Source organism: Gastrolobium bilobum, unplaced genomic scaffold, assembly GCF_033153095.1.
Source record: "Gastrolobium bilobum isolate Gb01-03AN ecotype WA unplaced genomic scaffold, APGP_CSIRO_Gbil_v1 utg11799, whole genome shotgun sequence".
Taxonomy (NCBI): domain Eukaryota; kingdom Viridiplantae; phylum Streptophyta; class Magnoliopsida; order Fabales; family Fabaceae; genus Gastrolobium; species Gastrolobium bilobum.
In genome coordinates this window covers 12,140-142,235 of record NW_026895132.1, presented here as the reverse complement: position 1 = coordinate 142,235, position 130,096 = coordinate 12,140, and the positions used below count along the sequence as shown (strand labels likewise).

The window sequence follows — 130,096 nt, the reverse complement described above, 5'->3', positions numbered from 1 at the left end:
TGATTTAAGTTTTCAATAAAAAGGCGTAGTTAGGATTCAACTTCCCCAATGGTTTCTTAACGTGTTTGTCTATTCTCACGATTACATTCAAGATTGAATTATTAACAATTCTTTCTATGATTGATTAAATCCCAATCCCTTGGTAATCCAATCCTTTACTCTAATCCAAAGCCTAATCCCTTAGTACTTTCTCATAGAATAAGCATTAACGCAAGAACTCAAGTTATAAAATTCACAAGTCTATCCCTAGATCATGCAAATTCCAGCAATCAACCAATCGGAATCACATACCAACATCCCTATTGTCATATGTGACTCGTATGTTTATCTACGAGTGATCAAGTCATAAATAAAACTAATCATATATATCCGATTGATTGCATAATTCAAAGACAAGAATATAATTCATAAGAATAAACAGACATCAACTAAGAACCCATTGGTTCTGTATCTTCCTAACTACTAAAAGTAATTTAGCCTAACATACTCATAAAGACAGAATTAAAATCTACTGTAAAAGAAACTGAGTTCATGGTAAACTTGTCTAAAAGTGATGATCAATGGTGCAGAGTTGACTCCTTCCTTCTCCTCTGCCACGATCCAGTGCTACGCTTATGCTCCTTCCTTCGCTTCGTCTCAAGTGCCTTCTTTCTCCGCGTTCCAGAATCCCTTTCACAGCTTCCATCGCGTTGTATTTAAAGGGAAAATATGGGCTTTAATTTCCTGGATTCGCTCGCTCCATCGGTCGCCTATGCTAAGAACTTTGCGAGCTGCTCGCCCACTTGCTCGCTTTAGCTAGGAACTTTGCGCTCGCCCACTGCTCGCCCACTTGCTCGCTTTAGCGAGCAGTGGAGCGAGCGTTACCAATTTTATTTTATTTATTATTTAATCTCTGATTTCCCCGTTGCTCCGCGTATTCGTTGCCTCATTTTGTTACTTTGTTATTCCAGTATTCCATTCTCAACAACCTGAAACAACAACAAATATTTAAAATTTGTTTATTTGTTGGCAATTCATTCTGTTTTACTGTTTTATTGTTTTAATACTATATTTTTAACTATTTTAATAATTATTTAAACTCTTTTTAGCCATAAAAACATAGTGTCTTAGACACTTATCAAAACATTCCCAGATTTACTCATTGTTGTCCCCAGCAATGAATTGAATTAAAAACATGGAATAATGTAAGCATGCTTAATATAAAACTAGGCAATACATCAATTTATGAATGATCAGACTTAGACAAAAAATAATAGGATTTTTAAGAACAGACAATTAACTAAGCCGACTTGAAAGTAAGCAAGTTATAAAATTGAAGTATGAGTTCAGTCAATCAAGCATAAACATTGAGTTTTAACACATCCCTCACTAGATATATCAAGTCACTCATCACTCATCTGTCTAAGGGTAAGTGTTTCACTCAATTTTTCACTGTTTCAATATTTTCATAAGCTTGATAATATTCTCACTTTCCATAATTAATTCACATGCACAAAGATCAAGAGGTCTTTATTCAGGTTGTAATGGGGCTGGGCTGAAGGTAAGATAAATAAGGAAAAATTAGCTAAAATAATTAAATACAGAAAGATCATGGTAAAGTGAAACATTCCAAAAATAATCCTTTTTCTCCTTTCCTTCCTCCTTTTTCTTTTTCAACACTTTTATTTCTTTTTCTGTATTTTTCTTTTCTTTTTCAAACCTCCAATACTTTTCTCCTTTTCATTTTCATTTTTCAACACTTTTATTTGCATAGAAACAATAAATATTTTTTTTATTTTTCACCATTTTCCAACCTTTGTTTTTGCTCCACTCACCTAACCTCCTTTTTCACCACTTTGAATTAAATGATAAAGTACTCATGTTTACACCCTACCATGAAATTTCTATAATCCAATCTTATTTAAGGTAGATGTGTATGTAGAGTGGCTAATTAAGACAACAGGTATTAAGAACAGGAAAAGTATAGGCTCAAAGGGCTAAACAAAGGATATCATAATGGTTGGCTTTTTGGCTAACTAGTTAAAACAATAAAATGCCTCAATCATTTCCAATATGCATGCAAACAATTACTTCAAGGAGAAACAAAGCAAGTTCTGGTAATATTTTCAACAGTGAAATGCACACTGAAAAGAATTTTTCTGTCTAGGCTCAAACCTCACGGTTATATGTGTGCAATTCAGTAATTTATGCTCTTTCTCAATCACTCATACTGTAATTTTATTATTCTTACTGACTCTTAGACTAACTCAATCAATGCTCATTCATAAAACAAATATATTCTAAGTCATCATATCATAAATTAATTTTACTGACTAATTCTAACTTAGCATGATTTATTAATCCAGACAAAGAAGAGAAGAGACATAATATAATAAAGAGGATAAGAAAAGAGTTCTCCCTGTTTTGTACAAAAATTTTGCAGTTCTACTCATCACAGGAATCAATCATACTTGTAAGCTGCTGCTACTGCTACTAGATATGTGGTGCGGTGCGTCCCTATTCCCAGATTTAGAAATATGCTGTCCTCAGCAATTTATAAAAAAAAATAAAGTACTGCACACATCATCTCAAAAAAAAAAATAACATCAGATAAAGTTGTTAGTAGCAGTCATACACACAACAGAGTGAGAAAAATAAAGTTTGTACATCACTGTAGTCACCACTAATCAAAACAGATTTAAAAACTAAAATGGTCCGAACTAAAAATCAAAACTACTGGCAAGAGATCAGAACTCCTCCGAGGCACTACTATGCTCTGAAGTATCAGAAGCATAATCACTCTCTGGTGGTGGTGGCATATGCTCGACAGGAATGAGTGGGATTGAGAGATGTCGCATAATGGCGTCATTTTGGTTTTCGATATGATCTTGTCGCCGCATCAGTAATGTAACCCGCCGCTGGATAGAGCGGAGCTGTGAAGAGATATGTCTGTGGCTGCGATGTCGTCTCCCTCTCTCAGGTGCAGTCTCGGCAGCTTCTGCTTCTTCCTCAACTGGTATGACTGGCAAGAAAGGCCGTACTGAGAGTGTAACTCTCTGTCTAAGTTGCTCGCTGTCGGGTGGACTGATCACACCTGCTGTGTTACAAAGTGTCTGAATCAAGGAGCTGTGACCTAGAACAACTCGCTTAGTGTGAGCTGTGGTGTATAAAGAGTCTGCTAGCAGAGTGCAGACATCAATATCAGTCCCCTGCATGATGAGGTATAGAAGTGTGGCTCGTGGGACATTACAGTCATGCTGATGGGTGGATGGTAGCAGAATGATCAAGCTGAACTTATACCAGAATTGTGCTATGGGTAGCAAATCGTCAAATACAATCAGCTGTGGAACCGGACCAGGGTCCTTTGTCATCTTCCATGTAGTACCAGGTTTGGCAATGACCCGTAATATCTGATTGTAAATTACCCGAGGATCCTCAAACAACATGATCCTCTCTATTAGTGGAAGTTCAAGGTTCTGAAGCATGGCTTGGTATGGACAATGAGTGGTGGAAGGATCAAACTTGGTCTTCAGTATTGTATGTAATGTCAGGGGATCATATGGTACTTGTTTTCCCCTAACATAAGACATGTAGACCTTATTAGCACTGTCATGATCTGGATTCCATGCATTGGCATAGAATTCTTGTGTAAGGATCTTGAGGCTGGTCCCAAGATTGCATAGTCCTTCCCAACCCCGCTTCCTGATCTCCTCCTCTATAGGGTTAGGTGGTTGAGTTGTGTATTCTACCAACCTTTCCTGAATCACTTTCCTGCTTAGCAAGGAAGAATATCTCTCTTGATGCGCTAGAGAGAGGAACAAGGGCTCTTCAGTGTTAGATGCCCTACTTCCCAGTGGAAGCTTGCTGCCTTTTTCCGATACCACGCATTCTAGGCATCCTGTTCGTCGTCGGTGAGGGGAGAGAGTCGAGAGAGATATGGGTGTAAAGGAAACCGAGGAAGAAGATTCTTGTGCCTTTCTCACAGGTTGCGAACGGGTGTAAATACGGTGGAAGCTGTCGGTGGCTGGCGGAAGAGAGAAGACGCCAAATCCGGTTATGGCTGTCGGTGGTGTGTTTGCGAGAGAGAAAATAGGGGAATGGAAAAATAGGGAATGATGTGAATGGGGAAAGAATTGGGTTTCTGGATATAAAAAAAATAAAATAAAGTAAAAATATTTGTACGCTGAACTCCTTGATGGAGCGAGGGGGTGAGCGAGAACCAAAATGTTTGCTGTCAGGGCTCGCTCGAGCTAGCTATTGAGCGAGCATTAGTGATATGCTCGCTGATCTCTTAGCTGTAGCGAGTAGCAAAGCGAGAATTAATTTACTCGCTGTGATGGCTCGCTCGAGCTAGCTACCGAGCGAGTATTAGTGATATGCTCGCTGAAGTGGTGGCTGTAGCGATGGGGTTAGCGAACTTAAAATTAACCCGCATTAATTTTATTTATTAAATGAAATTAAAAAAGAGAAATATAAAATCCTAAACAACGATAAAAATGAACTTAAAATTAAAATAAAATTTAAAATGCAAAAATATAAAATATACCTGATTCCCTGAATTATTATTACCTCCATTCTTCATAACATCTTTTTCCCAAAATTCCCTCATTGATACATGTACTTTCAGACTATCTGTGATTCAATGCCAGCAAATTTTGAAAACATAAAATAAACTAAAATAATAAACTAAAAAGCGATAAAATCTTAGGTTGCCTCCTAAGAGCGCTTGTTTTACGTCGCGAGCCTGACGGTGTAGCTTCAGTACTACTCTGGAAGAAGAGGAACACAGTTGATTCCTCTCTGATCTTGGCTTCCCAGGTATGGTTTCAACCTGCAACCATTAACTTTGAAAGTACGGTTCCCGTCAAGACTTGAAATTTCAATGGTTCCATATGGGAATACCGTTTTGACCACAAATGGTCCTGACCAACGGGATTTGAGTTTTCCAGGAAACAATTTTAAACGTGAATTGTACAAAAGTACTTGTTGACCTGGCTCAAATTCTTTTGGAATAATTCTCTTATCATGCCACTTTTTAGTCTTTTCTTTATAAATTCGAGCATTTTCATAAGCTGCTAATCGGAATTCATCCAATTCATTTAATTGCAAGAGTCTCTTTTCATCAGCAGTCTTACAGTCAAAGTTTAAAAACTTAGTAGCCCATAAAGCCTTAAATTCTAGTTCCACTGGAAGATGGCATGATTTCCCGTAAAGCAATTGAAATGGTGACATCCCTATGGGAGTCTTAAACGCAGTTCTATATGCCCATAAAGCATCATCTAACTTTTTGGACCACTCTTTACGGGAATTTCCTACAGTCTTTTCTAAGATTCGCTTAAGTTCTCTATTGGAAATTTCTACCTGCCCACTCGTTTGGGGATGATAGGGTGTGGCAACACGGTGTTTGACACCGTATTTTCCGAGCAAAGCTTGAAAGTGTTTGTTACAGAAGTGAGTTCCTCCATCGCTGATTATAGCTCTCGGTACTCCAAATCGGGTAAAAATATTTTTACGCAGAAAGTTTACTACTACTTTAGCATCATTAGTTCGGAGAGCTACCGCTTCTACCCATTTAGAAACATAGTCAACAGCTACCAATATGTAGGAATTTTGATAAGATGGAGGAAATGGTCCCATGAAGTCAATGCCCCAAACATCGAAAATTTCAACTTCAAGAATGTTGTTTAATGGCATTTCATTCTTCTTGGAAATATTTCCCGTGCGTTGACAACTATCACAAGTCTCTACAAATTGTTTAGCATCCTTGAATAATGTGGGCCAGTAAAAACCGCTCTGAAGAACCTTTGCAGCTGTTCTATTTCCAGCAAAATGTCCACCGTACTCAGATCCATGACAGTGCCAAAGAATGTTTTTAACTTCTTCCTCTGGAACACAACGACGAATTATTCCATCAGCACATCGAAAGAAAAGATATGGATCATCCCATGAATATCGTGTTACATCATGCTTGAACTTTTTCTTTTGCTGCCACGTGAGATCGTGGGGAAATTCCCCAATTGTCAAGTAATTTGCAAAATCAGCAAACCAGGGTGTTATCATGTTGAGAGCCATTAGTTGTTCATCAGGAAACTCTTCTCTGATTAAAAGATTTGGGCTATCTTGCAGTTCTTTATCTTGAATTCTGGAGAGATGATCTGCTACTAAATTCTCTACTCCTTTCTTATCTACAATCTCAAGTGAAAATTCCTGCAAGAGGAGCATCCACCGAAGAAGTCGTGGCTTTGCATCTTGCTTATTAATGAGATATTTTAGTGCGGCATGATCTGTATACACTATAACCTTAGACCCTATTAGATAAGATCTGAATTTATCCAATGCGTACACTATAGCTAACATCTCTTTCTCAGTTGTGGCATAATTTAACTGAGCTTCATTAAGTACTTTGCTGGCGTAGTAGATTACATGTAGCAATTTGTTTTTCCGCTGACCTAGGACTGCTCCTATGGCATAATCACTTGCGTCGCACATAAGCTCGAAAGGGAGCGTCCAATCAGGTGCGGTTAGCACAGGTGCAGTAGTGAGTTTTTCTTTCAGTATTTTGAAAGCTTTTAGACATTCGTCATCAAAATTAAACTCAGCACCTTTTACTAATAAGTGACTAAGAGGCTTAGCTATCTTGGAAAAATCTTTGATAAATCTTCTATAAAATCCAGCATGTCCAAGAAAGCTCCTCACTCCATTAACATTTACAGGCGGAGGAAGTTTCTCAATGATGAGTAACTTAGCCTTGTCAACTTCAATTCCTTTCTCCGAAACTCGGTGTCCCAAGACTATTCCCTCTTTTACCATAAAATGGCACTTTTCCCAATTAAGAATGAGATTGGTTTCCTGACATCGCTTGAGCACGCGAGAAAGATTCGACAAGCAACTATCGAATGAAGAACCAAACACGGAGAAATCGTCCATAAACACTTCTATGATATTTTCAACCATATCAGAGAAGATAGATAACATGCACCTTTGAAACGTGGCTGGTGCATTACAAAGACCAAATGGCATTCTTCGGTATGCAAACACACCGAATGGGCAAGTAAAAGCAGTCTTTTCTTGGTCTTCAGGTGCTACTGATATTTGATTATAACCTGAATAACCGTCTAAGAAACAATAATAAGCGTACCCAGCCAGCCTCTCTAACATTTGATCCATAAATGGCAGAGGAAAATGATCTTTACGAGTTGCGTCATTTAACCTACGGTAATCCACGCACATCCTCCAACCGGTTATTGTCCTAGTCGGGATTAACTCGTTATTGTCATTTTTAATTACTGTAACCCCTCCTTTCTTAGGAACAGTTTGTACCGGGCTTACCCACTTGCTATCTGATATCGGGTAAATCATACCCGCATCCAGAAGCTTTACAACTTCTTTTCTAACCACTTCTTTCATAGTAGGATTTAATCTCCTCTGTGGTTGACGAACTGGTTTGACCTCATCCTCCATTAAAATCTTATGTGTACAAAAAGAAGGATTTACACCTTTAAGATCTGAAAAGGTCCACCCAATAGCAGTCTTGTGTTCTTTCAAAACACATATTAATTTTTCTTCATCTTCCTGTAGCAATGAATTATTAATAATTACTGGATAAGTATCACCATTGCCAAGGTAGACATATTTCAAGGTGGGTGGAAGTTCTTTTAATTCTAACTTCGGAAATTCAGGTGTTTGGACAGTTGTTGTCTTATTTTCTTGAGATTCAAGGTCTAAAGATCCAGGCTCATCGTCGACGACAATATCAATTGCTTTTACAACTTCTTCCAACAAAGCTTCATTTAGCGGTTCAGGAGTTTGTAAAATCCTAGCAAATAATTCTGTAATTGTTGGTGCTGCATTAATTTCATCTGTGATTGCTGCTACAGCTTTGTCAATCACGTCGATTTGAAAACAGTCACCTTTTTCTTCTGGGCATTTCATGGCTTCAAAAACATTGACTGTAAATTGCTCACCATTGACCCTAAATAGAAGCTCTCCCTGCTCAACATCAATTAAGACTCTAGCTGTGGCTAAGAAAGGTCTTCCTAAGAGAAGAGGTACTTCAGTATCTGCTTCCATATCTAAAACCACAAAATCTGCAGGGAAAATATAGTCATTTACTTTTACCAACACATCTTCAACCACTCCTTCAGGCCTCTTTATAGATCTGTCTGCCAATTGCAATGACAGAAGTGTGGATTTTAGTTCAGTGATTCCCAAAGATTTGGCAAAGGATAGTGGCATCAAGTTGATGCTCGCCCCTAAGTCGCACAATGCCTTACCCACATGAACATTCCCGATAGTGCAAGAAATGCTGAAACTACCAGGATCTTGAAGCTTTGGTGGTATTTTCTTTTGAATAATAGCACTGCATTCCGCTGTCAAAGACACTGTTTCCATTTCTTCTTTAAGCTTGTGCTTTCTTGAAAGCAAACTTTTCATAAACTTTGCATAACTTGGCATATTTTCTAAGGCTTCAACGAATGGAATATTTATTTGCAGCTTTTTAAACATTTCTAAAAATTTAGAATACTGTTGCTTTTGTGCTGATTGTTTCAGCCTTTGAGGATATGGGGCTTTAACATACGGGTTGTCTCCCAACGCTTTCATTCGTTCTTCCAAAGAAGGCTTCTTTACGATTTTTTTACGTGGGGTATCATTTAATGGTCCTCCAATAATTGTGACATCTCTATCAACATGACCATCAACATTTTCTTCAGCAGGCTTTTCTTTTTCTGAGTCGTTTTTACTGCTTGATGCAATGGTAGTCTTTTCTACAGGTGTGATTACGATTCCACTTCTTGTAGTTATAGCTTTACACTGTCCTTTAGGATTAACGATTGTGTCACTAGGAAAATTACCTGGAGGTCTTTCGGCCATCTGTCTAGCAAGCTGACCGATTTGATTTTCCAGATTCTTTATGGAAGCTTCTTGATTCTTAAAAGATGCTCTCGTTTCTTCTGCGAAATTTGTTTGAGATTGAGTCATCTTTTCAAATGCAACTTCCCAAGCGGCTTTCTGATTAGGTTGATCTTGTTGGAAATTTGCATTATTTTGTTGATGCCCAGATTTGTATGACAGACCAGGATGGTTTCTCCAGCTCGGATTATACGTATTTCCATAAGGATTTTCTCTCCTCTGGTTATTCCAGATTCCATGAACCTGAGCCGGATCAATCGTTACTGTAGCGTCACAGTTTTCAGGAGTGTGTGGTCCACCACAAGTGTCGCAAACTACAGGAAATTGCGAATTAACCGCAGAGATTTGATTTTGGGTAAAGAGTTTAACAAGTGAATCCAACCTTTGATCCATCTTGTCTTGTTTGGCTAACATAGCGTCGTACCCATCTAACTGCAACACTCCTTTCTTAGGTTGAACTGGTGTGACATCGTTGTCTTCAGATGCCATCTTCTCAATTAGTTCAATAGCCCTTGTGGGAGTGATTTCTCCGATACTCCCTCCAGCTGCAGCGTTAAGAAGTACTCGATAAGTTGGAGTAACTCCTTTGTAGAAAATTCGGACCTTCTCGCCATTAGATAAAACGTATTGGGGACATCTCCTGATTAGTTCTTTAAATCTTCCCCATCCTACGCACAGAGATTCGCCTTCGAGTTGCTTGAAGTTGTCAATTTGTTCCTTCAACTCAGAGAATCGGGATAATGGGAAGAACTTCTTTTGGAATTTCTCAACCAAATCTTCCCACGTGGAGATGCTATTAGCAGGTTGCAATTCCAGCCAATTAAGTGCTCTTCCTTTTAAAGAAAAGGGAAACATCATCAAACGGATTTCTTCAGGAGGAACCCCATTAGCTTTGATGAGGCTGCACAATTGTAAGAATTTAGTGATGTGGCGGTTTGGGTCTTCGATCGGGTCTCCTTCGAATAGATTACTTTGAATTAAATTCAGGAAAGAGGCTTTTATTTCAAAGTTGTTGGCATGGATTTGAGGTCTCCTAATACTCGCAGTTGGATGCGAGAAATTAGGGTTTAAGAAGTGACTCATCAGTTCTTCAGGTGGATTTTGGTTATCTTCCGCCATGACTAGTCCTTCCGCAGAGTTGGAGCTCGATGCTTCTCGTGTCTTCTTTGCGGTCAAACGTTTCCTATTAGTTCTTTCTAAACGTCCTAACTCCGGTTCGTACTGTAGGTCACTGGGATTAACAGTGCCTCGCAAATGCATAAACCAGAAAACTAAGGCTCAGTGGACCAACTAACGGAAACCACTAACTAAACAGAAATTTTTTTAAAGCAAACAAATTAAAATAAAATAACTAAAATAACAATAAAAAACAATAAGATATTTAAACTAACACAGTAAAATAAATAACAACAAAATAAAATGATCCAATCTATAATTTGATAGATAAAATTAATGTTGATTAAATCAGTCCCCGGCAACGGCGCCAAAAACTTGTTGACGAACTCGGCAAGTGCACCGGTCGTACAAGTAATAAAGTGATAAAGTAGAGTTGTCGATCCCACGAGGACTGATCACCAAGCAATAATCTATTTATTTAATTAAAGTTGGATCTATCATTAAGGGTTTTCTTGAGAATATTGTGATTAAAGTAAAACAGAATTTATAAACTTATTTTTGGTTTTTAATATTTTAGAGATTTAATTCAGAATTAATTAAAGCTAAAAGAAATTGATTTAAGTTTTCAATAAAAAGGCGTAGTTAGGATTCAACTTCCCCAATGGTTTCTTAACATGTTTGTCTATTCTCACGGTTACATTCAAGATTGAATTATTAACAATTCTTTCTATGATTGATTAAATCCCAATCCCTTGGTAATCCAATCCTTTACTCTAATCCAAAGCCTAATCCCTTAGTACTTTCTCATAGAATAAGCATTAACGCAAGAACTCAAGTTATAAAATTCACAAGTCTATCCCTAGATCATGCAAATTCCAGCAATCAACCAATCGGAATCACATACCAACATCCCTATTGTCATATGTGACTCGTATGTTTATCTATGAGTGATCAAGTCATAAATAAAACTAGTCATATATATCCGATTGATTGCATAATTCAAAGACAAGAATATAATTCATAAGAATAAACAGACATCAACTAAGAACCCATTGGTTCTGTATCTTCCTAACTACTAAAAGTAATTTAGCCTAACATACTCATAAAGACAGAATTAAAATCTACTGTAAAAGAAACTGAGTTCATGGTAAACTTGTCTAAAAGTGATGATCAATGGTGCAGAGTTGACTCCTTCCTTCTCCTCTGCCACGATCCAGTGCTACGCTTATGCTCCTTCCTTCGCTTCGTCTCAAGTGCCTTCTTTCTCCGCGTTCCAGAATTCCCTTTCACAGCTTCCATCGCGTTGTATTTAAAGGGAAAATATGGGCTTTAATTTCCTGGATTCGCTCGCTCCATCAGTCGCCTATGCTAAGAACTTTGCGAGCTGCTCGCCCACTTGCTCGCTTTAGCTAGGAACTTTGCGAGCTGCTCGCCCACTTGCTCGCTTTAGCGAGCAATGGAGCGAGCGTTACCAATTTTATTTTATTTATTATTTAATCTCTGATTTCCCCGTTGCTCCGCGTATTCGTTGCCTCATTTTGTTACTTTGTTATTCCAGTATTCCATTCTCAACAACCTGAAACAACAACAAATATTTAAAATTTGTTTATTTGTTGGCAATTCATTCTGTTTTACTGTTTTATTGTTTTAATACTATATTTTTAACTATTTTAATAATTATTTAAACTCTTTTTAGCCATAAAAACATAGTGTCTTAGACACTTATCAGTGCAATTCACTACTACTAAACAATTGTGTGATGGGGTAAAGAATTCTATTATTCATTCAGCCTATTTTTAAATGATGTGTATCCTTATGATCTAACCAGATGATAGATGAACCAGCTTATAAAATTTGGCAAGTTTGTTCTTATTTTTTCAACATTGCTTGCTATAAAATCCCACCACTTTCACCTCTGGTGATTTGGGGTAGAAATTGTGCATGACCTGTGTAAATCAATCCAGATCACTCATTGTCACTTTAAAAGCATCAAACGCTCATCTCTAAGGACAGGCCCATGCAAAATATCACGGTCATTTCTCGTTAGTTGCCCATCATTAACGCACCCTTGGACAGGCTCTCGCTTCAAAATGTTTGTGTCTTGTGAGGATGGTGCTTTAGAATTTAAGAAAATGTACAATTTCGATCAACAATGAGTAAAAGGATACATTAATAATTTATGAAATTTCACTTGGAATGTACAAAAGAATATTGTGTTGTTTGAATACACAAATTACAATATAAGTAAATTTCGACCCAATTTAATAAAAAGAGAAAAGTGCGTATCATTTTAAATGACACAAGTTGTGTCATTTCATTAGGCACAAAGAGAAATAAGTTCAATTGAAAAAAAATCAAGACAAAAGAAATAAATAAAGATGTGAGTTTCACCTGTGTCTATGAAATGACACAACTTGTATCATTTAAAATGAGATACACATTTTCCTTAATATAATCGACACAATAGAGGGTAGCATAGGAGAATGATTAAAGGCCAGAAGTGAATGGGACACCAGTGGAAGGCAACCATGTGCGGCCAGCAAGGAGGTTAGCAACGGTGAAGAGTGACGCATCAGTTGGGCTGGTTATAACATGAAAACCAGGCCATCGAACCCTGTTTCTAGTGGATGAACCAGGCCCAAAATTCTTGTACTCTCCATAATAGAGAGTACTCTGAGCAAAAGTAGTACCATCCCATGGGGACCAACCCGTTGGGTTCACCAAGCTATCCATGAACGATTTCATGATAACCACTCTTGAATATTTTTGCCAAGGCCGGCCCAGGAAAGTGTTGAAGTTCGAAACAACTGGCTTGAGATCTGGAGCAGCCTTTATCTGAGAATTGTGAATTGAAATTCCTGTGTTTTGAAATGGATCATCTCGACCTTGAGCAGTGATCATGTTTCCTTGACCATTTACAGGCCTTCTCACAAGAATCACACAGTTTTGAAAAACAACTGCAGCATTCCCAAATATGAAGTCAACGGTTCCATAAATGTAGCATCCTCGGTAAAATTGTCGCTGTGCGTGAACCATGAGCGTGTCTTGGTAACCTTCGATGGAACACCGGTAGAACACAGAAAGATCAGATGCTGATCGAAGTGCCACCGCTTGACCCTTCGCAGGACCCGCGGTGTTTCGAAAGGTAATGTCACGTGCTATGAAGTGAAGACCATCAATTCCTGAAATTTTATAATTCAACAATATCAAAATCTATTGAATTTTTATGTAGGGATGTATTTATCTTCCATAATATTTTTATGTTATGCGACAGAGATAAGATAATAGAATCCATAATTTATTTAAAGAATGCGATATATTTTTCTTATGTTAGAGGAAAAAAATTATCTCATTTTGTAGAAATAAAAATATAAGTGGGATCCATAGGTAAGAGAAGAGAAAAAAAGAGAGTGGTGAGACCCAACTTCTGTTTGTGTGTGTAAAAAAGTTGTTTATCTCATGTAAAATGACCCTTAAACATAACCCTTAAAGAATTTTACTACCTTGTCTCTATTGAATAAGATGATAAGATAATATGATTCACAATTACCTTATGCAATGTAAGATAATAATAATAGTTCAGTTAGTGTATGAGAGTTGATTAGGTGGGGCTGAAAGTATGTATTAATCCTCTATAGTATACTATCATTTTTAGAAAAAATTTAAAACTTTAATCCTGAATCTTTCGTAACAGGATTGAGTCGTGTGGAGTATACATAATTTATAATAAAAATAAAAATAAAAATAACATAATGCAAATCCAACATAGAAAAGTAGGAACCTACCTGCTGTTGCAGAGCTAAAGGTTGTAAAGCCACCTTGAACGCTTCTGCCACTTGTTATTATGGTGGTTCTCATGCTATCACCAACCAACATGATGTTGTCGTTGGTCATGTCAACCTCAATATTCTCTCTGTAAACTCCTCTCTTTACATGTATAACAAACCTCGTCTTGAATCTTCTCCTTGCCGCTGCATTAATAGCAGCTTGGATTGTCTTGAAATGCCCTGAACCATCTTTGGCTACCACGAGATTGGCCTTTATTGAAGAAGACTGCAACAGCTTCCTCTCATTCGTGGAAAACCAACTTGGATAACCATATTCCGTATCTTCTGTAGTATAAGGAACTGCTTCGTGTTTCACGAAAGCCCAATTCACGGATAAGCTATTGCTTATAATGGCTGTCACATTGGTTCTCGCAGGGGACGCGATGCAATCTGGAACGCTTAAGTCTAATGCCCCGTTTCGACAGGTTTCGATGTTTGTAAGAGAAGTGCTAAGCCATGTTTGTGCATCAAATAGTGAAAAGCTTCTCTTCACATGAAGGCCTTGAAAGGTACGATTTAGCTGGAAGATGGTGTTATCATAGAGCTTCAAACAATCATCCAATACGGATTTCTGCTTCTTGTTCCCCGGGTTTTGCTTGAGATCGTGTGCTTCCTTGTGCATGATAATCGCTCTATCTAAGGCCAACTCAACCAGAATTGTACGGAATTCGGACTTGTGTTTGAATGTGTAACGGTTGTGGCTCTGTCTCATGTTGTATTTGCATGGCTCAGGGTGTGGTGTTTGGTTGCACCACCAGTCTATGTTGCAGCTCGAAGAAGATCTTCTTCTTGCTGAGGCTATTGATAAAACTGATGACAACAATAACAGCGTCAACAATATCTTTTCCATGATTGCCATTTTAGTGCTGCTTTTCTCTTTTCTTGATTCGGGTTCCGAGCAGTTAATATATATATAGAGTGGGGTTTTCTTAGATGGATATTGAGTGTGAAGAAGGGTAAATGAGTTGCCGGCTAAATTGAAAAAGAAAATGAAGAATGACAGAGATGAAATATGTTAATGCAATTGCAAGAAATATATTTTTATCTTCTTAATATATATATAACACACAAATATGAAGAATAAGCTCTTTCCTTTTAAATGATATATAGGTGAAGCTTTCCAACATGTAGCTAAACAACATTAGGCCTCATAGCCTGTTTCAGGGAAATATATTGAAGGAAGAAAAGGAGCCAGAATAAAAAAATTCAGATAGAAGAGTTAATCTTATTGCTTGAATGTGCATGGATGCTTCCGTATCGGCACATATAGCGGAAGTCGAATTGAAATTGCAAGAAAAACAAAAGTATCTTGCATACTAAATTCCTAAATAAGTTTAATTGTCAACGCAGTTATGACGGCGATGACTAGAAATAGATCACAGAAAAAACCAGGATTTGAGGAAAGTGGTTGAGTTGGCCTCAAGTTGAATACTTGCTCCGTACATGTGCACGATGCTGCGAAAGCAAATTGTTTATCTTCACTTTGCTTAATGGATTAGACTTTTTCTTCAAGTATATGGGACGCAACAGTTTCTTGGAAGGGAATAAGCATCTTCACCCTGTATTCGGATGCGTTTTGTTCAAGCAGGACGGAAAATAAGGGGCAACCTCATGTGCTGTAGTTAATAGTTTGCAGAATAAGCAAAAGTTTTTTTTTTTCTTTTTTTTTTTGGGGGGTAAAGTAATAATATATTAATATGAACAACTTTGTCAAGACAATATTTCGATGGTCGTGCTAACATATTCACGTGCCAATGCGTTCAAATGATTTGGTTTCATTTTTTGTTTTTCAGTGAGATCTGTTTCTTTCTTTTATTTTTGGCCTTGGTCTTCCGAATTTTTATAGCAGAGCAAAAGATACCTTAAGGTTGGGATATTGAAAATCTTGATGTCAGTGAAAAAAAATTATTATTTTAATAAAAATTATGAAAATATAGTCATTTTCATTTGAACTAATTTACGGATCTATTGCACTCAATTTCATTCAATTTGGGTGAAAGACCTAGGGGCTAGCCTAATTTAGGCTAAACTAGCATCGCCCCATTTGGGCTAGACTCAGCAATCTTATATATACCTTATTTTTTCACTTTTTTCATTTCACACTATCTTTCTACATATATATACCTTAGATTGAACTCGAACCATCGTTATATGATTCTTTTTCGCTCGAATGATCTTAATCAATGAATGTGTAATGTGATATTTCATCCCAAAAAGGAATAACATCCTCTTGCAAGTAAGAATTAGTACTAGTAACAAAAAGAAAAAATATATAAACAAAACCATATATGCATATATATGAGTTACTTACTAGCATACCTTCATAATATTGTCGTAATGAGTCGAGCCCATGTCAGGATTTTCCGAGACTTGAGATTCCCCTCGATCATGATATTCATGGATTTGAGTCGCTAGCAGACCACGATCCTCATCATTGTCCGAAGCACTAGCATCCTCAGCAAAAAAACAATATTCCATTGCGATATTTTACTCATCGTTATCATCATAATCGTCATCCATAACCTAGGTAGTGTCATTTTAATCTTCCTCAGACATGTTAACAATTGAAGCAACATATGATGATGCATTACGTGGAGAATTTAAAGCAACTGACCTCACGGACAAAACAACTTCATCTGCTCCGGCAATATTCACGTACAACTCTAATAAATATTTCCTTGACTGGTTGAAGAATTCTTCCATTACCATGTCTACGTCTTCATCATCCACAACTTGCAAACTAATGTATTGTTTAGATTGCTATAAACTTGTCGTGACCAGAGTTATAGATTGGTTATCTTCCAGAGCCAACTTTTGACGATTTCTTTGATGTAGTTCACCAATTATTGAGTTGCGCTTGATATGTGTTGGCTTTTTTTCCTCTTCAAAAATTACACCACGTTGATCTTCCACTTTTCTACCATTATAATATAAAACAATACGAACAGAATTAGAATGTGAATTCATTCTTAAATATATAAACAAAAAACACAAAAGAGAGTATAAATAAGCAAGTGAAAAGTGAAGATTTATGATGGAGAAGAGTTGTGAAGAGTGTGAAGAGGAGAAGGGTTTAAATAGAGATAACTGGGACAATCACGCCCAGATTAGGTATGTTAAAGACTTGGTCTCGCCTAAAAAAGCCTTATTAGTGTGCTAAGTCTAGCCTAAATGGGGTGAGACTAGTTTAGCCTAAATTAGGCTAGACTCCCTTGGATATTTCGCCCAAGTTTGGTGAGACTACTTTTGTCTAAATTGGATGAAATTAAGTACAATAAATTTGTAAATTGATTCAAAACGGCAATATTTTCATAATTTTTTATTAAATTAATATTATATTAATTTTTTTTGCCCTCAATGTCACCATACAATGGCCAAAAAATGGACCAAAAAAGGTAAAATCTCATTACCCCTCTATTCTATTCCGGAATGAAATAACTTTATGCCTAATACACTCCCAAAATAAAATAGAATTAAACTGCAATAATTTCTAGTTTCATCAAATGGCAACAGAAAAAAAAAAAGATTATAGATTATAAGAGAATAAAATTATCCTTCATCCCATACTTTTAAAAAAAAAATATATATTTTTCTTCTATATATTAGTAAGAGTTAGCTAATGACGAGTAATCTGCAGGAGCTTTTAAGTTTGAGATTACAAAAAAATAAAATAAAATAAAACGTAAAACTACTAAACTTTGGTATATTTTGAAGGATCTTTTGACATTAGTATCAAACTAAAAAGTATAATATCAAATTTTAACTGTTGATTTCTGCCAATCTAACGACAATAATTTATTGAGAATTATTGAAAATTAATAATCAATTAATAAATGTAACATAATAAATTATAACCGTTAATTTCACGGAAATCAACGGTTAAGATTTAATGTCAAACTTTTTAGTTTGAAATCGATGTTAAAAAATCTTGTCCTTTATATATATATATATATATGGGGTTTGTTTTTCTCATGTTGCATGAGAAAACAAACCATTCCTACACACACCATAAAAAGTTGTGCCACTTATTTTTTTATTTTGTTTTCTTTAAATAGGTGGGTCCTACACATGATGTATCTTTGACATGAGATTAGAATCTCATACAACATAAGATTTATTTTTCCCTATATATATATATATATGGTCAGGATCATTTTACACCAGTGTAAGTTACACTCTCAATCTTGCCCACTGATTCCATTTATATCTAAGGGCTCAAATTTTGTAGTAATGTGAGCCATTGGATACAAGTGGATCAATAATCAAGATTGAGTGTAAGACTTCTAACTCTTACACCGGTGTAAGAATATCCTTCCCCATATATATATATATATATATATATATATATATATATATATATGAGATTTACATTTCTGCAGCTGCTGTACGTGCAGCAATCAAATACTTGCCATATATATATTTGAAAATATTAAATGCAGGGAATTATAATCATACAAAGGATGAAAGTATTAAATGTGGGGAATCATAACCATACACATGTCGCTGTTGTACGTAAAGCGGCTGCAGAAATGATTTTACCTATATATATATAGGAAAAATGTTTATCCTTTTAAATGACACAACTTGTGTCATTTCACTCTCATAAAGAGGTGGGACCCACATTTTTACTCTTTTGTCAACTCTCTCTTCTCCTTTATCTATCTCTTTCTCTCTCTTAAAATGACACAACTTTACATCCTTTAAAATGACACACACTTTTTCATATATATATATATATAGAGGTAGGATCCTTTGACACCAGTGTCAAATTTGAAATTTGACACCTCATCTGAGAGTCATTAGATCAAAAAAGATCAACGACTCTGACTTGTAAGAATGTGACACAATTGATCTTTTTTGATCTAACGGCTCTCAGATGAGGTGTCAAACTTCAAATTTGACACTGGTGTCAAAGGATCCTACCTCATATATATATATATATATATATATTTCTTCTTTTACATGAGATAACTTTATGTTCTGCAACCTCAAAATGACTTCGTTTTGATGTTTAGAATAAGAAATAAAGGGTATTTTGAAAATTTTAGAAATTTTACTTTCCTATTGTAAAATATATTTTACTAAATTACTCTTTATTTTTTATTCTAAATTCCAAAATGACATCATTTTAGGATTGTGGAAAATAAATTTATCTCTGTGACAGAAGAAATATTATATATATATATATATATATATATATATATATATATATATATTATTTAGATCAATCATGGCAAAAAAAAAAAGATTACAATAGGAAACTGTGAATCTGTGATATTTAATGGTTTGTATAACGATTTCAGACAGTGTTATTGACTTATGTAATAGTGTAAAAAATATCACTAAAATTTAGTAATGAAGAACTTAAGAAATTTGCATGAGATTTGTAGGTTTAAATCTTATGATTATCCAATTAGTTATATAAGAGGCTCTAAAGATTGTAAAGATGTTCCCTTGTAAATATTATTTTTTTTTTAAAAAAATTGTCACTCCACCTTGTCAATTTAAAAGTAACCTGCTTATTGATATTGGGCTCTTGATATCAGACCAGGTAGAAAACGTACAGTTTCATTATTGATGGGCTTGGCACGGTTCGTAAAACATATTAAACTTCTAAGATGCACCCAATCCTTTTTTATTAAAAAAACACCCATCTGGTCAGTCTGTTTGAGGGGGAAAAAAAAAATGTTCCTTGAGACAATTTTTTGAGGCATTCTCACAAAAGAAATACATCTAATTTTTTTAGATTCACTTGTTGGCCGCTCAATGATTCATAATATTATGGAATTCCCAAAAAAATAATATACAGGGGTAGTATATACTAAAGAATGATTTGAAAGTCGAAACATCAGCAACCAAAAGATAAGAGATTTTAAGTCCTCGACAATGTTTGGCAATTTTGGACACACTACTAGTTTGGCCATAGCCTTGTTAACTAGCCACATATTAAGAATGTCTCATGCATAAATTTATTAACGATATCAAGCATGAAATTGACTTTCTGACTTGTCATAAGTTGATGCATATATTTAAAATTAAACACAACAAAGATTTGTGGATTTAAATGCACATTTACATTAAGTTCAAAGGCCACGCACTATTTTTTTTTTTTGGGTACAAAAGGTCACTCACTTTATCCCCTTGCAATTAAAAGATTAAAAAAGTTATTGCAAATAAACCCTTAGATTGGTAGGATTACATAATCACGATTGTAATCTTCTGGAGAATTATATAGACCGTTACACAATGAAGCTGATATTTACCTAAAACTGCTATTGAATTGAGTAGTTTGTTAAGAGGTGTGCTTCCTCATATTTATGTACACGTTTTAAACCTTATTTATCAAGAACTTTTTCAGTTTGATTATATTCTTTTAATACTCAAACTGTGATAAAGTCGTGGGTTCTAAGCAATAATAAGTACACAAAAAACTAAAACAAATCGAGAAGGCTTCCTTAATTGCTTTTCAACTATTTTTTTTTTTTTTTATAATAAAAGCCGTCCCTTTAAAAAAGACTTTTCCATCTTTCTCTTTGAAAGAAGATACTTGTATTGAGGACAACCATAGAATGTGGGAAAGGCCAAGAGAAAAACATCGAACTGGGACGTTTATGAGAATGTATGTGTGTTTTGATTGATCAAAAAATGAAGTGTAGCCGAAGTAGAACTTAATTTAAGTAAAGAGTCAGCATTAGAAGTAAAATCGAAACCATTCTAATGCTTTCGAACTAACATTCACCCACTTCATACGCACGCCATTCAACCACGGAAGTGCCTCCCTCCTTTTCTGTATGATCATTCTCTCTCTTTTTCTGATTTGTATATCATGTTTGTTCTATCCTCTTAAGCAAATGCTTGTTCTTTAAGATAATCATAATTCGTACACTTCACTACCTTATCCTTTTCATAAATGTATGCTTATTTGAAGCCCATTATTATGCATATAACCATGCCCTCTTCCTTGCAAAGTACTTAAGAGGGAAACGAGAAGCTTAGGTTTGAGAGAGGATGGGTTTCACGCAAAGGTTGCTGATGATACTGGTGGGTACCTTGTTGGGTGTAACAGAAAGAAGTGTGGGTTGGCAGCATAATTATGGAGAAGCATTGTCAAAGAGTATCTTGTTCTTTGAAGGGCAGAGGTCAGGGAAGTTACCACCAACACAGAGGATGACTTGGAGGAAGGATTCTGCCCTTCAAGATGGTTTTCAAGTTGATAGTACTCTCTCTCATTTCTTTGATAAAGTAACTTTGTCTTTACTTTTGTTGCTCTTTATCTAAATTTTCATGGCTGCCTTTACCGTTTACATTTTGACTAGATTTAATTAGCCTAATTGGGCATTGTCATTGTATTGGGATGGTTGTGTTCATTTTGAACACAGAAAAGGCACAATACGTAACTTAACCATAGTCTTGGTATTTGAGGGGGGGAAAACTCAACTGAGAAAGAAATTAAATAAACCCATTTTATTTTTTTTTAAGTACTCGAAGGGTCTTTTATATTTAGCTTACAAAGCCTAGCCAACAGATGTGTAATGTGTTCTCTGTTGTTCAAGACTCAATTTAAAATAAGTGAGTTAAATTTATGTATTTTCGATGCAAGTCTTTCACAAAGGAAAAAGGCACGCCATTTCAATTTTTTTTTTTTATTAAAAACTTTTAATCATTTAATGAAACATGTGACATCATATTACTAGTAATACTATAAAATTTTATATATCAGGTACAATCAAAATTAAGTTTTATAAACTATGTGAGACTTAATAAACAGAGTGACTTGAGCCATCTCGAAATAATGGCTCTTAGCTGTCTCATAAGACAAGGGGTTGGGATTCATTTAAAGCTACACAGTACAGTTTTAGAAATTTTATTTTAAAATAAGGGAAAAATATGAAACATGGAAATGCTCTTTGCTTTAATTTTTTTTTTTTTTTTTATCTATGATTTTTATATAACTTAAGAACATGATTTCCGGATGACCCATCTACAAAATAGGTTGACTTGGTTGGTGGTTACTACGATGCTGGTGACAACATCAAATTCAACTTTCCTATGGCATTTTCAACAACAATGCTGGCCTGGAGTGTAATAGAGTTCGGAAAATTCATGGGTCCAGACCTAAAACATGCGCTGGACGCTATTCGTTGGGCCACAGACTATTTCCTTAAAGCCACAAGCATCCCCGGGTTTGTGTTTGCGCTAGTTGGTGACCCATATGCTGATCACAATTGCTGGGAGAGACCTGAAGACATGGACACTCCTAGAACAGCCTATGCTGTTAGCAGGGAACACCCTGGCTCTGAAGTTTCAGCAGAGATAGCAGCAGCACTTGCAGCCTCTTCCATTGTATATAGGAAATATCATCTTGGTTATTCTGCTAGGCTTCTCCAAAGGGCTATAATGGTATATACCATACATCTTTTCTTATAACATATAAGTTGGAAAAAGTTATATTTACTATCATTTTAGTCTTATTATTTTTATTACCTAATTGGTTTTCGGTAGATTAATTTGAAATCACCAGTTAAAAAATGAGAAAAATTAACATTTGCTGATTTGAAAACAGGTAGTAAAAATAATAAAACTAAGGGTAAAACTAATCTTATGTTGCATAAGATAGTGTACCTTATGTTGTGAAACAAAATTAAGATAGGACCCACTAAAAAAGAAAAAAGAAAAAAAATAAGATGGATCCCATTTTCATTTTATTTCACAACATGAGATACACTATCTTATGGAATATAAGATTAGTTTTACCCTAAAACTAATGGTAATAAATATAATGGTCTTAGTAATTTGGTTGTATATTATTGGAGCTTTAATTTTAAGAAAATAATTATCTCATGTAACAGAGACAAAGTAGTGGGATTCACATTATTTTTTATTTTTTATATTTTTTAACTAATAGTGGACCCCACTATCTTGTCTCTGTTGCATGAGATAATTATCTCATGCAACATGAGATTAATAGATCCCTTAATTTTATAGAGTTTTTCCTTTTCTATGGAATTAGGTTTTTGAATTTGCAGATAAGTACAGAGGATCATACAATGACAGCCTCGGACCGTGGGTATGCCCATTCTATTGTGATTTTAGCGGCTACCAGGTAGGCCTGGTCTTGAATCATTGATTAATTGTTTGACATATTTTTCATTCTTTAAAGAAATATACTTAAAAAAGTGACTTGTCAATGATAGGACGAATTGGTCTGGGGAGCAGCATGGTTGTTCAAGGCTACTAAGCTCCCTTATTACTGGGATTACATTGATGAAAACATCAACAATCTGAAAAACTTTGGTGAATTTGGATGGGACTCAAAGGAAGCTGGCATCAACGTGCTCGTTTCAAAGGTATATTATTCGAGCATAACTTTCTTCTTTTAACCTTAACTATTTTTTATTTTCTTTTTCTTTTGGTTTATATTTTACGCCGTGTGGTAATGCTTTTGTTCTGGCTAATAATTTTTCTTTCTAATTACCATTAACAGCTTCTAATTAATAGTAGCTCTTCTAAGCCTTTCAACCTCAATGCGGACAAGTTTGTCTGTACTGTGCTACCTGAATCGCCTTCAGTATCAGTCTCATACTCTCCAGGTAAAATAATTACTCATAATCATCCAAAGTATATATATATAAATACGGCCACCTTATGATTATCAAGTTTATATTACTGGATCTCTGAAACCATAGGTTTTTGAAACTGTGTGTCTGTCTGTATGTAAATTCATATTTTGTAGTGATGATTGATCTAAACTGTTTTCAACATATATAGGTGGGCTTATATTCAAGCCTGGTGGGAGTAACTTGCAGCATGCAACAGCAATCTCATTTCTTTTTCTGGTTTATGCTGGCTATTTGAATAAAGCAAATAAAGAAATTGACTGTGGCAGCAATGTTTTTGCTTCTCCAAGAAGACTTAAACAAGTAGCAAGAGGCCAGGTATGTGTAGCAATAGCAACTGCTTTTATGAGATATATCAGAGAAAAATCACAGAGGAAGAGCTGGGGGTTTTCAGAGAAAGAGAAGTGAAAGAGAAAAGAAACGAGAGGAAGAGTTGAGTAGTTTTCTTCCATGTATTCCCAATTACATATAAACACGTAAAAGACGCAACAGTAAGCAATTAAATTAGACAAAACACATTAACATGGTGCATACGTGGAATCAACAATAATGCTTGGACTCCCTTTTTATGGACTAACTGCTACAGTATGAAATTTTTAGATTATCAAATTAGATTCAATTAATTACCAGATAACAAGTGGTGTGGTCATTGTAGTTGAGAAGTAAGGTGTGAATTAAATTGGAAAAGATCCTCTTTATGTGATATGGGTTCATGCAAAATGTAATATCCCGCGCGCTGACGAGGGCGGGGAGTGATCGTCGGTGCGAAAGGGCATGGTGCGAAAGGGCACAAACAAGGAACGGCTCCTGGCAGGCTTCTAGGGACGGGGGTACATGAATGAATCGAATCAACACCCGAAAGAGAGGGATTCCATAGATTGTGCTAGTATGGGACGGTACAGTTGGGAATGACTTATAAGAATTAATTGGTACTACCTATACTAACAAGATGCATCTACTTTTCGGTAGCCCGAAACGGAAGAACTCCATAGTTAAGCGTGCTTGACTTGGAGCAATTCTGGGATGGGTGACTTACTGGTAAGTTTTCCCGGAAGCATGCGAGTGAGGACAAAGCACGCTGAAAAGTCTCGTATTAGTGTGTGGGGACAGTCGTTGATCCTTGCAAGTTGCCAGGCGTTACACAAAATAAGCTTAGCCTCTCATATACAAATTAATGGGTGATGGCAGAATGAATTGCAATAAATCATGGAAAAAATATTGTTGATTTGTATATGACAAGTGTGATCTTCCTACACAATCTTCTCTCATATAAATAATATATTCCTAAGTTAAATATAGGTGTAGAAGTCTTATAATCAACTGATAGATGTTGTTCTTATAGATTAACCAATAGTCTTGAGTTCGAATGATATGTATGTAGTTGTCCTAGATTAATTAAAATTAATAAGTTGATCAAGAAATTCAAAATTAAACATAAAATAATAATAAAAAATAAAGGGAGAATTACAAAAGTAAAAACTATTCTTAAACAAAAACTTTAGGTAAAAATATAGCGTTAAATTTATTTATATTGTTCTTCACTAAGTCTATTAGTAGGAGTTATTAGTAAATTATTTGAGTTTGACTTGCTAAATGTCTTGACCAACAAAAAAAAAACTAATTTCAGATTAAATAAATTATCGATAAAAATATTTATAATTTAAAAATTTATAATTTTACCTAGAGAAAAATAATTATTTAATTTTGTATGTTCAAATATTAAATTCTTTGGTTTTTTATTTTTTGTTTTACTTCTTCTTTTAGTATGAAATTATCTATTAAATATTAAATTAATTAATAAATTTAATAATATAGATCCTCTTGTGTCAAGTCCTCCTTTATTATGTGAATTGAAAATATATGGGAAGACTTATCGCCTAACACTATTACAATAAGATTGGCTATTATTAAGATATATTATTATTAAATAATTAAGTTTTTCTTACGCTAAAAGGGGTGTGTGTGTGTGTTTTTAAGATTCAAAAGAAAAAAAATAAGTTCTTGGTGAACCAAAAAAATAAAAATAAAAACTGAAATTGCAATGTCATCAATAAATTGTAAAACGATTTGGACTAATTAGTATTAATTTATTTTTCTACTTTTTAAGTTTTAAATTCATGTAAATGCAGGTGGATTACATACTAGGAAGCAATCCATTGAATATGTCATACATGGTAGGATACGGGCCAAAATATCCTGAAAGGATACATCATCGCGCGTCGTCATTACCTTCCATTGATCAGCACCCTAGCCACATCGATTGCAAAGGAGGGTCCCCCTATTTTGAAAGCCAAAACCCTAATCCTAACTTGCTCGTTGGAGCTGTTGTGGGGGGACCTTATATCAATGATTCATATGCAGATTCTCGAATAGATTTTGTACATTCAGAACCTACGACATACATCAATGCACCTCTTGTGGGTGTTTTGGCTTACTTCCAATCACATCCATCCTAAAGTCAAACTTTTGTGTTTACTATAGCATATATACAAAATTAATTTGATCATTTTAGGATGGATTAGTAAGCACATAAATTTCGACTTTAGGATGGATGTGATGTGAAGTACCAAAAAAACATCCATCCTATACCATAACAACATTGTTCTTAAAATCTCGATTTATCATTACGATTTTACATTTTTACGATTTTTTTCATCAAAACGATTTTACTAATATTTCAAACGCTTTTACAATTTTTTTACATTATGATTTTACGTTTTACGATTTTTTAATCCCCTTCCGATCTTACTTAAGATCTCGATTTTAACGATATTTAATTCCATATGATAAGTCTTTCTTAGCAATCTCAACTCAAGTGCCTCAAGCCCTTTGATTTTACTAAACTCGGCGTTTTTTTATTTTTTATTTTTTTGTTGAGAATGCTTCATTTTAACAAATGTGTATATTTGTCAAGAGTAACTAATGCATTAATTATGATATTTAATTTTAGATTTAAAATTTAATAGTTAATTTTATATGAATTAAGAATATTAAATTTTAAATCTATGCATTTATTATTTAGTATTAAACATGCATACTTTAATTAATTAGTTTCTTTCAAATAATAAGAAAAACATTTATTTTAAATTAAAGTATCTGTAGATTTTTTTCTTTATATATCCCATATCAGTTATATTTTTGGAAATTAATGAATGATATAAGATATGCTTGAACTATTACTTTATTTAAGACAGAAACTTTAGTATAATTAAATCTTCAGATAAGTAACATGAGCGGATAACTCTTGTCAATAGGCTATGTTCCTAACAACAACAAAGGGATCTAATGCCACATCACTCAATATCTTAACTCTTAAGTAATGAGTCTATATATGAATCCATTTATATGGTAATCTAATATGAAATTTCTTAGAATTCCCAACATTTTTAAAATAAACATTATTTTTAAAAACTTTAAATTCAAGGAATAAAATTTTCTAAATTTTAGCAGATTAAAATCATGGTGTGCTGTAAAATAAATCAACAGTAAAAAAACCCTTACTCGATCACTCTAGAGACAAATTTGCTTTGAAGAAAATTTATTTTAAATCTAATATTTCACATTCTTTATATTAAAAGTTGTCTTAAATAATGTAATGATGTCACGTTGTTTAACACAGCAACTATAATATAAACCTTCGGATATTTAATATTGAGGGAAGGATATTGTAACAATCAAGTTGTGTTACTACCATGTTACTACCAATTAATTTCACCGTTAGATCGATTATGTTGATCCAACGGTTATATTTATTTTCATATTTGTATGGTCATGATTTCTCAAATTTAAAGTGAAAGCATTAAATATGAGAGATCATAATCATACAAAAGTGAAAATAAAAATAAAATATTAAATTTGAAAAATCATGACAATACAAAGATGAAAATAAATATAACCGTTAGATCAACATAATTGATCTAACAGTGAGATTGATTGGTAGTAACACAACTTGGTTGATACAATATCCTTCCCCTTAATATTGATATTGTTGCATTTTATTTTATAAATGTATTTCTCATTTTGGAGAATCTAAATCTAATAATATTTTTAGTAAGGAATTATGCATTAAATGTTTGTTAATGTCAATATCAAGATAGATTTTGTTTACCAAAAAAGAAGAAGAAGATAGATTTTAAAACATTAAATGTTTTTCAATCAATGATTTAGTGGATCCTAATTTGAAAGAAGTTCCTTATTTAAAATGTTTTTTTTCTAACTTTTGCAGAGTATTTCCTCTTCGAAATAATAACCTATTAATTTCTGAAAAAAAAAAAGTTTCCTATTCGAAAACATATTACTCTGTTAGCATAACCAATGTATTGTGCCACATGTTTAGATGTGGTGCATCCTAATGACCAAATTTCAGACATCATAACAAGGACATGCCTGATTATTTATAGCTGTTGTACGTTCAGGTGAATACTCATATTGCAAAATAGCACATCTCTAATTGAAAACACATAAAACATGAGAGGAAATAGCATAGCTATGTCAAAACTGTCGTTTTTAATTACAGCCACAATGATATCGATGGCCACAATGACAAGAGCAACTTCAATTAACTATGCTGAAGCATTGACAAAGAGCATTTTGTTTTTTGAAGGCCAGAGGTCTGGGAAGTTGCCACCTTCTCAACGCATGACATGGCGGAAAGACTCTGCCCTTCGTGATGGTTCCGATTATCATGTAATTAAATTCTCCCCATTTCATTATTTTTTTAATGGGTTTAATATATTTTGTTATAAGATATAATCTCGTACAGACACGTAAAAGTATCTAAGATCCATATTTTTTCTCTCTCTCTCTTCTCTTCACATGGTCTCACGTGGGCCCCACATATTGTGTGTATTGGAGATAATTTTATCTCATATAACATGAGAGACGTCACACCTTTTTTTTTTTTTTTTTTAATTTCTCCTTCATTTCAACTATTAGTCAAAAGTTGCTAATTGAATAATATATGGTTTTCCAAACTCAGATGGATATGGTAGGTGGATACTATGATGCTGGCGACAATGTAAAATTCCATTTCCCTATGGCATTCACAACCACCATGCTAGCTTGGAGTGTCATAGAATTTGGAGATCTCATGGGTTCAGAACAGAAGAATGCATTAGAAGCAATCCGTTGGGGAACTGACTACTTCCTTAAAGCCACAAAATTCCCTGGTCTTGTTGTGGCCCAAGTTGGTAATTCTTATAGTGACCACGACTGTTGGGAGAGGCCAGAAGACATGGACACTAGTAGAACCACATACTTTGTATCTCGAAAGAGGCCAGGTTCAGAGGTCTCAGCTGAGATTGCAGCTGCACTCGCTGCATCTTCCATCGCATTTAGGAGAATTGATCATCGATATTCTATAGTTCTTCTCAACAGGGCTAAACTTGTATGTATTTGATATTTGCAGTCAATTACTTACTTATTGTGATTTTTGCTACTAATTAATTATTATGTATATCTCTATATGATATTAGGTGTTTGACTTCGCAAATAAATACCGTGGATCTTATAATGATAGCATAGGTGCTGTAGCATGCCCCTTCTACTGTGATTTCAGTGGCTACATGGTAAGATTAATTTTAACGATCATAATTAATAATAATTTCTACATTGGAAAACTGAGACCTAAATATTGCTCCAATAATTTTTATTGATTCTCTCGTATGGATCTTTTAATTTGTTTGTATTCCACCAAATCCAGGACGAGTTGATTTGGGGAGCAACATGGTTGTATAAGGCGACCGGAGAGTCTAGTTATTGGAACTTTGTAAAAGAAAACATACATTCCATAGAATACCCTGTCATGAGAAATATAAATGGTTTTCCAGTTCTAGTTAATAATGGTGGTAGTTTTGCTGAATTTGGATGGGACTGCAAGCATGCTGGCATTAACGTGCTTGTTTCGCAGGTTAGTCATTGTTCTCTTGAACACATCATTTTATTTACAGTACTTATTCAAGTACATTATTCATATTTCTTGAACCTACACATAGGACAGCATTTGACTTTCACCAAATTCATGTAAACTCTAATTAAACAAACAATTTTTTTTTTATTTTTTTTACTTACACAATTTTTTTATGCACTACACCAAGGAAAGCCCAAAAGGGTATTACCATCAATAAACTAAATGATAATCCAATATATTAATAAATACGTTTGATATCGTGGCTTAACCCAAAATGTGAAAACATTAAATTCTACGTCATTAAATATATATGAATATGATCATCACGTAATTTATGTCAAACTTTACCATTTTTACTTAAAGTCCATCTAAAACAATCTATGTTCCCACATCAATTGTTATGTTAACTTCTGAAATCTCGTTTGATCCTTCCAATTTTTGCAGTGGGTGATGGCCGATCCATCCAATGCGAGTCCTTTCATTTCCAATGCAGACAAATTTATATGCTCTTTGTTGCCAGGATCGCCTACCAACTCAGTCTCTTTCTCTAAAGGTATCGTATAACTTCAATCAAACAAAATATCGGCCAATTACGTGTTTTAAATAAATATATATAATATTTATTTAAAATTAATGCATAATCTGTAACTTCGTTTATGATTTATACGCATTGCTTGTATTTTTTTATCTCAATAAATTTAAACGTATTAAAAAAGGTGCAAGCATAAATCAAATTAAGAAAGCTAAAATTAAAAATTCCATATCTTGCAAAATATGACATAAATATACATGAAAAATTAAAACCAAAATTTTAAGATTTATTTTAAAAATAACATATATAAAGATATGATATTTTTATTGAAAATAAAAGAATATGAAGAAAGAAAATTAAGAGAGTTATTGTTAAAGGATACAGGTATGGCAACTAAAAATTATTATTCATGTGATAAGGAGTTTATTTATCTTAACAAGAGTGGTGTAGCCTGAGAATGTAAAAAATTGATGGGTTTTGCTCGAAATGGACTAATCAATTTTTCAATGAATCAATGAAAAAATAAATAAAAGTATCACGTACCCTTCACAAAAAAGAAAAAGAAAAAGAAATTGTAGAAAGGAGAGGGGGATATTAATAATGTATGATAGAGATAAATATTTTTATGGCAATTGTTATATATAAAATATTAAAACATAAAATGATAAATAAAACATATTTGATGTAAAAATAAAGAAATTTCAGTCATGATTATAATTAGTACATGCATAACGCACTTAATTGGCTTATGCTTTGGGTGCTGATCAGGAGGGCTTATGTTCAAACCTGGAGGAAGTAATCTACAGCATGCAACATCGCTGTCTTTTCTTTTAATTGTTTATGCACGTCACATGCAAGCTGCGAATAAAGTAGTATCCTGTGGGAATGGACCTGCCAACCCGTCTAGGCTCATAAATCTTGCAAAAAGCCAGGTATGCAATTTCATCATCATGATACCTAATTCATTTACCAAAAAAATGCACTTCATTTTACATATATAAATTTGATATAATAATTTAATAACAAACTTGATATGAGCTAGCAATACATGGCAATGAAGCACCGACACTTCAAAAATTCTGACGTGTCGTGTCTGACATTTTCCGACACTCTCGAACACTTCGACACTCCCTGACACTCCAACACGCGTTATAGAAATTTAAAAAAAGGTTCAAAGGTTGTGTTGCATTGAGTTTTTAGTTCCAATTATTAAATTCGTTAGAATACGATTACTATTTTATTGAGTTTAATATAAATATTTGGGATATCTTATGTTTTTTTGCAAAAATTATGAATATTATAAGTTTAGATTCATTTTTTTTAAATTATTGAATATTAAATATAATATACACTACATAAATTAAAAATATTATTTAATATCAAAACGTGTCCTAACGTATCGAAATCTAACATTTTTTAGAATTAACGTGTCAGAGTGTCGTGTCGTATAGTGTCACGTGTTCTGTATCGATATCGGTGCTACATAGATACATGGTACATCCAAAGTAAGATATCTGTTCTGAAATGGGTTTTGTAAATTTTATTCATTTGTAGGTGGATTATATATTAGGAAACAACCCACTAGGGATGTCATACATGGTAGGATATGGGAAGAAGTTTCCACAGAAGATACATCATCGAGGTTCAACCTTGCCATCTATTAATGTGCACCCACAGCACATTGGGTGTCGTGATGGAGACCAATATTTCAAATCACCTGGGCCCAATCCCAACATCCTAACAGGGGCTGTGGTTGGTGGGCCTGCCCAAGACGATTCTTTTGAGGACTCCCGCTATAATGTTGGCCAATCAGAGCCAACCACTTATATGAATGCTCCTTTCGTTGGTGTTTTAGCTTACTTCAACAAAGCAACTCATTCTAAATTTACATGATATATAATATCATTGTAAAATAACTGTTTACGTATACGTACTTTTGTAATTGTTGCAAATAAAAATTAGATAAAGGTGGTGCTAGCTCAAGCATGCACAAGCTTTCCAGCAATGCATAAAATTAAGTGGATTAGAGCGGTTAATGTAATCATCATTAAGTGTCAATAAAATGCTGGAATAAATTAACTTCCAGGCTTATTCGTCTGCCATCTCCAATTACATAATTGTTTAGATGAAAATGCCATTTTAGAGATATATTCAGCTCAATCTACTTTTTGATATTCTTGTGTGTGGATGAATTGTAATTTGACAATTTCGGTTGACTCGAACTCTATGCTCTCAGTCTCTCTTTTGCAAAAACTTACCATAAAATATAATTGGTGGCAATACAATTAATTTTTCACTCGGTTAAAGTGACAAAATTATATGGCAACAAAAGGTCCGGCCAGAAAAAGTTTATATATTCAAAAATAATAATACAATTGCTATTGAATATTTGAACAGGTTTGGTAACATTTCTTTCCATTAATAACATTGTAGATAAGAAAGAGATGTTTGTAGCATATTAAAGTTATTATATTCCAACTAATATTAAAATAAAACTTAGATATGTCACTACAGTCACTATAATATTGTTTATTATTTAAAAAAAATCACAAATCAAGATATTTTTCTGTTTATCCTTCACTTATTTCTATTCTATTTCAGTACATTCTCTATACACTTTTAGTAATTATCTTATCATTGTTAAGTTTTTTTTCCTTTGCCACTTTTTCGTGTTTAAAGATAAATCACATTAATTTAATTTTGTATTTAAAAAATGACTAATAAAAAAAGTTCAATTTATAAAAGCAAATAGATAAACAAAAATGTTTGTTGTTTGGTAAACAAATAAACAAATAAATAAATAAAATAATTATCAAATAAAAGATTATTTCGAGCCCAAGCCCAATCATCAAAATCCAAACTGAAGACACGGCCCTCTTTACAGTGCAGCCAAATTCACTTGCCTCCGTTGACGACGTCGTTGCGTTGCCAATGCCAATTTGCAGTTTAGTTGTGCTTACTTGTGATCTGTAAAGTGGGAAAGGGCGTGAAGAAGAAGAAGATGCAGCAGAGAAAATCGACGTTCGGAAGGCCTTCTGGAACCGATGGCTCTGATTACTCCTACCGTATGGTAGTTGATTCAAGTCAGCTCCAATCTTCAACCCTAATCCTTTTTTTTTACCATTACTAATTTATGTTCATACATTATACTATTAAATACATTCGTGCTTAATTGATTTCTCTTGCTTAGCTTTTTAGCTAAAGCTCCTCGAGTTTATGTTCTTATGGGGTGTTTGTTGTTTTGGTGTTATACCATTTAGGGTATCAACTGGTTGCAAAGGGGAAGAAACGCCTCTCTCTGTTGTTTGTCATTGAGGTACAATTGTTTTTATATATTTCTCCTTTGATGATTTTTGGATTTCTATGTCAATGAGCAGCAAATGTTGCGTGTTTCCTTTCTACATGTATTGAGGATTTATCAATGGAATATTTTGGACGAGTTTTAGTGTAAATATGTAGTGTAGTAATGTTAAAAATATTTTAGGCGAGTTTTAGACTAGTTTTTTTTTTTTTTTAGGTTCTTTTCTTTAAAAATAAAATGTGAAGGAAAAAAATTGTTAAGTTGGCCATGTTTTTGTTCTTTAGATAGCTCTACAAAAAGTGTTTATTTTCCTGCGCTGAACTATACCTGACATTTTTTCCAAGACAAAATAGAACTCATTGGATGAAGTTAAATACTTGATGGTTATATTCAGTGATTAATTACTATGTATGGTTCAATTTGGTTAAATTATATTCGGTTGCTCCTCAAATTACAGTTAATAGTGAGTGTTTTTATAATAAGAGTTAAGGAATCATCTTACCGCGGGAATTTTAGTTGATGTGTCTTGATTAGTTCTGTAGCATGGTATTATCTACTATTTTTAATGCTATTGTCTTTTTGTTTGTTTGTTTGATGTTCATAGCCTATCATTAATGTTTATCTTTGAGAATTAGTGAAGATAAATACTGAATCTGTATTTTCTAACTGCTGTCATCTTCTTCTTTTTTGTCTGATATATGACTTGAAATTTTGGATTGTGCCCTGCAGGCTTTGTTTCTATTAGTAGGCGTGATATTTACATTTTTACCAGGAATAGGAGAGGATACTCCAAATACAGTTGCCTTTTCTTCTGTTATTGTTAGTGTCGTTTCACTGATCTTTGCGGATATAGGTTGCTAAACCCTGGGTTCTTTATTTTCCTTTATCATTTTATTGAGCTTTTTGTTTGAACCTTTTGAATAAGCTATGTCTGTCAATTTATTGAAATAGGTCGAAGACGAAGCCGATCCAGTTTGTTGAGATTTTATGCCGTTGTGTCAGCTATAGCAATGCTTGTCTTGATTGTTTCTCTTGCTAAGCATTATTCCCTGCTGAAGGTAAATATGTCAGTGTTTAACAGGATATTTATAAGAAATTTTTTTATAAACTTTCGAGGGAGAAATATGACATCTAAGAAGTTAACATCTGATACTAATTTCTTGAAATCATGAACAAATGTAGGTACTATAATTCTTATTCTTATTCTGTTTTTTTTTTTTTTTGATACATTATAATTCTTATTTAATATTAGTCATCATCAATGCACAGGGATTTATTTCAATCATGCTTTATCTGTACTTTGAATTTTTGTTTTTATTAACTTGAGGGGTTTGGTTTTAGTTTCCCTTTTACCAATGGAACATTACTTGGTAGCAACTCTTGTTTCAAAAAAAATTGGACTGTGAGGGTCTACCAACATAAGGAGGTCTCATATGCTTTGCGGTTCAGTTTAGATTTGTTCGTAATGTATCTATTTTTGTTTTCTTCCTTTTATGTGCCTCGTCCTCTACTTTTTGCTCTTCTTCTGTCAAAGCCTCTTGTTCTAGTTCTCCACCAAAGATAAAAGTAAAAGTTTTGAAAACTTCTTGCAGTGAAGCTTCCAAAAATAGGACATTTCTGAGATCAATTGTTTCAATTTTTATTTGTGTCCCTTTTTGTTTTATTTCTTTTTCTTCCCCCGTGCCCCCTCTTTACTCTGTGAGGTGCACCTTTCACTTTAGAGAATCCAAATCCCACAAAAGCATACCAGATATTGAAGCAAAAACTTGCAATTGTATTATAGAGGAGTAGATCAGTAGTACAATGAATGTCCTGCACTAGCATATGGCAATAAAAGACAAGTATTATAGCTCAATCACAAGTTTTATTATGGGTACGTCTTGTTTTGTGTTTCACCTACGTAAATGCATATAAGTGTATAGCGCAGAGTTACATAAGAATATGGTAGGAAGTTGGCTGCTTTCTTTCAAAATGCCCTTATGATTGCATGGAACTCCTCTACAGGCTATCCAGGATTTTAGTTTTTGGACAACAAGGAAGTTTGATGTTCATGAATTTCCTGGTTTTCAAGCCGGTAAGTTTTTTTCTTTTTTGTAATTCTTATTATTTTGTTCATTTTGTGCTAATTGGTGTTATTATAATTTTACAAGTTGTAGTTGTAACCGGGTTTTACCTCTTGCAGGTTTGCTGCTATATATGCTCTCCTCATCATTGTTCAAGATTTGTACCATCAAAGCAGTCGTTTCCCTTCTTTTTAATATGTCACCTCCTAAGAAAGCCTCTTAGCCCCCCATCGATTTTTGTGGCCAAATCCAAATTTCTTTCCCCATTGATCTATTTACAACAGATTGATCTGTATGACTGTCATCTTATTCGAGAGATTTTGCGGGAAGCTCATGCAAGTTTTTGCCCACAAAACTTTTTAAAGACATTTGTAATGCAGCATCCTTTAGAAAGCAATCAAAGGATTAACAAATATTGCCTCTGGCTCACCCTTTCACGAAGGGAGACGGATGTTTCAGAAAATCACCCCAATTTAATGTCTTATTTCTATTTGTTTACACTCCTGCTTGCTCTACAACCTTGTTGCCTGTAAAAACTCCCGTAAAGAAGTCAAACCAGGGACAATGGGGAGGTAAGCATAGCAACATTGAGCCCACTCTGAGAGTAAGTCCTCTTCTAACAGTTTTTTCTATTACTTAGAATATGATGGAAGGACGAGCTAATATAGCTGCAAAATTTCACACTCAGTTGAAGACTACGAAGGCCGGACTTCACCTTGGTAGTATTATGCATCCCCCCATAAGAATAGGGAATGATTCTTCATCCCCTTGACTTAGAAACAAAAACAAAACAAGTTGAAGAATTGGAAGGAAAACAAAAACCTTTTAGTATAATTATTAAAGGGTTGATTTTTTCTACAGTTACTGCAGATAAGTTATCTGCAGTAAGTTAATACGACGTCGTTTTGAAGTGGAAATCATGATATTTTTGTAATTTTAATTTATTTTAGGGTTATAATAGTCTTTATATTTATAATTTTTTAAGATTTCAATATCAAAACGACGTCGTTTGGGGAATAAATGCAGATAATTTATCTGCAGAAATATTTTTTCATTATTAAAAAGGAAAAATATTTTTATTTTTGCTGTAGAATTTTTTTTTATCACATTCACATAAAAGTGAAAGAATTTTATTATATTCCATTAATTTTTTTTTCTGTCTTCTTTTTATAATGGGTCTCATTTATTTTTATATGACTGTTAAAAAAAATTCTCCAGCAAAAATAAAAATATTCTTCCTTAGTTAAAAGAACAAACTTTGCCCGACTGATTGTACCCGAATTATATGGCATCTTAGTTCAAGTTTACATGTCGTCACTTTTTTCTTTTAATCTTCCTTTTCTCTCATGCCATAATCCCATCATTCAGTAACTTCCACTTTCTATGAACGATGAATCTTTAAGGTGGTGTTTGGTTGGGAGCTTTTTAGCGGATATCTATCTTTCTCAAGTATGGCTTTTAGAAACACTATGTTTGTTTCAACGTTTTTCACCAAAAGCTCATCTATCCAATTTGTCTGGATTTATGAGAAACATAGATATCCGCACTGTTTAGAAACCCAATTTGAAGGTGGGATTTTTCGGAAATCCGGTTATCTGACTTTTAATGCACTGTTGATTTCATAAAGTTACCTAATTTTCCCAGTAAATTTTTTTCCCACCAAACAACTTTTTTTTACATTTTTCTACCTATCTTACTTTATCTATCTTTTCAATTATTTCTCTATCTATCTCATTTTCCTACTATTCCAAAAAAATTTCCTGAACCAAATGTCCCCTAAAGCTCTTGACATCTCCAATATTTGAAATTTATTTCTTCTATATTTCGAAAACAGCACCGTCAATAATAGAAACTGCTTGTGGGCTGTGGCGAGACCCAGCGTCTCATGTAACCATAATTCACCCGCTTCGCAAATAATTTTGCTAACTCTATTTGAAATCTCAATCTTTACGCTGAGAAAATTCAACTGCCCCTCATCACATCAGTCTTGAGTCTCAGGCACCAATCCCACAGTCATATGAATTGAATTTTGTCGGAAGAGTAATTTTAATCTCTTTTTACCCTTCAAACACTTTTTTTTTTTAATTCCTTCCATTATTATTACATTTATTATGGGAGAGGAGTTTCTATTTTATAATTTGTAGCAATGATGGAAATTTAAGTAATAACCATAAACTATAGTTCCATCATTCCATGTTACGAGCATCATGATCGGAACAAGAGAAGAAAAAACCAACAGCCAATTGGAACTTGGAGCTACTCTCGAATAGAATGAGGAAAGATCCTAACTTGAGCAAAATAATTGGACCTTATGATGTCTTTTCACGTTAAGGGCATTTTTGTTTCTCTACCAACTTGAGCTGCAATTTGCAAGTGGCGTTACAGATAATGGGACCGTATTAATTAAAAATGTACGAAAAGGAAAGCAAAGGGATGTCCCCCGGCCCACATCAATTTACAACGTACCAAATAATTTCAGCATCTATATATCCGCAAAAAATATCTTCTGCAGTTCTCAAATCCTAACATTAATTACTGTTTGTTTTGTTTGTATGTAAATCCGATAAGCGAGAGCGTGTGTATGGGCATAAAGGCACAGACAAAATAAACACCCACAGTTCAACGCTCAGCTAATACTGTTGATAATACTGTTGAAACTTGCAAGTTTATACTGGATGGATGGGTATAGTAATAGTACTAAAAATATGCAGGAACTGCAGCATCCAAGTAGATGCACCAACACGAGGCAAAGAAAGAATCATACTCAACTTGAATAAAGAGATGCGACACACTCATTAGGGCCGAGAAAGTGACCCTAATCAAGCGGTGGTCACTGTTTTTACCTTAAATTGAGGAGAACTGAGAACCCCACTGGTCCCAAACAATTATTGGAGCGCGCTTCATAATTTGTTCATCAATGGATGAACCATATCCTTCTCGGAAGACACTTTCTCTTTCTCATAAAAAACCGAGCTTTTAAGTTTACGCACGTTTTTAAAATTTATTCTTTTCTCTAAAATATCTTCCCAAGTGGATTACTTCATTTTAGATTTTTAGAGGGCGTTTGGTACATGAGAAATTTTTATTTGTCCGAAAATCTCAATTTTCAAAAATATGATTTTTGCATTCAGTTTACGATAATATCTGACAATTTAAAATTTAGAAAAATTCAGTTTCCCAAAAATCCCGCGTACCAAACGGCCCTTTAAGTCCTTTATATAGGTTTCCCTTTCTTCCCATTTTCCCTCACCCAACCAAATCCTAATTGGGATTAGATTAAGGTAAGAAAAAGATGGAGACCATTTCTTCTAATCACCTTATCACATCCCTTGTTATAATTCTTGTCTCTAGTTTCACCACACACTCCTCCCAAGTCATTGAAGGTAGCACAGTGTTCATTAGAACTTCATGTAGCTCCACAACTTACCCAAGACTCTGCTTTAGCTCACTAGTAAAGCATGCAGAGTTAATTCAAACAAATCGGGTGCTATTAACGGGAACAGCCCTCAACGTGACTCTTGTATCTGCTAAATCAACCTCAGATATGATGTCAACGCTCTCAAAGAGCCATGGGCTGAAGCCAAGAGAGGTTGCGGCAATGAAGGACTGTGTGGAAGAGCTGAGTGATTCTGTGGATGAACTTCGAAGGTCAATTTATGAAATGGGTCATCTTAGGAATTCAAATTTTGAGCTAACAATGAGTGACGTACAAACTTGGGTTAGTGCTGCTTTGACTGATGAGAGCACGTGCACCGATGGATTCCAAGATATTGCTTCTACGGATGATGATGGGGATATTAAGAGCACAGTGAGAGGTCGAATTGTGCAGGTAGCCCAATTGACTAGCAATGCTTTGGCTTTGATAAATCAGCTAGCTAATTCCCATGGCTAATTAAATCAGCTTAACTTCGTACTATTCTAGTCTCAAGTTTTGTTAGGTTCCCTCGTTCTGTTCTTAAACTCGTGAAAGTTCGATGCTATTCAAGGAAGCATCATATTTGTGTGAATAATAAGTAAATATGTTGCAATTAGTTGAGATTTATGTGTTAGTGGCTCATGCCAGCGGGTGTGGATGATTCTGGTGCCGTGAATTTGGCACTTGTATTGTATTTGTTTTTGAGTGAATCACTTATATAATTTATATCAAGTGAACTTGCTCAATGGTTATATGTATGAAGATTTTCAACTCTGTCTTGTAAATATTAATGATGCAGGGTAAGTCAATATGCCACTTGCTAATTCGTGACATATAGGAATTTTTGTGTTAAAATTAATTTTTCTAGGAATTTTCTTCTTACAAATTCTCAAGAAATTTTTTTTAAAAATTTGTAAATATATAATCAATTAATCCAAAAATTACACTACAAAAAATAAGAAACTAATTCAATCTTAAACCTTAAAACTATTTATATTGAACTTACAACTCTTGAGATGTAAATAAGTTTATACTCATATCTGCAATCACCATGTTACAAAATTGACAAATAACTATCTATTGAAGTGAACAAACATAAACCTATACTTTTAAACAACGTTTCTTTATTATTTAATCCAAGCCCAATATATAACATGGCCTAATTTTTTCGACCCGGCCAACCAACATGGATACACCTATCGCAGCCCATGAAATGGTCCAAGCGCGCGCCAACGCACCCAGGAGGGTGAAATAGGCCTAATTGGATCAGGAAAAGGCCCACATATTGGGTTAATAATAAAGTAATAAACCCAAGTAGTCCAGCAGCAGATTTAGCTCTAAATTACTGATTCAATAATTAATTAATTATTTTCTAATTGAATTATTTCAATTTATTTTCACTGCAACCATTGTTTGGATTCAGTTGTAACAAATAACAATTATTATCATAAAAAATAAAATAAAATTACGTGAAATAGTTCTTAACTTTTAAATATGAGAATTTGTGTTATATTTTATAAGATTGTAATTAATTTTGAATTATTTTATTTTACACTTAGAAAATTTGTCTAGTCAATTTATATTTATTACCCTAAATCATACCAAACTAATTTAAAATCAATAACTAATAACTATAGATATAAAATTAAAAAAAAAACTCATACAGAAAATAGGAAAGATAGCTAGTTGAGAAATATTTTAGTTGACTGCTATTAGATTAAATCAATGTTGTTTAAACGAAGTCCCCTAATCTTAATTAATATAACATTTACAAGTAATACCTTTTTTTGTATTGACCAAAGATATATATTTAGTAAATGAATTCTTGTGGCGTAATGCATTCGTAATAGCGTACTATGAAAACATGTGCAAATGGCATTATTATTTCCTTGCAAAGTAAATATCTTTTTGGAAATATTCCAATCGGTTCATTGCTTCACAACTAATCCGATTCGGGACGGGTACATGATTAAGGCTTTAAACTTCTTCCAAAGGTGGTATTGAAAATATTCGAACACGTGCTCTCACTCCACCTTCTTAGCTCTCATGCGCCAACTGAGCCTTGCAAGTCAATATTGAAATCATGTGCAAACCCATAATTGTTTCCTTAATATTTGATGTAATAGTAGACGACGATACGGGATTTTGATTAGATGACATGTATTTAGACAGTACGTACTATGAAATCAGCACGTGGCATGTGCCACCCCGTCTTGCACGGTGCTTACGATTTATCCATTATCAGCATTGTAGGCTTTATGCTTTCCCATTATGGCGTATAACTTCAAAATACTCATTAGACAATTTGCTTATAAAAACCCCGCGTTATGTGCCTCTTACCAATGCAATAGAAAGAGACAATATAAACAAATGGCATTATTGCACATTCTAGTTGGAAGTTCAATGTCTTCCCATAATCTCTTCAGAATGCTTCTATCCCTTTTATTCATCTCAACCCTTCTTCATGCAGCAGCAGCAGCAGCAGCATCTGCATCCAAGTCCACAACAAACGCAAACCAAATGTTCATAAAAAAACAGTGCGATTCAACCACTTACCCAAAAGTTTGCTACAAGTCTCTCTCCCCTTACGCTTCAAAAATCAACACAAACTCTCTAACACTGACCAAGATGTCAGTTAATGTGGCTCTAAAAGCAGCCAAAAGTGCATCTAAGACATTGACAAAGCTAAGCAATTCCAAAGGGAGCCTAACACATGCAGAAACGTCGGTCATTGCGGATTGCCAAGAGAATATTGATGACACGGTGGATATACTTAAGGAATCTGCTAAAGGGTTGTTACATTTGAGTGGTACAACTACAAGTGATGAGAAATTTCAATGGGATACCATTAAGACATGGATGAGTGCTGCCATAACAGATGAGGTTACTTGCACTGATGAGCTTGATGAATTGAAAGTGCGACCTTCACTGCAGAACAAGATCAAAACAAGTGTTTCTAATGTTGCTTCCTTGACTAGCAATGCCCTCGCTTTTGTCAACAGGCTTACCTATTAAATGTTGCTAATTCCTTCACGGGTGATCACTGCTTGTGTGGAGTTGGTTTTAATTACGTGAAAATAAAAAGTTTTATTGATAAAATTTATTAGACTTGGATTATGTTGGGTCGGGTTATTGGGTCAAACCAAACCCATGAATATCATCCTTATATTGTTTCCATATGAAAATTGTATAGATACTTCAATTTTCCCTTGTGGGGGATTACTTGTGCTCTTGGTCTGGTTGTTTCATATATGCTTCTATAAATATGCTATACTAAGGTTTCTGTAAAATTGTGGCTTTTAGTGAGTGATCTTATGTTTTATATGGTGTATATGGTTTGCTAGTTGCATGATTCATACATACATACATATTTTTTATATATATGAATTTAAGGCACCTGAAGTGAAGTGCCACCACAAGAAGCACCAGCAACTCAGAAAGTTAAGAATAATAAGAAAAAATCCAGAAGGATTTAATTTACCAAACTTTATGATAAAAATTAACTAGATTACCTTTGATGTATTTTAAACAATACATCATATTATTTGTACCCAAAATAATAATAGTAATACATGTTCCACACTGATGTAAGCCTTTACACAATGTGTAATAATTTGCATGGAATTTAGTTGACAGAAGCCGTGGAAGGTATAACCTTAAGTTTGATATGGCAGAATTGCCCATTTCCATGCTTCCTGCAGGACATAAATCCATCTCTATTCTGACAATTGACAATCTTGTAAAGACTGAATACTTTATATTTCAAATCCCCGGATATGAAATCCTCTTATGTTTATTTTATGGATTCTCATATTGAAAGCAAATAGTCATGCTTGTAATTAGAGGTTTTAATATAAAATATATAAGTAAATGCAATAGCAATCATTTCATATTGTTCAGCGTGGACAAAGGCCCTTTCCTCGCGGACTCTAATGCAGTATGCATGAGCTTTCGGTTGGGTTTGTTTTATCCTCACGAAACTAGAAGGACAGAGTGGCTCCGTCCTAAATACAACACAACTCGCGCCATAAATTTAGGATTTCCATTTTCATCACAAGAAAAAGCCATTTTTTTAGTGTGAGTAATGTTTTTTATACACGTCTCTAATATAATATTTAACAATATCACTATTTTAAACGTCCTCGGCTGCAGCATATGCTGGAAGAATCAATTTATTGGATGGAGTACTGTTAGTGAATCAACAGACTTTTGTTCGATTCATGTTACGTTCAAGAACGTCTTAAGTAAGTTATTCCTTGATTCAACAGTAACGAGCATGTCAAAGAATTTTTTAGTTCTGACGGGTAAAAGATCACTAATTCCACACACAATACAGCTCCCAAAGGCGTAACAAAATCAACTGGTATGAATGTAAAGACGTTTTTTCGTAATCTTTTGTTGAGGCTAGCAAAGTACTCAAGGTAGTAATTAGTAATTACATGGTAAGATAATTATACTAAGTAAAGGATGAGAGCATGTGTTCGATCTTTCCCAGTACAGTTTTTGGGAGGGATTTAAAGTTTTAATCTCGGGACCCTCCTCGAATCGAACTAGTCGCGAAGCGATGAACCGATTGGAATATCTAAAATAAAATAAAATTATACTAAGATAATAGATTATGTGAAAAAATAATATATTTTCCAGTATTTCATAGGAAGACAATGCCAAGTTGGAATTTCATCAAGCAAGTTATGTGCTGATGCTGTACATCAAAGAATCCTTATTGTAATCACATTTTGTGGGACAAACTGGAAACTGAATGGACCATGCATCAAAGCATATGTGGTAACTCAAGAAAAACATTCACGGGTTGTACTTGTGGTGTCAAGTCTTTCAGATGTATAGATATCTAATAATCCAATCCTCTGTCAACCAACATCATTCTAACTTTCTTCATGTCTTCTAATCTGCCTGCATTTTCATAGATCTCCATAAGAAGTACAAAATTATGTTCATTGTCTGGCTCTAAATCAAAAAGCTTGTTTGCAGCAATCTCGCCAATAGTTACATTTCCGTGCAAAGAGCAGGCATACAATAAAGCTCCCCACACAGTTGGACCAGCATCCTCAGAGTCCATTCCATCAACTATGATGCTATAAGCCTTTTCAATCAATCCTACTCTTCCATAAAGGTTAACCATACAACCATAATGTTCCATAATAGGTTTTATTTTATATTTTTCATACATTAAAGAAAATAACCTCTCTCCATCCTTCACCAAACCAAAGTAGGCACAAGCTGATAATATTGAAACAAATGTAATTTTATCAGGCTCTACACCAGCTTCCTCCATTTGCTCAAAATAAGCAAGGGCTTCTCGGTGTTTGCAATGAGCAGATATAATGGAATTCCACGAAACAACATCCCTCTCTGGCATTAGATTGAATATCCAACATGCCTTATCCAACCTACCATGATTGGAGTACATTATGATCAAGGAATTTGCAATGGACAAGTTCCATTCAACTCCTCGCCGGATTACCCATCCATGAATTTGGACCCCAAGATCCAGTAATGACAGACCAGCAATAATCGTGGATATGGAAACAGAATCAGGTTTATACCCTTCCAGAAGCATTTGGCGGAAGATGTTCATTGCGTCAACCTCAAGGCCATGATGAACATAAGCTGCGAGCATTGAATTCCATGAAACGGAGTCTCTATGAGGTATCTTGTCAAAGATCTTTCGAGCCTTTACAATGTCACCGCACTTAGAATACATGTCAACCAGTGCATTGAGGACAAACCCATCATTGGAAAATCCAGAACGAACCACATGGCGATGCACCTCTTCCCCGACTTGAACTGACCCAATTCCCCCACAAGCTTTCAGAACCCGAGGGAACGTGAACAAGTCAGGTTCAACACCCTCTTCCACCATTTGGAAATAGAGTGCAATGGCGTCATCATAGTGACCCACTTGGGCATATCCTGAGATAAGTGAATTCCATGGAAATGCAGATATATCCTTCTTAGCCATTTGATCGAACAGGTCGTGGGCGTCATCCATATACCCACACGATGCATACAACCTGAGAAGCTTGTAGGTGATGCCAACATTTCTATGCAAAAGGGTTCTTGGGATAAGACGGTGAACTCGGATACCATAATGAAAGGCTTGCAAATGGTAGCACGTTTCTAACAAAGAAGCATAGATTTCAGGGTCAATTCTGATGCCATTCTCAACAGAGGCTTCAAGGTCTGCGAGGACTTGTTCAAGTGCTTGCAATTTTGTTTGGTTATAAGGTTTGTGATGGATGATGAGTGGGGTTGGTTTTGGTTTTGGGAAAGAAAGAGTGTTGCTTCTTTCTTGGGTTTCCCACTTTCTGAGTTTCCTACTTTTATTTTTGTCGGTGTTCTTCTTCTGAGAGCACAAGCTCGTACGATTTGGAGGGAAGCTTATCTGAGCTATCATTCTATGTTTCTAATTTCTTGGACAGGAATTGAGGCATTCCGCTAACATAACATTCATAAACTTCTCTTTTTCTTTCCTTCAAGCATTAGATAAAATTATGGATTCGCTTTTTCTAGTTCAACTGATAACTTATCTACATTGAATCCAAAACGATGTTATTTTGAGATAAAAATCAAGATATTTTTATAATTATAATTTATTTCAGAGTTATAATAGTCTTTTTCATTATAATTTTTTATTTTTTAACCCAAAACAACGTTATTTTGAGAATTATTATAAATAACTTATCTACATTTACTGTAGAAATATTAAAGCCTAAAATTATATATGAAAACAGAGATTGAACTCTCGTCAGCCTACTTTAACGGACCAACGGACCCAACCATTTATCAACTGTGTCCGATTTTGTTGGTGATTTTTGAAGCTCTTTTAAACGTTAGAAGACTTTTTCCTAAATGATTTCATTGATTTTTTTAGGGATAGGTTATATTTACAAACTTTTTTGTTTACAAACTCTTACAAACTACACTAAGTACGACCGGTCATACTTTAATTATGCAGTGTACGACCAGTCGTACTTAGTGTAATTTGCAAAAAAAGTTTATAAACAAATCCTATCCTTTTTTTTAATTCATTAACAACCATACATAATACTGAGATATAGTTCAGTTGTAATTGTTAAAAGTCTCGCTCCTGAGGCCGAGATTTTGATGTCATTTTCTTACAAAGTATTGTTAAATTCTAGAAAACTTATATATGATTCCCCGTCTAGTATTTTTTAAAAATATGTTTCTGTGTGCCCGTGTATCAAATGTTAACATTGATCTACTCTTCCTATACATTGTACAGCTGCCATAGATAAGACTAGATGGTGCAATAAGGGCACCAACTCATCGAGTGCTTACGGGCAAGTTTGCTGGAAAGGCTTTCCATGCACACATTATTTCATCATAGTCGCTGAATGGAAGAATCTGATCTCCCAAGTTTTGTGGCACTTCCATTCCAAGTTGTACCGAAGCAATAAGGAGAGACAAGCTGGTAACGAGAAATAGAAAAAATAAGTGTAAAACCTCAAAAATCTGTTCAACTCTTCCTTTCTGGGTCTGATTAGCTTAGACACAATGAGAGAACAACTTGCTTGCAGTATCTGTGCGATAATACAAATCAGCATGTAGTCCAACACCTCTAAAGGTTGGACTGACAAATAGAATTCAATTTATTGTAAAATTACGAACATCTTGTACTTAATTGTATATTATATTCTGCGCATTAGCAGCAGTTCCTTAGTTGTAAGAGACAGTTCAGCTCCACCTGCAGGCCATTCTCTCGGGGGCAAAAGCTGTTTATTGCACGTTAGGAACACTAAAAGGAGGAAAGGAAAAAAGCAACAGAGCCATCTCCTGTGAATGGTAGACATGTAAACATCAATTTGGAATACTTCAGTAGATGAGTTATAGAGACCTACCAAATTCCAAAGCAAATCACCCAGGAATTTGGATCAGAACTTGTAATCAACTGGGAAATATATTGGGTCCCCACAAAATCCAAACTTCACCCAATTTCATAATGCTTTCAACCCATTCAAACAGCTTTCATTCAGCCTCGAGCTGCATAGAATGATGCAAATCATTAGAGCTATTAAATAACAAAATACAAGATGTTGGTCCAGATATAGAGAGGCAAGCAAGGGTGGGCAAAAATTCACAATTACATCAACCCAACAAATACGGTGTTTTGGTTTTCTCACTTAAAACTCGAGCAAATATGTCATGATTAATAAAACACTGCATGCTGATGAATGTATACATTTATGCACCAAATAAACGCAGTCAAATCCACTTACCTATTAAAAGCTGTTAGTAAGCATGACCACTTAGAGGCAATTTGGTTGTGTATAACAGAGCATCATGCTTCTTAAGCATTTGTAACTAACATTATAGAAATAACAAAAAAAAATAAAGATATACCTCACATGGCTCAAAAACTGGCCGAACATGCTCAAATATTTGATCTACTGTTCCCACTGCATTGATCTGCAGAGATTAGCTTGTCACTATAATTAACATATAATTCATATGAAATGCAATGACATAGCAAAACCAAAATTAGTGTGTTAAGCAAGAGATAAATTCTTTGACCAGAAGCCGATTTTTATTTTTTAAATTTCCATTGCATATCAATAAAAATTATATGTAAAGTATAACAAACATACAGCTGATCCCAAGTCCAATCGTCATTTAAGTCAAACCCCAAAAGACTAGCTTGTAAAATTTCCCACATGGAAGAAATTAATCATGATTTGAAATATTAGAATATGCTTTGAAGGTTGTAAAGAACCAATTCAACCCAAAAACTTAAGCTATTGGGTGAGGTTATATTAATGATTTTTATATATCTCTAACACGCCCCCTCACACGAGAGCCCACTGGATTTGAAGGGTGGACAATGCATAGGTCCACCTACTTGTGCTAAGAAATAAATTTCACTAGAAAGAAAGTAGGGGACAGTAAGGATTGGACCCGGTACACTAAGACTCTAATACCATGTAAAGAACCAAATCAACCCAAAATCTTAAGGTGTTGGGTAAGGGCCTTTGTAACGCCCGGCCGCTTCAAGAATCAATGACTATCCCCACATACTAACACGAGACTTTTCAGTGTGCTTTTTCCTCACTCGCACACTTCCCGGGAAAACTTCCCAGGAGGTCACCCATCCCAGAATTGCCCCAAGTCAAGCAAGTTTAACTATGGAGTTCTTCCGTTCCGGGCTACCGAAAAGCAGATGCATCTTGTTAGCATAGGTAGTACCAATTAATTCTTATAAGCTATCCCAAACAGTGCAGTCTTATACCTGCACAACCTTTGGAATCCCTCTCTTTCGGGTGTCGATTCGATTCATTCATGCATGTAACCCCCCACTGGAAGCCTGTCAGGAGCCGCTCCTTGTCCGTGCCTCTTTGCACCGCCGATCACTCCCCGCCCACGTCAGTTCTCGGGATGTTACATGCCCACCAGCTTCCGCCTGGTTCGTCCTCGAACCATTCCGTATTGAAAGAGAGGCCCTGCTTTGATACCACTTGTAACGCCCGGCCGCTTCAAGAATCAATGACTATCCCCACATATTAACACGAGACTTTTCAGTGTGTTTTTTCCTCACTCGCACACTTCCCGGGAAAACTTCCCAGGAGGTCACCCATCTCAAATTGCCCAAGTCAAGCACACTTAACTATGGAGTTCTTCCGTTCCGGGCTACCGAAAAGCAGATGCATCTTGTTAGCATAGGTAGTACCAATTAATTCTTATAAGCTATTCCAAACAGTGCAATCTTATACCTGCACAGCCTTTGGAATTCCTCTCTTTCGGGTGTCGATTCGATTTATTCATGCATGTAACCCCCCACTGGAAGCCTGTCAGGAGCCGCTCCTTGTCCGTGCCTCTTTGCACCGGCGATCACTCCCCGCCCACGTCAGTGCTCGGGATGTTACAACCTTTTTAATGGTTTATATTATTTTGTAACACACCCTCTCAAATAAGAGCCCTTTGGACTTGAAGCGTGGATATTGCACAGACCCAATTTTTGGTTTACCTTGTGCTTATTTAATGCCACTAGAAAGTGGAAGGCAGTGAGGATCCAATTCGTGATCTCGTGATCACTGAAGCTCTGATACTATGTAAAGAACCAATTCAACCCAAAAGCTTAAGTTATTGGGTAAGGCTACATTGATGGTTTTTATATATCTCTAACGAAATGGTTAAAAAATAATTGCAGTTTTTGTGTATAAGTCGCGCAGGCATATAATTCTCTAAACAAGGCCAACTTTCCTAAATTCAATTGAACATCCATTGGTTCAAGTGATAAGGAGCTTGTTTTCCATAACTACAGATCTCGAGTTCGAGTCCTGCAAATGGAGAAAATGGCCTTGGGAGAGCAGCCCCTTATATGGGTCCGATAGAACTCGAACCGGATTAGTTGGGTAATTGATGAATTGGTGGAGAAATCCAAAACATTGAAACTAAATATATTTACCCTGTGAAGTTTCCCTTTCTTTGCATAATAATCAACCACAGGAAGATTTAATGCCTCAAATACTTTAAGACGTTTCTTGATTGTATCTATATTGTCATCAATTCGACCCTGCAATAAAATGACCAGAATATATCAGACAGAACTTTCTAATCAGCTGCTGAAATTAAATCTCCAAGAATTTGATGAGAACCTGATTACGGCTCAAAACCCGTTTCACCATCTCTTCTTCAGGGCAATCAAAGAAAAGCACTATATCTGGTTCTGCTCCAATCTGCAAGGAAGTTGTGTTTCCTTATTAGAAGAATACAAGAAAGAGTTTACATGAAATTATTCATTGTTCTAATACCCTCAAAAAGAGTTTTCTGACATAAAAACTTGCTGTGTTCATCCATAGATATTGTCATTTGCAAAAGTATACAGAGGATATGTGGCAAATTTGTAGTGAAATAAATACATAGAAAAATACACACTAGCACAGTAATAACTCAATACCATATCAATTCATCATTATCAAAAAGAAGAGGCCCAAGGAGGGAGGAATAACTTCCTTCAGCCCAAATTTAAGTAATAAAAGGTTAAAAGTCAAACTTACAATTTCTTCAAAAGCTACACGGTTCTCCTCGCTTCTAGGGAAACCATCAATAAGAAACTTATGATTACCACTAGATTCCATCTCTCTTAGAATCAATTTGACAGTCACTTCTGATGGAACAATTCTTCCTTCTCTAATTGTACTCAGAATCATCGAGCTGTTTTGGTATTTTTATTGTTAAAATCCCAAAGATGCACCAAGGAAAAAAATTAAAATTAAGATAAGACAACATCACCCGTATTCACTATTAGAAACTATCTCCCTTCTTAAAAGATCTCCAGCACTCAGATGCTTAAATCCAAAGGTTTCAACAATTTTTGCACATTGTGTACCTTTTCCACTACCAGGGCCTCCTGAGAGCATAAGAACAATGTTTGATTATCACTTATCTAAGACAAAACCAAAAAATAAAAAAAATAATCATGGATAGCATCATCAATAACTAGTGGCACTTTGTTCCTATTAAATACATTTTAGCTGTTTATTAAAGTATTAGATCCCCAACAGTTTTGCTCAGGTGACATATAATAAGAAAAAACTCCCAAATATAATAGGAGTTCATAATCCTGATAAGTAACATGTAGATTTCCCTTTTAACATTTACATGTATTCTTTCCCTTCTTCCCCCCTCCCCTTCTGTTACGATCCCATTTGCAAGGTATGGGACTTAGAGTCCCACATTGGTTGTATGGGCAACTAATGTGGGGTTTATAAGGCCTTGGGCACTCTCACCCTTTGAGCTAGCTTTTGGGGTGGTGCACCTCAAGGTTCTTATCAAATGGTATCAGAGCCTTCCACTATATCTCCCGGTTGCAATCGAGCGGCACTGGTTATTACGTCGGCATTGCAGTGTTCGCCCAGGGCTAGTAAAAGACTAGCCTAGCCCGCGTGGGCGCCGGGGCTGCGGAGCGTTGTGGAATGTTACAATCCCATTTGCAAGGTATAGGACCTGGAGTCCCACATTGGTTGTATGGACAACTAATGTGGGTTTATAAGGCCTTGGGCACTCCCACCCTTTAAGCTAGCTTTTGGGGTGGTGCACCTCAAGGTTCTTATCACCTTCCCTCCCCAACTCCTCTTTTAATGGTATAACTGTTTTCTGAGACCTGTGTTGTCCCAGATTTAAAACATGGGCATTCTCACAAAGTATATCTGCATAATCTATCCTTTCTGCTAAAAAAGAAGAGTATATTATCTGTTTCTTCTCTCCCCTTTCCTGCAGAAATATAGTCTATCACGGAATATGTGATGTTTTAAGGTTCATAATCACACAATTGTAGTACTTCATTAATTCATTTTGGTTGATTCAGTTTTCTTTCAATCTTACAAGATGGGTCAAGCTTAGTCATTGTGTCATTAGCCTTCAGCCATGCCCATTTTCTGTTAAATGTATATTTTGCTATTGCCATGGGCATAATAACTAGCTGGATCACGAGAACAATCAATTAAGTAATTAGTTTGAAAGGTCATGGGTTTGAATACAGGAAACAGTCTCTTTGCAATTATGCAAGGGTAAGGCTGCGTACAAGGATTTCCTCCACCCCACACTCGCTAGTTGGGTTTAACGGGGAGTGGTTTTTTTTTTTTTTTTTTTTGAACCATTTTCAATTATCTTTGTAAATTTTTTTAACATGACTTCCACTTACTTTGAACCATTAATAAGCTTTTCAAGATAGTAGAGACAAATAATTGAATAAATCTAAACATCCTAGATGTCTCAGATCCAATATTAACCATCCTTGATTATACTTTCTGTAAAAAAACCAATTCAATCCAAAAGCTTAAGCTGGTGGGTGAGGCTACATTAATGATTTTACATATCTCTAACAAGCCCTCTCACACGAGAGTCCACTAGGCTTAAAGGGTGGACAATGCACAGGCTCATCTACCTGTGCTAAGAAACTCCACAAAATTAATTATTAATTAAATAGGGGGCAGCGAGGATCGAACCCGTGACACCGAGGCTCTGATATCATGTAAAGAACCAATTCAACCCAAAAGTTTAAGCTGGTGAGCGAGACTACATTAATGATTTTACATATCTCTAACACTTTCCAATATCCTTGGCTACTCATAGGAATCAAGTAGAGATCATACAAGAAATGTAATCGAAACACGTATATTGTATAGAATTCACTGATATCAGTAAACATTATTGGGAGTTACAAGCTTGATAAGAAAGCAAATGAAGGAAAAGTGATATTCCAGAGCTTTCAGAGAGGGTCTTGTCTCTCCCTACACAACCCAATACATTCATCATGTCCCCTCACTCCTCTCTCTCATCTCTTATCCCTGTTATCCCCTTGAAGTTGTTACTACTTACTACAACTTATCCCTCCAAGGCTGAATCACACTTCGTGGGCTTGCTGATCCTCTATGGCCCTTCCTAATATACACCCTAGTGATGGGTGGCTTCCTATCTCCTATCAATTTCACAGATAGTGAAACTCAATTACACACATTATCAACATACATAAGCTTAACTTCTATATCTAGTTGTGGTCATTTCTTAAAATTAGAGAATAAAGGCCTTATCGACCTCAGTAGCTAGCTTCCAACATTAAATATGAAGATAACCCATCCATATATTTACTGTTAATTGTAAATATAGAAACATGAGACATACAGGACTTTGGGGCATTCACAAAATTAGGGTTTACCAAATCTATTTTCTCAATTCTGATTGCATAAGACCTAAATCTTGATTTGACTGCAACTTTGTCAACAATTTAATAAATGCATAATTATTACCTAAAACAAAAGTTATAACCGGGGCTATATGTTTGGGGCAAATCCCATCCTTTTCCTGAATCAAAGGGAAAAAAGAAACAAGGAGATCATTGAAATATCAAACTCGAGACAACAACATTCAAAAGCTGTAAACTCTGGTTATATATAAACATAAACATGAGTGAAATTAACATCGAGTAGAAGCAATCCTACAGAAGTTATTCAGTGCAAATTAAAGCTTGAAATATATCAACAAACTTGTGGTTGTATTACTTGTATATAGCAAAAGACCTAAAAGTGAATGAAGATACTAAAATAAAATGTATATCTACCCGATCAGAAGGGATCAGCCTGATAAAATGATAAAGCTAAAGTAACTAACTTTGCCACACTGATGGTCATACAGACTACAGAAATAGTGGGGTTGGCAAAATAGTGACTGAGAACATATGTGCTCATCCAGGAGAATCCTTATTCCTTAGCCTGCAATATCTAACAAGACTCAAAAACAAAATTCCCAGAACTGCAGCAGTAGCCACTACCCATAACTTAAAAAGCTTTTTTTTATGACCCTAGAAGAGATCATATAATTTTAAATGCAGTTTAAGACAAATGGCACCCACCACAATCTCTCTTAAGTAGTTAGATTACTATCAAAGCATCTGCGAGGAGTGCAGTGCAGTATTAAAGAAGAGGATGTCATGATCATTAATTTACAGTACCTGCAAGTGCAAGGGCAATCCTGAGGTAAATCCTTGGCAACGCCAAGCGTTATGTTTAGAAGCTTCCTGGACTCGAAAGTAGGTCAACGTCAGAATATCAATCAATTGAATGAATGAGAAAGGATATGAATGATTACCATGTGAAGGAAAAGGGAAGATTTCAAAGTAGCGGCTGAGCGTCTCCACATTTCTGATTCTATTGCTGCGGTTAAGTTTCCGAAATCAATTTCAATGAGAGATTACGTCGAACAAGTAGCGTGCGTGCACTGGGTCACATGATCGTGATACCCACCTTGGCTCTCCTTTTCGATGTTTTTTTAATTAGTAGTTCTTATTTATTTTATTTTTGAGTACACCTCATCACCTGCAGACAAATGTGTGTGGTGTTTGAGACTTTGAGGAGAAATGAGGCGGTAGAAAATACAATACACCCTTTGCTAACTAACGAACGTGCTTACATCACATGTCAAACTATTTTAATAGACGAAGACATTTATGGGTGTTTCTCCCCATGTCCTACTTTGCCCCAACGTAAATTTAGATTTTGATTATCCAACATTTTTAATGCCAAGTCATTATTTCACGAGCTAAACTAATCTCTTTCTTGACCTTCTTTTTTTTTAAAAAAAAAAAAGGTTCATATATTCACTATGTTTATGTGCTACAAGCCTATGACATTCGACAAAAACAAAAAAATTAAAATAAAATTGCAAACTTGAAATTGAAACCTGTTCGAAATGCGTTAACTTGTTGAACAGTTGAAGATGGTGAAAATTAAATGCGATTATCAAGGTCATGCTAGCGACAGCTTTTTATCATTATGGTTAGAATGTCTTACCTTTTTCTAAATATTTGTGCCGAATAGTGTCTAATGTTGTGGTCATGGACTAATTCTTGTCCTGACGGATTTGCAAATCCATCTTTGGAATGGAATTAGTACAAAATAAAACAAAAAGAATAAAGAATGAAGTCTAACAAAATAAATAAAAAATATCCTCTGTTGTATGGTCAAAGCAACTAATATCGTCACATTACCAATCAAAAACGTTGCAGACAAAACACACACCATTCAGGCTTTCAAAATCAAAACTACAAAAATAGGTATTCATGAAGGTTTTAATGGTTAGACACACATAAAAGTGACCATATTTTTTCATTCTCTTTTTTCTCCTCAAATCAGTTCACATGTGTCCCATATATTTTTATATGTATATAAGAGATATATTTATTTTCTACTACATGAAAAACTTTGATCCTCTGATAAAATGAAGTAGAGGGCGTTTATTTTTTCTACTTGGCCTTGTCAAGATGGAAGTGAGGATATTCCACATTGCTTTCCCCAAACTGATTTTGTTGGACCAACGTGAGCAATGGGGGCTTGATTTCTAAGTTGTTAGTCGTAACTGTTGGTCTCATTATGCTTGATATAGGTCTGGTAATTGTTTATGAGCTCTCCAAACTTATCTTTCCATTTAGTCAAAATTCCTATAAAACATAGTAATCTCTTGTAAGAATGTTACTGAGAATGAAATCGTCATTTAATCTCAATTCTCATGTCTTTTAGTTAATTTTAGATCAATTAAATACTGAGTTTGTCCCTTGATACATAGTATTTTAGAGACACATCAATATCATTATTCTTTTTTCAAAACAAACGTATGTGACTTGAAAAAAAAACATGTTCTGTTTCGTCAAAATTCTTTAAGCCAAATAAAACTGCCTCCTTCCTTTGTTAACTTTGCTTTCATTTGGTTTATAAGGAAACAAATTATTCGTCATGCAAAATTCAGAAAGGTTGTACCGGAAGTAGGGGGTGAAAAATTCACAAAAAATTTCGAGTTTGTTGAATTGAACTTATCTTCTTGAAATAGAATCGTCAGTAGACCAGTGTAAGAAATACTCCTGTGCAATTGGATAGGTTATAGTCGAAATACTAAGCTTTTAAAACAACCAAAGTTTCTGTCTCTACCACCTTTCCTTATATTAAGAATATGCAGACTATATAGTATAAAAATTCAAGTGAAACCCCAAAAAGAAAAAAGTGCGCTTCATTCTCATCTTCTCACAGTCCCGCTGCAATATGTATGCATGTAAAAGAAATCAAAAGCTACCTAGAACCTTCACAGAAAGATTCATTTTCCACAATGAAGACTCGGTTTCCGTAAAGGATGAGAGGCAGGCACCATATTGACCTAGACTTTCCAACAGCACTGTGAGCAAAGATAGAATATTACAAGAAGTCTCACTCTATCAAATCCTAAGATAAATAAATAAATAAATAATTGCCATTCTAAACTGAAAGGGGACAACAAACAAGAAAAACGAATTCTCGGGCCACATCACATTGTATCTAAAATGATATCAATACTGTGGAAAACACACGGCTGTAGTGTCAGTATTAAAAATGCCCATACTCTTTTTTTCTGGAGATCACCTACTTGAACCTTATCCTTGTTAAAAAAAAAAAAAGAAATACCACATAAAATCGCCGGAGAAACTTACAACCCTCTCAGCTATGTCATGAAACAGATGGGTTGGCGTCATTGGGTGATTCCTTCGAGTTCTTAATAACCAGATCATAATTGATAGATGCTAGCTGAGACAAGTTCTGTAAGAAAACAAGTAATGAAAGAATTTTCTTTAATCCACATAGAAAAGTACAAAGCATCTTTAATATGGTATTTGTGGCCGAAAGTAATGTGATATGAGAATCTAGCCAATGCGACTTCATAGAACCTCTACGTTTAAGCTTTTTAGGGGAAGATTGTGTGCCATTTTTTGGGTAGCTGATATAAGGGGTTCTTGGGTTTTGCCCCGTAGTCTCCTACTTAGGCCAGTATACGCAGAGTGCTCTACGCTTAACCTAGTGAATTTAAGTGCATTTTCACTTACCCCAACCTCCCAGCAAATTTAAACTCAAGAAAGAAAATGAGGAGCAACCTCCTTTTCCCTTTCCATCTAAACGAACATCCGTCGTTAAAGCCCTATATTTCTAGCAGCAACAAATTAAGGATAACTGGATAAGTAACTAGGGCAGGGAGAATGGAAAAAGACAAAAAGAAGCCTTTTCTTCACATAATCAGTAGACCAATTTAGGATACTAAGTGAGCCAATTCTACAATACATTATAAAATTAGTGTATTAATATACCATATTATCATCGCCGTAGAGTTTTTGTATTTACATGTAGATGGTTATAAAAAAATCTATGATGTATATGAATTTTAATTTAATAAATTGACATAATTATAAACATCCATGTGTACAGACAAAAGTTCTACGGCTCACATATTATAATGTATACATATAATGTATTGTAGTAGTAACGAACTATTTCTTTCTTTTTTTGGATAAATCACAAGTATCCTCCATGGAAGGCAATCCTATTCGGAGCGGGTCCAGGATTAAGGCTTTAAACTCCTCCCAAACTAGTTCTTGATACAACAAAATGCATATTGACGAAAGAGAACATCATGGGGTATTACCTTAAATGAGAAATTACTAAATGAATACTGCACCTCAAGAGCTGGACCACTGAAGTCTGCTAAACTACCACATTCATCACCCTGCTTAACAAGTATATTGTCAGAAAAAAAATCATGGTCCAACAGGGCTGCTAGAAAAATAATATCACAGGAAATTGTTCCACATGATATTAAAAATTCAATTTAAAAGGGGAAAAAAGCAACTGATGTGAATAGACTTTTCACATACAAGCTAACTGATTATTTCATATGTAATCTTCTATTTGGTGTAATATATCTTTTAAGTTTAAAAGCAATGCAAATTCATATTTTGTGTTCAAACAAACCGAAACATGTCATCTACTTAATGTCAAGCAAATCAATTTAGGTCTATGGGTAAAACCTTGGATCTAAGTAGTATACCACAGCTAAAAGGCTGAAGATAGTTTATGGTGCATGGGTACTAAAATTAGAAAGTATTCTTATTTCTTACCTCTTCATCTAATAAATCGCTGCCTGAACCACTGCTGCATGTTTCAGTAATGTCATCAAAATCACTACCACCTGCACAATGTTCATCCTCTGGATTCCAAATGTACCGGCTCATAAAATAACTTGTATCAAGAGCTTCAGCAGATGGTATGAACATAGCCTGCAGTCAATTGAGGTAGATCCCAAGTGTGACAAATCAAAAGATATGGCACAAATATATCAAAGATCTAATAAAATTAAAATGATGACCTTCTGCCTTGCTAGAGTATCCCAATTAATATCCTTGAAGAAAGGGTGGCGTTTAACCTGCCAGAAAAATTATATTTATTGTTGCCTTTTGTGTAATGTCATAATTTACAAGTACTCCATTGTCAAAAGCAACAAAGAACTCACCTCCGTAGCTCCCGTTGCACCTAATCTTTGAACTGGATTTTCGTTCAATAATCTGAAAGAGAATACACTGTCAGCCCTAACCAACATGACATGAATCTTAATGTTTTTAAGTTAGAAGAGGACAGTTTTTACCAACCAATGGCATAACTCATGTAAAATCCTTTAGAGGTATCACAAGAGAGCAAAACACTAGAAAAAGCTGTTTATACTATTTAATAATAGCAATTTCGCTCAAATTGACCTTTCTTGTCCTGACAGATTATGTTAATTTTGAAGCCATTACTTCTGCTAATCAGATCAATAATGTGCGTGTCAGAATCTTTGGACCGGATTTTCGTTCAATAATCTAAAAGCGAATACAATGTCAGCCATAATTGACATGAATCTTAATGTTTTAAGTTAAAAGACGACAGTTTTCACCAACCAATAGCACAATTCACGTAAAATCCTTTAGAGGCATCATAAAACTGCAGACACTAGAAGAAGCTGTCTATACTATTTAATAATAGCAAGTTCACTCAAATTGACCTTTCTTGTCCTGACAGATTATGTGAATTTTGAAAGCCATTACTTTTGCTAATCATATCAATATTGTGCATGTCAGATTGTCTTTGATAACACAATATTATTAAAGTTAAACATGGGGCAGTCATCAACTTCACTTTTGTCACAGTCTACCTCTATTCTTCCATTCCATCCTCTCCACATACACCTCTGCATGCAAAGCTGCATAAAACAATGATAGTGTGTGTGTGCGCACTCACGACTATCCATTTTCCTCATCAGCATTCTTGTATTTTTCTTTTTTGTTCTATACCATATTTTTCTTCAGATTTCTTATACAGGTAAAAATACAATGAATTCATCGCACAATTGTCCAACAAGCTACTAGATCCAAAATTTAGTAGTATTTATTGGATTCTTGGTTTATAAGTTTTAAACAACTTGGTCCACGTGAAAGTTTCATTGAAGGATATTTCCCATTTCTTAAGCTAGATAGCTTGTCTTTAAGGAAATTTTGGATGGCATACCCAAAAAAAAGAGCATACAAACAAACTTTTTCACAGTGGTCGTGCTAATCACTAAAAAACAATTAGTCTACACAACAAATTATTATGTTCATAATCTTTTACAACGTACACCAGCAGCAAGAGCATGCTCTCGTTGTTACCAAAAACTTATTGAGCAAATCATCTAGCTCTACATATCACCTTTCATTATCTAAGATTTTGATGCCTAGAGTCGGGATTTTCTAAGGTAAATATGAATAGAATATTGAAGAGACTGGATCAGAGAATTAAAGAATTTAAAAGAAACACACGCTTTTGGCCCCGATAATTGGATTTTCTGTATTAACATGGAAAGGAAAGTACACCACTACAGTCTCAGCTATTACAGAAAGGAAATACACAAAGATAAATGACTATTACTAAAGAACAGATTAATCAAGCTACCCTGCACCCCGTGACACAAGCTCAGTACAATTGAAGAGGTACTGATTCTCTCCCAATCTGATTTCCCAGCCCAAGTGTGTCCAAATTCCCAATCTCCTTTTACACGCTACACATTGCCCCTTCTTATAGCTTAACCTCCTAGAATATTCTAAAGTTAGTTATGCCACATCATTGGTAGAACATAATCCCCTACGACCTTACATACACCTAAATTATATTCCTATCAAATATCCATATTACTTTTGTAGTTTCATAGCATAGCCTTGTTAAAACACCCACAAAATGCACGTCTACTTTGATAATGCTTACTTATTCATCAAATCATATGCTTCAAAGCTTATCTCCTCAGGAATCTTGGGCCATTGTATGTCTCTGTTAATTATGTTATCAAAAATTTGCTGCAAAACAAAAAACCATGAGCAATAGTGTTCAGATATTCATGCATAAGGGGGATTGGGATCAAACCCCCACCATATAATCACAGCTTCCTATTAAAGATGAGAGGAGACACCAGTTGAGCTACGGTCCACTCCACTTAAATGCTAGTAGTATTTGAAATATGATTCGGAAAAGCAAAAGAAAACGAGAAGAAAATAGAATGCCGCCACCCATAACTTTTTTTTTTATATAGTTATTAGAGTTGAGGAGTAACATAAAACAAAAACCTACCAGTGGATGTTCTGCATTAAATGGTGGAATACCCACAAGAAGCTCATAAAGTATGACACCCACGGACCACCAATCTGCGGTTGCACCTGCAAGGAGAGCAAGCGTATATAGGAATGTAAATCAAACAAAAAGACATCTGAAAGCAATATATATATATATATATAGACTATCCATTTATTTTTTTTAGAAAAAAAGGGCTAACAAAAAGCATTTCTTGTATAAGATGTACTATTTAATCAGCAGATAAACTGCAAACCATGTCCCATGCCAAGAAGTATCTCAGGTGCCAAATAATCTGGGGTGCCAACTACTGATTGCTTTTGACGTTCTTCCCTTTTCGAAGAATGTCGAGGTTTTGGTTCATCATCTCCTAGGAAACCATTAGTGGAAAATGATGGTGCTGATAAATCCTCTGTGCTGTTGATAAGACCAACCCTAGAGAGCCCAAAATCTGTCAACTGTAATAAGAGGGAGTAAACATTATGGAGAGGTGACGTATTATTTGGGATTCACTCCAGTTCAATCAAAATAGAATGGTTCTGACGGTTGTATTGCAATATAAGCTCAATTAAACACCATATAACGGATGCACATTGATGTTAACTCTCGAATCGGCTAGGCAAAGTACAATGATTTGAGTAATTCTATACTCTTAAGCTATTTTGTAAAGTTAAGTTTAATCAGTTAATAATTCTATTTAATATCAGAGCCTATGCAAATTCTAATGTCAAGTCACACACAGATGTCCAATTTTATGAACTTTACAATTCAAATGTCCATTCCAGAGTGTAACAGAGGACATTTTACATCTCAATTTAACTGGGTATATAAGTAAAGTGCTCCTTAATTTAGACAATCCTTCCTTCTTAGACTAACTTTTAAAGTTGAATTAGATTCGATAAATTTTCAATTCTAATACTGTGGACGTTTCAACAAATTAACATAAAAGTTCTACGAGAACTAAAATTTATTAAGTAAATGCCACGGCCTCTCGTCATGCATACATAAATACCAATTTTATAAACTAATTTGTCAATATCATTAAGAGCATAATGTAACATACTTGGATTAAAATGGATCTTCGAAGTTTTTTTGCTCTCAGGTAATAATGCAATAAGAATTACCAAAAAAAAAAAATTGCAATAAGAAAAGGTAGGAAAAATAAAGAGACTTCCTTCCATATAAATGGGTACAAATTAAATAACATACATAACTATGTAGACACAAGAAGGCAAGAACGTATACAGATGAGTGTTGAGTGTTTAAGTACATGATGCTGACCTTGATGTGACCATCTTGGCCAATCAGCAAGTTATCTGGCTTCAAGTCTCTGTGAATCACATTTAAGGAATGCAAATACTCCAATGCAAGAACCTGTGGAGTGATGTGGTTTAGAATTTGACCATTATTATCCTCGTTCTTTTATATAAAAGTTAAATTTCAGCATAAAATTGGGTGAGTTTATACATCATTTATATTCAAGTTCAAATGGTTGTTGCGTGAGATGGTGTATTAAATAAATCATTCATATGCTCAAAGATCCTAAATTTTTGAAATAGTTGGTTCATGACACACGAAAAAAGAAAGCCCAAAATAAGGAGAGAAAAAAATACAATTTTTGTGTGAACTAAAAGATATCCTCATTAAAAACTAACAAAATAAAAAGGCTAACGTGCTTACAACTTCTGCAATATATACACGAGCCATATCTTCATCTAGGCAACCTAGATTTCTCAACAGCGAATAAAGATCTCCACCATTTAAATACTCCATAACCAGATAAAGATTTTCTCTACATGTGAAAGAGTAGAAAAATCGGACCTGTTTATCAGAGTTACATGAACATCAGATTAGTGTACCAATATGCAACAACTTCACAAATGTATGATCCATTGTAGGTCCTGCTCACCACGAAAGGGTTTCGAACAGATATAAGGATGTCTCGCTCAGCCAAAATACTTTGAACAGCATTTTTACGGATCATATCTGCCTTTTTCAGAACCTAGAAAATGTCAAGTTAATTTGGCAAGAAGACTTTTTAGTGGTTTCTATAGCCAACAATAGCCAATTGGCAATACTGGACTAAAGAATACTCGAACATTTCTACAACTTCAGTATACCTGCTGTTACTAAATACAGTTTGACAACAAAAATCATGAAACGAATTTATCTCAACTATCTTTAACTTTCTTCCTGCAAAAAAATATTTCAGTTGGTAGGAAGCTGACCTTTATAGCAAATAAATCTCCCGTTGCTCTTTTTCGGGCAAGAAAAACTCGTCCAAATGCTCCCCTGCTTATTGGTTTTATTATTTCAAAGTCTTCGATAGAGGTTCGGTCCTTAGAACAAGGATTAATTGGGCTAGCACGAAGACTACGGACCGTATCATCTTCCACTGAACTCTCTTCATCAGCAATGCTATTTGATGAGTCTACCTTTTCATCTTCTATCTGCCCACAAAGAGATACATATTTCTCCCTATAAAATGAAGTTGCAGATTTCTAGGTAAGGTTTAAGCATCATGCCAGCAGAAGAAAAAAAATCTCAAAAAAGGGAAAGAACATAATTTTTTAAGTTTATACCATCAGTGTCAATAATAGTGGTTCCAAAGAAATGCTGGAAAAATCTTATAGATACTATTGAATTCACAAAAAATACATGGCTGTACAAGAAACACAACAGACGAGTTACAAGCGCTCACTGCAAAAGTTTCTCTATACGTCGTCCAAAAGTCTCCACAATAAGTGCATCCACCTTTCTGTCCTGAATTGCGTATTTCAGGTCTTCTAAGCGATCAAGCATATACTCCAAAGCACTGTAGTCACAGTTGTTCACATTTGCAACAGCACGAGCTATTTCAACTAGCTTGTGTATCTGTCATTTGACAGTCTAGTTACCAATACAAAAATTCAGACATAAATCTGAAGAAATATGACAAAAGAAGTTCATGGATTATGATGTATACATGTTGACAATATGCTTAATGTTTTCCTGCACGTAATAATGTTTTACGAGTAATAACAACCACAGGTAAATGTATACCTGGTCATAACTCTCAAGTTCAGACATTGTTCTTCGTCCACTTAATAACATTTCTATCTGACTGGTTCGTGGTGTTAACAACGGTGATCTCGGTGTCAAGCTTCCAGCTGAAGATACTTTTGTGCCAAGATCAGGTTTCAAGCAGGTCCGTGCTTCATATGATATTTCAGGTGAAAGGTTCAGATCACCCATAACAAAAGTATTGTCAGCTTCAGGAGTAGTGTCAAGCATGTCTTCAGAGCATCTACAAGTCAAGTTATTTTTTTCTAGAGATAATTCATTGAACTCTTCGTGCAAACTTGATGTTGACACTGTAACAACCTCGAAGCCTTCTCCAGGAGTATCAGTGCTTTTTGGTGTGCTTTTTGGTGTCCAGAACTCCAGTATCCTTTCAATAGTTTCAGAAACTCTTTCCAGTCGGTCATTTGCAGTTAAGCCTATCAAATCACATCGATCAGCAATTGTGCATATGCGAGAATGCTCCTCGACATGTACAATTGGTATTTCAACCTCACAAATCCTGCAGATCATCGAATCCTCATATGTTAGATTTTGTTGATCTCCCCAGAATCCCCAAGAAACCTTTCGCGCTCTTGACGATGACTGTGAGTGTTCAGGATGACATGACAAAGTATCCAAACTTTCAGCATTTTCATCTTTGACTAGCATCTGATCCAAATCACCTTTGGATGGGAAATCTACAGCATCTTGACCTTTGCGCTTTTTCTCAGCAGCAGATGGAAGCTTTCTCCAAGAAGACATCCTATAGCTGCCGGGGGTCGAGTCAACACTTTTGGCTGTAGTAAGCTCCACATTGTCAATCGCAACACTTGCATGTTGTTCAACTTGACTTTGTTTTATTACCAATTTGTCTTGCTCTTTTCCATGAGACTTTTTTGACTGCTTCTCAGCCATTTCATGTCCACAAGTTGGGATACTGGATTTCTGCTCTGAAGCCTTCAAAATTTGCTCTGAATATACTCCAAGATCGCTGAGTTGGTGAAGACCCAGAATGTGATCTTGTTCATAGCCACTTTCCTTCTGGAATTGCACTAGGCGCGTGCACCGAGTGAGAATAAACAGTAGGCGTGTATGAGCTTGCTTGAGGATCCCCACTGGTAATTCTTGACGCTTGTCATCCAGATTTTGAACAATAGTTTCGCATTTGATCCAAAACTCCGTAGGTGACATCTTTTCACATTGTCGAGCAACAACCAACAGATCCTCCAGCCTCTCTTTTTCTTTCCATTCACGATTAGACCCTGAAATTTTTTCAAGAGTACCGACCAAGTCTCCAGCAAAAGCACCCAAGTCAGAATCAACTTCTTCCTTCAACTTTTCAAATTTTGCTTTAACTGCAACCATGACTTCCTGCAATATATTTCATTTTGGAAGGTAAAAAAGTGTTTTTAAGAAATTTATGTATTCTCAAATTAATGAACAGATACATGAAACTTTAACAAGTTAAATGAAGATTACCTCCATATGCCCAAAGGTACGATGTTTCCAGAGCGGAAAAGGTTTAACTCCTTTGGAGTTGAGTTCATGAGAAAAGCTCTTAATAATATCAGGGTTTCTCTTTTTGCGGCCACTTGTTAGTCGCAGGATTTCCTGAAAACGTGGGGATTGTATTTCTTTGGCGAAAGCTGCATGATTACCCTGTACAAAACACATGCCATGAACCTGAGCTACCTATATTTCTCCAACTATTGGGTACGCAAACAAAAATTATAAATAACAAAAAAAAGAAAAAAATACAAATAGAGTGAAGATTATATATAACATATCACCTCTAGCACAGGAAGGAGTGATGAATGAGTTCTCAACGATTTAGATTGACTCCAATGAGCTTTTTCCCCTAAACAAGAACAACAATGACATCAGCAGCAGCACGAAATAATCACTAAGCAATATGAAATCGAAATTATATTCAAGCAAACATAAGCGAAATTTAAGAAGAATAAGAATGTAGACCTAGGTCCTTTGGATGGTAAGGCTTGGATCTAGGTCTGGCGTCATTGTCATTAGTCCGAACAGCATCTTTTCCCAAGAAGGAAGAAGCGCCAACCGAGGATGAATAACGAAGAGGCGAAGATGAAGAGCGTGTCCGAATGTGATTGAGCCCTAACGACGACGCAAGCAAGATGGAAGAAACAGCGCGTTCACCTTCTTCTACCTCTACCTCCTCCTTCTCTTCGCTTTTCTCCTCATCGGCTAACTCGCCTTCCTCTGTTGATGCCGCTGTTCGTCGAATTGGAATTGGGGGAATTTTCTGGAGCTTGGCTCTGCCGAGCCGTGACGGTGTCGCTGGAGCGGGAATGCCCTGGTCGGGTTTCGGAGACGGTGGTTCTGGAGAATGCGGTGGCGGAGGGGTCGACGACATTGATGATGAGTTTCATGGCATTGTGAGTGTGTGAGAGTGAAGGAGAGAGAAAGGGGGAGAGAGAGATTTGCATTAAGAAAGAAAGGTAAGAATGGTGAGGGTGAGAGTTTCGCGGGAAGTGGAGCGAGAAAGGAGACAGCAAAACAGGATTTCAGTTTAGGAAGGGAAGCCAGTTCGTTAGAGAATGAATGTCATAATCAACATGCTTCCCGCGAACCATGTTTATTCAATAAATATTACGTGTAGTCTTATTCATATTATAATCATTAATCACTTCTATTTCCTGCCAAAATGAATAGGCCTCATACTAAAAATACACTTCTCTCGAATCTTCACTAGTACGTTTTGTAACAATCCGAATGCGATTAGAATTTCTACTACTTTGCCCAATGTGGATAACCTAAGCTGATAGATCAAAAAGCTTGCCGACTAACAAAGCAAATTGTAACCTTTTTCTCTCTATATTGAAGCTAAGAAAAAGCTCGAGAAAGAAGCAACTTGGAATTAAAATCATTGAAATCACAATCACGAAGATTGGACAAACCCAAACAATGACTTATTAATGGAACTAATTGGAATCACAGAAGTTCTTTATTTTATTTTTTTTTACTTAAATTACTAATTAGCTTCTGGCCACATTGAGAGTGAGCTCTGAAATTCAACACGTAGAAACTTACACTTCATTTGTTCCCCATACTTTGCAGCATCGACCATTAAGAGTTTCAACGCAAGCACTTGGATTTATGCCAATAGCAGGGCTATTGAAAAACATAGAACTTCTTCCCCTCTTTTGAAGTTCTGGGTTAACCCTGCAATCTGACGATTTTATTCAAAAACAAACGCCTGGATGCCCCACACGTTAGGAATCAAGAACCATCTAGCAAACACACAAGCTGAATTGGTTAAGATGGGTCAGCCACTCCCTTATAAGACTCGTTAACTTGCTACTTTGTTAGACGACGGGCAATAGTTTAAAAGAAGCTAGTTATTGGAGCACATGTGAAAAAAGAATGTATAATTAACTATGCTCTAACAGAAAATTATTCGTTTACTAAGATTAGCTATTCTATTTTAGCAATATAAACCTATTGATAAAACAATCTCACTTTAACAAACGGAATCATGATTCAGTTAGAATTTGGGGGCCAAGAGATTAACTCAAGATGAGTTTAACCGTGCAATATTAAACTGGGGAAAACAATAATATCCTAAGAAATCAATTTATAACTTCCAAGGGACCTGACAAAAAAAATTCACAAATCGCCACTTCAATGAACATTTATCTAAAGAAAGGCATGTAAGTGATAAATTACATGCCTAAATCTTGCTTTAAAATGCAAGAATTCTGTAACTATTCTTTCTGTCTTCTTTTTTCCCCCCTTTCCCTTCATTTCTCACTTCGCCAATGACAAAAAAAAAACGAGGGGCCAAGCATCCTTCAGATGAAAATAAAGTAGGTAGAAAACGAAGTTTGTGCAGGAGATCAGGCAGCAAAAGCAGATTACTTTAAGACTTCTTAGGCCTCTTGGAACTCCCTTCTCTTTTATCGGCCTCTGCAGACTTCTTCTTGTCCTTCCTTTCTCTCTTCTTTAAAGCAGTCATGTGGGCCTTTAGTATAGTTGCATAAGAAGCTTGAAAGCGCTGGTGATCCTTTGGTCCAACCTTTCAAATTATAAACCGGTAATATTAAATATTAGACGCGGAAACAACTTATATGAACATGAAAATAAGCGGACAGCAGGAATAGCCAAAAAAGTGTGGGGCAACTCAGGTGACATTTACTTAAAAGATTTTCTACAAAAATTAGACTATTAACAACAATTCATCACTTCGACATAATTCCCATCCTGATTCTTAACCCATTTCCACAATAATAATAATATAAACTATAATCATAATTCAGAAGGCATTACTACAACAAACTGCAATATGAAATACAGTGAACAGGTCATCCTTGCTTTCACCTTTCATTTTCATGCCTTGATCTACAATTAAGTTTTGAAATGTTATAAAATAGGAATATAGTATTCCTGATAGTGTATAAGAAATGATACTCAGTAACTCATATTTTACAGAGCAACTTGTTCTTTTAATTAATAAATCTGAAAACTTGCATCAATGAACTCCAATAATCACCTCCCAAATGCAATTTTATAGGCTTCAATCACATAGAAAATCAGCTGGGGCAAACAGGGAATTCATCCAAGTAAAGTGCCGGTAATAAAGTGACCACAAGAGTATAGCAAAAACAACCCAAAATCTAATAGTAAAAAATCTGTAGAAATTAGGACTATACATTTCACAACCAGAACCAACTGCAAAGTTTTCCACACCTTCACACAAGCAAGGTGTATTACAACCAATGTTGTTAAAACGTAGAGTCTACGTAAAAACGGTAGGGGTGAGTAAAAACGTAAAATCGCAAAACATAAACGAAACGTAAGAGTTTACTAACGTATTAAAAATAAAATATATATCCAATATATATAAAACCAAAACCCTTAAACATGTTTATTTTATAAGAATGTCAATTTTAATCTGTTTGAATTTATATAGAATAATTTTAATGTATTAATTATATAAGTTATTAAATTTAAGCTAATTAATGACTAAAAATATATATATATATTTTTATTATTACGTGTTATATATATATATATATATATATTTGAACTATGCAAAAAAAAAAACATATTACGTTTCGACACTACGTTTGAACCGTTTCGACTCAAAACCCGTTTCAACTACCGTTTTGACTCGATTTTGGTCATAAAATGTAGACACGGTACGTTTTTACGTTTCGACACTACGTTTTTACAACACTGATTACAACGGACAAAACAAGTTTCACATTATCACAGTTGAGAAAAAATTTCCTCCATCATTACATCTCTAACTCTATTGTCCAAAGATCATGTAATCTTCAAAGAAATGATTCAGGAAAAACTCGTAGGTGTTTGACATATTTAAAAGATAATATTTATGTTAATTCCAGTTGCATAAATCCATATACATTTCAATTGGTTTTAATGAATTCATGTTGTCTGAAATTTGTTTTTGAAATAGTTTAATATCAAATATTGTCTAGTACATCTTGGGAATCCGTTTTGAACTTTAGGAATAGTATAAAGATAGAAAGGAGGAGAGACATAAATAAACTTTCATGTACATACATTGATTAGTTTAAAACCAAATACTTATTAGCTATAACATTTGAGCTCATTTTGGCATTAAATATAAATATGATCGAACAAGAACTGGTTTTTCAAATTTGAGTAATTACCAAGCATATAAGACTTTAAAACCGCCCCCATGTTACCTAGTTATCCTGTTTTTGGAGTTTGGTAAACACCCGTAAAGATTTATAATATTAGACAACGAGCCAATGACTAAACCCAAGCAGTGTTCCTCTATTTCTTTCTCTTTGATTTATTCCACTTTTTGTGAAATCAGTCTACTCTAATCAAGAGAGCTCTTAAGTCTTAATTATATCACAAATACGATTGAAAAATTGCATGTCAGAGCCAGACTAACTACTAAAAATCTAGTGCCTAACTAGTCAGAAGATAATCTCTGATATATGTACACTAATCAAAAATTGCATGGTTTCAGTTAAGAAGATACGTACTGAAGTAGAAATTGTCTTTTTCCCATCAGTGGCACGTATAAGGCATCTGTACTCAATTGCTTCACCAGCAGTCGCCAATTTATTCCTCTGCCCTTTAGATTTCAAGGATGCTAAAAAAGGCACAACAACAAGAGGAGGCATAACAAACAAAAAATCAGTTTCCAGACATGTAAACCCAAAACTATTACCCAACCTAATCAAGAAGACAACATTAAAACACACACATCGTTTAAGAGTAACCCAAACAGAGCCCTTCTCAGTGCTGCGCTCGAACATGCTGGTGAGCTCATTGAGAAACGGATCTAGCTGTAGAAGAACCTAGAAAAATCAGTGAAGATAAAATAGTTAGTGTCAGAATGATCCAAAAACATTCCTTTAGCAGTGCTCCCAACTCCCTAGATCATTGACTTAGTACCTTAACCAACAAAATAATAACAGCAATATATTATAGATCAAGATAACATGACAATTTTGCCAGCCGAATCCTCATCCTAATTTTCAAAAATAAAAATAAATCGAAATAACATTATGGTTCTCGTAACCAAATTTACAAAAGTAACGGTGAATTTTTGGGAATTCATACTGTGAATGATTAAAGGGTCGATTATTTCCGGCAACGATCTAAATCGAAATTCAAAATACGCAGAGGAGAAAATCGGAGAAAGCAGATGGAAAATGCAGAAGAAGTAGGGAAATCGAAATTCATATGAAACAAAAGAAGAGAAAGAAGAAGCTACCATTGTTGAGAGAGGGGTTACAGAGCTTTTGGGTGCTGAAAACGCAGTCGTCACTTAGGTTGAGTTGAAGGGAAGAGAAGGAAAGAAGAAACTTAACAATGAGTTTTTGACTGACTACTAAGAGCCCAAAGCCCAAATTACATGGAATCTAAACTATATAGCCCAACAAGTTCTATAAAATTTAATTCAATGGCAAGAATAAAAAGTCTTTAACATTCAGCAAATCAAATACCTAACGCATTTAACAACAATTATTTATTGATTTAATTATTAAACAATTAATCTGTTTTGTTTATAGCCAAAAAATTAAACTTTTTTTTTTGATAAACAGAAGGCTTAAGCCAAAAGAACAACAAAGAAAACCAAAACCAAAACTAAATCCTACACCTCACTTCCCTGGACCTACTGACACCAGTAAATTCACCACGGAGAAGATGAAGAATGCCAGGAAGAGGATCCCTCCAAAACTGATAAGTAATGGAATCATCCGAATCCAGAATAAAATTCGCCAACCAATCAGCACAGACGTTTCCTTCTCTATAATTATGCATCAAAGTAACTGACCAACTCCTATTGATCCATGTCCGTATACGAGCAATCAGATGACACTCGTGGACTGTTACACCAGACTTGGTGAGCACAGTGATCACACTAGATGAATCACTCTCAATGATTATATTACCAAATCCTTCGTTCCAAGGTAGCTCCAAACCACGAAGAACACCCCAGAGCTCAGCTTTAAAAGAAGAGCAAACCCCCAATTTGTAAGCAAAACCCCCCAGCCATCTCCCTTGAGAATTACGAATCAAACCCCCACAAGTAGCTAGGCCAAGATTACCTCTAGCAGCACCATCTATGTTAATTTTTACTGACCTATCTGTTGGATATTGCCAAGTAATGTCCATCTTCATTGAAAATTTTACCGGAAGCCTCTCCTAAGCACTAGCTAAATCATTGTTAATGTCCCTCACAGAGCTGCAAATAATCCCTTTCCTCACATTTAAGCAAGGAAAAGCCGAGCCATGCACCAAATCATTACGCCACTTCCAATTTTTCCAACAAATAACAAAAAACAAATTCCTCCAGCCATTCGTAATCTCATGCTTATCCATGTCCATATTAACCGATAACCAATGATCAACATCACCAAAGAAGAAGTTTGCAAACTTGTCCAAAGACACAAAATGAGACCAAACGAACTTAGCCTCATGACAGTCCCGAATCGCATGTAACAATGTTTCACTCTCCTCCATACGAATAGGACATGATTCAGTGCCAGTCCCCCAAAGAGCAGTCCTACTTCGAGTGAGGAGCTTTTTGTGGCAAACCTTCCACATAAACAACTTGATTCTTTGAGGTCCATTCCAATCTCACACCCACTGCCATCTACCATCAGCCAAACCCGAGATTAACTCTTGGCCAACAAGAGCCTTATAGATCGCCCTTGTTATGGTGTTATCACCATCAAGATCCCAATACTTGCTGTCAGGACCATCATTTACACCTGGAGTTAATGTCCTGCGAAAAATATCAATGACATCTCTCGGGAACCAAAGGCCTAAAGAATCATAATTCCAATCTCCATTAGAGTTAACCATATCAGAAACACACATGACATCATTAACATCCAGATTCAGAGATGTGACTAACCTCTTCGATGTGACTAGCTCACGAAGAGGCTGCGCCAAAGTAAGCCAATTATCATGCCAAAAGGAAACAGTCCTTCCATCACCAACTTCCCATCTAAGCCTCCCTTCCATCATCCTCCAAATACGGCACATATTCCTCCACAAGGAAGAGTCACCATTACATGCCACAAAACCCGCAGCTCTCAAACTCCTCGATTCATATTTAGATTTCAGAACCTGAACCCATAGATGATCTGGTTTGTTTGAGAAGCTCCAAACTCTCTTAGCAAGCATGGCATCATTCATAAATTCCAGTCGTTTCAAGCTGAGACCCCCAACCTCCTTAGGACTCGTAATGGTACTCCAATTAATAAGATGATTAGCTCTCCTTCCTTCCTTATCACCCCAAATAAAACTTCTCTGCAGCTTTTCAATCTCATTACAAACAGACAATGGGATCTTACAACTTTGCATTTGGAAATAAGGCATGGAAGTCACAACCGACTGAGACAATGTGATGCGGCCTGCCTGTGAAAGAGATTGTTGATTCCAAGCATTCATCTTATCTCTTACCTTCTCTATGATCCCTGCATACAACTCCTTAGATGCTCTCCCATGCTGCATCATGGATCCTAAGTATCTACCCATGTTCCTCACTCGCTTGAAGCCACTTTTTTGCGTGATTCTAGATATTACATCTTCACTAGCATTCCTGGAAAAGTAAACACTTGTTTTATCAACACTAAGACGATGTCCAGATACTTCCTTAATCTTTTTAATATAGTGCTTGAGGTCTTTTTTTTTTTGTTTCTTTTCTTCTTATAGAAACAGGTTTTTACAAAAATTCTTATAATAAAAAAAATTATAATGAAAAAATAAAGAGAATAACATCTGTCATTTTAAATGATATAACTTTATATCATTTTAGATCCTAACCGTTGATTTCTGTCCATCAACGGTTATAATTTATTGGATCAAAATTATTAATTAATTAATAATAAATTTCGCCCATTAAGTTTGACCCAATAGATTATAATCATTGATGGACGGAAATTAACGGTTAAGATATAAAATGATATAAGGTTATATTCTTTAAAAGGATAGATGCTTTTTCTAAAAATAAAAAATTCTTAGATGAGTTTTTTTTAAGTTGTATAAGTTTTTTTTTTGAAACGTGTGATTTTTTTTTTAATGAACAGCTAAAATTTTTATATAATTATAATTTTATTTTTTAAAGTTTTTTTTAATTTTGGCTTAAAAGTAATTTTTAGTTTAAAAAAATGATCCATTTGTATTATTAACACTTATTTATACACTAACATATATTAAACACTTGATATTAAGTTTTTTTGAAACATTACATGTTGCTATTTTTTCTGCCTCAAAAAATATCTACAATTTTAGAAAGTGTTTTTATTTTATTTTATCTTTTGAGTTAAAATTAAGAAGACACAACTAAAGTATCATGGTTAAAATTACGAATTTAAGAAAACATGGGAGGCGAGGGGCATTACATTATCAGAAACAGATTTAACTATGTGGTGGAGCTCCAACCATAATTGAGCTAAAGCTAAGCAAAAGAAAAAATGGCAATGGTTTTGCAAACTCACTTCCTTTCTTCCTTCACCATCATCAGTAATATTCAACACTTTTCTCACACCCAACCCAACCTCAGCCTCACAATCAGATCCGAAAAGGCTTCTGAATCATCCGATTCCGAACCCAAAAAACCTGGGTCGGGGTTCGGGTCATCGAATGAAAGTGGTAAAAGGAAACAGAAACAGAAGGGGCAAAGAGAAAGGGCCTCCATAATTCGGCGGTCCCCAGTTGAGAAACCTTCATTTGTTTCGGAACAACAAGTGGGTGAGACGAAGGAACAGGGCAAGAATGAAAGCGCTTTTATTCTTGCGTGGCTCGGTTTTGGCTCCATCATTCTTGTTGAGGGCATTGCTCTTGCTGCATCCGGTTCGCATCAACCCTTGTTATTTCTTGCTCCTTATTTTAATATCACTTTATCTGATTATGTGTTAATTGGGATTAGATAAGGGAATATCTCTGAGAATGCAATACAGTGACTCTTAATACCACCTCCTAATTTTTCATTAAGGAATCCCGCAGCATTATAATCACTGCCTTTGTTAATCGCCACTTTAACCCAAAATTTTAAGGTTTTAAGTAATCGTCACTTCAACACAAAATTTCAAGGTTTTAAGCAATGGCCTTTCTAATGCTTTTTATTTTGTTCGCTAACACAGCCCTTCGCGCGAAAGAGCCAGCTTGAGGCGTGAAAATAGCACTAGCCCATTTTTTGGTATGGCTTGTGCTACAGGCCCTTTTTTTTAATGCTCTCATACCATGATAAGTGGCTGATATCATGATAAACGTCACTTCAACTCCCTCACGTAAGAGTCTTTTGTGCTTGAAGTCTTGAATGGTGAATATAATACAAGTCCATTATTGGTCTCATTTTTTTTATTTGTATTGTGCTTTTCTTAATATTGATAAGCATCACTTCAGCCCAAAATCTTAGGACATTGGATGAGGTTAAATTAATTATTTTATATTTCTCTAAGACATCCCCCCTCACGTAAGAGCTTTTGGGCTTGAAGCGTATATATGACACAAGTCAATTATTGGTATGCCTTGTGCTGCAAAAAGTCCATTTTTTTTTTGTCTCTCTTGTGCTTTTCTTAATTCCATTTCAAAGTGAGGGCGGTGAGAATCGAAATTGTGATCTTGTTATCACTAAAGTTCTGGTACCATAACAAACGTCACTTCAATCCAAAATCTTAAAATATTTAATGAGACTAAATTAATTATTTTATATTTCTCTTGCATTCTTATCCCGTGAAATTTGTATATTTCTGATTTAGATGTAATTATGTAATATAATAAAGTAGTGGAAACTGTCATTTTCTGTAATTAGAAATTAATGACATTTTACTTCTCCAATTTTGACTGGTTTTTTAATATGTACGTGCAGGCTTCCTACCAGAAGAGTGGGACAAGTTCTTTGTCAAGTATCTCTATCCATCGTTTACCCCTACGGTTTTCTTGTTTATTGCTGGAGCAGTTGCATATGGAGTCTTTAAATATATGCAGAATGAGAAAATCACGGAGCAGAAATAATGTGACGAATATAATATTAAAAATCTGAAGCCCTGCATGGTAAAACTATGATTGACAGTGACTTCAATCATACTCCGGCTTCAGTTTCGTTCTATTCCCCGTTGTTATCAGAATGAAAGATGACAAAGATGACAAGAAGGCTTTGGTATCTCAGGAAATTCCAATAAGAACCATTTCTGTTGGATCCTTAGGGACAACACAACACGCCATCATATGGCCAAGTACATGATATTTTTGAAAGGGCTTCATCCTATGTTGTAATTTGATCACTTTTTTTAGCTATATAACTTACTTCCTATCTTAACGTGGTGTATTTGGATTTTGAATATTCTCAGGTAGGTCTCCTCATCAAACTCTAGTACAGCTGTGCTTTAAATCAATTTTCCCCCGAGTTATTAGAATTTGCCTTGAAAAAGTTGGTTTATTTTGGGCCTTAGTAATTATAGTCATAGATACTAGACCATAACCTCCTGCATGCAGTTCAACTTGACCATAACTTGACATATTTGGGTTATGCTTGTCAACTTGACCATAACCTCCTTCATGCTTGTCAACTTGACCATAATCTATCCTTCTTTGCATCATACAACATATGAAATTTATCTGAACTGTTAAGGACTGAGCCCTCATCTTATGCTTTACACTAGTAATTTCTTGCGCATTATTTCGGCTTGTTGAAAGTACATATTCCACGGACTTAAAATCTGAATTTGTGCATACATGTTTTACTTTAATGAAAAAACATATTGCTGGACGTGGCCTATGCTATGTTTTTTTTTATAGAAATATTTCAATCTGTTCATTGTTTCGCAACTAATCCAATTCGGGACAGGTCCAGTATTAAGACTTTAAACTCCTCCCAAATGTGGTACTAGGGAGATTCGAACACATGCTCTCATCTTCACCTGTTTAGCTCCCATGTGAGGATGAGAGCATGTGTTCGAATCTTCCCATAAATGGGGTAAATCTGTGTTTTTTTTTTCTTGCCTATTTTGATTGTGTTTTTGGCGCATTTCCAACAATACCCACAAAAAGAACCAAGAATGGAGATGTCTAGAACCTCCGAGCCCCCGCACAAATCCATAGCCATTGCACGCAGCTTCTCTGATTCAAGCCAACATCACCGAACTCAACCACAAATCAAGTTTCAAGCAAACCTGAAACAGCTCATCACCCAACTGCACAAGTTAGTTGTCTTAAATCTTTCTTTGAGTTTTGTGCTGGATGATGATTGAAAATTTCTTTGCAGAAAAATTTATTGGAACCGACAAAGTGTTACACATCTCTGTTCCTTCACAAATTACCTATGCCAGATTGATGTTCCATATCTCTTGTGCATTTGTTAACTGTCCTTTTTTTTTTTTAATTACTTCCAATCCAAATATTGGGCATACAATTTCATTTTTATTAAGAGTTTTGGCTGAAACGGAAGAGCTTGCGACCTATTGCAGATCCGATGGCAAATTGGCAATTCCCTGCTACTGCCATTATCTAAGAAGTCAATATATGAAAAAGATATTCCATCAAAGTCACATCATTTTTATTGCATTACATCAAATTCAAACATACATCGCTTTAGTGGACTTGGGGAACCAGTGCACACAAAGACTGCTTAAAACTAGTTTTATTTTATATTACATGGATGATCATTTATGCATAAGATAACATATTTGCACATATTATATTTCTCCTTCTCCATAACATAAGAGCCCCAAGATCGTGTAACTCCTCAACTGTTGTGCGCAGTTTTAACCGTCTAGATGACACAAGGATGGTCAGACTCAGTGACGGGGAGAATAGGTACCCAAATAAAGGACTTATTACCCATGAAATGACAAACAGTGACGGTTCCAGGTTTGACTTTGAGAACTTCTTTAAGCACAACGGGATCCATGCCTCTTGTATCATGGTGACACATAGCTAGTGCCTCGGCTTTAGTTCCATCAGAGGCCACTAACGGTACAATGTAACTTGTTGTTGCATTGATTACATGGCAATAAAATACAACATTTTTCAAATTTAGTCTATGACACATCACTGCTTTTTCTCCAATTTTCTTCACTTCCTGCACAATATATTGGTCCTGATTTTGGACAAACGAACTCGAAATCGCCTTAATATTCTTCCCAAGTTTTGAAATGGCGAAATCCATCATTGATTCAAGTGATGTTCCACAGTACTTTTCTTCTCCTAAAGTTGCTGGGCTCTGACAAAATTCAAGAACAGTATATCTGTCTTTTTCCCTCCATATCCATCCTCCTAAAGGTTGTCTTGCTACTCCAGAAGGCTGATTATTAGAAGGTTTGTCGAAACCCAAACTAATTTTCTTGCTTGGATGAAGGTCATGTTCAAAAAAGACAGTCCAATACTGCTTCTCATCTTCGGCTTTGATGGGCAGATTATTTCCGCTGTCTGCACCATTATAGACCAAAAATGATTAATCACACTTTTTTGTGTGGATAATATATCCTAATTATTTTTTTGAGACGAAAGATCCCCCTATATTCTTATAGATTCGACTCTTTGAGCCGTCTATGAAACTAATCTAAAGTTAAAAGCATTGATATGATATTACGATATTTCTTGTCCCTTCCCAACGTGGCATTTGATAGGACCCGAACCATAATTCTTGTCTTCACCCTGCTCAGTCCCCTGCAACCAACTCAACTGCCCTACTTGGATAAGATTAATTACATTTTATGTTGAACTTTTCATCCGGCTCAATTTTATAAATTTATATATATAATTTTAGGGTTCATTTTTCTCATACTACATATAACTTATTTGCATTGAATCCAAAATAATATCGTTTTAAAGCGAAAATCAAGATATTTTTGTAATTTTAATTTATTATAGGGTTTTAATAGTCTTTATCATTATAATTTTTGATCTTTCAATCCCAAAACGACGTTATTTTTGAAGTGAATGCAGATAATTTATTTGCAGTAGAAATATTTTTATGATAATTTTATTTAAATAATTAGAGTATTGAAATTTATTATCTGAAATTAACCAAATAGGCTAAACTATACACTTATTAAATGAGCTGAAATCATCATAAAAGCAGAAATAAGTCATTTTACTAACAAGGAAGCAGGAGATCCCAGAGAGGCTTGGGTAGAGGAGTGTTTGGCCAAACGGATTGCCAGTAATCTTCAGCGGATTGCGACGCATCGGTTCCCATTAGAGCCAGCTACACAAAATGTTCAAATATCAATTAAATATCACACATATCAAACTGTTCAAATTAAATTAAATATCACACATACTACGCCTAACCGGAATTTGTTTCTTCTTGAGAAATCATAAAGGCGTTAAATAAACCATTGGGTTGAATGGATCAAAGTTAAATTATATATTTGTGTTAGTATGCATGCATCTCCGTTGTGGTGTATAAGAGTTTTAAAATGATTTCTGATTAAAACCAGACATTCTTGAACACGGAATGGAGGCAAAAACGATGGAAATCGATGTCTTCCAAAGCACAAAAAATGATGTAACAAGTTAAGGCAATATCATGTGATCGAGCAAAGCAGAAAATAGCTTACACAAAATAGAGCTAAAACGGATAGATGAGCAAACTCCATTTAAGCAATTAAGTGGATATTGTAGAAACTCTTTGTGTGAACATTCGTTCCAAGGTGCCTGATATATATAGTGAGTTCAATGGCCCTACTCAAAATAATGCAGATGCAAACTAAGACTAACTTCTTAAAAAATAATTGGGTTTAAGCATGTTTAGAAACAATGTTACCCAATTTTAATAATAAAAATTACTTAACATATAATTATTAATAGGGCTTTGTAAATATTACTAAAATAACTGATCTGAAAATATTTTGAAACGAAATTATTTTACCCTTACAGTATGTTCTCAATCTTGTCATTAATTTATTTATATCTAACATTTTTAATTTATTATTAACGTGAGTTACTGCATACAAATGAATCATCATCTAAATACGAGTAATGCTTTTTATTCTTGCAAAAGTGTATATCAATCATGCCCCAAATATTTTATTAATAAACATAAAAATCAATTAAGCACTAATATATTTCAATATTAAAAAAATCATAGTACAGGCGCGCATCATAATATAATTCAATAAAAAAATGTATTCGTATAAAAGGTGGCGGCTGGCCTGCTGCTTGTTATTATACATCAAAATATAATTCAAGAAATGTTGCCTTGTTTGAATACTGTTTGTTATTATACATCACAATATAATTCAAGAAATCTTGCCTTGTTTGAATACTGTTTTTAAAAACAGTTTTTTGTTTTAAAAAAAAAAATTGTCGTTTGATGAGACATATTTTGTAAAAAATATTTTTTTTTAAAAATCAAGTTTAGAGAATTTGTTTGAGTTATTTTTATTTTATGTTTTGACTTTTAATTTTCAAAACATATGTTTCCTTAACTATTTTACAAAATAATTTTAAAAATAAAAAAATCAGAATACAATCAACCAGATTAGTTATCTCTAAAAAGGCATATGGGCGGCTCCAAGGCAAGAGGGGCAAAATAACATTAAAAAACCTGGGAAGAAAACTGTATACATTTGGGAGGGAACAAGAATACATGAAGCTCTCTAACAGCTGAGTCGACCATATTAATTGCCATTAGAGAAGGGAATATCTCAGATACCGCTAAATAAAAGACTTAACTCCAACCACAACTTTTAATTGGTCTATTGAGTCATAAACCAAAGTGATCTCATATAAAGAATTAATTTAACGCAAAAGTTTGTATTATTGGGTCATATAAAAAAATTTGGGTTTGAAATATGAATAATGCGAAGACATACCCATTTGTGTTAACAAATTTCATAATACTTAATTATTTATTAATTAAATTGGGCGGGAAGAATCAATTACGTGACCATTTGATTACGGAGACTAGGGCTGGCAATATGGGCTGAGCCCGTCGGGCCAGCCCGTTTAACCCACTCAAGTTGGCGGGTTGGGTTATGAATCTCAACCCACTAACCCAATGTAGCCTGCCCCGTTTACATATGAAATAAAACGGGTTGATAAAGGGTCGGGCCGGGTTGGCCCGACCGGTTATTATTTTTAATATTTAAAATTTTAATTTTTTTTTATACTTAAAAATAAAAGTACAAAAATTAAATTGTCTTTTATTTGCCCAAATTCTAAACTTCAGTTAGCAGCTCCCCTTCGTTTTCTCCCCGTTCTTCGTCGCCGCTATTCCTCAATCCTCACCAGTCTGCTCCTCGTCTTGGTTTCTCACCACTCACCAGTCATTTCCTATGCGTTTCTCTTTCTTCTGATTATTATGCGCAGCAATAGAAATGAAGACGTTTGAAAGGATTTGGATTTGGCTCCTCCCCATTCTGTTGCCCACTGTTTTCGCCGATTTGGATTTCCTATAAGATTGTGCTTCTGTTTCCGTCGTTTTTCAGAGAGAGACCAAGCGACTCCAAATTTGTTTATGCTATTCTCGCCTCTGCACAACCGCTGTTCACAGATTTCGCCACTCACAAACACTGTCGTGCGACGTTCCTAGGACAGGTTATTTTGGGTCTTTGGTTTTTTTTTTTAAGAAAAAGCTTTGTTTATTATTATTATTATCATCATCAATAATAAATTACTAAAAAAGCATTTGTAATTTGTAATTACTAAAAACTGAAAAAGTTGTTTCATTTTTATTTAAAATTCGTGACTCATGAAGCCACTGGTTGCGATTGGACATGAATTGCTTGGTTTGGCGTTTGAGCTTGTTCTAGGGATGTCCATCAATTCACCGGAATGGTCGAGCTTTTACTTATTGTTGATTTTCACTGTGGAAAATTATTGTTTACTAAGATTTAGTTTAGTGTTTCACTTGGTGGGTGAGGGATAAGGGAAACTCAATTGGGTATTATTCGTTTCTAATTCTCGTTTTGTTTGTTTCCTTGTAATTTGATTTATGCATTATTTGGGTATATAGTTTGTTCCTTGTTATGCTGGCCTTCCCGTTAATTTTTAGTTACTGATAACGATGACTTATGGTTAATTAACAGTTTGTAATTTGTGTTTTTTATGCAGATTTTTATGGGTTTTTTTTATTTTAGGATTTTTTTTTAATTTGGGCGGGCTGGCCCGCAGCCCGCCAGCCCATTTGTAAAACGGGATGGGTTATAAAGTCTAGCCCATTTTGTCAAAACGGGACGGGTTGGCCCGCCCCGTTTTTGGCGGGCCGGGGCGGGCCAGCCCATATTGCCAGCCCTAACGGAGACTCAAATACTATATAAAGAATCAATTCAATTCAAAAAAAATTATAACTATTAAATGAAGGTATTTTTAATGGTTTATATTATTCTCTAAGATTTACTTTCATGACATCATGCTGAACAATTATAGTTTTAGCTAAGAATTTCTTTGAGAAATTTTTGGTACCCTTCCCTCGTTCATGGAAGCTAATTTTAGGTCTTTCAGATCACATGGTCCATGTATCATAAATTTTGTGTTAAAAAAAATGACACATAAAAAATTTCCGTGGAGTTTGTGTTGTTGTATTTGTGTTTTTTAATTTTTTTAATTTTTTTTGTCAATTAATGTTTTGATCCCAAATTTGTGTGTTGTGTTATTCATGATGTGTCGTGTCAATCCGCAAAAAAATTTGTGTAATGTTCGTATTGATGTATTCATGTGGTATCAAATTCGTGTCACGTGTTTTGACACCTCTACTCGAGATAATGGAGCAGTAAGACTCGTATCCTGTAAAAATGGCGCACTTGAGTAGAAGAAGAGAACAAATATCCCCCCTGTAAAGGGGTACATAGCATATGGGAAGTATTGAAGACAAGGAGCCAAACAACAAGGAGACACCACCACCATGTGAGATACGGATTTTCTCCTGCAAACAGCTGGGTTATGTCAGCGAAAAAAACTTCAGCACCAACCCATTCAATCCAGGAAGCACTTCAGCATCAACCCATTCCGTCGAAGAATCATGACAGCTCATCACAACTCCACCAGCAGCTCATAAGCTAACACAAACGGCCCAAATGTTGGTTTTCCATTACAACTGCGACAGATAGAACCTCCATGCCTACGTGACATGCATGATTAAATGTTCATATGTCTCACTGTTTTGTCCAGCAATAATAAAAAGTTCCTCTTGAAGTTGGAACCATGATTGAGAGACACATGAAAGCTCCTATAATAACGCTATCGGCATGGGCAGGAAATGAAAAAAAAGAAGGAAAAGAAACAATAATTGGAAATGGGAAGCCATGTGAGAATAATTGAAGAAAGACCATAATTCTCTATAAGAGGAGAACCCATCGAAAAGCTGAGGGGGGAGAATGAATGCTTCAATACTTTCCGCTGTTAATATGGTATCAGAGCTCTGACTAAGAACTCTGGTATTCATCTGAACCTTTCTGTTTTCTTGTTTCTCTTCTCTTATCTTTCCTTTCGATTCTTGTTCATCTTGTGTCTTTCCAGTCATTTTTCCTTCATCACAAAATGGCAAATGCTCTTCCAGATTACTTGACAAATCCAGGAAATTCGTTCTTCCTCCATTCTGGTGAAAATCCTGGATTGATTCTTGTTTCAAGTCTTTTCGATGGAAAGAACTATTACTCATGGTCTCGTGCTATGAAGATGGCACTTCGCTCGAAGAACAAATTGGGATTTATTGATGGTACAATTCCAATTCCCAATCCTACAGATGCAATGTATGACCCATGGCAAAGATGCAACATGATGGTTTTATCATGGATCCATCGATCAATAAACTCAAGCATTCTACAGTCAGTTTTATGGACAGAGAATGCAATAGATGCATGGAATGACCTTTCTCAAAGATTTTCACAGGCAGATGCATTCAGAATTTCAGATCTTCAGGAGGAGATATATCGCATTTATCAAGGTGAACGTTCTGTATCTGATTTCTATACTCAAATCAAGGCTCTTTGGGATGAGTTTGAGACTCTGCAGCCTCTCCCAACATGCATTTGCACTGTGCCATGTGGATGTGGCTTATCAAACCGAGTAAGAGAAAGAAGGGAGAAAGATCGTGCCATTAGATTCCTTAGAGGACTCAATGAACAGTTCTCAAATGTAAGATCTCAGATTATGCTTATGAAACCATTTCCATCTGTAAATGAGATTTTTTCTTTGGTGAGTCAGCAAGAAAGACAGCTTAACAATGAATCACAATCTGAGTTGAATGAAGGTCATAAAATTCTCACAAACACTGCAGTACAACAAAATTTTGTGCCACGTGGTGGGTTTAACAACTCATTTCGTGGCCGTGGACGTGGATCTAATAATGGTAGAGGCCGTGGAAATAGGTTATGCACATACTGTGGGAGAACCAACCATACAGTGGAAACCTGTTTTGAAAAACATGGTTATCCACCAGGTTTTGAAAGGAATAATTACTCATCAGGTTTCAAGCAGCGAAATCAAGTGAAGGCTGCTAATCTGATAATGCAAGAGGCAATGACTGATGGAGCTGACAAAGAAAGCAGTAAAGAAGCTGATGTGTTCTCTCAAATGCAGTATGAAAGGATCTTGAATATGATCCAATCCTCAATGAATGTTCCAACTGATACACATGTATCCAATCTTGTTCATGTGAACTCCTCACATACAGCCTCAAGCAACCACACTACCAATCCTCCCTCTGCCAATCCTAATATGACTTTATCAGGTAATCTCAGTACCAGATGGGTTATAGATACCGGAGCAACGGATCATATAACTCATCTTTCCTCATTTTTCAGTACCTTGACTCCAATTAAGCCAATTCCCATAACACTGCCTAATGGTTCGAAGGTCTTTGCTAAATCAACTGGCACGATTCACCTAACAGACAACCTTACCCTTCATAATGCACTATTTGTCCCTGAATTCCATGTAAACTTGATATCTGCTAGCAAATTATCACACACAGTACCTTGCTCTTTAACCTTTACTAACTCAAAATGTTTCATTGTTCAGATGAATACCAGGAAGATGATTGGTATAGCTAAAGAAGAAGATGGGTTGTTCATCATTGAGACTCCCAATCATACTAATAAAGCTGTTTTCAATTCCATTTCTCAAAATAAAGATTCTGTTTTATGGCATTTTCGCCTAGGACACATATCTGAATCTACTTTGAAGTCCATGTCATGTAAATTTCCCTTTATTCCAAATAAATCTGTAACTCCTTGTGAAATTTGTCATTATGCTAAACAAAAGAAATTACCATATGTTTCCAGTGTTACAAAATGTGTCCATTCTTTTGAAATGATTCATGTAGATATATGGGGACCTTATAAAACCCCCAGCATCCAAGGCTTTCGTTATTTTTTAACTATAGTCGATGACTATTCTAGATTTACTTGGATCATCTTCATGAGAAATAAAAGTGAAACTCGTGGTCACTTACAAAGCTTTATTACCTTAATTCAAAATCAGTTTAATACCACTGTTAAAATAATAAGAAGTGACAATGGTATTGAATTTGATATGCCTACATACTATCAACATAATGGCATCATACATCAAACCTCATGTGTTGAAACTCCAGAACAGAATGGAGTTGTTGAACGAAAGCATCAACACATCCTTAATGTTTCAAGAGCTCTTCTCTTTCAAGCAAATTTGCCTCTCCAACTATGGTCATACTGCATTTCACATGCAGTACACATAATCAACCGAACTACTACCCCTCTTTTAAATCATAAAACACCTTATGAAGTGTTGTATCATTCCCCTCCTATCTTAATTCATCTTAAAGTTCTTGGCTGCTTGTGTTTTGCTAGCTCTTTATCAAGTCATAGAACAAAATTCTCAGCTCGTGCTCATAAGTGTATCTTTCTTGGTTTCAAGGATGGAACAAAGGGGTATGTAGTTTTGGACCTTTCATCCCACAAGATATTTGTGTCTCGAAATGTTGTATTTCATGAAATGAATTTTCCTTTTTTATCTTCTAAAGATAATTCAAATCATGATTCTGTTTTCCCACTTTATTCTGATTTCAATGATCCATTCATTACTTCATTGAATAATTCCAATCCTACTGTCATATCAAACCATGATTTTGTTCAAATTCAAACTCAAAATACTATTGATTCTCACAATCCTAATGTCAATGACTCTCATAATGTCATTGAAAAATCTATAAGACAAAGACGTCCACCTTCATATCTCAATGATTTTTACTGCAATTTATCTTCTTCTACAGCAATGCAATCAGCTTCCACAGGTATATCTTCTAACACTAAAACTCCATATCCCATATCCTCTGTTGTCAATTTCAATAAATGTTCACCTGCTTATACCAAATACTGCCTTACCATTAGTGTCAATTCTGAACCAAAAACTTATAATGAGGCTGTTAAACATGAATGCTGGCGTCAGGCCATGGATGCTGAGATCTTAGCTCTTGAACAGAATAAAACTTGGAGTCTGATTGATCTTCCTAAAGGGAAGCAACCCATTGGCTGCAAATGGGTATACAAGATTAAATACAAATCAGATGGAAGCATAGAGCGTTATAAAGCCAGACTTGTGGCTAAAGGGTACACTCAACTTGAGGGTGTCGACTTCTTTGATACATATTCACCAGTTGCTAAGCTGTCCACTGTCCGCATTTTACTTGCCATTGCAGCAGCTCGAGGCTGGCACTTGGAGCAATTGGATGTGAATAATGCGTTTTTACATGGTGATTTAAATGAAGAAGTCCTCATGGTATTACCTCCTGGAATTTCTGCCTCCAAACCAAATCAAGTTTGTAAACTTGAAAAATCCCTTTATGGTTTAAAACAGGCCAGTAGGCAATGGTTTTCAAAGTTGTCCATTTCCCTTACTGATCTTGGCTATATTCCATCGTCTGCTGATCATACACTGTTTGTCCGAAACTCAGATCATTCCTTTACTGCACTTTTAGTTTATGTCGATGACATAATTCTTGCAGGAAATGATATCAGTGAAATTTCTCGAGTTAAAAGACATCTGGACAATCAGTTTCGAATCAAGGATTTAGGTTCCTTACGGTTCTTCCTTGGAATTGAGATCTCTCGTTCCTCTACTGGAATTATTATGAACCAACGTAAATATGCCTTGGAATTACTGGATGATGCAGGCCTTCTCGGATGTAAACCCTGCTCCACTCCAATGGATCCTACCAAGAAACTTCAACGCATACAAGGTTCACCTTACACTGATCCTTCATCCTACCGAAGATTGGTGGGCCGTTTGCTTTACCTTACTACCACCCGTCCAGATCTTTCCTTTGCGGTCCAACAAATCAGCCAATATGTATCCAACCCAATGGATGTTCATATGCAGGCTGCTCAACGGATTCTTCGTTATATTAAAGGTTCTCCAAGTAAGGGGTTATTCTTTCCTAGCACCAATGACCTTTCCCTCTCTGGTTTTGCTGATGCTGATTGGGGTTGTTGTGTTGATACCCGCAAATCAGTTTCTGGTTTATGTGTTTTCCTTGGCGCAGCTCTTGTTACTTGGAGATCGAAAAAGCAGACAACTATCTCAAGATCCTCTACCGAGGCAGAATATCGTGCTCTTGCTAGCATGGCCTGTGAAATTCAATGGGTGAACTACTTGTTGCATGATCTTCATGTTCCTACATCCAAACCATCCTCTGTGTATTGTGATAGCCAATCTGCAATATATTTGGCACACAATCCCAGTTTCCATGAGAGGAGCAAACATATTGAAATGGATTGTCATATAATCCGCGAAAAGATCATCAATGGATTGGTTCATCTGCTGCCGGTTTCTACCAAGGACCAGTTAGCTGACGTGATGACCAAGGCTTTACATCCTACTCCTTTTCATTCGATTATTTCCAAGTTGGGGCTCATGGACATTTGCCTTCCAACTTGACGGGGGGTATTAACATATAAGGAGACTGAAATGCTGACTGAAATGCTGATGTGGATTTATCAGTTTCTCTTTCTGTTATAACAGATTGTAGTTAATTAATAAGTTAGTTAACCGTTATGTTAGTTAGCTTATTTCAGTTCCTTTTCTTCCGTTGATTGTACAGTAACTAGCTGATATATAAATCAGCTAATCTCAATGTAGTTTTTCAGTTTTTCAATCAAAGAATGAATGCTTCAATACTTTCCGCTTCACTGATATCATTTCCTGCAAGAATTATGTCATCGACATAAACTAAAAGTGCAGTAAAGGAATGATCTGAGTTTCGGACAAACAGTGTATGATCAGCAGACGATGGAATATAGCCAAGATCAGTAAGGGAAATGGACAGCTTTGAAAACCATTGCCTACTGGCCTGTTTTAAACCATAAAGGGATTTTTCAAGTTTACAAACTTGATTTGGTTTGGAGGCAGAAATTCCAGGAGGTAATACCATGAGGACTTCTTCATTTAAATCACCATGTAAAAACGCATTATTCACATCCAATTGCTCCAAGTGCCAGCCTCGAGCTGCTGCAATGGCAAGTAAAATGCGGACAGTGGACAGCTTAGCAACTGGTGAATATGTATCAAAGAAGTCGACACCCTCAAGTTGAGTGTACCCTTTAGCCACAAGTCTGGCTTTATAACGCTCTATGCTTCCATCTGATTTGTATTTAATCTTGTATACCCATTTGCAGCCAATGGGTTGCTTCCCTTTAGGAAGATCAATCAGACTCCAAGTTTTATTCTGTTCAAGAGCTAAGATCTCAGCATCCATGGCCTGACGCCAGCATTCATGTTTAACAGCCTCATTATAAGTTTTTGGTTCAGAATTGACACTAATGGTAAGGCAGTATTTGGTATAAGCAGGTGAACATTTATTGAAATTGACAACAGAGGATATGGGATATGGAGTTTTAGTGTTAGAAGATATACCTGTGGAAGCTGATTGCATTGCTGTAGAAGAAGATAAATTGCAGTAAAAATCATTGAGATATGAAGGTGGACGTCTTTGTCTTATAGATTTTTCAATGACATTATGAGAGTCATTGACATTAGGATTGTGAGAATCAATAGTATTTTGAGTTTGAATTTGAACAAAATCATGGTTTGATATGACAGTAGGATTGGAATTATTCAATGAAGTAATGAATGGATCATTGAAATCAGAATAAAGTGGGAAAACAGAATCATGATTTGAATTATCTTTAGAAGATAAAAAAGGAAAATTCATTTCATGAAATACAACATTTCGAGACACAAATATCTTGTGGGATGAAAGGTCCAAAACTACATACCCCTTTGTTCCATCCTTGAAACCAAGAAAGATACACTTATGAGCACGAGCTGAGAATTTTGTTCTATGACTTGATAAAGAGCTAGCAAAACACAAGCAGCCAAGAACTTTAAGATGAATTAAGATAGGAGGGGAATGATACAACACTTCATAAGGTGTTTTATGATTTAAAAGAGGGGTAGTAGTTCGGTTGATTATGTGTACTGCATGTGAAATGCAGTATGACCATAGTTGGAGAGGCAAATTTGCTTGAAAGAGAAGAGCTCTTGAAACATTAAGGATGTGTTGATGCTTTCGTTCAACAACTCCATTCTGTTCTGGAGTTTCAACACATGAGGTTTGATGTATGATGCCATTATGTTGATAGTATGTAGGCATATCAAATTCAATACCATTGTCACTTCTTATTATTTTAACAGTGGTATTAAACTGATTTTGAATTAAGGTAATAAAGCTTTGTAAGTGACCACGAGTTTCACTTTTATTTCTCATGAAGATGATCCAAGTAAATCTAGAATAGTCATCGACTATAGTTAAAAAATAACGAAAGCCTTGGATGCTGGGGGTTTTATAAGGTCCCCATATATCTACATGAATCATTTCAAAAGAATGGACACATTTTGTAACACTGGAAACATATGGTAATTTCTTTTGTTTAGCATAATGACAAATTTCACAAGGAGTTACAGATTTATTTGGAATAAAGGGAAATTTACATGACATGGACTTCAAAGTAGATTCAGATATGTGTCCTAGGCGAAAATGCCATAAAACAGAATCTTTATTTTGAGAAATGGAATTGAAAACAGCTTTATTAGTATGATTGGGAGTCTCAATGATGAACAACCCATCTTCTTCTTTAGCTATACCAATCATCTTCCTGGTATTCATCTGAACAATGAAACATTTTGAGTTAGTAAAGGTTAAAGAGCAAGGTACTGTGTGTGATAATTTGCTAGCAGATATCAAGTTTACATGGAATTCAGGGACAAATAGTGCATTATGAAGGGTAAGGTTGTCTGTTAGGTGAATCGTGCCAGTTGATTTAGCAAAGACCTTCGAACCATTAGGCAGTGTTATGGGAATTGGCTTAATTGGAGTCAAGGTACTGAAAAATGAGGAAAGATGAGTTATATGATCCGTTGCTCCGGTATCTATAACCCATCTGGTACTGAGATTACCTGATAAAGTCATATTAGGATTGGCAGAGGGAGGATTGGTAGTGTGGTTGCTTGAGGCTGTATGTGAGGAGTTCACATGAACAAGATTGGATACATGTGTATCAGTTGGAACATTCATTGAGGATTGGATCATATTCAAGATCCTTTCATACTGCATTTGAGAGAACACATCAGCTTCTTTACTGCTTTCTTTGTCAGCTCCATCAGTCATTGCCTCTTGCATTATCAGATTAGCAGCCTTCACTTGATTTCGCTGCTTGAAACCTGATGAGTAATTATTCCTTTCAAAACCTGGTGGATAACCATGTTTTTCAAAACAGGTTTCCACTGTATGGTTGGTTCTCCCACAGTATGTGCATAACCTATTTCCACGGCCTCTACCATTATTAGATCCACGTCCACGGCCACGAAATGAGTTGTTAAACCCACCACGTGGCACAAAATTTTGTTGTACTGCAGTGTTTGTGAGAATTTTATGACCTTCATTCAACTCAGATTGTGATTCATTGTTAAGCTGTCTTTCTTGCTGACTCACCAAAGAAAAAATCTCATTTACAGATGGAAATGGTTTCATAAGCATAATCTGAGATCTTACATTTGAGAACTGTTCATTAAGTCCTCTAAGGAATCTAATGGCACGATCTTTCTCCCTTCTTTCTCTTACTCGGTTTGATAAGCCACATCCACATGGCACAGTGCAAATGCATGTTGGGAGAGGCTGCAGAGTCTCAAACTCATCCCAAAGAGCCTTGATTTGAGTATAGAAATCAGATACAGAACGTTCACCTTGATAAATGCGATATATCTCCTCCTGAAGATCTGAAATTCTGAATGCATCTGCCTGTGAAAATCTTTGAGAAAGGTCATTCCATGCATCTATTGCATTCTCTGTCCATAAAACTGACTGTAGAATGCTTGAGTTTATTGATCGATGGATCCATGATAAAACCATCATGTTGCATCTTTGCCATGGGTCATACATTGCATCTGTAGGATTGGGAATTGGAATTGTACCATCAATAAATCCCAATTTGTTCTTCGAGCGAAGTGCCATCTTCATAGCACGAGACCATGAGTAATAGTTCTTTCCATCGAAAAGACTTGAAACAAGAATCAATCCAGGATTTTCACCAGAATGGAGGAAGAACGGATTTCCTGGATTTGTCAAGTAATCTGGAAGAGCATTTGCCATTTTGTGATGAAGGAAAAATGACTGGAAAGACACAAGATGAACAAGAATCGAAAGGAAAGATAAGAGAAGAGAAACAAGAAAACAGAAAGGTTCAGATGAATACCAGAGCTCTTAGTCAGAGCTCTGATACCATATTAACAGCGGAAAGTATTGAAGCATTCATTCTTTGATTGAAAAACTGAAAAACTACATTGAGATTAGCTGATTTATATATCAGCTAGTTACTGTACAATCAACGGAAGAAAAGGAACTGAAATAAGCTAACTAACATAACGGTTAACTAACTTATTAATTAACTACAATCTGTTATAACAGAAAGAGAAACTGATAAATCCACATCAGCATTTCAGTCAGCATTTCAGTCTCCTTATATGTTAATATTAGGCTCCCAGTTGCTGAAAGCGGAGCACTAGCAATCACAAAGTAGAGAGACCGAGTTTTTGGAACGGTGCAAGTTGATCAAGAGAAAGTTTTAAAGACCGAAGGTTGCCAACCCAAGACCAAGAGATTTTTGTATCTTTAGTGAGACAAGTGTTTCCTTTGAGTGCATGTAAACTTTGGTAACAGCAAAAAAAAAAAATTGATTTCCTTGAAGACGATGTTGTCGGCAAGCATAAGAAGATAGCATTTAAAAAGCAAATTGATTTACTCCTCGAAGTTCACATCATTCAAGTATGGCTTATTGAATATTACTCCTTTCAACTTATTTTATGTGTACTTATACAAAAAAAAAAAAACTTATTTTATGTGTGTGTGTTGTGTCATGAAAGTACTAAATGTTTGTTTCCTTTTTATTATTTACATGTTTACTGTTCCCGTTGCTTTTGACATATATCTACAGCGATTGCCACTTACACAAACATGCTCATGAACCAATATTTTGCACCTGTTGAAGTCCTTCTTCTTTTATTTTTTTTTAAAAAAGTCCTTCTTTCTTTGTCACTTTGTTGTTGTTATGTAATTATTCTTTTAAAATATAAAAAATAAAAAACCGACAACTATTGTCCCTCGATTCCCTCATTGTTTATTAGCATTCGTTGTTTAGTTGTTATATATTGTAAAACGAGGAAGGATATTCTTACTATCAAATTTTTTTACTACCAATTTAATTACTTATCTAATTATCATTGGATCAGAATTTTCTCTCTCTTCATAAACTTTTTAGCATTTTCTCTCCTTGATCCAATGATGATTAGATTGGTAGTAAGTTAGTAGTGGAAAATTTTAATAGTAAGAATATCCTCCCTCGTTGTACAATATGATGAAGTTTTCGTTTTGTTTGTGAATGAAATGGAAAAATAAGCTAAAAAAAGTCAATTTAGTCATAGTGGCTACCACACTTTAAGTTTTGTGTGGTTTTAAAATAAGGAAAAAATGTGTGTCATTTTAAAGGATGTAAAGTTAAATCATTTTAAGGGAGAGAGAATGAGATAGATAAAGGAGAGAGAGAGAGACACTTGACAAAAAAAGTAAAAGTATAGTTCTCACCTCTTTGTGAGAGTGAAATGATATAAGTTGTGTCATTTAAAAGGATACACACTTTTTCCTTAAAATTAATAACAAAAAACAACTAGACTTTGATATGTTTACTTAAGTTTATTTCCATTGTCTTTTTCTTTAATTTTTAATTCATTTTTAGCATATTAGTATTTATTGTGTTAATAGTTCAATTTTATAAAATGTGAAAAATAAAAATATAAGAAATAAAAAAAAAAAAACATTTCTTCTTTATTTTCTTTCTGTTCAGTTTAACTTTAATTTTTTTCTTCTTCTTCTAATTAATTAATCCATGCTTTACTTATTTCATAAACATTTCGGTTCTACATTTTTTTATTTTACTTGTTTATTTTGTTTATTCATGTTTAAATTTATTTTCCTAAGTTCTTGTAAATATTAGGATTTAGAATTATTTTGTTAGTTCTTATCAGTATATAATTAAAAGGGTAAATGAATTCACACAACTAATATATATATATATATATATATATATATATATATATATATATATATATATATAGGTAATTTTTTTTTAACGGACGATGTAGGGTGCTAATACATTCCCTACCCATAATCGATTCCCGAATCTATTTCTGTGTTCAAAGACCAATTTTCTCCAACAAAAAGGTTTTCCAATTTTCCTAATATAAAAAATTGGTGGCGGCTCCATTTTTTAAAAAAATGGTTGCTACAAGTCCATTAAAATCTTCTTCTTTGTAACGATCTCTTGCACAGCAAAATGACTTTGTGATGATGTTATTGTCATCCATCATATTTAGCAACGAAGAAACTATTTCTGAATCTAAATTTTTAGATTTGTCACAGGTCATACAAAAAATACCAGAATTATTTATGTACGTTAAATATTTACAATTCTTATTATGAATCAAAAGAAAACCAAGATGTACATGTAAGAAACTTACCCTAAACAACTCATTCTATTCATATTTCATTGTTAGTGTCATATATGTATAATTGTGCAAACTTAGGTGCTGTACTCTCTACTGGAAGAAGGCTTCCCACTAAATAATGTACTTGTCCACCAACTTTAAAAACATAAGGAGTACTACCATTGTTTACAGAACCATCAACTTTGCCTCCGAACGAAGTGAATCAGAAAATCATGTTCTACGTCCTAATGTTACGTAAGAAATGCTTGCTTTTCTCATCAGCATTATTGTGAAGTTGTACCAAAGTGTCAGGGGAAGATCGACTTTGCCATTCATGCAACATAGTGTGAACTTTAAATTTTGAGGTTATCTATTCTTTCTATTTCTTTCGTCGTACCATATCAACGTTCCACAATGCACACAAGAGAAAGTTGATCTATTCTTTCTAGTTGATCTTTTATCCTTAGGGAACCCGTACAGTCCCCTGAATCTTACCACCATTTTATTACAAAAAAGAGGACCCATAAGCAATGTTTAATAATTGTAGGAATTACAAAAAAACTAATCTGCATGACAGAATTGCGTAACAAAACTCACGTGTTCATGTATTAAAATCATCACGACATGTCTCCCATCTCGGGTCGATAAAAGGTTAGATACCTCCAGAGTCTGATAACCTTAATTGTGATACCCTATTGCTCTTTAGATGGTGTCAGATCACTGAGGAGATCAAATCTCGTAGCCATTTCAGCAGATATCGAAACACAAAGTTTGGCCAGCAAACAAATGGATGTATCCTATTTAATGAGTCAGCCGAGTCAGCAAATTGGGCTTATGATATGGGCTCGACTTATCAGACGGATTTTTTTGTTTTTCATTTAATTTTCGTTTTACATTTAGTTTTTATTTTTCATTTACTTTTTTGTTTTGCATTTAGTTTCTGTGTATCATTTAGCTTACGTTAATCATTTAGTTTTAGTTTCAATTTTTCATTTAATTTTTGTTTTTCATATAGTTTCCATTTTCATTTAGTTTACGTTTTTCATTTAATTTTCGTTTCTCATTTAGCTTCCGTTAGTCATTTAGTTTATGTTTCTCATGTAGTTTTTTTTTCTCAATTAACTTTCTTTTTTCATTTAATTTCTGTTTTCATTTGGTTTATGTTTTTCATTTCGTTCCCATTAAAGGTATATTATTATTTTTTATTTCTTATATTTATTTTTATTAACCGGTTAAGAGTGAAAATGAATCTGGTTCATGAGATTTAAAGAAGACACGTATTATTTCCATTTCTCAACTAATTTTTGATTTTCATGTAGTTTTTGTTTCTCATTTAGTTTACGTTTCTCACTTAATTTTCATTTTTCATATAGCTTATGTTTTCATTTTTCATATAGCTTATGTTTTCATTTAGATTATGTTTTTTATCTGAGCCCGACTTGGGACGGAAAACTTCTGCTATTGCTGACTCATTTAGTTTTAGTTTCTCAATTAATTCGGGACATTGACTGTACAACCATATTTACGAATATAAAATATCTGAATGCCACGCATTCAAAAAAAATTTCCAAATTGTACGACACCAAAGTCACTACATGGTATAGTAATTATAAATAGAACACGTGGCGCATTTTCAGTGGCCAATAAGCCTCTAGTGGTGTTTGACACATGAGGTGTTTGTGTGGCCTAAGTGGCCAAAGTCGCTATATGGTGTAGCAACTTTGGTAATCTTTATTTTTTCCAAATTCGGGACATTAGGTAGCGACTTTGTGTTTTTTTTTTCTAACCAAAGTAGCTACATAGTGTAGCTACTTTGGTTTTTTTTAATAAAATACTAAAATATTTCTAGTAGTGTAGGGATTAAACCATAGGTTAGTTGACATGTATTATATTTAAAATTAAAATATAAATGGAATTTTAACATTAGTTTGAATATTATTTTTGCATATGTTTTTATTTTGCATAAATAGTTTGCATAAAATATATGCAAAAATAATATTCAAACTAATGTTAAAATTTCATTTATATTTTTAAGTTTAAATATAAATTGAAAATATTAATTATAATGTAATTTACCTAACTAATTCATATAAGAAGAATAATACATGTCAACTAACCAATGGTTTAATTCCTACACTAATAGAAATATTTTATTATTAGGATAAATCATATTTTAATATTTTATTAAAAATAAAACCAAGGTAGCTACACTATGTAGCTAATTTGGTTAGAAAAAAAATTAACAACGAAGTCGCTCCCAGATATATAAACTTTGGGCGAAGAAAAAAAAATCCAAAGTCGTTACGGTGGGACAGGCTTTCCTGACCACTGAAAATGAGCCACGTATTTTGTTTATAGTCGCTATATCATGTACCGACTTCAGTGTTGTGGCAGTTCAGAAAAAAATTATGGATACATGGCATTCAAGTATTTTATATTTGTAAGTGTGGCAGTACGGTCAATCACCCAATTAATTTTCATTTTTCATGTAATTTTCGTTTTCATTTAGTTCTCAGTAAAGGTATATATTATTATTTTTTTATTAATTTATTAAAGTGTGAAAAAGAATGTAGTTCATACAGATTAAGGAGACACGTGACATTTTTGTTTCTCAATTAATTTTTGTTTTTCATGTAGTTTTTGTTTCTGATTTAATTTTTATTTTTCATGTAGTTTCCGTTTTCATTTAGTTTACGTTTTTCATTTGAGCCCAACTTGAGATGAAAAATTTATGTTTTTTTTTTTGGTGTGGCAAAAATTTATGTTATTGCTAACTCATTTAGTTTCTGTTTCTCTATTATTATTATTTTTCATGTAATTTCCGTTTTCATTAGGTTTGCGTTATTCATTTAGTTCCCAATAAGAGAATATACTATGGTTCGCTTTTTCTGCAGTAAGCCAACTAAGACGTCATTTTGGGACGAAAATCATGATATTTTTATAATTTGAATTTATTTCTGTAATTTTAATTTATTTTTGAGATATAATAGTCTTTATATTTATAATTTTTTAAGATTTCAATACCAAAACGACGTCATTTTTGGAATAAATGCAGATAACTTATTTGCAGTAAATACAGAAACATTTTTCTCATATACTATTATTATTTTATTAATTTATTATTATTATTTCTATTAACTAGTTAAGTGTGAAAATAAATCTGGTTCATGGGATTTAAAGCAGACACGTGGTATTTTCGTTTCTCAACTAATTTTTGTTTTTCATGTAGTTTTTGTTTATCATTTAGTTTTTCTTTCTCATTTAATTTTCATTTCTCACGTAGTTTCTGTTTTCATTTAGTTTACATTTTTTTTTAGCCTAACTTAATTGGGATGGAAAACTTCTGCTATTGCTGATTCATTTATTTTTTGTTTCTCAATTAATTTTTATTTTTATTTAGTTTACGTTTTTCATTTAGTTCCCTTTAAGGGTATATATTATTATTATTATTATTATTATTATTATTATTATTATTATTATTAATTTATTAAATTGTGAAAAGGAATCTAGTTTATGGGAATTTCACATCTAATTAGGTACTGTTATTAGCAGCTATAGTCGTATACCTATACCTATTCATATTATCTTCCATCGGCACCTCTGCATCCATCCACATTTTTGTCTACACATTTGTGGTCTGATTTTTATTTTTCGCAACAAGTAATTACTTAACAGTATATGTTTGCAGCGAGTTGATCTTCAATTGAATTAAATAAGGAAGAGCACGATGTGATCAATTGTTTTATGATGAAACTTTTCTTAACAGTATTCTTGATCTTTGGGAGTTCTTAATCATGTGGTAACAATGGAGATAAACAGCTACGCTGCAGAGAAGAGAGATAACGAAAATGAAACTCTGCTTCTGCTTTCTTCTAGTGACAATTTTTGGTGGTAAATCGAGAATTGGAATTTGAGAATTAGGGCACCAAACGTGAGGTGCTGCTTTTATACAACCGCTGCAGTGGGTGTTGGCGTGCCCATGGCTCTTGATGCTCCTGATAGTTGTCGATGATATGTGTTTTTTTGTTCTTTTTTGATCAGAGTATTGTAAGGTTTCAAAATTGACCACCGAGAAAGAGAGAAAGCTAAGGAGAGAGAAATGGTGTGTAAGGAAGTGAGGAGAAAGAAAGGGGGAAAAGACTTATTTTATATTGCGAATATTGACCATTGGATGAGATCGTAATCGAACGATAATGAAAGAGGTAGGCAAAGGTAGGCAAATTGGGAGTAGGCAAAATAACCTATCCCTTCTTATTTTGTTTTTGTTTCTAATTTAATTTTCATTTATCGTTTAGTTTTCGTTTTCATTTAGTTTTCATTTTTCATTTGAGCCCAACTTGGGAAGGAAAACTTTTGTTATTGTTAACTCATTTACTTTCCGTTTCTCAATTAATTTTCTTTGATCATGTAATTTATGTTTTCATTTGATTTATGTTTTTCATTTAGCTCCTATTAAGAGCATATAATATTATTATTTTATTAATTTATTGTTATTATTGCTATTAACCGATTAAGTGTGAAAAACAATTTGGTTAATGGGGTTTAAACAAGGAATTTTATTCCATGGTCCCTTTTTTTTTCTTCTCCCTCTCTCTCCTCTCTCCTCTTTCTCTCTCTACTTTTTTGTGTCGTGACGTGGGGGACCAATGGACTCGGAGCCTTACATTTTCTCTCTTAAAACAGATACGTGGTATTTTTGTCCTCTAGTGGTTTATCTCTTCTAGTTATACAAGTTGGTCAATCCATGAAATGATACGATACTAATTCATGTCATTTACCTAAACTAGGCCAACATGTGACTCGCTTTTTGACGTATCATGTTGTAAGTCGACTCACAGATCATGACACATTTTGTCACTCCTAAATTGATAACTAATGTAATAAATAAAATTATATATGTGAATAATTTTGATTTAGTTTGGTTTGGATTGAGTTGATTTTGATCATTCAATCTAACCGAAAAAAAAAAAAATCATTTTTTTGTCAGTTTATTCAATTTTGGATTCGGAATTCGGTTTACATTAAATTGGATTAATTCATAAAGATCGCTACATACCTACCTCATATCAAATGCTCAGGTGTTTTTCAACAAGGTCTTCTCAATTTTAAAAGAATTGGCAGCAGTATCAATGCCAATCCACTTTTTTTTGGAAATATTCCATCGGTTCATCGCTTCGCGATTACTCCGATTCGGGGCGGGTCCAGGATTAAGGATTTAAACCCCTCCCAAAGGTGAATGCCAATCCACTTTTGTATCTTCAAATTTTGTTCATTTTGTTTATGCGTTACATTTATAAGTCTCACATTCATTAGCAATATCAAAAGAAAGCTTGTATAAAATACTTGCAAATCGGTACTTACTACCTATTATGGGGTAGGTGCACGTACCTGTTAGTATCTCATTCACAATGTCATAAAGATTTATACTATATATAAGCTAAAGCAGCCATAAGGCAACTCTCCCTTGGCAAGTCAATCGTGTGAAAGTTAAGGGCATGCAGCTGATCCAATCACCATTGCCTGCCATGAAAGAGATGTCGTATGACTTATTTGCTTATTGAACATCTCTTCATCAATATTGAATGTCCTTCCTCTTCCTACCTTAATTGGACTGCTTTTGCAAGAGAACTTGCCAAGCTTTATAGGCACCTCACGCCGTACAAATGGGATAAACCAGTGAAGCAATAGCATATGCTTGAGAATTATTATTCAATGGATACCATAGGAGCTAGCTGATTCTCATTGGCTCATCTCTCTTGTCCTTATTCTTCCTTTTTCTTCTGAATGTTGTAGAAGGGGATCTAATAGCAGTACACATTCAATGATCTTTGGTTTAATTCCCCCTATATGGAAAGTGGAAAACTTTTTCCAAACTTATGATTTGGTGAAATATGCTTCATATCACAAGCATACGAAGCATATCCTCATCTCATATACTCCCTTGTAATTAAGTAAAGTGTCTCCTTAATTTTTGTTCTCCAAAAAAAAGTGTCTCCTTTATTTCAAATCTTAATATATTTTTCATCTTTACTACATCGTCGCTGTAAATTAATATACTTCTTATCTTACATGAATTACCTAAGGATGGAACAAATGTCTTCTTATACATGGAGAATGTTTTCAGTACACCCGAGTACTCGATGCGTCATTTATTAAATATGACAAAAAATAACATTTTTGTATTACCTTCACTTTTATGGTTATTTTCATGTATATCCTATATTTGTTTTTCATATTTTTTCATCTATATCCCATCATTTACTTTGGTTTGTAGTGCAATAAGTTTTCCTATTTACCCTAGACAACTGATTCTATTCCTTATTTCATTGTCAGTGCCATGTATGTATAACTGTACAAACTTAGGTGTTGTATTCTCTACTGGAAAAAGACTTCCCACTAAATGATGTACTTCTCCACCAATTTTGAAAACATAAGGAGTACTACCATTGTTTACAGAACCATCAACTTTGCCTCCGAACGAAGTGAATGAGAAAAATCATGTTGTAAGCCCTAATGTTACGTAAGAAATGTTTGTTTCTCTCATCATTATTATTGTGAAGTTGTACCAAAGTATCAGGTGCTATTCTTAGAAGGGTAAGATTGACTTTACCATTCACGCAACATAGTGTAAAATCTGGATTTTGAGGTTGTTTATTCTTTCTATTTCTTTCGTCATACCACATCAACGCTCCACAATGAACACAAGAGAAAGTGGCATAACCAATATCCCAATAATCTAACAAAAATTGCATAAAACATAGGGAAAAATGTGTGTCCTTTAAAAGGACACACACTTATATCCTTTTAAGAGAGACAAAGGAATAAGTTATGGGAGAGAGAAAGTGGAGAGAAAATTTTGTAATTTAAAATTTAAAAACATACACTACATTCATCTAAAAGGGCCATCCTTTTAAATGACAAACATTAAACCCTAAAACATATAGTGTTATATTTGACACGAGTTTATAAAAATTACAAATTATTAAGGTTCATAGAATGTATATATAGATGAAATAACAAATTATTAAAATAAGGAGACAATAATAAAGAAATATTGTATGTCGATAAATTATTTGGAAATAAAAGTAGTGAATATAAGGGTTACTAAACATTGATAATAGAGATATTGTGATTGACTTTTTCAACTCCAACAGTATCGTTATTGTAGTTTGATTCAAGTGAGCGAACAATTTGCAATGGCTTGGTGTGATTAAGCATACTCATGCCACGACTACAATACATAAAAAATAACACTATTTGCAAAATTACCCTAAACAAAAAAATTACAAAATTCATAACTATAGCAGATAGAATACATCATACGTGATGTAGGAGTAGATGAATTAGTTACACTGTATTGGACCACATTATAATCAAATACACTTGTAAGGGTCTGCAAATTATCACCTTGTACCCCAAACCAAAGCAATTAATGCAAGTTTATAGCACTATAAAAAATGTAAATACCTGACATCGAATTAAATAAACGAAGCATACCTAGTTGGGCACAACAACTACCATTCATAGAACTATTTCCTTGCGAGTCATTATTCGTCAACTTCGTAGACCGCTTTTATAAGATTATCCTTCTCCTTAAACAGTCTTGTATTCTTTTTTTGATATGAGAGTTTAGCTTGAGTAATTTCATAAAATACAATGCATTAACAACATTTTGTTTGATAGATCACTATATAACCAAATTACAAAATAAGTAACATTGATAAGTTAAAAACAACCATTTGATATGTCAATAAGTGTTTCCCCCATTCTGGATGGTGTAAACACACTGCTGTATGAAATAGGCAGCATGTTTTCATCATGGGCAAAATGTATAAGCATGGATGAAAACCAATACATTTAGTTTTTCATGTAGTTTCCCTTTTCATTTAGTTTACGTTTTTCAGTTGAGCCTAACCTGGGATGAAAAACTTCTTCTATTGCTGACGTATTTAGTTTCTGTTTCTCATTCAGTTTTCGTTTCTCAATTGATTTTCATTTTTCATGTAATTTTCGTTTTCATTTAGTTTACGTTTTTTATTTAGTTACCATTAAAGGTATATACTATCATTTTTTTTATTAATTTATTATTGTTATTGTTATTAATCGGTTAAGTGTGAAAAGGAATCTGATTCATGGGGTTTAAAGCAAATACATGGCATTTTCGTTTCTGAATTAATTTTCATTTTTCTTGTAGTATCTGTTTTCATTTAGTTTATGTTTTTCATTTAGTTCTCATTAAAGGTATATACTATTATTTTTTTGCCAACTTGGGATCGAAAACTTTTGCTATTGCTGACTAATTTAGTTTTCGCTTCTTAATTAAATTTCATTTTTCTAATAATTTCCGTTTTCATTTTGTTTACATTTTTTATTTAGTTCCCATTAAGGGTATATATTATTATTTTTTATCAATTTATTATTATTATTATTATTATTATCGTTATTAATCAGTTAAGTGTGAAAAAGAATCTGATTCATAGGGTTTAAAGCAGACATGGGGCATTTCCGTTTCTCAATTAATTTTCATTTTTCATGTAGTTTTCGTTTTTATTTAGTTTACGTTTTTCATTTATTTCTTGTTAAGGGTAGTGTGTGTGTGTGTATAGTGACAGTATAACAGTCATAGAGACATTTGGTCATACTTATAGATTTTACCTCCTATTTATAGAGCTTTACCTGTAGGTATACAAGTTTTGGGTCGTCTCTTCATAAGCCCACTTGTTCTCTTATACAGTCGTCATGCAATTGCCCTTTGTTGGGCTTTTAAACATATGGGCCTTATACAGGCCCAGGCCCATAACATTATTATTATTTTTTATTAATTTATTATTATTATTGCTATTAACTGATTAAGTGTAAAAATAAATATTGTTCATGGAATTTATAGCATGGCATTTTTGTCCTCTGATAACTTCTCTCTTCTAGTTATATACAGTCATACAGATATAGATGTTAAGAATATTTCTAACAGGTTTGGTCCCACTAATTAATGAATTAGATTTGCGAACCAGAATTAAGTTAGTGAACCGATTATAAACCGTTTTGGATAAATGGTGCAAACTAGGTTGGATTGCAGGAGCTAGGGTCGAACCCATGTGTTTTTACTTTTAATATGACAATTTTAATAGTTTTATAAATTTTTTGGATAAATGATGCAAAATATAGTAAAGTTGCCACTGGTGGGTGTCAAACCTAAGTTTTATATTTAACCAAGTCACAACATTTTTTTTATTTATAACATGATTATTTTCATATTTATTATAAATATATATATATATATATATATATATATATATATATATATATATAAGGTTTGGCCGATGTACAATGACTGTAATTAAGGATTTGTGCAGTCATATAAAACTACGTCGTTTTATAATATGAAATCATTAAATATGGAGAATCATAATCATATAAAGGTGAAAATAAATATAATATTTTATTTTCTACAATTAATTTTGTATGCGAACTTCCTTTATCCCGCCCAGAACGACGTAGCTTTTAGGTAACTGCAACAATACTTATATGCAGTCACATTACAAATCAATTTGCGATATATATATATATATATATATATATATATATATATATATATAGAAGAAAATATTTGTACAACCACTTTAGATAAGGTTATCTACAGCTATCCCAAAAAACTACGTAATTTTGATTAATGAAGGGTGTTTCTGTAATTTTAGGTGAGTTAATGAAGAGTGTTTCGGTAAAATGCATATGATAAAAAAATAAACAAAATTACGAAAATACCCATCATTAATTCACCTAAAATTACATAAACACCCTTCATTAATCAAAACGACGTAGTTTTTGGGATAACTGTAGATAACTTTATCTAAAGCGACTGTAGAAAAGTTTACCCCATATAGGGTTTATTTTTCTAAAGTTACTTTAGATAACTTTGTTTAATGTTCACCAAAACGAAGTCGTTTTGGGGCGGAAATCATGATGTATTTGTAATTTTAATTTATTTCAGGATTATAGTAGTCTTTAACATTCTAATTTTTTAATTTTTCATCCAAAAGGTCAAAACGACATTGTTTCGATAAACATTAGACAAAATTGTCTCAAATAACATTAGATACTTTTTTTCGTTCTTTTTAATTTAGAATGAAAAGGAAAGGATATTCCTGAGAAATTCTCATTCTCTTTATATAATTTAGAAAGGATATTTCCTAAACGTACCTTTAACTCATGAGTAAAGCATATTTAGAATGATCATTGATGAACGTACCTTTAATTTAATTAGAATCTTATTGAAGTAATCTTAAATTAAAGTAAAGCTTATAAATTGATTTCACATTATTAATAGTGACTATTAAGTTTCTAATAGTTTACTCGGAACACTTTTTAAATGAGGTAATATTATATAATTAATATCAAAAGTAATAAATATTGTAATCATATTATATGTTTTAGAAGCTCTAAACACACTGTAAAAAGAAGGGCGGAATAAAGAATAGGAAGAAGAAAAAGAAATGTAATGAATGTTATTTCTGGGGATGGACCACTCAATCTTAAGTTGGTTTTGATGGCAGCTGGCTTAGATGTCCGAAATGCCAAAATCCATTAAATGTTGCGTGTATCCATCCATCAAAGACCTGTGAAGTTTCAGATGAACCAGAGACTCCCATCCCATATTTTAACTATTGCTCTATTCCTTCTCCTCCCCATCTCACGCCAAAAAATTCGCAGTAACTCTCTCTTCATGTCTCTAACTTTGGGTGGGTGATGCTAATTACAATCACAGTTACGACATGTCCCGCATTCTTTTCACCTCACCAGTAATTTGTACCTTTTCATAATGAATATCAAATGAAATCAATCAGCAAATATAGTCTTTATCTTTATGCTATTCAATCCAATCACTATTGCTATCATATAATTCACTAGGTTTAACTTCTATTATTTACAATGAAAACGTGTTGGTTAAAGTGGGACATGCTTGATTTCTCTTAAACAATGTTTTGGGTTCAAGTTCTTCTGAATGCAAAAATTCTCTTTTGAGAGAGTTGGCCCCACCATGATATGGATATTCGCGGTCAAACATGATTATTTCTCATGAAAAATACTTGTGGTTTATAAATAAAAAAATAAAAAAACTCTATTATTTACATATATCTATATACTTTTAACGTGTTCTTTTATAAATCATTCGAAAAATCTGATATGTACCACACTACAAGGATATAAAAATTGTTTTTGATCTTTAGATTTCTCCCTCGAGATCTATCATTACAAGTGAATGACATTAGGCATTAGAAGTAGCCAAGCCAGTCCATTTATTTTGATTAGATTTTGAGCCAATAGTGTGGCTTAATTTTAGAGTGGTAAAGTTCATAGAAGTAATAGATTCAAATCATGATAATGATTTTTTTTATGAAAAGGAAAAATAATAAACATTTCTTGGATTTCTAACATATGGTCATTGTAAAGATGCTGCAATAAGTAATAGCTAGCTAGTGGGCTGTTGTCCTAATCAATGAAATTAAATGTGGCCCATAACATCAAGTGGCTTTTTTATGATGGAACCATGGAGGTGAGACTATATGGGCGTTTTTCTGCTGAGGGGGACAACAAAGGTATTAAATATTTTCTTGCAAACCCCAATTCAAGTATCTTGAAAAACCAAATCCTTGGCTTAGATACATGAGAAGCAAAAACCGGAGCTACATGCACTTACCATTTTCTTTAAATAAATTTTAATGCATTCCTTTGTATGAAAAGCATGCATATTCGAATATATTGGTTTTCACGAAATGGTACAAATTGCTTAGACCGATTTAGGTCTGTCTGTGGGGGACGAAGTCCCTCCATCAGTGCGGAAGCAATTTGAGGTAGGCATGTAAAACTCGGAGTCAGTGGCGAGAAAAGATTAATGAGTGGGGGTCAAAAAAATTTAGCTCATGCTAATCTTTAAATTTTATCCCTTCAACTTAACCACAGTTATTTTTCCACATCTAAAATGTGACTAATTTTTAAAAATTAGTTTGGGCCTTGGCTCTAGCTGGAGCAAACATGACTACTTGGAGCTCAGCACTTTGAGGTTGGTCGGGAAGGTAGGCCAACACGCAAATGCAAGAAATTGCATATATGAGAGACAGAGAGGGAACACAACAAATTTTAATATGGAAAATATTTCCTAAGACAGAGAAGTAAAAATCTCTTAACACTAGTCTTTCACTATGTAATATTAAGATTACAAGGAGATTAAACTTCTCTAATCATACTAGAGGTACACTGTACATACACTCAATTTTTATCAACAATGGTGGTAACAAATTCTTTTTCAAAGAGGTTTTATTCAAACTTCTCTCCAAAGGATAAACTCACAAAATCTTAACTAATCTATTACAAAAGTCTTCATGTGTTTTTATAAGATGGGAGAAACCCTTCACCTTTTTTTAGAATCTTGGACAACATTTATTGAGATAGATGTGCATATATTGAGTCATTGATCCATAAACAAGGTGCATATTCAACCACCAATATTAAAGAAAGAACCAACACTGTGCATGATATTATTATTAAGTCATAGATGACTAGCATATATCATGCATCATATGTGCAAATTTCGTTTAGATTTAATCCTTGTATAAATAAAACAAGGTTAAAACATTTTGTTGTTTCTATACATAAATATTTATTTTTTTTACTTTTATATGAATTTTTTTTTGAAAACTATATGAAAATGTTTTTAAATTAATCCCTATAAAATCACTTTTGTTATCATTATAACACGGCGAAATCAGTAAAGATTTATTATGAAATATAAGAATTAAATTAAAATTGCCTATTATATATAAGGTACACAAATATAATATTTTGACTCCATATACAAGACATCGATTTTTAATTTAATATATTTTATTGTGTTCTAATTTTAACTGAAGTAATAATGGGTTTTATAAGAGTTATGTTGTAGGAAAAGTAATTTTGTTATGTTATAGAGATTTGTTTTGCGTGCCGAAGATTTTTTTTTTTTTTACTGCGGGCCCCACAAAATATTGTGTGTGTAAGAAATTTTTTGTGGTCATGTTAAATGATAGATGATAAACCCAGTAATAATAGTAACATACAATGAAGATCGAATTAGAAACAAATATACGGATAGAGACTTAATTAGAGAATCTTTTTATAAGAAAATACAATATATTTTAACTATAAAATAAGGGTTTTATTAATCTCAAGTTGGAGACATTTTGTCTCGTATCATAAAAATAAATATATAAATCCCTTTAGTTTTTTATTTTTATAAAAGGTGGGCCACTCATATTTACCTCTATGACATGAGACAAGATATCTCCAATAATATGAGAAGATTTTTTTCTAAAATAAATACAATGTTGATTAATTCATGAAATGGAGATACTCATATATATATATATATATGGAAAATATTACTCACAGAGATATCATCTCTCATTTTCTCTCACTTCTAGTTCCGTACACCACCTTTTTCTTTTTTTCTTGTAATGGTGAACTCACTTATTTTCTCTCTACAACATAAGATAACTATCTTATGATAAATGAGATTAATAAAATCCTATATATATATATATATATATATATATATATATATATATATATATATATATATATATATGGAGAGAGATCATTTGACTAAATCTTACTCTCCATCTTAACCGTTGATTTCTGTCCATCCAACGGTTATAGTTTAAAAAGTTATATTAATTAATCAATTATTAATTACACTATAAATGACAACCGTTGATTTCCGTAAATCAACGGCTTAAGATGGGGAGTAAGACTTAAAAGTCTTACTCTGGAGTCAAAAGAACCCTCCCATATATATATATATATATATATATATATATATATATATATATATATATAGGATCTTTTGACTCTAGAGTAAGACTTACAAGTCTTACCCCCTATATCAACCATTGATTTAATTATTAATTTCAAATAAATAATAACCATTAGATGGGCGAAAATCAATGGTTGAGATAGGGAGTAAGACTTGTAAGTCTTACTCTAGAGTCAAAAAAATCTCTCCATATATATATATATATATATATATATATATATATATATATAGAAAAGTTTTTCTCCATTCATTGGAGATAAAGTTATATCCAGTGAGCTCAAAACAATGTCGTTTTGGGGTTATAAGATTAAAAAATCATAATGATAAAGACTAATATAACCTTGCAATATATTATAATTACAAAAATACCTTGATTTTTATCCCAAAACGTCATCGTTTTGGTCTCACTGGAGATAACTTATCTCCATTGACTGGAGATATCTTTTACCTATATATATATATATATATATATATATATATATATATATATATATAGGACTTATCGTTTCTCAAGCGGCTTGAGATAATCTTATCTCCGGCTACTAAATCATAACTGTACAAAGATGGATCAATGATAATAAAGGAAGAGACAGAAAAAGAGAATCGTAACCATTCAAAAGTGAATCAATTAATATAAGGAAATAAATAAATAAAACGACGTAGTTTTGGGGTAGCCGGAGATAAATTTATCTCAAGCTGCTTGAGAAATATTTTTCCCATATATATATATATGGTAAAATCATTTCTTCAACCGTTTTACGTACAACAACGACATGTGTATGGTTGTGATTTTCTACATTTAATGCTTTCATGCTTTGTATGATTATGATTCTCCGTATTTAATGTTTTAAGTATATATATGGCAAGTATTTGATTGTTGCACATACAACAGCTGCAGAAATGTAAACCCATATATATATATATATATATATATATATATATATATATATATATATTATTTCTTTGCCCTATATCTAGTATAGGATTTAAAATTCGAGTTATCTATTTATGGCTGGGCTAGTATGAGAAGCCAGAAAGGTTCGATTAAGATCAATGCCTAGGCGGGTAATAATGACCAATAGCAATTATTAATAGGAACAAAGTTCACAAGATAGAAAGTATGGAGCCAGTTGAGTATTAATATATTATGAAATGACTTGAAGGTCAAAGATCAAGAATCAGGCGCCGCTGCCACCACTTTTCCAATTGCTACTGCCTTCTGTTACTGATAAATCTCAATGATTATGTGTTAAAATATTTCAACAACATTAAGATTTAAATGAAGAAATTGAAAAGTGGACAATCTTGGATAAACAAAGACGCATAATTAGGGTAGCATACGTAATTGTTATGATTGTTGGTACTAAATTCTTTATCAGAACTTATAAGTATTCTACTTTCTTTGATGACCCTTTATCGACTAAACTCATCATTTTGTCATTATAAAAAATAAATAAAAATAAACTAATCATTTTGTTTCCATACGATTTCAATATTTTAAGTTTCTCTCTAAATTTATTTAGTTCAAAAAAGGATTAGTTTAGTTTTAGTTTATTTTTTATATTTCATAATTCAATTAAATCAAATCTAATCGATTGAATATAATATAAATATATTCTTAATTATTTTCAACATGCATTTCTCATTTTACCATGAATTCTATAGTGAAATTTTAGTGCACCCGGTACATAATAAATTTAGTGGGAGGAACCAACGAGAAGCTGACATTTTCTGTCAAACTGTAAAGAGGAGAGAGAATTTTTTCTTTTTAATCCAGGTGTGATGTTTTTAATGGAAGGATCACCCTGCATCCTGTCCACAATAAATATTTCCTCTCTATGCATTACCCCTATAATTTTTCATTCATTGAAATTGAAGTTAATTTACCTTGCTACCCCTCTCTCACTTTCCTCTCAACTAGGGGTGTAAATGGGTCAGGCTGGCCCAGCCCAGCCTACGGCCCGGCTTACATTGAGCCCAGTCCAGGTTCGACTTTTCAAGAAAGTAGAGTAGGCTTAGGCTTATAAATTTTTTTTTTTAATAAATAGACCATAGGACAATTTTGTCAAGCCCGGCCTACAGCCTTGTAAGCTAGTCTATTTAATTTATTAAAATAAAATAATAAAATAATATTTATTTTATGTGGCAAAGACACAAAGTACCAAATACCAATATCTCTTACTTTTTGTGCTATTTTATTTTATGAAAGGAAAACTTGTCTAATGTCTCCAAATTTTACATGTTGTTGCAGCTTAATACCATGGAGCAATGGGGTACCTTGCTGGATTATGATTTTACTGATGAAGATCTTTCAATAATACACTTCTTTCCCTTGTCTTGATGGTGGTTTAAAGATTTTTAGATGAATGACATTCTCTTGTAGACTTTATTTCAGCATCCAGTAATTGTGTTTTTCTTATTTTTCCCATTTCTTTGACTCTATTCCTCTATGATATACATTCTAGAGCTGAGGTATTATGTTGACTCTTTCTTGTTTGTCATTTTTTTCTTATGAGAAGTACTAGAGCATGCATGAATGGAACTTTCTTTGCTCTATACAATTATTTTTTTTGCTTAGTATATATAGTGGGAGGCTTATAAGGCCTGTAGGCCATGTCAGACTTTCTTATTTTTGAAAATAGGCCGGGTTTGGCCTACAAATAAAGCCTTTAATAGGCCAGTATGCCAGATAGGCTGAATTTTTTTTTATGTAAACTTGGGCCAGGATGGCCAAAGTCCAGCCCATTTACACCCCTACTCTCAACCTTTGAGTCACCTGTTATTAGAGGTGTCAAAATAGTCCTTTTTTTTTTTAGTAAATACTTTTTTTGGTCTTAGCAAATTTCATGATGCCCGCATGATGGTAATATAGGGACTAATGACATTAATGGGCAAGAACATAATAAACTCTTGGTCCCTCACAAATTCAAAAAAGACCCATATTAGTCTCTCAAAAGGACAAAAATGGGTTCACTTTGAATTTCTTAAGAACCACGAATAATCTTTTTATGTGTTGGGGACTAAAGTGGACATCATAAAATTTGCTGAGAACCGAAAAAGGTATTTATTTTTTGTTGTTGTTGTTGTTATTACTTACTTATTTTAATTGACGTGTAATGGATAAGTATTATATAAGAAATTTTGTTTTGTAATGGATACTACATAATTTTGCATATCTATGCACGAATTATGCAATGGTATTTGGGACTAGTCAAACAAAATTGTGATGTATATCATCAACTAGTGTAATTATGTAATGGAAAGGAATTAATCAAGCTTCTGTATGATTAAAATTTCTTTGGCATGTTCAATTCACATTGGTATGATAATAAAAAAATCTTCTAATCAATTTTAGCATTAATCGACTAATAGTTTAAATATATAATAAATAAAAACCATTAAATATAAATAGCATCAATGACTAATATTAAAAATTAACTTATATTAGTATATAATGATCACATTCCGTTTTTCTTATATTTTCCATAATTTTTGAATAATAAATTGATCAATTACTTAAAATATAAAAATAAAATTACTAACTGTTCGATCCTAGTGAATCGTGGATCTATATCGTAAAGATATGCGCCTAGAGATATCTATCAAAGAGATATCTTATTGGCTTAAAGCCAATGTACCAATCATTGTGCACAGATAAGAGATATATAGTCAATACGTAAGTGTGTGCACAATGTTGATAGCAACAATAATGAATAAGTCAAAAAAATGTTTATCTGGTGTCTTTAATATCTTATTTTTAAAATTTACCTTTATGGATTTGGGCTTTAAATATCCATTGATTGATATGATAATTGCCTTATTTGGTTGAGAGAAAGATTTTATGCTTTGATCCTCCTTGAATTATGTTGTTGTGAGAAGACTGAAATAAATTATGATGTTTAGATATGAGTCTAATACATAACACTATCAATACAAGTATAGTGGTGCTCACCGATGACTATTATGTAAAATTAATAACTTTAGAATTAACACGTAAATATCCAAATACCTATTAGATAAAGTAAAATTAGAGGTCTACCAGTGCATCCTACTTTAATGGAAGCTCTGTGAAAGCCACATAAAGTTCTTGGATTTCAATAATTGAAGTTTACCTCTGGATTTAACTAAAAAATTTGGTATAACTGAAACGGAACAAATCTATACTGAAACGGAACAAATCTATTTAAACCAAACTAACTTAAATTAATTTAGATTGACTTGATTTAATAACGGAAACCAAACCACCGAAAGGTTTTTATCATGAAAAAACTACTTGGTTTAATTGGGTCAGAGTTCATATCTCACAATCGGATCATAAACATCCCTAATCTAAGGCTCTGTTTGATTTTTATTTTGTAAAACAGTTTTCTTGTTTTAAGAATAGAAAAACAAAAAAACTTGTTTGTTGATAAGTGTTTTGTAAAAATAATTCTAAAAACAACATCTGATTTTTAGTTTTTAAAACCAAATTTATAGAACAACCTTTTCATGTTTTGGTTTTGTGTTTCAGTTTTTTATTTTCAAAACAATAAAAACACCGGAGAACAAGAGTTTCATCAATGACATGACGGTAATAATCTGAACATAAAAAAGTAAAAATTAATATTGTGTCACCTCGTGTAAATCCAGATTTCAAGCTCATGGAGCAGCATGATCTATTCTTTTGCTTTTCGATTTTTGATGTGATTGATAGTTTTTTTAATTTTTCTACTTTAAAACCATATTTTGGAAACAAAATTTTTTTATTTTTAACTTTTAAAACTATTTTCAAAATAATGTTATCAAATGGATTTTATTCATTTCTTATTCTACAAAATAATTTTTAAAAATTACTTTACAAAACAATTTTAAAAATAAAAAACCCAAAACACAATCAAACAAGTCATCAAGACTCCCTCATGTATTCTTTGATTTGTTAGGGTTGTCATTCAGTCATACACCCTTTCACCTACTCTATTGTACTCTGTTGTTTTCAGTTTGAAAATGTCAAAGTGAAATCCAGCTGGGTTTCCGGAAAATGCGTTAATTGATGACCAATGGTCTCATAATTTTTTCTCACTTTTGGGTCAACCTGGATATTTAATGCACTGATCGCCTACTCAGTCCCCTCTTCCCTTTTTTTTTTCTTAGATAGTTGTAGTCAATCAACTGAAAAATAACCTAAAAGTTTGTTTTAAGCTTTAATGTCTCAGGTGATGACAGGTAATGTATAATTCAACACAATCATTTTAAAGTTTACAATTTTCAAAACGAACCTTTTAAAACCAAATCATAAATACAAGCTATTTCATCATTAAGGTATGCGTAAATCAGCACAAATAATTCTTCAATGTTACGGCAATGTGTTATGTCACCAAAAAGTCTAATTTAATGATTACTGAGTTCTGAACGCAGGCAAAATTGAAATGAAATAAACCTAATTCTATAAACATGTAGTAGATATGGCAAAGTAGTGTTTTGAGTCAGGTATTAATAACAAAATATGTAGAGTAGGGAAAAAGGGGAAAAGGGTGGTAAGTGTGCTGCAAAATGCAAATGCTGAAATGCAATTCATCATCTCATCGAGATCGCAGTGTAAAAAACAAGGAGAAATCGGTTCACTTTTCGTTTTCTGGTTGGGTTTCTAAGGAGCAATTCGGTGCTTTTTGTGTCTAGTACAGAACAAAACGTGCCCCACTTTTAAGAAAAAGAGATCCCCAAAAGCATTTTCAAGATTGATTTTCAAAAAAGAAAAGGAGTACATCATAAGCCTCACCTCACAAATCCCCATAAAGTTATCTTAAAAACTTTGAGAAAGGGGCAGAGAGTAGGTCCTTGGGGACCCCTGCTCACGCCTCAGGCTTGTTGGTTTTTGTGGGTTTCCAAGCACATGTACATCTATGGCAATATATGATGCTCATTTAGGGCTCATTTGCCCGATAAAAACTTTGGTATACCGGAGGGATCAAATTCGGTATTTTTTTATTAATTTTTAGATTTAAAGGAAAGTATAAAAAAATATAGGTAAAAAAAAAATTCTCATTTTAATAAAAGGAACATCGAGTTTGGTATTTCAATGCTGTACGTGCAGCAAAGTTTTCTCCGTTTGGCAAGATATGTAACCAGTGGCAGAGCTAGAATTCCTTCTTAGGTGGGGCAAAAATCAAATATATAGAAGAAGGTCCGCCGAAGTAAATTAAGTTACTCATTGACCTATTCCAATTAATTAATTAGTTAATTACTTAACGTAACAATACTAGTATTATATTTGTATTGTGTTTGTGTGTGTATTTTGAATGTATTAAAATAAAATCTCAAACACATTCTAATTAAACCTGTACATAATGTATCATCATCCAATCATTTTAATAACCCACTTGATTGGGTAATTAAGTATATAAAAAAATAATAACGTAATATGATGATTTGACTTGATTACATTTTTTTTATTCGTTATAGATATTTTATTTTAAGAAATATAACAATGATATTATATTATTGGATGTCCACCATTAAAAAAAAAAATTCTTCAAATTTTAGGGAAGGGGACGGCCGCCCACCCTAGCATCCTTCTCCCTTCGCCCTTGTATGTAATGCCGTTAATATTTGAATAATATAGTAATTTTTATTTTGTTCTGCTTATTATTGAAATTTGAGTGAAATATCTACCATAAATAGTGAGTCCTGTATAGGAATTTATGCGTAATATAGACAGAAAACATCTATTGAATGGATTATGCACAATTGCAACAGAAAAATGTGTATATAAAAAGCCTTTCTATTGCAGTTTAATTATAAGAAAATAAGATAATATGACTTTGGTACTTTTGATATTTTATATAAGGGAAAATTCATATATATACTATTCTCTTAAGTACAAACTCACATGTTCAGCTACTGTTAACTTTCCCCTGAGATGTTTGGTGTGACATTTTTTAGGGTCGTCTGTTATGGTCTAAACGTCGATCTACTATAGAATTCTTATATTCGGTAGGTAGGCATCAATATTGAAATTAAAGCTAAAAAGGATATACGAAAGTTAAAAATATTGTTATCAAAAAAAAAGAAAAAGAGTTAAAAATATTCACATTACTGAACATTTATACCTCTGATTCGAAAGAGCTTTAACTATTATATCATAGTGATAAATATTGGAGCCAGTATTCAAATGAGTAAATAATTGAAATCAGATTTGTCTTGTGAAAAAGAATACGTTGAATGATTAGCAAAGTTTCCATAACACAGTCAAAGGACAAACTACACAAAGCTTTGGTGAGAATCAACTTTTCAGTTTCAAATGTATTTCAATGTATCTTAATTCTTTAAACTTGCTTGTTCTCATATTTATAAGTAATCAATGGAATCTTTCCTCGATTTAAGGATAAACAGGAATAATTGATGACTTAGGTTCTAAGGGAGCGTTTGGTAGAGAAGAAATTTTTTAAATCCGAAAAATAATTGTTACTGGAATGTAGTGTGAAATATATTTGGTCTGGAATGTTAGGAAAAGATGTTTGGTATGCTAAAATTTTCTAGGGAATTTATGATTAATTTTACTGAGTGTGTGTTTGGTTGGTTGTGAAATATTAAGGGGAAAGTGAGATTATTTTACGAAAATAACCCCACTTTAAACTTGTACCAATATATTTGGTTGACACATTGTTTTCATGAAAGTTAATTTTGTCAATAAATTCATGCCCCAATTTCTACTTTCCCGGGCAACAAAATGATCCATCCAATTTATGGAATTTTACTTATGCACACTGTACAAAAAATTGCACATGATATGGTTGTCTGGGAAACATTTGTAGTCTGGATTTTTTTCTTTTTTACTTTACCAAACATGGGTTTATTATTTGTCTGATAATACTTTGCTGGGAAACGAAAAGAAAACTCAGTAACAAACGCCCCCTAATGGTATTCTCGATTAGATTATGATTTGAGAGAATTCTTGCAACCAGCAACCCTGTGGTATACCTTCAGTTAAAGGACAAGCTTTACATACAATTTTTTTTTTAGGGTGAGAATAGGGACTTCAGTTTCAAATTATGGGATGAATGGAATCTTTTGCTTAATTTAAGGATTAGGAAGAAATAATTGATGCCTTAAGTTCTCATAATACTCTAGATTGTTGGCTTCTTGCAACTTACCATTAGACTACGATTATGAGAGAATACTTGTGGCCCTACGGCTATGCTCTAAAAAAAAGTCCAAAAGCTACACAAGCGAACAGTACAAGCAAGAGCTTCTCTTGATAGAGATATTTCCACGGGGATTGACTCCTGCTACAATTTTGGAAGTTAGGATACTATACCACACCGTTTTTCAACTTGGCCAAAGTCCTTCCAAATCAAGCAAGTATTGTACACCAATGAATGACCAATTTAAACCGAATTGAATTATTAAACAGTGGAATATACATCGATACCAATAATTGAATTTTTTTCTTCTTCTTTAAAAGATTAACGATTGATGCTTAATTAAAGTGGTAAAGCAGAATTGAAGATTCCAATGCAAGTCCTTCTCTACGCACATGTTTTCATTTTAAAGATTCCAAAAATGATTTTAAGGTCATTTTACTCAAGACAAGACAGCATTGCTGTCACATTAAAAGGTTCGCTGCTGTTTACCCAAAAAAAAAAAAAAAAGGTTCGCACTTGTTGTAAAGTATTATTAAGCTCGACTCGACCAGTCAAGTTATCTCGAAAATTGGTGAATCGGTGGTTTAATTGGTTCGAAATAGTCAATAAACCAACTATATAAAAAATCGGATGAGAACCGACTTGACTTGATTATGCATATATATATATATATATATATATATATATATATATTTAAAAAAAATTAAAGTGAAACAGAATCATTTTATAAACAACAACTAAATGTAAAATCCATAAATTGCAGTGTAACATTTTCAATTTATAGATACACATACAAATCACACAAAAATACAAAATACAAATAAACATTTAAACTTAAAACGAATGAAATTGAAATGAAATGTGAAAATGCTAAGTTGGATTGAAATTTAAAAATATAGGAGATATGGTAAAGAGCTAATTTGAAATTTTAAAAATGATATTAATTTTAGTTTTTACTAATGATCTTATGGATAATTTTTTTTTCCTGGATTAAAGAAGGCCTAAACCAGAAAAAATAAATTACAAAAATGCAAGAGTTATATATTTATGAAAAATAAGTAAATGTCCGTCTAATAAATTGATCATTTGAGGAGAAGGCTAGTTAAAGAAAATGATATTTTCTTTCATGCCAAGGCCTTGTTTCTCAAACTAATTTACACATTTGTTGTCAGACATAATTTTGGATAATTTTAAATAGAAATTATTACAAATTTTGCTAGACAACGTAGAAGTTATTATGACGAAATTTAAAGTAAAGAATATAAACTTATATATATATATTTATCCAGGTCATAAGTTATTGGTTGAACTGGTAACTCAATAACCAATACTCTAATCGAGTTGATTATCGATTCGAGTTTAATAACATTAGTTTGTAACATGCATATAAAGAAATGTCCTTAAAAAGAGTGTAATTTTACATAAATTTATAAATAATTTTTTTTTATTAATAATAAAATATAAGTGTAAAAGTTTATAAGAATAATTATCTGAATCGAAGAATTCTTATAGCAATTTAAATCATCAATTTTTTTATTTAAAAAAAAAAACTTGATAAAAGAGAGTTGATACAATTTTTAAAAAACATAATTTTAACAAATAAAAAATTGACAATCAACGTAATTTAGCCTCTAAACTTAGAATAAATCTTTGAATAAAATTGCGTTCTATTGATTTGGAATTGAAAAAAATACGAATCACAAAATATGAGATAAGTGTATATGCAGTATAAAAGACCATGAAAGATGCAATTAAGGAGCGTTTGGGCAGAGGAGATATTTTTTTTAACCAGATAAATATAATAATCAGGAATATAATAAGAAGGATAAGAAAGTGAGTTTGGTAAAAAAGTGTGTTTGGTAAGAAAGTTAAAAAAAAAAGTTTGATTGAACAAAATTTTATCAAAAAAATTGAGTTAAATAAGTCATATTTTTGGTTCACCTTTTTCTATTTCTCTAGTTTTCTTAAAATACCACCTCACAAATAGTAAATCTCAAGAGTGCATTCTCTCCCTTTTTGCATGCAATTCTCAAAGGAAGGAGAAAACATATTGGTAGGTAAGTTTTTGTATTTGTGCTACCAAACGTTGGCAACATGAAATATCAATATCAGATGGATGGGGATCCAAAAATAAAACCTCAACCAAACACTACCTTAGGGTATGTTTGGTAGAAGTTTTATTTTGGCTTTGATGGAGAAGTGTGGGTGGATATTGAAAAATATCACGTTTGGTTCAAAATTTTGAAAAAAAATATTAGACAAATAGGATGGCTGGGAAACGAATTTGGTGTTGATTTTTGGGTAAAATTCACTGTTACAAAATATCACTTGAGATATGGTATTTTGAGATAACTGAAAAAGTAGAAAAACAGGTGCGAAGTTCCTTCAGAACATAAATTTTACAAATTTAAAAAAAAAATTCTGATAATATTTCAGTCAACCAAACTTTTTTTTTAACTTTTCCATTAACCTAACTTTCCTATCATTTCTTTCTTCAATAATTATATTTTGGGCTTAACATCTCTCCTGTTGCAGCAAGAGAGATTGAAATTTTCCAACAGAAACAAAATTTGGTGGAACCCACAAACTTTTGAAAATAATAAAAAAAAAAAAAAAAGCACAAAATTCGAGCTGACACAACAGGAGAATACACTTCTCCACTAACAGGAGAAGTGCATTTCCCTTATATTTTTCTGATAAAAAAAAATTATTTTCTATCAAACGCACCGCGGCAGGTGCATTATTCGAATTCCTGTTATTTTGTTTTTTAGTACAATAGGGGGACCTGGGAGGCTGGCTGGGTAGGTTTTGAAGGACAAGAATCGTCAATAGGCAATAGTGAGGTGGCAACAGTACCAACGTAAGTTTGCTAGTGTCCGTCGAATTCAATTACTCGCAATGCCCGTTCAGTATTCATATTCCGCCGGTCTGCTTCCTTCCAAAATTTAACAAAAAATATATCTAATCCTATTTAATTTCATCATTATTGTCATCACCTACTCATTTTAATTCCTACCCTTCGAATAAATAGTGATCCTAATCACATTCAATGTTTTCTTCACAAAAAACCCGAAGGAGTCGTTTGGTTTGGGAAATTTTTTGGAATAGTAGGAAAATGTAATAGATAAAGAAATGATTGGAAAAATAGATAAAGTGAGATAGGTAGAAAAATGTAATGGAAAAATTAGGTAACTTTACGACATCAACAGTGCATTAAAAGTCAGATAACCGGTTTTCCGAAAAATCCCACCTTCAAATTGGGTTTCTAAACAGTGTGGATATCTATGTTTTTCATAAATCCAGACAAATTGGATAGATGAGTTTTTGGTGAAAATACGTTGAAACAAACATGGTGTTTCTAAAAGCCATACTTCAGAAACATAGATATCTGCTGAAAAACTCTCAACCAAACACCACCTAAATCGATTTATCCACCATACCATTCAAACACTCTACGGTGACAACAAAAAAGTTTATATCATATATCATATAATAATAATAAAATTACATTATTTGCATTAATGAACAAACTTAACTACCTTAACAAAATTAACAAACTCCGACAGCACCACAAACCCACAAGACAAAAGCCCGAAACAAAAATAACAAAATGAAAACCCAAAAAGAGAAGAAATATCTCATTTTACATAGCACTGATGAGATGATCAGTGATCAAGAGCATTGGGACCAGTACAGTAATTGAGAATATGATTCCACACCCACTGAACAAGGAACCTCCGTCTGATACCATTCATGTTATACGTGGCACCATCACGAGCGTCCAATACCTGACCAGTATATGACCCACCACCTCCCGTACCGTAAATACCCTCGCAGAGATCCGCAATCTCGACGGGGAAAGTCGGGTCCTGACCCGCATACCAAGCATTGGCCAAGGGATTGGTGGCCAACTCGGCCATCTCATGGCCAATAACGCTGATCATGCCGTCGACCCCAACGTCGCCGTTTGGTGACTTGAAGGGTTTACGGTTTGGGATGAATTCGGGTACGGCAAAAGGGTAAGCACACTGACCGGGGCAGAACTTGGCGGAGTTACCCACCCAAGCATACGGCAGCGTATAACCAACAAGGGAAGGGAAGGTGAAGTAGTGGAACCCACACACCGAAGTGCAGAAATCCTGAACGTACACGTCATCGGCTGTGAGCAACAGATAGAGCCCACTCCTTGGGTTGATAGGTAACGGCCTCGTTTTGGTTGTGATGGCGCTCTTAATCACCGACTGTATCGATAACCGGGTCAGCGATTTACCGTGGGAATAGAACCGGTCGTTCTTTTCCTCCCCGAGCCGGACCGATTTTGAAATGTTGGCTCCGGTTTGGTCCGTGTAGAGCTGCACGGTTCGCCACCACCCGGCCACGGAGGGGCGTGGCGCCTCAGCGGCGGAGAATGAGTTTATGAACTCGCGGACGATCTTCTTCTGGTTCTTCTCCCAATTGCCGTACCAGATGGTGTGGACGGTAATGTTGGTGGTCAGAACCGGTCCCATGTGGTACCTCAGCTTCACGAACTCCGATGATCCCTCGAATTTCTTGGAGTCACCGAAGGCGTAATCGGTGACGTTCATTTTGTTGTTCTTAGGCCACGGCCTCCATCCGGCCACCGGACTCACGGCGAGGAGGAACGAGAGGACAAGGACGAAGGTGAATGAGAGAACCGCCGTGGACGGCGTAGATGGGGCGGAGAAGCCCCGGCACATTTTGCCTTGTGAGATATTGGGTGAGGGTAGCGAGCTGAGAGCTACCAAGTACAGAAGGTGAGGTTTTCTGGGGGGCGAAGCTCCTTTATACACAGAAAATGCTTTTCATTGTTTATTTTTCATCTTTGGGAAAATTTGTAAAAGGAACAGTGTGAATAAATTTAATATAATATAACATATATATTATATATATATATATATATATATATATATATATATGGTCAGGATCATTTTACACCCGTGTAAGTTACATTCTCAATCTTGTCCGTTGATCCCATTTATAGCTAAGGCTCTAATTTTTTAGTAATGTGAATCATCGGATACAAGTGGATTAATGGTCAAGATTGAAGGTAAGAATATATTTTGATATAAGTTGTAGGTAATCCTTCTTCTATTTCCAAAGATTTTTTAAGAATTTATTTGAAGGAGAATTTAAATGCCTAACTCAAACAAGTTGTTAGAAACTCAGTTATTAATTAAGTTATCTTTAAGATTAATTTAATATAATTTTAATGACATAATAGCTGGTTACTACTTACTAGTTAGTAATTATATTTATAAAAAAATGTTATCATTTGCATATTTTTGGAAAAATTTATTATTAGAAAAAAGAAAAAGAAAAGAAGGAACAATTGTTTTTATTTTAGGCGACATTGATTTGCGGGTAATGGAGGACAGTTAGATTCTTAAAGTGAAGGGGGGGTATGGGGCCCAAGGAAGTGAGAGAGGATAGATGATGATGATGATGGTCGTTGTCGTCATCTGATATGGGATTTCCCCTTCCATTGCGCGGGAAAATGGAGTAGGGGCAATATTGGGATTTATGATTTTGTTTTAGTTCGAAATTGAAAAGGGAGGGGACCGCACCGCAATGTGGTCCGAGCCACCTATTGGCTGTTGCCCTGTTGGATGATCCATTCCCCCATCCACGTCTCCAACTCTTTCTGTCCTTTCTGCTTTGCTCTTTTTACTCTCTCTTTCTTTTTTTGTTTTCCATCAACAAACTTTAAACCCTTTATCTTCTGTTTTTTTTCTTCTTCTTTTTTCCTCTCAACACCTACATTCATTCATTCAAGTAAAAGAAATTCCAAGTCTCTAAAATAAACACACACATCAATGCCTCTGTACAACTATATTTTTTTTAAATTAAAAATTATTAAAAATAGTTGGCGGCGAAATTTAAGAAAAGGAGGATGAGTAATTTATTGTGTTTAAAGTGAAGGCCAAAAACCAGAAAAAAGAAACATGAGCTTGGCCAGTAGTTTTGCTTTACTATGGATAAAGATAACACGCTTGTATTTCATGTTCGAATCAGATGCATCCGAATACAGATATGGTTGGTTGGAGGAGAATGTCAGTACCCTTCGCATCCGCAGCTAGTTTGTTTACATAATCAGCTACAGAATTTGGATTCGTTACAACAGAAACTGAATAGAAGCAGTCTTTAAGGAATGCTTTGTCTCTTGCTTTGTTTTTAATGTAAGCGATCACGAGTCGAGAATCAGTATGAATAATCAAGTGACATTTCAGGAATCTGCAAAATAACTACCTTTTATCAAAACATTAGAAGGTCGAATTTCAGATAAGTTATTTCATTGTCCCGTGAAAATTGCAATTCTTATTTTATTTTGTTTTTTAAAAAAATGCGCAAAATAGTTTACTCTTTCAAGGTTGTTAAGGATGAATGGAATTGATGCAGAAGAAAAGCGATCAATTTGTATCAGTACTCAATATATGGTTAACCTACCTTTAATTCTCAAATACGTGAATCAACTCGTAAAAATTTGTTTTAGTATAATCAATGATTTTGAATGTAAATCTTGAATATTCAGTTGTTTTCAAATTTTGGAAAAAAGAACTTTGCCGCTCATTTAATCCTTCCTCACATCATCGTATTAGTGGGTAATGAATCAATCAGTTGAAAAATTCAACATGTATTTTTTTTTTCTTCACTGTGTTGTATAAGAATCATAATTTTCTTTTTGAAGGGTAGAAAGTTTGGAATTTCGAGCTTTATGAACAAATAAGACAGATGGACCCTTCACTTCCACGAGTGCTTGTTCATAGTTGTATTCTTTGTTCCTGCAACCCAGAGAGTGTTCGTATATGTAACACTGAAGGTTTCATTGCCTGAGCTATTTGAGCCATCATCATCTCTTACTTTACGTTTTGAAAATTTCTTATGTAAGAACTTTTTGTTATAAGCACACAAATTAAATTTGATATGTCTAAGATTATGTGGGTCATTTAAAAACATACTATATCTAAAAATTGCATTTACATACATCTAGTGTTGGAGAAAAACTTCAATGCACTGTTGATCAATCGATCCAAACTGCGGCGATCGAATCGAAAAATCGATAATTGAATAAATCGAAAACTGAACAACTGAAAATAAATAAAAAATCACAAATTTTAATTAGATTTAATCGGTTTTTGATTTGGTTGGTGAAAATCGATCTAATATATTAATTCTTCATTACCTACTTGAGTCTTTTCCCAATTATAGCCCAAGAAATTCTAAACCCAAGACTCATTAACCCATCAATTAAACCCAAGAAAAAACCTATCCACATCCCATCAGCAAATTTCATTTGTGTAGAGCTTTATATCTCATTATCCACACAAAAATTAGATTATCGTTTACTGTTGCTTTTGTATTTCAATTTTTTTTTTTTTTTTACAAAATCAATACATATAGAAGATATGTTATTTGCACAAAAATCATACAACAAATTTTAGACTTTTCAAAAAACTGAAAACCGATTCAATCCAAACTGAAAAAATTGGATCGGATTTAAAAAAAATCCAAATCGAATGGATGATTACATGATCAAACTGAAGGGATTGGATAAGATGATTTTTGCTTCCAAAACCAAATCAAATCCAGACTGTAAACACCCTTAAAGCATAGGAAGTATTGAACTCGACGCTCCTTTTTAATAAAAATGGAAATTTTTCCTTATTTTTATTCATATTTCTTTTATTAGTTCATGTTTTCTAAAGTTACTTTAGATAACTTTATCTAATATTCATCGAAACTACGTAGTTTTGGGGCAAAAATCATGGTATTTTTATAATTTTAATTTATTTCAGGGTTATAATAGTCTTTATCATTCTAATTTTTTAATTTTTTAACTCAAAAATGACGACGTTTTGATGAACATTAGATAAAGTTGTCTAAAGTAACATTAGATACTTTTTTCCCTTCTTGTATATTTTCCTTTAAGTCCTAAAAAACTTTCTTTTTAGTAAAAGGGAGTAAAGAGTTCGGTGCTTCCGGTTAGGGGTGTTAACTGGCCGAGCCGAATCGAGCTTTGATCTTAAAAGGCTAAGCCTGTTTTTAAATGTGTCAGTCTGACCAAGCCTGTTACTTGTTAAAAATATAATTATCGGCCTGTAGCCTGTCTCATTTACAAAAAATAAAAGACTGGATTAGCTTGTTTAAAAAAAATAAGACAACAAAAAATTTATCCAAACAGAATATACAATCAACAATACTAATAATTCCATAAATATTCGTAAATTCAATATATATCCAAATAGCATAAAATAGAACAAAATCATTCAAAAAGTCTGTTTGTTTGACCAATAAAATGGGGTGAAATAGATCGAGGAGAAAGAGAAGGCTATTATAAGTAGTATAAAAAATAATATACTAGGTCAGCCTGTGAGGCTCTAAGGCCGAGCTTTTGAATTAGAGTCTGAAGCCTTTTTATTAAACGAACTTTTATACAAGTTCAAGCCTGATGCCAACAACTAATTTTAGACATGTAAGCTCAAGCATTCATGAGCCGAGCCAAAGACCCCTGGTTCGTTTAGCGCCCCTACTCCCGTTACATTGAAGTTTTTTTACAAGTATTGATTTAATGCTTATGTGAAAAACACTTTAATGTTATGGTTAAGATATTATATGCATTCAATGACACAAAATAATATATGTCTTATAAGAGAAATTGATCATGTCTTGTGTACGAGGTTATGTGAGATAATCTCAATCATTCATGGATAAATTAACATTTATTACTTTCTGATTCTCTATCCTAATGCACTCTTCATAATCATAGATTTGTGTATAAACAATAGAGATATTCTTATATGTTTGTTATATGATAGAATCCATTTTCCTCTTTTAATTGTGTGTTGGTTTGTCTTTTGTAAATGTTTTTTGATTAAAAAATATGTTTAAAAATATTATAACAATTATATGTTTTTCAAGAAAAAAATATCTTCAATAAAGTTAATTTAGCACATCTTACATAAGTTAAAAAATAATAGTTCTTTAAAAAAACTTTACAAGAATTATATTTTAAAAGCTTTTTTAGAAGAAAAAAAAAACTAACTAAAACAAACGCACCGGAAACAACCCGTCTAGATTAAATATGGTTATTTTCTTAATGTCCTCTTATTTATATGTTCTTACCTATATTCTTGACATGTGCTTCGCACTTAGTCAAGAGTGACAATTGGGATATCTATAACAACACACAAATATTAAGTAAGGTGTTAGGTATGGGCTTAGTTTGACAAAGGTGAGAGCATAACGCAAGATTCCTTTGAGGTTTTATATAAGAAGGCACAAGGTGGCGAATACTATTGCACTAAGATTCAGTGCATCCTATCAATGAGAGCATTACACATCATAGGATAGAGAAAAAATTTGGCAAAAAAAAAAAAAAAACTTTAACTGACATGTAATATTTCTATTGGTGAGATGTACTGAATCTTTGATAAAATAATAGTACCAAAGATTTATTCCAAGATTACGGGTCGCAAGAAAGTTGCAATGCCCAACTGCTAATCATTGCAACGATGAAGAGGGGATTCTTTTATTGCCTCTGCCTCTCATCATGCATCTTATGTGTTACTAAAATATTTTCTAAAGTCAGGTTTGTTGTAGACGAGCCCAGGCCCATGTTCATCCGTTAGGTCAGACTTGGTACAATTTTAGTAAATATTGGACTCAGCCCAGTCTTCTGGTAGGGTCCAGAACCCAATTCCCTTCCTTTTCTTGTCAACGAATCGAATCTTGTTGCCACGAGGAAGGGGAAGTGGATTTGAACATTCACTTATTTAGATTAGTGTTTTGAAAGGGGAATTGGTCCTTTTTAAGTGGGTGACACAATATATACATAGTTCTACATTGATGTATTGCTTTAATTATTGTATCATTTAGGAATTAGCAGATAATGCATGCAACTATCAATGTCCTCAGAAATTGATTACGGATGTTCGTGCAGTGAGCTAAATTGCTCGTTACGCTGCCCAATTCTAATTGTAGATTTTCATTTTTTTTTTTTTTTTTTGAAAATATTCCATCGGTTCATGGCTTCGCGATTAGTCCGATTCGGGGCGGGTCCAGGATTAAGGCTTTAAACCCCTCCCAAAGGTGGTACTGGGGAGATTCGAACACATGCCCTCACCCCCACCTGCTCAGCTCCCATGCGCCAACTGAGCTACCACCATTTGGTTATATTTTCATTTTCTAATACACAGGTAATATGCTTTTTAGGCTGTTAAGACTGCTGGGATCACCTCAATGGATGTCAGAGGGAAGGATTCAGTTTTAGTCGTTACTAAGCAAAAGGGGTTCTGGACACTATAAGTTGGTTTTCTTAAATCTTTCGAGTATTAAGGTGGATGCTTATTGAGATATTCTCTGCAGGACATATTATTGGATCAGATAAGTGTTGGACATCTCATTTCCATCACAAAGTACATGACAAGTTGATGTTCCATATCTCTTGTGCATTATTTGTTAATTGTCCTTTTTTGAAGTAACTTCCGAGTAGTGCATATAAAAAAGATATTAAATCAAAGTCACAACATTTTTATTTCATTATATTACATTCAAAGATACATCACTTGACTGGCCTTAGGTACCGGTTTACATAAAGATATTGGAAATCAACACATACAACACAAATTGAAAACAGAAAACAAATTACATAGAATAGGATAGCAGTAAGCTTACCCCGCCAACTAGAGTCATCATTTGTATGCGAAGTATGAACCATACCCAACAAAAGATACGCACTCATATATAGTTCTAGATGACACAAGGATGGTCGGACTCACTCACGGTGGTGAGATTGGGAATCCAAGCAATGGCCTTATTGCCAACGAAATGACAAACAGGAACAGTTCCAGGCATTACTTTGAGAACTTCATAAAGCACATCGGGATTCATACCTCTTGTATCATGGTGGCAAATTGTTAGTGCCTTGGCTTTAGTCCCATCAGAGGCCACCAACGGAACCATGTAACTTGTTGTTGCATTCACTTCATGGCAATAAAAGACAACATTTTCGAAATTTAGTCTATGACACATCACTGCCTTTTCTCCAATTTTCTTCACTTCCTCCACAATATATTGGTCTTGATTTTGGGCAAATGAACTCGAAACCATCTTAATATTCTTCCCAAGCTTTGAAATGGCGAAATCCATCATTGATTCCAGTGATGTTGCACAATATTTGTCTTCTCCTATAGCTGATGGTTTCCCACAAAAATGATGAATACTATTATGTCCTTGTGTTTGACTTGCTTTTTCACCCCATTTCCTTGACCCAAAAGGTCGACGACTTGCTTTTTCTTCCCATGTCCTTGCTCCGAAGGGTTGACTTTCTTTTTCTCTCCATGTCCTTGCTCCAAAGGGTTGACTTTCTATTTCTCCCCATGTCCTTGCTCCAAAGGGTTGATCACTTGCTTTTTCTCTCCATGTCCTTGCTCCAAAGGGTTGATCACTTTCTGTTTCTCTCCATGTCCTTGCTCCAAAGGGTTGATCACTTTCTGTTTCTCCCCATGTCCTTGCTCCAAAGGGTTGATCACTTGCTTTTTCTCTCCATGTCCTTGCTCCAAAGGGTTGATCACTTTCTGTTTCTCCCCATGTCCTTGCTCCAAAGGGTTGATCACTTGCTTTTTCTCCCCATGTCCTTGCTCCAAAGGGTTGATCACTTGCTTTTTCTCCCCATGTCCTTGCTCCAAAGGGTTGACTTGCTTTATCATCCCATGTCCTTGCTACTCCAGAAGGCTGATTATCAGAAGGCTTGTCGAAACCCAAACTAATTTTCTTGCCGGGATGAAGGTCATGTTCAAAAAAGACAGTCCAGTACTGCTTCTGTTCTTCGGCTTTGATGGGCAGATTGTTTCCGCTGTCTGCACCATTATAGATCAAAAACGATTAATTCCAAATCATAATTATCTTATTGTTTACTAGATTAATTACATGATATAAATATATAATACGTTGGTATGTGCAAGAGCAAACTATATAAAATGTACATTTTATGATTGAAGTTTTTGTTCAATTCAATTTTATAATATGTCTTAAATTTAAAATTTTATATTTTATAGCTTTCTCAATTTTCAGAAGAATGCAATTTTGAATCCCTTCACAATCTTAAAAAGCCGGAATTGTCCGTACACACACATATGTGCACATGTATCCATGCATATATACATAATATATATATAGAATAAACATTTCTACAGTCACTATAGATAAGGTTATCTACACCTAGGGGTGAAACTGGGCCAGGCCGGCCTACAGGGGCTTACGGCTCGGCCTACGTCAGGTCAGACTTGACCTAGTATATTTCGTAAAACAGGCCCGACTTAGGCTTTGAAAAAACTTGTTTAATAAAAAGGTTGTAGGCCTACTTTGACAAGGCCTGGCTATAAGCCTACAGGCCGGCCTATATTGTACTATTTATTTTAAAAAAATAAAATATAATAAATATGACTTGAAGAAAAAACAAAAGATATAAATTTAATCAATTGCAATTATTTATAACTTAATTATATTCGATTATATTTTAATAGAAATTTGACTTTATTTCTTACGTAGGAAGAATCAACATCTTAGTATATTAGATTATGTATATTAATATAATAAAAGGTTTTTGGGAGAGGTTATACTTACTACAAGCATTATGATGTGTTTGTTGGATTCATGTAGTTATTTTAATTTACATATATAGTATGGATTTGTTTGTTGGATCTGATGAAATATTTGTTATTTAGTTTGAGCATTTTGCTTTTGAGAGTGACTTAAATGTAGATTGTATGAGTTTTGTTGTGATTTACGATTCTGTTTGGACATTGAAATTATGATTTTTGGTTTAGCAACATAATTTGAGTATTGTGTAAAGTTTATTCATGGTTCTATTTGGAAGTTAAAAATTAACAAGCTAACGAGCTGGGCCGGGCCATTTGTTTTTTTATAAACGGGCAAAAGCAGGCTAACAGTTAGACTCATACTAGGCTTGGGCCAGGCCAAGTTAAAATTTTTTGACGCAGGCTTGGGCTTTTCGAGACAAAGCTTGGCCCAGCCCAGCCCACTTTCACCCCTACCTACACCTATCCAAAAACTACGTCGTTTTGATTAATGAAGGGTGTTTATGTAATTTTAGGTGATCTAATGAAGGATGTTTCAGTAAAATGCATATGATAAAAAAATAAACAAAATTATGAAAACACTCTTCATTAATTCACTTAAAATTACATAAACACTCTTCATTAATTAAAACGACGTAGTTTTTGGGTAGCTTTAGATAACCTTATCTTAAGTGACTGTAGAAATATTTTTTCCTATATATATATATATATATATATATATAGTTTTATTTAAATAATTAGAGCATCAAAGTTTACTATCTGAAATTAATTAACCAAATAGGCTAAGCTAGGCTTGTAAAAGTGTTGAATTAATCAAAAGAAGCACAAAATAATTCATATTAATTACTAACAAGGCTGCAGAAGATCCCAGAGAGCCTTGGGCATGGGAGTGTTTGGCCTAACGGATTGCCAGTAATTTTCTGCGGATTGCGATGCATCGGTTACCACGACGGTCAGCTGCGAAAAAAATGTTCAAATTAAATGAAATATAACACATTTTAATATTTTTCACATACATTCTTGGTGTAACTTCGAGTAATCTGAAATGGAATTGTTTATTCTTGTGCAAACATATAAAAGATTTATGTTGATTTCAAATGAAAACCAGACATTAATTCTTGGACACGGAATGGAGGCAAAAACAATGGAAATCGATGTCTTCCAAAGCACAAAAAATGATGTAACAAGTTAAGGCAATCTCATGTGATCGAGCAAAGCAGAAAATAGCTTACACAAAATAGAGCTAAAACGGATAGATGAGCAAACTCCATTTAAGCAATGAAGTGGATATTGTAGAAACTGTGTGTGAACATTCGTTCCAAGGTGCCTGATATATATAGTGAGTTCAATGGCCCTAATCAAAATGCAGACTAAGTCTAACTTGTTAAAAAAACAATTGGGTCTAGGCATGTTGAGAAGTTAGTTTATGAGTAATGCTTTATGTTTAAATTTTTTTTCAAATTTTTTTCCATAAAACAACGTTGCTTAAATATAATAATATAAATTACTTTTTGGACATATAATTAATTGAGGAGGGATATTCTAACTACCAAAATTTTTTACTACCAACTTACTACCTATTTAATCACCATTAGATTAATATTTTCTCTCTCTTCAAAAACTTTTTAACATTTTCTCTCTTTGATTCAATGGTGATGTGATGAGTAGTAAGATAGTAGTGAGAGTTTTTAGTAGTTAGAATATCCTCACTCTAATTATTAATAGGGCGCTATGTAAATATTAATAAAATAACTAATATAATACATTAAATTTTTGAAACAAAATTATTTTACGCCAAGTATGTTCTCAATTTTCGTCATTAATTTATTTATAGCTAACAATTTTATTTTATTATTAATATGAGTTATTGGATATAAGTGAAGGGTAATAATTTTCTAATGCAGTAGGAGATAATTATTATCTCCGACTGACTCATTTGTATAGTTAGGGTCCACTTTCAAGGAAAGAGAGATAGAAAGTAGAATGAGACTCATCTTGAATTTATGTGTGTAGGAAATAGATTTTTTTCTTATGTAACATAAGAATAATAAATCCCATAAGTGAATCATCATCTAAATATAAGTGTAATATTTTTTTTTATTCTTACAAAAGTGTATATCAATCATGCCCCAAATATTTTATTAATAAACGTGAAAATCAATTAAACACTAATATATTTCAATATTAAAAAAAAAATCATAGCGTATTATAAGAGGCTTACGTCATAATATAATTCAATAAAAAAATTATTGTCTAAAAGGTTGCAGCTGCTTCTTATTAATTATACATTATAATATAATTCAAGAAAAGTTATCTCTAAAAAGGCAGGTGGGCGGCTCCTATAGGCAGGTGGAGCAAAATAACATTAAAAGGTAATAAGACTATGCAATTGGGAGGGTACAAGAATACAAAAGATGCTCTCTAACTGCTGAATTATTTGTTGGTTTTAGCCTAATATCCACGTATATATGTGTATATCCATATTCAGCTATGATTGATGACATAGTGAAGACTTTGAGTATCCTTTGCAAATGACTACAATCCAAAGCTTTCAAATCTATGTCCTCATGTATTTTGAGGAATGGTCAATACCAATAATGCAAGATGAATGATCAATTCCAATTATACAAGATGAATAATAATCAACACCAATAATACCAATGAGATGTTTCCTCTGCAATTTCTCTCCTTTAAATCTTATCCTCCTCCTTCACTTTCATGGGAAAAAGAAAGTAAAAAAAAAAAAAAAAAACGGGGGTCTTTGATCCATAGCCATTTAGTTGAATTTTGACACTCATCTTTGAATGTTGAAATGATCATAAAGGGCTTGTTACTTTCTATCTCTTTTAAATAAGAAGTCCTTCATGCTCTGTTGATGTTAAATAAGTAGGTTTGTTATGTTTCTTGCTCTATATACCTAATTTATATTTATTGTTTTTCTTTAGGGGATTCTTCTTGTTTTCCATTGATTCAAAATTTCAGAAGTTTAAATAACTAACTAACGGATGAGAGCACATGTTTTTAATCTTTATACTGGCATAATTAAAAAGGAACATGTTGTCTTCTATGCTGCCTAACCATGGAAAACAAAATATAGACTAGTAATCTCTCTCCCTCTCTTTCTTTCTATGAGTATGTATCTATGTCCAAATAAATATAGAAATGAGGAAGTATGTTGATTCTTGAATTATATTATGGTCTGTTAGGAAGTTTACCTTTAACATTAAAGAATGGTTTTGATCTCCCTTGGCAATTTATTTACAACTATCTAATTGTGTTTGCTTTCAGAATTTTCATTTCTGAGATTCTTTTTTAGCATCTCTATCTCTCGATTGCTCTGAAGCGGCGTGGAGATGGGCTTGTTGGCAACTTGGCATTGATATTTCAATAGCTACTCT

The 130,096-nt window shown here is 34.0% G+C and overlaps 14 protein-coding genes across 16 annotated transcripts; 6 read left to right on the top strand and 8 right to left on the bottom strand.

Annotated features, from left to right (window-relative positions):
- Positions 1 to 12,492: 12,492 nt before the first annotated feature.
- LOC133287909 (probable pectinesterase/pectinesterase inhibitor 60) lies at positions 12,493 to 14,691 on the bottom strand. The gene is made up of 2 exons (XM_061485642.1): positions 13,791 to 14,691; positions 12,493 to 13,187 (listed from the first exon to the last, which is right to left on the bottom strand). The coding sequence occupies exons 1-2, from the start codon at positions 14,689 to 14,691 to the stop codon at positions 12,493 to 12,495; spliced, it is 1,596 nt and encodes a 531-aa protein (XP_061341626.1).
- A 4,662-nt stretch (positions 14,692 to 19,353) lies between these two features.
- LOC133287995 (endoglucanase 8-like) lies at positions 19,354 to 25,905 on the top strand. Of its 2 annotated transcripts, XM_061485784.1 has the most exons (8): positions 19,354 to 19,392; positions 20,919 to 21,041; positions 21,825 to 22,232; positions 22,843 to 22,935; positions 23,027 to 23,179; positions 23,317 to 23,422; positions 23,601 to 23,767; positions 25,579 to 25,905. In XM_061485784.1, the coding sequence occupies exons 2-8, from the start codon at positions 21,000 to 21,002 to the stop codon at positions 25,903 to 25,905; spliced, it is 1,296 nt and encodes a 431-aa protein (XP_061341768.1). In that variant the 5' UTR covers positions 19,354 to 19,392; positions 20,919 to 20,999. The 2 variants fall into 2 exon arrangements, with proteins under 2 accessions (XP_061341768.1, XP_061341700.1); XM_061485716.1 differs by lacking the exon at positions 19,354 to 19,392 and having other exon boundaries at positions 20,841 to 21,041.
- A 2,083-nt stretch (positions 25,906 to 27,988) lies between these two features.
- LOC133287090 (endoglucanase 8-like) lies at positions 27,989 to 31,782 on the top strand. The gene is made up of 7 exons (XM_061484672.1): positions 27,989 to 28,135; positions 28,428 to 28,835; positions 28,924 to 29,016; positions 29,151 to 29,357; positions 29,802 to 29,910; positions 30,658 to 30,821; positions 31,444 to 31,782. The coding sequence occupies exons 1-7, from the start codon at positions 27,989 to 27,991 to the stop codon at positions 31,780 to 31,782; spliced, it is 1,467 nt and encodes a 488-aa protein (XP_061340656.1).
- Positions 31,783 to 32,837: 1,055 nt separating this feature from the next.
- On the top strand, positions 32,838 to 36,162 carry LOC133287510 (uncharacterized). Its single transcript, XM_061485164.1, has 6 exons — positions 32,838 to 32,972; positions 33,150 to 33,205; positions 33,920 to 34,043; positions 34,142 to 34,248; positions 35,195 to 35,264; positions 35,373 to 36,162. The coding sequence occupies exons 1-6, from the start codon at positions 32,891 to 32,893 to the stop codon at positions 35,474 to 35,476; spliced, it is 543 nt and encodes a 180-aa protein (XP_061341148.1). The 5' UTR covers positions 32,838 to 32,890; the 3' UTR covers positions 35,477 to 36,162.
- Positions 36,163 to 38,545: 2,383 nt separating this feature from the next.
- LOC133287749 (21 kDa protein-like) lies at positions 38,546 to 39,145 on the top strand. The gene has a single exon (XM_061485444.1). It carries the CDS (start codon positions 38,546 to 38,548, stop codon positions 39,143 to 39,145), a length of 600 nt encoding a protein of 199 aa, XP_061341428.1.
- Positions 39,146 to 41,038: 1,893 nt separating this feature from the next.
- Positions 41,039 to 41,683, top strand: LOC133287009 (pectinesterase inhibitor 7-like). Its single transcript, XM_061484585.1, has one exon. It carries the CDS (start codon positions 41,039 to 41,041, stop codon positions 41,681 to 41,683), a length of 645 nt encoding a protein of 214 aa, XP_061340569.1.
- A 1,642-nt stretch (positions 41,684 to 43,325) lies between these two features.
- LOC133287593 (pentatricopeptide repeat-containing protein At4g25270, chloroplastic) lies at positions 43,326 to 45,083 on the bottom strand. The gene has a single exon (XM_061485264.1). It carries the CDS (start codon positions 45,081 to 45,083, stop codon positions 43,518 to 43,520), a length of 1,566 nt encoding a protein of 521 aa, XP_061341248.1. The 3' UTR covers positions 43,326 to 43,517.
- Positions 45,084 to 46,170: 1,087 nt separating this feature from the next.
- LOC133287166 (UMP-CMP kinase) lies at positions 46,171 to 53,550 on the bottom strand. Of its 2 annotated transcripts, XR_009748220.1 has the most exons (10): positions 53,291 to 53,550; positions 53,154 to 53,219; positions 52,453 to 52,507; positions 49,937 to 50,054; positions 49,702 to 49,858; positions 49,300 to 49,380; positions 49,110 to 49,217; positions 47,051 to 47,116; positions 46,549 to 46,690; positions 46,171 to 46,483 (listed from the first exon to the last, which is right to left on the bottom strand). XR_009748220.1 is itself a non-coding variant. In XM_061484753.1 (9 exons), exons 1-9 carry the CDS (start codon positions 53,339 to 53,341, stop codon positions 46,676 to 46,678), a joined length of 717 nt encoding a protein of 238 aa, XP_061340737.1. In that variant the 5' UTR covers positions 53,342 to 53,550; the 3' UTR covers positions 46,171 to 46,675. The 2 variants fall into 2 exon arrangements, 1 of the variants encoding a protein (XP_061340737.1); XM_061484753.1 differs by having other exon boundaries at positions 46,171 to 46,690.
- A 1,751-nt stretch (positions 53,551 to 55,301) lies between these two features.
- LOC133286931 (probable serine/threonine protein kinase IRE) lies at positions 55,302 to 65,050 on the bottom strand. The gene is made up of 17 exons (XM_061484483.1): positions 64,642 to 65,050; positions 64,458 to 64,525; positions 64,147 to 64,326; positions 62,668 to 64,038; positions 62,327 to 62,499; positions 61,854 to 62,103; positions 61,535 to 61,627; positions 61,306 to 61,446; positions 60,907 to 60,999; positions 59,882 to 60,083; positions 59,626 to 59,711; positions 59,266 to 59,354; positions 57,503 to 57,554; positions 57,359 to 57,415; positions 57,111 to 57,269; positions 56,639 to 56,719; positions 55,302 to 55,761 (listed from the first exon to the last, which is right to left on the bottom strand). The coding sequence occupies exons 1-17, from the start codon at positions 65,048 to 65,050 to the stop codon at positions 55,672 to 55,674; spliced, it is 3,594 nt and encodes a 1,197-aa protein (XP_061340467.1). The 3' UTR covers positions 55,302 to 55,671.
- Positions 65,051 to 66,144: 1,094 nt separating this feature from the next.
- Positions 66,145 to 69,523, bottom strand: LOC133287425 (signal recognition particle 14 kDa protein). The gene is made up of 4 exons (XM_061485077.1): positions 69,416 to 69,523; positions 68,903 to 68,996; positions 68,679 to 68,788; positions 66,145 to 66,712 (listed from the first exon to the last, which is right to left on the bottom strand). Exons 1-4 carry the CDS (start codon positions 69,416 to 69,418, stop codon positions 66,557 to 66,559), a joined length of 363 nt encoding a protein of 120 aa, XP_061341061.1. The 5' UTR covers positions 69,419 to 69,523; the 3' UTR covers positions 66,145 to 66,556.
- A 3,023-nt stretch (positions 69,524 to 72,546) lies between these two features.
- On the top strand, positions 72,547 to 74,552 carry LOC133287351 (protein LPA2). The gene is made up of 2 exons (XM_061484968.1): positions 72,547 to 73,008; positions 74,027 to 74,552. The coding sequence occupies exons 1-2, from the start codon at positions 72,630 to 72,632 to the stop codon at positions 74,170 to 74,172; spliced, it is 525 nt and encodes a 174-aa protein (XP_061340952.1). The 5' UTR covers positions 72,547 to 72,629; the 3' UTR covers positions 74,173 to 74,552.
- A 1,376-nt stretch (positions 74,553 to 75,928) lies between these two features.
- On the bottom strand, positions 75,929 to 77,759 carry LOC133287829 (unknown seed protein USP-like). Its single transcript, XM_061485536.1, has 3 exons — positions 77,721 to 77,759; positions 77,260 to 77,365; positions 75,929 to 76,584 (listed from the first exon to the last, which is right to left on the bottom strand). The coding sequence occupies exons 1-3, from the start codon at positions 77,757 to 77,759 to the stop codon at positions 75,929 to 75,931; spliced, it is 801 nt and encodes a 266-aa protein (XP_061341520.1).
- Positions 77,760 to 117,621: 39,862 nt separating this feature from the next.
- LOC133287269 (protein EXORDIUM-like 3) lies at positions 117,622 to 118,830 on the bottom strand. Its single transcript, XM_061484872.1, has one exon. The coding sequence runs from the start codon at positions 118,797 to 118,799 to the stop codon at positions 117,747 to 117,749; it is 1,053 nt and encodes a 350-aa protein (XP_061340856.1). The 5' UTR covers positions 118,800 to 118,830; the 3' UTR covers positions 117,622 to 117,746.
- Positions 118,831 to 124,848: 6,018 nt separating this feature from the next.
- LOC133287670 (embryonic abundant protein VF30.1-like) lies at positions 124,849 to 127,969 on the bottom strand. The gene is made up of 4 exons (XM_061485358.1): positions 127,931 to 127,969; positions 127,550 to 127,655; positions 125,757 to 125,957; positions 124,849 to 125,330 (listed from the first exon to the last, which is right to left on the bottom strand). Exons 1-4 carry the CDS (start codon positions 127,967 to 127,969, stop codon positions 124,849 to 124,851), a joined length of 828 nt encoding a protein of 275 aa, XP_061341342.1.
- Between the last annotated feature and the right edge of the window lie 2,127 nt (positions 127,970 to 130,096).

Bases quoted from the DNA above. Each gene is read 5' to 3' on its own strand.
- LOC133287829 (XM_061485536.1), bottom strand. From the start codon at position 77,759: ATGGAGTTTGCTCATCTATCCGTTTTAGCTCTATTTTGT. The intron at 77,366-77,720 runs GTAAGCTATTTT...CATTTTGTGTAG, and splicing joins CCGTTTTAGCTCTATTTTGT to CTGGCTCTAATGGGAACCGA. The intron at 76,585-77,259 runs GTTAGTAAAATG...ATAATGGTGCAG, and splicing joins CTGGGATCTCCTGCTTCCTT to ACAGCGGAAATAATCTGCCC.
- LOC133287351 (XM_061484968.1), top strand. From the start codon at position 72,630: ATGGCAATGGTTTTGCAAACTCACTTCCTTTCTTCCTTCACCATCATC. The intron at 73,009-74,026 runs GTTCGCATCAAC...ATGTACGTGCAG, and splicing joins CATTGCTCTTGCTGCATCCG to GCTTCCTACCAGAAGAGTGG.
- LOC133287090 (XM_061484672.1), top strand. From the start codon at position 27,989: ATGACAAGAGCAACTTCAATTAACTATGCTGAAGCATTGACAAAGAGC. The intron at 29,017-29,150 runs GTAAGATTAATT...CACCAAATCCAG, and splicing joins GTGATTTCAGTGGCTACATG to GACGAGTTGATTTGGGGAGC. The intron at 29,911-30,657 runs GTATCGTATAAC...GGTGCTGATCAG, and splicing joins CTCAGTCTCTTTCTCTAAAG to GAGGGCTTATGTTCAAACCT.
- LOC133287995 (XM_061485716.1), top strand. From the start codon at position 20,841: ATGGGTTTCACGCAAAGGTTGCTGATGATACTGGTGGGTACCTTGTTG. The intron at 21,042-21,824 runs GTTGATAGTACT...TCTACAAAATAG, and splicing joins CCCTTCAAGATGGTTTTCAA to GTTGACTTGGTTGGTGGTTA. The intron at 23,423-23,600 runs GTAAAATAATTA...CAACATATATAG, and splicing joins ATCAGTCTCATACTCTCCAG to GTGGGCTTATATTCAAGCCT.
- LOC133287670 (XM_061485358.1), bottom strand. From the start codon at position 127,969: ATGGAGTTTGCTCATCTATCCGTTTTAGCTCTATTTTGT. The intron at 127,656-127,930 runs GTAAGCTATTTT...TTTTTTTCGCAG, and splicing joins CCGTTTTAGCTCTATTTTGT to CTGACCGTCGTGGTAACCGA. The intron at 125,958-127,549 runs GTTAGTAATTAA...ATAATGGTGCAG, and splicing joins CTGGGATCTTCTGCAGCCTT to ACAGCGGAAACAATCTGCCC.
- LOC133287166 (XM_061484753.1), bottom strand. From the start codon at position 53,341: ATGTGGAGACGCTCAGCCGCTACTTTGAAATCTTCCCTTTTCCTTCAC. The intron at 50,055-52,452 runs GTAATAATTATG...TTATGCTCTCAG, and splicing joins GGTTATAACTTTTGTTTTAG to GAGGCCCTGGTAGTGGAAAA. The intron at 47,117-49,109 runs GTAAATATATTT...TAATCTCTGCAG, and splicing joins AGAAAGGGAAACTTCACAGG to ATCAATGCAGTGGGAACAGT.
- LOC133287749 (XM_061485444.1), top strand. From the start codon at position 38,546: ATGGAGACCATTTCTTCTAATCACCTTATCACATCCCTTGTTATAATT.
- LOC133287269 (XM_061484872.1), bottom strand. From the start codon at position 118,799: ATGTGCCGGGGCTTCTCCGCCCCATCTACGCCGTCCACGGCGGTTCTC.
- LOC133286931 (XM_061484483.1), bottom strand. From the start codon at position 65,050: ATGTCGTCGACCCCTCCGCCACCGCATTCTCCAGAACCACCGTCTCCG. The intron at 59,712-59,881 runs GTTTGCAGTTTA...CTCTCCTTGCAG, and splicing joins ACTTCTTGGCATGGGACATG to GTGCAACCGCAGATTGGTGG. The intron at 57,270-57,358 runs GTCATCATTTTA...AATTGACTGCAG, and splicing joins ATACTCTAGCAAGGCAGAAG to GCTATGTTCATACCATCTGC.
- LOC133287510 (XM_061485164.1), top strand. From the start codon at position 32,891: ATGCAGCAGAGAAAATCGACGTTCGGAAGGCCTTCTGGAACCGATGGC. The intron at 34,249-35,194 runs GTAAATATGTCA...ACTCCTCTACAG, and splicing joins AGCATTATTCCCTGCTGAAG to GCTATCCAGGATTTTAGTTT. The intron at 35,265-35,372 runs GTAAGTTTTTTT...TACCTCTTGCAG, and splicing joins ATTTCCTGGTTTTCAAGCCG to GTTTGCTGCTATATATGCTC.
- LOC133287425 (XM_061485077.1), bottom strand. The intron at 68,789-68,902 runs GTGTGTGTTTTA...TGCCTTTTTTAG, and splicing joins TTGGGTTACTCTTAAACGAT to CATCCTTGAAATCTAAAGGG. The intron at 66,713-68,678 runs GTACGTATCTTC...ATAATTTGAAAG, and splicing joins AAAAGACAATTTCTACTTCA to GTTGGACCAAAGGATCACCA.
- LOC133287593 (XM_061485264.1), bottom strand. From the start codon at position 45,083: ATGATAGCTCAGATAAGCTTCCCTCCAAATCGTACGAGCTTGTGCTCT.
- LOC133287909 (XM_061485642.1), bottom strand. From the start codon at position 14,691: ATGGCAATCATGGAAAAGATATTGTTGACGCTGTTATTGTTGTCATCA. The intron at 13,188-13,790 runs GTAGGTTCCTAC...ATAAAATTTCAG, and splicing joins CTTTAGCTCTGCAACAGCAG to GAATTGATGGTCTTCACTTC.
- LOC133287009 (XM_061484585.1), top strand. From the start codon at position 41,039: ATGGCATTATTGCACATTCTAGTTGGAAGTTCAATGTCTTCCCATAAT.